The sequence below is a fragment of the Camellia sinensis genome, chromosome 14 (assembly GCF_055761805.1).
Source record: "Camellia sinensis isolate YWXY chromosome 14, ASM5576180v1, whole genome shotgun sequence".
Classification (NCBI taxonomy): Eukaryota; Viridiplantae; Streptophyta; class Magnoliopsida; order Ericales; family Theaceae; genus Camellia; species Camellia sinensis.
Window position 1 is genome coordinate 19671882 of NC_138974.1, and position 118657 is coordinate 19790538.

General features: G+C 35.7%; 4 protein-coding genes and 2 long non-coding RNA genes across 12 annotated transcripts; 2 read left to right on the forward strand and 4 right to left on the reverse strand.

The window, feature by feature from the left end:
* Nucleotides 1-32857: 32857 nt before the first annotated feature.
* On the forward strand, nucleotides 32858-40722 carry LOC114304446 (long chain acyl-CoA synthetase 4). The gene is given in 15 exon segments (XM_082904666.1): nucleotides 32858-32875; nucleotides 33370-33381; nucleotides 34265-34304; nucleotides 34386-34480; nucleotides 35241-35408; nucleotides 35494-35637; nucleotides 35712-35799; nucleotides 36287-36357; nucleotides 36958-37029; nucleotides 37152-37269; nucleotides 37652-37897; nucleotides 37992-38131; nucleotides 39517-39699; nucleotides 39839-39958; nucleotides 40424-40722. Coding segments are annotated over 15 exon segments (1551 nt in total). The 3' UTR covers nucleotides 40460-40722.
* A 1044-nt stretch (nucleotides 40723-41766) lies between these two features.
* LOC114257587 (Holliday junction resolvase MOC1, chloroplastic) lies at nucleotides 41767-58988 on the reverse strand. 7 transcript variants are annotated; one of them, XR_014351373.1, is made up of 6 exons: nucleotides 58454-58954; nucleotides 50206-50311; nucleotides 48162-48214; nucleotides 46957-47083; nucleotides 45499-45571; nucleotides 41767-42247 (listed from the first exon to the last, which is right to left on the reverse strand). XR_014351373.1 is itself a non-coding variant. In XM_082906985.1 (6 exons), the coding sequence occupies exons 1-6, from the start codon at nucleotides 58865-58867 to the stop codon at nucleotides 42156-42158; spliced, it is 870 nt and encodes a 289-aa protein (XP_082763111.1). In that variant the 5' UTR covers nucleotides 58868-58988; the 3' UTR covers nucleotides 41767-42155. The 7 variants fall into 7 exon arrangements, 5 of the variants coding, with proteins under 5 accessions (XP_082763111.1, XP_082763112.1, XP_082763116.1 ...); XR_014351372.1 differs by having other exon boundaries at nucleotides 46883-47083; nucleotides 58454-58942; XM_082906985.1 differs by having other exon boundaries at nucleotides 46952-47083; nucleotides 58454-58988.
* Nucleotides 58989-59276: 288 nt separating this feature from the next.
* On the reverse strand, nucleotides 59277-62735 carry LOC114257591 (uncharacterized). The gene is made up of 5 exons (XR_014350878.1): nucleotides 62530-62735; nucleotides 61478-61578; nucleotides 61087-61195; nucleotides 60570-60663; nucleotides 59277-60447 (listed from the first exon to the last, which is right to left on the reverse strand). It is a non-coding gene; the product is annotated as an uncharacterized LOC114257591 (long non-coding RNA).
* Nucleotides 62736-72642: 9907 nt separating this feature from the next.
* LOC145807744 (uncharacterized) lies at nucleotides 72643-74717 on the reverse strand. Its single transcript, XR_014351099.1, has 3 exons — nucleotides 74578-74717; nucleotides 73608-73661; nucleotides 72643-72841 (listed from the first exon to the last, which is right to left on the reverse strand). It is a non-coding gene; the product is annotated as an uncharacterized LOC145807744 (long non-coding RNA).
* An 8478-nt stretch (nucleotides 74718-83195) lies between these two features.
* On the reverse strand, nucleotides 83196-106433 carry LOC145806645 (uncharacterized). The gene is made up of 7 exons (XM_082904051.1): nucleotides 106132-106433; nucleotides 105922-105989; nucleotides 92915-93034; nucleotides 91809-91882; nucleotides 91610-91667; nucleotides 90701-91534; nucleotides 83196-90023 (listed from the first exon to the last, which is right to left on the reverse strand). The coding sequence occupies exons 1-6, from the start codon at nucleotides 106218-106220 to the stop codon at nucleotides 91353-91355; spliced, it is 591 nt and encodes a 196-aa protein (XP_082760177.1). The 5' UTR covers nucleotides 106221-106433; the 3' UTR covers nucleotides 83196-90023; nucleotides 90701-91352.
* Nucleotides 83801-84112, forward strand: LOC114257584 (aquaporin TIP2-1). The gene has a single exon (XM_028197365.2). It carries the CDS (start codon nucleotides 83801-83803, stop codon nucleotides 84110-84112), a length of 312 nt encoding a protein of 103 aa, XP_028053166.2.
* Nucleotides 106434-118657: the final 12224 nt, after the last annotated feature.

Consider the following 118657-nt stretch of genomic DNA (forward strand, 5'->3'; position numbering starts at 1 on the left):
AAATTTGTTTAGAATTATTTATAAGTTATTTTTGGAAAATGCTTTCTGAAAAATAACCATAACATGTTTATTGAGTATCCTGTAGATTGATATGAATTTTAGAGTTGTATAAGTAATGTATTTATAATTTTATTTGCAAGATATATACTCTGAAAATTTTTCTAGACAGAATAAAATCACCACTTTAATATTATGCTAGTCTAATTTTGTAAATCAAAAATTTGTTCATGTGTGTATTTAGGGTTTAATTCTTGTATCTAAGTTATTATTTTATACCATGGTTTAAATAAATTGTTTAATTAAATTCTGTACTTTTATTTGGTATTGTGTGACACAGGCAATATTTTATGATTGAGAATTTTAATGAGTTGGTATAACATTACTTGTGATTAAAAATTTGGAATTATTTGTGATTAATATCAAAATTAACTGAAATGATTAACGACATATACAAGTTAACAATTGACGGTTAATACTAGTTGTTCGGGGTGAGTCTTGGTTTAAAGACTGTACGGAATTAAGGGTTGACGGTTAACACCGGTTGTTCAGGGTGAGCCCTGGTTTTGAGAATTCTCACGTAAATTGTGTTGCGAAACTCTAAGATGGCACGGGACTTATTTGACCCCTTTTCGGTATTCGGTTTTGGAATAATTGTGGATGTGCAGGTGGCACACAGGGAGGTTACTTACCCCTGGCAGACCGTTTCCTTGGGGCAGACCACGGAGGCCACTACTTGGGTATATAACTCCGGATGTGGGCATCCCTGGTAGTTACAGTTGGTAACACTTAAATATTTGACCAAGGGAGGGTTTCAAATTAACCGTTGCCATGCTTAGTGGTTGGTAAGTTAAATCTCTTTGGTGAGATTTCGAGTGTCACCTAATTTATAAAAATTACTGAAATTATTCTAATGGTTGTAATTTATGTGTATAATTATATTGTTATCTCATGTTTAGAATATTATTTTTCTCTTAAAAAGAATGGTAGGTTGGTTATGTTTTCTTACTGTGTTGCAAAACTCATGGCATATATTTTGTTGCCCTGGCGTTTCATGCCAGATTATGTTGAAGAAGGGACTGAGGTTGAAATTGGAGCTGCTGCCAATATCGAACCTTGGCTGACTTAGAGTCAAGATTTTATCGAAATAAAATCCTGTTATCCCTTGTATTAGGATTTAACTATGTTGTGACGTTGTGTGTGAACTTGTAGTTTTATTTTGTTGTTGGACTTTGACTATGTAAGAACTTAAAAGTTCCTAATTAGTAGTTAAAACTTTATCTAGCAAGTTATCGTTATTTAAATCTCATGATGTTTCAAAAAAAAAAAATTGGGGCGTCACAGCTTGGTATCAAAGCCTAAGTTTGAACCTTTGGGCCATGGGTAGTAGTTTATTATTTTTACAAAAAAAAAAAAAAAAAACCTTAAGTTAATTTGTAATTCTCGGTGACTTAACTAAGTTAGAACCTTTTTATTTGTAGGATGCCAGGGTCATCAGACATTAACTCTAACGAGGAAAATTCGGTGGAAAACTATGACATAGAATCTGACCCAAGTGAAGAAGTGGAAATGCCTATAGAAGACTATGAATCTGAGCCTGAGCTTGACCTTGAGCCTGAACCTGAGTCTAAAGAAGTTGAAGAAGTTGTGCCAATATACAACCCCCGGAGGTTATTGTGATTGAGTCAGACACTGAAGATGAGTCTATAGAAGGCAATACCGAGGAGAACACTGGAGATATAGGAGCCACGTTTGAGGGTTGGGATGTGCGAAATGGGTTGCAGATTGGCTCTTTTGTATATGTCAGACTTGATCCCCTAGGAGGTTGTGCTTGGAAAGCTGAGAGCTGGGTGGGTACCTATATCGGACCTGTCCAGATTCTAGGACAAAAGACTCCTTGGGTGTATCAATTAGGCCATTTCCCGAATGGTTTCACTGATAGGGTGAGCGACCTTTTTGACTTTTGGAGCCTTCAGTGTATCATGCCCGACCCAAGCAGAATTGTGAGGAGGGATGGATCAGTGGACTTCAGAGACTGGAGGACCTATCGGGAGGAGTCGGTGCTACTGCTAGGGCATCGTGTGTGCGAAACTGCTATCTTCGTAAGGGTGCTGTGGCGATTCATGGGACTTTTCCAAGCCACATGGGAGCCGGAAGCCCTGGTGTGGAGAGACTTTCCTTGGCTATTTTAAGAGGTCTTAAGGGAACTATAAACTAGGCTAACTAATTGTTTTGTATGCTCACATGTAAAAAATTGCCTAGTTTAGAATTGTGAGTGTAGGAGTTAACTCGGATTGTAGGGACTATCTCTTGACCGTAGTATGTTATTTAATATTTTCCTTTGTTTTATTTGTATTTTGCTAATTGTAGCTTATCTAATCTAATTAATGAAGTCTTTTTTTTTTTTTTAACTATCCGTGCACATAAGTATAATAATAATAATGATAATAAATAAATGAATAAGTCACAAGAAAATCTCATCATGCAAAGTGGCTGGACGAACAAGAAATAATAACAACGATAATGGTGATGGAGTGCCTGATGGCAATGTCGCTCAAATTATACGCGCGATTGCTGATAAGATAGGCAATATACCACCCCGAAACCAAGATCAAAACAAATTGGAGATGATAGCAAAATTTGAAAAGCTACGTCCCCACAAATTCCTTGGTGGATCAAACCCCCATGAAGCTAAAGCTTGGTTAAGACAAATTAAGAAGTTGCTAGATACTTCCGACATCCGAAATGAACAAGATAGAGTGACCATGATGGCATTTCAAATGGAAGGGGAAGCAGATCATTGGTGGGAAATGATCAAAAATACTCGACAAGTAGAGACATTAACTTGGAGACAGTTCGAAGACCTGTTCATGGAAAAGTATTTTCCTAACTCGCTAAGACAAGAAATAATTCAAGAGTTCCTCGAACTGAAACAAGGAAAAATGTCAGTCGCTCAATATGCGAACCGTTTTGAAGCTCTTTCACGGTACGCTTCAGCCATAGTAGCAAATTCTAAGAGAAAACCAATTGTATGCTAAAGCTAGCAAATGTGAATTTTGGCTGAAAGAAGTAAAGTTCTTAGGTCATGTTGTGTCTGAATCAGGGATATCAGTGGATCCTGCTAAAGTAGAAGCAGTAATGGGGTGGAAACAACCTAAGAATACATTTGAGATTCGTAGTTTCTTGGGATTAGCAGGTTATTATAGGAGATTCATTCAGGATTTCTCCAAATTAGCCAAGCCGACGACACGCCTAGCGCAAAAAGAAGTAAAGTTTGAATGGAACGAAGTGTGTGAGCAGTCATTTCAAGAACTCAAGAAGAGACTAACAAGCACTTCCATATTAATCATACCCGAACGCGACGTTGGGTACACTGTTTATTGTGATGCCTCTAAGGAAGGGTTAGGTAGTGCGTTACTGCAAAACGGGAAGGTAGTAGCTTACGGATCAAGACAATTGAAGAATCATGAGAAAAATTATCCTACTCACGATCTGGAGTTGGCGGTTGTGGTCTATGCACTTAAGACTTGGCGACATTACCTTTATGGCAAAAAAAAAATTTGAGATATTTGCCGATCACAAAAGCTTAAAGTACTTGTTTACACAAAGAGATTTGAACATGAGGCAGAGACGCTAGATGGAGTACCTTGAAGATTACCAATTCACCCTGTCTTATCATCCCGGGAAGGCTAATGTTGTAGCAGATGCACTAAGTCGAAAGACAAGAGAGATTGTAGCCAACATATCAATTAAAGAATGGGACATGGTAAGCACTGTGAATGAGTTTAAGTTACAACCAAAGACTCAGAATGGGAAGGGTAGGTTGTTTACAATAGTTACAATACCCCAACTTCTTACCAAAGTATTGGAAGCCCAAAGATTTGATCAGGAGATCGACTCCATCAAGGCCCGATTAGTGTCCGGGGAATCTTCACCGGATTGGACGCTCCATCAAGATGGTAGTTTAAGGTATTTAGATAGAATTTTTGTGCCAAACATCGAACAATTAAGAGACGAAGTACTTAAAGAATTTCACCATTCAGTTTTTGCGGTTCACCCGGGAGGAAATAAGATGTATCAGGATCTTAAGCAACAATATTGGTGGAGTGGAATGAAGAAGGATGTTGCTCAATTCGTATCTAAGTGTTTGACGTGCCAGCAAGTGAATGTAGAACATCAAAGACCGGTAGGGAAACTCCAACCCTTACCAATACCTAAGTGGAAATGGGAACACATAACAATGGACTTTGTAACGAGATTACCCCGGTCGCCGCAAGGCCATGATGCCATTTGGGTGGTGGTTGATCGATTAACTAAGAAGGCACATTTCCTACCAATAGGACCAGCAGACACACTCGAATCTTTAAATCGATTATTTATTCGAGAAATCATTAGATTGCATGGAGTACCAGTCTCAAATAGTGTCAGATCGTGATTCTCGTTTTACGTCACAGTTCTGGAAAAGTCTGCAAAAGGCCTTGGGTACAGAGTTGTGTTTTAGTACAACTTTTTACCCTCAAACTGACGGTCAATCAGAAAGAACAATTCAGACTTTAGAAGACATGCTTCGAGCTTGAGTGATGGACTTTAAAGGTAGTTGGGAGAAATATTTACCACTAGTCGAATTCTCTTACAATAACAGTTTTCAAGCAAGTATTGGTATGGCACCGTATGAAGCTTTGTGCGGACGGCCTTGCCGATCACCAATATGTTGGACAGAAGTCGGAGAAGCACCTCTTTTAGGGCCAGAGTTAGTTCAAGAAATTACCGAGAAGGTGAAACTAATTAGGCAAAGGCTTGAGACCGCTTAGAGTAAGCAGAAAAGCAATGCAGATTAAAGGAGAAGACCTTTAGCATTTAAAGTTGGAGATCATGTGTTTCTGAAAATACAGCCTCGCCGAGAAGTTGTTCGTTTCGGAAAGAAGGGAAAGTTGTCACCTTACTTCATTGGGCCTTTCGAAATCTTGGACAAAATAAGAGAAGTGGCGTACCGTTTGGTTCTACCGCCTCAACTGGCTGGAGTACATAATGTTTTCCACGTCTCTATGCTACGGAAATACGAGCCACCCTCTTCTCACATCATCAATTGGGAGGAAATTAATCTTGATGAAGACGTGACATTTGAAGAAAAGCCTGTCAAGATTTTAGATCGTCGCGAGAAGAAATTACGAGGCAAAACTATACCATTGGTTCGAGTTCTCTGGAGACATCGTGGGACGGAAGAGTCAACGTGGGAGCGAGAAGATATGATACGTGTCAATTACCCTTAACTATTCGAGTCTAAAGGTACGAATTAATTTCGAGGACGAAATTTTCTTTTAGGAGGGTAGATTGTGAAAACCCATCTTTTAATTATTCTTTAAAGAAAATTAATTAATTAATTAATTAATTAATTAATTAATTTTGTCTACAATCTATCTGAATTATATATTAGTGTAAAAGTTAGTTTTAAATTGACTCAATTCAATCACTAACAAGACCCTATTAAGAATGATAATTTTGTGAGTGTTCAATATTTGTCGTTTATAAATTAGTTTAATTAGGATTCAACACAATAATTATTCTTACTAAATACCTTAGATAAAAATCTTAGGGTATCAATTTTCAGAACCCCTACAAATACACACAAAAAAAAAATAATAAATAAATAAATAAATACAAACAAACAAACCGTGGGCAAACAACCCACAGCTCCTACCAAACCCACCATCTTTTAGAATTTAGGATAGCCATAAAATTTAGGGAAAGCTGGTAAAATTTAGGGAAAAGCTTATAAAATTTAGGGAAAGCTTGCACTTAGAAATTGGAGAAAGGGAATGGAATTTTTTGAAACAAAAAAAAAATGTGTGAGAGAGTGGGAGAGAGAGATGTCTTCAACTAGCATTGTATATATATATGCATGCAAGTCTTCATTGTCTATAGGATGCATGCAAGCATTCGGAGAGAAAAAAAAAAAAAAAAAAAAAAAAGAGAAATCCCTGAAGCAACCAAGCTTAGTGATAGGAGAGGAAGAAGAGTAGGAGATTAAGGAAGCCAAAATTCTCAACCATTTTGTCACCCTACTACTAGGTAAGAAAACTCTCTCAATCCTCTCATTTTTTTTACATAATTGAAATTTTCAGATTGTGTACATATGATACATTGTCTAAATTGTGTTGAAGATAATCTATGTTGAATCTGCCAGCATGTTGCCCGAATTTTTAGACAATTTTATACTCAAAATTTCGAGATGATTTCTTCTACAAAGTTGTTGATAATGATGTCTAGTTTATCCCAAAAATTTTGGAAACAATTTTCGAGCTTTCTACGAATTTATACAAATTTTTAACTAAATCTGAAACTGTGTTGAAAATAATCTATTTTGAATCTGCCATCATGTTACCCGAATTTTTAGATAATTTTACACTCAAAATTTCGAGATGATTTCTTCTACAAAACTGTTGATAATGATGTCTAGTTTATCCAGAAAGTTTTGGAAATAATTTTTGAGCTTTCTACGAATTTATACAAATTTTAAACTAAATATGAAACTGTGTTGAGAATAAATTGTTTTGAGTCTGCCAGCCTGTTACCCGACTTTTTAGATGATTTTATACTCAAAATTTCGAGATGATTTCTTCTACAAAGTTGTTGATAATGATGTCTAGTTTATCCGGAAATGTTTGGAAACAATTTTTGAGTTTTATACGAATTTATACAAATTTCTAACTAAATCTGAAACTGTGAGACAGATTTTACCATGTATTTGAAAATTTATTTAAATTTCTATACTAAGCCAAATCTAGTAATTTCTAACTAAAAGATGAAATTTGAGAAGTCTAGTTTCATGATAAATATTTAGATTTTGGGTTTGATCTATAAATTTAAGCATGAAATTAATGTAAGGAAATGTGACAAATCTGTGTCATAAACACCCTTGAAATTTGTTTAGAATTATTTATAAGTTATTTTTGGAAAATGCTTTCTGAAAAATAACCATAACATGTTTATTGAGTATCCTGTAGATTGATATGAATTTTAGAGTTGTATAAGTAATGTATTTATAATTTTATTTGCAAGATATATACTCTGAAAATTTTTCTGGACAGAATAAAATCACCACTTTAATATTATGCTAGTCTAATTTTGTAAATCAAAAATTTGTGCATGTGTGTATTTAGGGTTTAATTCTTGTATCTAAGTTATTATTTCATACCATGGTTTAAATAAATTGTTTAATTAAATTCTGTACTTTTATTTAGTATTGTGTGACACAGGCAATATTTTATGATTGAGAATTTTAATGAGTTGGTACAACATTACTTGTGATTAAAAATTTGGAATTATTTGTGATTAATATCAAAATTAACTGAAATGATTAACGACATATACAAAGTTAACAATTGACGGTTAATACTAGTTGTTCGGGGTGAGTCTTGGTTTAAAGACTGTACGGAATTAAGGGTTGACGGTTAACACCGGTTGTTCAGGGTGAGCCTTGGTTTTGAGAATTCTCACGTAAATTGTGTTGCGAAACTCTAAGATGGCACGGGACTTATTTGACTCCTTTTCGGTATTCAGTTTTGGAATAAGGGTGGATGTGCATGTGGCACACAGGGAGGTTACTTACCCCTGGCAGACCGTTTCCTTGGGGCAGACCACGGATGCCACTACTTGGGTATATAACTCCGGATGTGGGCATCCCTGGTAGTTACAGTTGGTAACACTTAAATATTTGACCAAGGGAGGGTTTCAAATTAACCGTTGCCATGCTTAGTGGTTGGTAAGTTAAATCTCTTTGATGAGATTTCGAGTGTCACCTAATTTATAAAAATTACTGAAATTATTCTAATGGTTGTAATTTCTGTGTATAATTATATTGTTATCTCATGTTTAGAATATTATTTTTCTCTTAAAAAGAATGGTAGGTTGGTTATGTTTTCTTACTGTGTTGCAAAACTCATGGCATATATTTTGTTGCCCTGGCGTTTCATGCCAGATTATGTTGAAGAAGGGACTGAGGCTGAAATTGGAGCTGCTGCCAATATCGAACCTTGGCTGACTTAGAGTCAAGATTTTATCAAAATAAAATCATGTTATCCCTTGTATTAGGATTTAACTATGTTGTGACGTTGTGTGTGAACTTATAGTTTTATTTTGTTGTTGGACTTTGACTATGTAAGAACTTAAAAGTTCCTAATTAGTAGTTAAAACTTTATCTAGCAAGTTATCGTTATTTAAATCTTATGACGTTTCAAAAAAAAAAAAAAATTGGGGCATCACAAGACATGTCTTCCATGACTCCCTTGAACCGATCTGCCATTGAGGCCTCAAGGGCAAGGAACCCAGAAGCCACGACATCTAATCGATCTGTCAGCGAGCGACTTTATTCAGCGAGCGCCCTCACCAGATTCTCCAAACGAGTCACTCTCTCTTTTAAAGCATCCATATCAAACACTATTTACGAGCACCCTGACTCTAATACCAATTGTCACAACATAGTACAAATTTAGTCTTGTGATGGTACTAAATTCCGACACTTAGTCTTAGCCAATTTCCAACACACACTCACACAATGAGTTAAAACAAGTAAGACAGAAGGCAACACAAATTTATTGAAAATTCCCAACCTTTATTATTGCACCAACAATATAAAGGAATGCCAATGAAAACTCTTACAATTACTTGACTAAATTTCGAGTTCCATAGCCATGCCCTATATAGGCTTACAATCAGTTACAAAATACAACTAGCAATACAAGGAAAGCATGTCAAGTGGCATGGCAGTTGACACCCCCACCTACCTAGGAACTTAGGACTAATTCTAGAGCTAACTGCCAATAACTGCTCTTGACTTCCAACCTTGCTTCCTGATTTCCAGCTTGTCTTGTCTTTGCCCCAACAAAGGTAACTGCTTCCAACGGACATGCATAAGTACTAATAACTGCCTTGTAGTCTGCCCCATCAAACCAGCCACGAAATTGGTTATCTTGGCCACCAGACCAAATCTTGTCCACTGATTGTATTCAACCCCCAAGTATGTTGCAGCCCACATTCAGGTCATATTAATGCCTTGCATCTGTGCAATGCTACCCATACTTTGACTAAGGGTTGAGTGCTGCTGCCCCACAGCACTTGTCATGTTCTCACTTTCCTGTCTTGGCATGCCACCATTAGGCGCAAGGTGTCGCCAATGCCAACCACACAGCCTTCAAGTAGAAGGTGCTAACACTTGGCCTATATTTATTAAGCTATATCTTGGAAATAATTAAGTAAACTCTTTTAACTTGGCATCCAAAGTCTGCATTACAAATCTTCAAAGAATCACTTTACAGTTCCAAAGTGCAATCATCTAAATCTCAAGTCCAGTGAAGTGCAATCAAAGAGAAGAAAACTCCATAACCAAGTTCAAGAGGTAAAATACTTGTCATTTTTTCATTCCACCCTCAATTACATGTTGTTTACATGTCAATAGAATATGACTTGAAGTTACTAAGCATAGCTGTTGAATTTCAGGTAATAGTAGTGCATCATTCAACTGGAAAGCAATACAATGTGACCCCCCCGCTGCCCACGTGACACTTGTTGGACAACAACATATGTTCACCCATGCATTCACACATCCTTCTATTTTATTTTTAATTTTTAATAATCTGGACACTTCTTGAGCATGCAATCTGCACGTGTTAAATTTTTAAGGTTTTGTCATACATGTCTAGGGTTTTGTGGAAGGTTTACCAAAAGATAAAATAAGAGGAAATCTAATAGAATAAAGCCCTGCCTCAAAATAACATTAGAAACAAAAATAGATGTTAAAAATAGGGTGAGGGTGCCCTCACGCTTATATGCTTAACATTACTTTAGGGGGTGCTTAGGAAGACGGATTTTTGGCTTTTTGGGCTAAAATAACAATAAAACACAAAATATGCTAAAATAACCAATAAGACAAAATGCCACATCAAACTCATAACCATTTCACTTTTTCTCTCACAAACATCACATCCAATAACAAAAAAATCCAACCCTCTTTTCAAACACAACTATTTTAACCTATTAAAATAGCCAAAAATTAAAATAACTTACTAAAATAGCCAACTTCCCAAATGGGGCCTTAGTATTCAAGTGATGTGGGACTTCGCTTCACACGCTCCCTCATGCTCAGTGTGCTCACTCGGCAGCACCTGTGGCTTGAGGCCAAGGGCATGCATCCTACCCATCCGTGAGTACACCGGCTCTGATACCATGTAATACGGTATACCCAAGAATGTATCTTATATTGAATAGATTATTAGAGAATGACTTACACACTTAAATAAGAAACGCAAGAAACCCTAAAGGCCTAATTACAAAGTAGTAAGACTAAACTACCCTCGCATACTAAATAAGATAAAACATAATATCTCACAATAACAATACATTTATATCATTTAGCATGACTATCGTGGTCAATGAATCAAGAAAATCTCAATTCAGTTTAGGTATCTTTTATGTAGTTGAAGAACAATACATAATAAAACAATTATCTAGGAAACCACAACAATAATGCTTGTAATAAAAGATTTGAATTAAAAATCAACAAAGGATAACATTTTCTCAGATTGATGAGGCTTTTAGAATCTCTTGCAAGTAGACAATGCTGTCTTTGAAAGTTTCAAAGAGGTTATTTGAAGTTGTATGTTTGGTACTCCTTTATGCCTCTATAGGAAGTTGCTTTGAGCTAAGTAAGCTACTTGTTGTGATGCTCATTTGACGATTATGTCCAAGGGAGGGAAGGAAGGAAGGAAGAAGTTCAATGTTAGAATTCCTTCTCTCAAGTGTTCTTGTCTATTGGATGCATAGTATTAGTCACTCTTGTCATTTTGTCACATTCCTTAGCCTTGCTTTGGAAGACATCCTTTGCCAACCTATTGGTCTCATCCCAACAACATGAGTACTTTTCTGCACAAGTATGTAGGTCAGAGGTGAAGTGGCTTGGGAAAATGGGGAACTATCTAAGCTTTAGCAAGAGGATATGGGTACATGATGGGGGTTGTCATCTTTGAACATGTGGTTGTTTAGCAAAGGTTGCAGCTTCAATGAATTCAAAGAAGGATGAGTTGTAAGATTCATTTTTCGAGCAAGGAAATGCAGCACATGTTCCTCATCTATGGCTGTACGTGAGAACTGTCATTCCATCCCAAGTGGTGTTAAATACCAAAACTTTGTGACAAGATTCCTAAAGGGGGAGTTCTGACGTAGTAAAATAATATCTTTAAATACAAGTGTCATTAGTTGGTTCAGTGTCAATTGTGGTTGTCAGTGGTCTTAGTCTATAAATAGATGATGTAAGGATCATAGTACTTAATTTTAATTGAAGATTGTAAAATATTGACTAGAGCTAAGTGCTCTGGTTTTCTCTCTAACCATTGGGGTTATCCCTAGGTTGGGTTTTTTTCTTCTCTATCTAGATTTGATATTTTTGGCCGTTGATATAGTCAAGTGGAGAAGAAGGATTTATATAGCCGACCCTATTTGGTAGGACTTAAGGCCTGGTTTAGTTTGGTTTGGCTTATCAAGATTCGATATTTTGGTTGAGATAAGAAGAAAAAATGAGAGAAAGGGGGAGAGAGAGAGTGGCAAATATTATAACGTACCAACAGGAGCATCAAAACTCTTAAGCAACTGGACAATGGATTTAGCATCTAAACGTCGTCGGATCCTTTTGCCCACCAATACTTTTAAGTGAGGAGAATCAAATACCTACAAGATGAGAGAAAATATTATAAAAATTAACTAATGAACTAGATTGTTTTATCAAGAAAGAAATACCATTCTAAACAAGATAATGGAACTTATGGAAGTCTTGAAGGAAATCCTAAGTTGAAAGAAAGAAGTCAAGTTTTCAATTTCTAAAATAGTCCTCATACAAAATAAGGTCAGAACCAGTACACAAGGCTCCCCCACTTATAGCACGATTTGGGAGAAATAGTAGGTAGGCAACCTTACCCTCGTTTTTTTGTAAATACGTTGATTCCTGTGACTCAAACCTACTCCACAACGCTAGGAGCAGATAGTACTTGTCATCATGCCCTATGTTACTTGGACTTGGGTATGGGTGCATATCTAGAGGTCGGATCCATTGAATTACAAATTTAAGGATATGCAAACTCAGCAAAAATGGTCATATTTTTATATTTTTAATATGTTATGTGAGATAAAATAGTGCTATATGTAACATAGTGTCAAAATGGCAATTTACTCATTTTATAGCAATTATACAACAATATATACATATAATGATTTTTATAAAAAGTCTCATGGAAAGTATCATAAACATATCCCATGCCTTGGTCCAAGTGTCGGGTGTCCAACATGGGTATTTGATTTATTTTGAAGAGTCTATGTAACATAGATCATGTCTGTCACAACATGTAAAATACTCATTCCCCTTAATTTATGAACTTAAACAACAATTCCACATGCAAAATATTAAGGTTATCATGTAGTTATTGAAAGAACGAACTACAAAAGGTGGTGGAGTTATGGTGGGTTCAAATTGAACAATAGCTAAAGCGAAACAAGGGTATTCGTCCATGTGCTAGCTTTTCTATTCAAAAAAGATATCATCTCAGTTACAAAAAGTTCCACGAACTAGGGTAATCTAGAAGCACGGGTGCGGGTACGTTATGGGTACACTGATAAAACCAAAAAAAAAAAGAAAAAGTAGAGTGCAAGTACGGTCCGGTATGTCAATAAAAATATATATTTTTATAATTAATACTAATACATGATATAAAATAATTAAAAAAAGAATTGTAAAAAAGAATTAAAGTATTTTTGCAATGGTCAAAAAAAAGAAGTTTAAGTATTTTTTTAATATGTAAAAATACCTTATATTTTGAAAGTTTTAAAAAATAGGCACGATATAAGAATTCTAGTATTTAAAAAAAAATTACATTTATGCACCAAAGCACCCATAAAAGTATCCGTGTTGTACTTGTCCCGTACCGGAGTTATACCCATAACATACCTAAAGTATTTTGCATATCAGACATGTATTGCGCGTACCCGTTACGCGTACTTGTATCACGTAAGTACCTAGTACTTGTACAACAATAGTTTTGGATTAACCATGCTTCATAGAGGGTAATATATGTAATTTTATAAAATAAATAGATAAATAAATTTGACAGTGTAAATGCTTCCATTAACAATATGAATGTTCATATTATGAAACATTTACACTATCATTGTGAACATTAATTGGTGCTTCATCCTATCATTATTAGGGATATTTTGGTAATTATGTCACTCATAGAATTTATTAAAATATAAGAAAATAATTTAAATTAAATAAAACATAAGAAGATGGAAAGGGAATTATCAATAAATACCCTATTGATATTTAATTTTATATGAAATTATAAATATTATATATTAGTACAATTATATCTATATAATTTACTTAATTTTATTTGGATAAGTTACAAATACACCCTCTGAAGTTTGCTTAAAATACAAATTGTTCCTTATGATTTTGGAAAATTACAAATACCTCCCTGTTAGAATTTTTTATTTAACAGAATTAACTGAAAAAATAAAATTTCTAACTGTTCTCCTATATAATAATAAAATTATATGAATTATTAATTGAAATAAAATTTTAACATCATTAAAACTGTTAATTAACTTGATGATTCATTAATAAAAAAACTTATTTGTTATGAAATTAAAAACTTTAAGAGCAGATTATAATTTTTAAAACTACAGAGATAATTCGTAATTTAAATAAATTTCAGAGAATATATTTATAATTTACCTATTTTATTTTTATAATATATATTTTTTATTATGAAATTTGTTGAAGGATGGAATTGTAGAGATTTAAGCCTAGCCAATCTAGACTTACTCGAGATGTTTTTGTGCTTTTACACTTTGGAAACTCTTGAAAAAGTCTCATCTTTTTTATTAATTTTTTTTTTTAGTGGCTTTTCTCAAAATTATATATATATTTTTTACATTTGTTAGATGAATTTAAAAAGTTTTAAAAAAAAAAGCTAAAATAAGCCCAAAAAAATACCACTATTTTTGGCCTCTTTTTTTTGTGAATTTTTTTTTAAAAAATTAATTTTTCAATTCGTTTCGTCAAACTACATCTAGAAATTTAAATTTTTTAATTTGTTAATAAAGTCATTAAAGATAAAAATAAGTATATACAAAAAATAAAAAAACTACTAAATAAGTAAAGGGCTATTTGGAAAGTTCCAAATTAGTATATTTTTTGACTTTTTACAAAAATATTTGAAATGTAGGTTGGGATTAAAATGATATGATAAAGAGGTGATGTGATCAAAATAAAATGATGTGCTAAAATAACACATGTCAAACAATACCTAAATCTTAAATACCCACTTAAACTCACTCCACATCCAATCCAAATTCAACCCAACTCTATGTTTGTTCAGCATTACTATTATTATCGGCCTTAGATCAGAACTATTTGGGTCAAATAAAAAAGAATGCTGATATTTGACGACTCTCATTTAATAATATTCAATCAAATTTTAAAGGTTAAAATTTTACTATAGAATATAATGCCTTGTTTGATATGAGTATGGTGTGCCTTGTTCAAGAGAAAATTATTTAATATTTTTAGAGTATCATGTATTTATATTTTCTAATCAATTATCATTCAATATATTTTTTTATATTTCTCAATCACTCAACATGATATCCCATCTACCTACTTTTTTTACTAATCATAATACTATAAAATATCACGTGTCCATATTTAAAATTACTGAATAATTACCTTGTTCGAGATCATACAAACCTATAAAGTCAACATTCCTCCCAATAAAAAAACAAATTAATTAAATATTGAAATATTTAATAATTTTGTATCAAATCCAGAATCAAATTATCAAAAAACTCACACGAGAGAATATTAAAATTCTTAATAGTTCAATTGGGCTCTCTATCTCTTTTGAATATATTAATATAACTAACAAGATACTTTACATTTGCTTATAGTCATAATCGAAAAAGTTAGGAGGTAAGGTAAGATTTTTTTTTACTGCAGAATATATATATATATATATATATTGAGATTAAGGCTTGTTTTGAAAAATTAGTTAAAAGATATTTTATTTTTATTTTTTTGGGAAAAAATGTGGAAAAAAAAAGGAAGAAATAATATGACCAAAAAGTTTCCAAATTATTAAAAGCCAAAATTTCACTTCTAACCAAGTTCCCAAATTAAGTCTAAGTGTGAATAGAATAGGATAGAGAAAATATTATGGGAACAAAAGTTGAGAAGTACATATTTGTATACCACCAATCCGCTCACTTCGCATTATTGCTATTATTGTTTTATCATTTTGTCCTTCAAGCAAATTATCAACTAAGATAAAAAGTACACCTTTCGCTTTCTTTTTTTTGTGTGGATAATTGGGTATCTAGACACATTTATCTTACCACCGTTGATCTCACATATCGTGACCTCTCTCTTTAGTCACTCACCATTGTTAATCGCCAACCATCATGATAAATCCCATCATCATCGAGAAAAAAAGAAGGGATTAGTGAAGGTGAAGGGCTAGGTTGTCACATTTGAAGGGGGAGGTGGGGCACAATAGAGATGAGGTTGGAGAAGGGGCAATTGCAAAAGAAAATAGTGGTGTATGTGAGGACATTGGGGAGAGAAAGGATTGGGCTAGGGTTGGAAGGCACTTCGAAAAGAGAAGATAGAGAGAGAAGGGGGTTGGAAAGGGTGTCAATATTGAGACGAAAAGCAAGTGGTGGTTAATGGGGTTTGGTTTAGTTTTAGAATTTGATGGATGAAGGTGTTGGTATTATAGGGATTACGAGGTAAGAATTGAGTAAAAATAAAAAATAAAATTATGTATCAAATAATGGTGTAAATTGAGATAAAATGATATATAAATATATATCTATATATATATATAAATAAAAGTTATCAAAAGTTGAAATAAATATTGAATTTAATAGTTAACAAGATTGAAAAATTTAAAGTTGTGGTAGTGTGATGGTATTATGGTAATGAAAATTACATAATTACATAATTAAATTAATCAAAGATAAAAATTGTCCATTTAATTTATTTATTGACTAGTGACTATTGCTCTCAACAATTATTGAAAAAAGTTAGAAGACAGTAGAGAAATGAAAAAATTATTTACCAAAAGGTAAAATGTAATTTTTACTGTAATTTTTTTACACATAAAAAATTACACACCCCATATATTTATAAGTATTTTTAATATTCTACATTCATTTGTAATTTTTCATAATTTATTCTAAAAGTTCAACTCTTTCTCTTGGCAAAACTATTCGACCTATTTCTATTTAATCCAATCCAATTTTAATAAAAAATATTTGGGGAGACCATTGTTAAATTATAGAGTTAAGAAAATCAAAACTCTCCACATCAAAATAAAATATAAAATTATATCATAAAAATAAGGATAAATTACAAATACACCCTTTGAGGTTTGATTAAAATATGAATCGCCCAATATAGTTTTGAAAATTATATTTCACTCCAGAAATTTCTAATTTCATAACAAATCGCCCCTTTTATTAATAAATCATCAAGTTAAGTAACAGTTTTTAATGATGTTAAAAATAGATTTCAATTAATAATTTAAGTAATTTTATTATTGTATAGAAGAGTAATTATGAATTTTATTTTTTTAGTTAATTCTGTTAAATAAAAAATTCTAATAAGGGGATATTTGTAATTTTTTAAATCACAAGAAATAATCTGTATTTTAATTGTTTGGGAAATTTTAAATAAATTATATTTTATTTCAAATTTTTTTTTTAGTGATTTTTTTAAAAAAAATTATGTCAATTTTTTATTTTTAGTGATTTTTATTTTATTTGAAAAAAATTTAATTTAAATATTGACTCAAACATCCAATAGTCTCGTAAATAATACTATTAAAATATGATGAGATTTTTTTTTTTAAAAAAAAATCTGAACAAAAATTAAAAACTCTTTGTTTTTGAGATTTTAAAAATGATTTTTAATTTTTTTTGTTTTTAGTGAAATTTTTCAATATTTTAAAAAAATTTGTTTCTTAACTTATATGGACTTGAAAAATAAAATATTTGTAAATAAATTTAAAAAATGAATTTTGTATGAGAGTAATAATTAAAACAATTTTTTAAAACAACCCATCAAAGAGGATGTAAGTATTCGCATAAATTTAAAAGTACAATTTTTTATGTTTGTATTTTTTTAAATAAAAGCGAATATTCAGCCTATTTTTCGTTATTATTGTTTGGATTTTTATAATCGAACAATTTCATTTTGTTCTGAAATATACAGCCGAACAAAGTGAATTTGTTCGTTTATAAGAGTTTGAAGAATAATGACGAAAAGCATGCTAAATATTCGTTATTTTCCTTTTCCATCCTCCTTCGTTGGTATTGGGTTTCTTGATCGTATTCCATGTATATACGTGAACAAAATAAAGGTTTTTCAAAAGTAATTTAAAATTTTTAATTTATTTTATTTGGGTGTACCTCAAAGAGATAATTTGAAAAAAAAAAAAAAAAAAAAAAGGGTATGCTGGGAATAAATTATAACCTTAAATAATTTAATAAGACATACTAAAAAATTGGATTCACTTAAACATTTTTTTGAATATAAATCAAAGTTGTGCGGGGAGCAAATATTCAGGCAAGCTCGCACTCCTTACTTCTAAGCTCCGTTTCTATCCGATCACCTGCGTGCACAACAGCGGTAAGCTACTCGGCGGTGTGTGGCCGGAAAACCCCTCCGACGATCAAGTTAGCACACACCTGAGGATGGAGAGAGTGAGGAGAGAGTTGAGTGTAAGTATTTCTCTTACCAAATGTTCGTGTGTCCAGCATGGGGGGGCGCAGACTTGCTTATATACCTTCTGCACCCCAAATCTACTCACAGTGATCTCTCGACACGTGGTTCTGCTACCTTATCTGTCAGCACAAATCTTCCTGAACATCACCTACCCGACTGCCAGCCCACTCTTCTGGGAGCTCGGCAGCCGGGCTTCAACATCTCGGCTGTCAACGGCCACGCTGCGATTCATGCCTAGGTGCCGCCCACAACCGAGCTCCTTTCTTGCCATGCTCTACTGCATTCCGGCGAAGCCAAGCTTGAGATTAGTCATACCGGTCAACCAAAATCCTTCCTGCCGAGCTTCAGGCATGAGCCTTATCGCCGAGCTATGGATGCATGCTCTCCAACCGCGCAACGCATAAACCGTGGAACCTTTACTTGACCGGCCTCCGCGCCGACAAGGTAAAGTAGCTCGGTTCCACATGCCCTTGCTATTGCCGAGTAAAAATCACTTCTGGGTGGACCTGGGATACCACGGCCCAAATGTGTTCGGCCCATAGTTTGCCTAGTATTACCTCGGCCCAATCCGGACCATATTTTTCCCTCTCAATTGCCCCTTAATTCCGTCCGCGCCAGTGTGACCGGGATTACTTGTCCAGACCAGGATAAACTCTTCCTTGGTCTATAATTAGCAAGAGGCAAACTGGGCTAATTCCCGCGCTCGGTTCCTTGTCTTGCTCGGTCGACGCTTCGTCTGACCTTCCTGCTTCTTCAACTCTGACGCTGCCATTAATGGGGTCACGTGTCAATCTCCCATTGGTCCTCGAGCAGCCAACCCAACCGTCCCCTGAAATTCGAATTTTGGCGGTTTTTCTTCCTCAATAAACATGCCCCCTCCCTCTTTGATTCATTCTTACTGACATTCCTCCGTTTCAAGCGTCTCTGAGCTCTTGCCCTTTCTCTCTCGCCATCCCTGAACTCTCGTTCGAAAAAGGAGCCTCTGTATTTCACTGGTAAGTCCTCCAGCCCTTGTTATTACTGTTTTCATTTCATATTTTTCTTCTTTATAGCACCAAATCCGTAGGTTTTAGGGCCTCCCCCACCTAAAACCTTTAATGCCCCTTAGTTTCTTCACTGTTCTTCAATTTCCCTGATGAACAATGAAGATCTGGGGCGGACCGGGCTCCAGATCTTCATCTGATCCAAAAAATCACTCAGACCGAGCAAATCTTTAGTTTGTCCCAACCTTAGGAGAAACCGGGGTAGCAAAAGGGACTTGGCCGCTCGACCGGGCTAATCTCTGGTTCGCTTGGGCGACCGAGCTCTTTGGCTAACCTTTACGACCGAAGTGGTTTGGCACAATCCACGATCGAGCTCAACTCTAGCTCGTTTTGTGCGACCGCGCTCCCACTTATAATTACCCTCCATTTTCCTGCAGAGTACAAGGGGACCAAAGACCAATTCTGAGGCTCTCAAGGACGGAGCAGCCATTAATTCCCAGCCTGTGCCAAACCACCTCAGCCGAGCTAAATTAGTCGGTCACACATGGGGAAATTTCGCTTCCTTGTGGACACACCTGCTGCCTTGGCCGCCTTCAGGGAAGAATACGGTATCCCGACAAATGTCCATTTAGAGCTCGCTGAGATGGAAACAACCCCTTGGGGCAGGCTTGACCAATGCCCCTTCACCGTGCTGTCAATAATTGAAGGAGGCCTCCATTTCCCGGTCAACCCTTTGATTACCGAATTTCTGCGTCGCACTGGGCTAGCACCCACCCAAGTTTCGACCAACATTTACCGAATATCAATGGCGTGCGCGAGCTAAACAACCGGCTAGGAACAAACTTAGGTTTAGCCGAGATACTACGACAATACACCCTTGCGCACACCGGCGACGGCCTGGCCTATTATTTAAAAATAAGACCGAGCAAAGAGAAAATAGTGACCGGCACCCCGGACAAGGACTTACATGATGACGACTTCTTCTAGGTGTCTGGCAATTATGAAACAGCCGACGTATTGGGCTGGTTCATCAGCAAGAACTTTGGTTCCACATGTAAGCCGCGCTAATTTGCTCGGTTAAGTTCCTGCCTTCAACATTCTATACTTAACCATTTTTCCTGTTTCTTTTGCAGCAATCCAAGCCTTGCAATCCAACTACCAATATCCCAACGTCGAAGCCATCCGAACCGTGCTCTGTTACAGCCACCGGGATTGTAACGAGTTGCTCGACTACACTCCAACCTACAGATATTTAGCTCCACGCCGGAGCAAAGTTACAGACTTTCTCCGTGCTCCAACACCTCCTCCGGACCCAACTCTACTGGACGTGCCGCTAATCCGGCTGACCGAAGAACAAGAGATGGCAAAATGAAGCCGCATCAAGAACCTCCTCACAACAACCTCAGCCGAGATACCGAGCATCACCACCCACTCTCAAGCAGCCGGTCAATCCAGCGGCCCCGTGGTTGCCTTGGCGTCTCCAGTCGCCGAGCAGGTCAGACAAGAGACTTGCCGGGCTGGCAAAAGACCTCGCGCAGATCCAACTGCCGAGCTGGTTGCCGAGCTAACCACCGAGGAACCCACCGATACTGTCGACCCAACACCACCGTGGTGACCGCAGCTAAAGCATCAGGGTAAAGACATCCCAGCTAACGCTTCCGTCAAGGGCGACAAGGAGCACTTGCTCGCCTTTGACCTTTCAAAAGCCCTTTTTCTGCCGAGCGACGTAGTTGGCAGCGACCACGTCCCTGACACCCGGTTGGTGAAATCCGCCGTGAAGTCCATGACCAGGGTAAGAATCTCAATCTTCTACTGAAATTTTACAAGTGTTTGCCCGGTTTCTTCTCTGATCAAACTTTCTTCTTGCAGGCCATCCAGAAGTAACACTTGGTCATGGAGTGAATCCATCGACTGCGACAGAAGGCGAATGACACTGCCGGCCAAGTCCAGAGTCTTCAAACCGAGCTGGGCCAAGCAAAATCCTCTCTGCAAATTGCCAATGCTGACAACAACAGGTTGCTCGGCCAGCTTGATGAAGTCGAGAAGAAGAGGGATGAGCTCCAGGCCGAGCTGGATGCACTCAAGAAGTCAAGGGAGAAGGAGTGCGAGGATGCCAATAACGCCGGCTTCAAAGAAGCCGAAGACAACTATAAGAAGCAGGTCTTCGCAACTCAAGACATTTATTTCAAAGCGGGCTGGAAGTCTGCCTGCGAACATCTCGGTCAAGGTCCTGATACCGACGTGTTTGCTGCTCCACCGGCTGTCTTCCTAGCGGTCTATCTCGTGCCATATGCCAACGACGTCTTCAGCGCGTTGCAGGCTGAGGCCGAGGAAGGACTTGAAGAAGGGGCCGAGACAGATGCTGAGGGAGAGGACCGCGAAGAGCAGGAGCAGCCCGGCCGAAGTGCCCAAGACCAACCTCCAACGGTCAACTTGGAGGCAACCGAGGATGAATTCACCAACCTTTTCCCCTTAGCTTAGCTTTTCTTTTTTCTTTGTTTTTTACTTTGCACATGTAACTGGGCTGTCTGCCCCTCCTTTTGTACTTCCTTTTTCATTAATGAGAAAGATCTAGTTTCACCAAGTGTTTGCAAGGTCCTAGGGCTGAGTAACTTTAACCGGACAAAATATCTCGGCAAGACAAATTTCATTAATTAACTCATATAACCGGAATAAATCATCTCGGTAGTACACCCAGAGTTGAGCAACAGTCTTTCAACCGGAATAAAAAGCTCGGTTGAGAATTCCTAAGTTGAGCAAAACATCAACTTTTCAACCGGAATAATCATGTTGGTTGAGGCGAACTAGTTTGAACAAAACATTGACTTTTTCAACCGGAGTAAAAATCTCGGTCAAGTTTACCGTAGTTGAAAAAATCATCAACTCTTTCAACCTGAGTAATCATCTCAGTTGAGAATACCTAAGTTGAACAAAACATCAACTCTTTCAACCTAAGTAAACATCTCGGTTGAGAATACCTTAGTTGAACAAAACTTCAACTCTTTCAACCGGAGTAACCATATCGGTTGAGATTACCTAAGTTGAACAAAACATCAATTCTTTCAACCGGAGTAACCATCTTGGTTGAGATTACCTAAGTTGAACAAAACATCAACTCTTGCAACCGAAGTAAGTCATCTCGATTGAGAATACGCAAAACTCAAAGCAACAAAAAATGCCAAGGCAAAGATGAGTCACTTCTATATATTGACAAAAATGAATATTACATGGAAGTGTAAGGCAAAAAATTTCTTTGCACAAAAAAGAGAGCAAAAGTTAGAAATAATACAACTTGAGGTTGGCTGCATTCCATGGCCGAGGTATTCCCCTACCATCCAAGTCTTTCAAGTGATATGCCCCCTTGCCCGCCAAACCGGTTATCTTGTAGGGTCCTTTCCAATTTGCCCCTAGTTTGCCTTCGCCTGGCACCAGGGTATTGCCCATGACCTTCCGCAAGACCCAATCACCCACTTTGAACGGTCTGAGGTGTACGGATTTGTTGTATTTCCTTGAAAGCTCTTGTTGGTAGGCGGCCACATGGATAAGAGCCTTTTCCCGGCGTTCTTCCACTAGGTCCAATTCCAAGGCCATGGCTTCGGCGTTCAGCTCGGGCTCAAAACTTTCACTTCTGAGGGTAGGCATACCAACTTCCAAAGGGATGACCGCCTCCATGCCATATGCCAAGGCAAAAGGAGTTTCCCCGGTAGATCGTCGTGGGGTTGTTCGGTATGCCCAAAGGACACTAGGGAGCTCCTCAGCCCACTTTCCTTTGGCTTTCTCAAGCCTCTTCTTCAATCCATTAAGAATGGTTTTGCTCGAAGCCTCGGCTTGACCGTTGGACTGCGGGTAAGCCGGAGTAGAGTTATAGAATTCGATCTTCAAATCTTCACAGAGCCCCCTAAACAGGCGGCCGTCAAATTGGGTATCAATATCAGAGATCAGAATTTTGGGAACGCCAAACTGCGTGACCACATTCTACGAGACAAACCGCTTCACGTTTTTCTCCTTGATTGTTGCTAGAGGCTCCGCTTCAACCCATTTGGTGAAGTAGTCTGTGGCCGCGATGAAAAACTTCCAGTTGCCTGGTGCGGTTGGTAGCGGCCCTACTATATCTAGCCCCCACATCGCGAAAGGCCAAGGGCTAGTGAGGGGAAGAAGTTCCCTGGCCGGCTGGTGGATCGGGTGGGCAAACTTCTGGCATTTCTCACACTTGCGAACATATTTCTGGGAGTCGGCTTGCATGCACGGCCACCAATAGCCTTGCGAAATAGCTCGGTAGGCCAAGGACCTGCCCCCTATATGACTACCACAGATGCCTTCGTGAATTTCGTAAAAGAAGGCTTCCACGTTGCTCGAGTGCACACACTTTAGGTAGGGACCGATGAAAGACTTCTTGTATAAAGCCCCTGATAGAGAGAGCCAAAACCGCTCGGACTTCACCCGCACTTTATGCGCTTCCTTCTTGTCGGCTGAAAGGGTCCGTTCTCTAAGAAAGAGGATTATGGGGTCCATCTAAGAAGGACCTAGCTCGACGTAGAGTACTTCTGTCTGCCCGGTTTCCTCAATGCTGGACCTCGGAAGGAATTCAATCAAAAGAGGGTTGGGAGATGTGCTGTCGACCATAGAAGCAAGGCCGGCCAACTCATCTGCTCGGCCATTTTCTTCTCGGCCAATCTGTTGGACCCTGATCGCCTGAAATCGCTTGATGTGGTCTCTGACCAGAGCTTGGTACTTCATCATTCTGTCATCCTTTGCCTCGTAAACCCCAGAAACTTGGTTAACCACAAGCTGGGAATTACTGTAAACCATTAGTTCGGATGCTTGCATCTGAAGCGCGCTCTTGAGACCGGCCAATAGTGTCTCGTACTCGGCTTCGTTGTTGGATGCTGAGAAGCCAAGAGTGATAGAATGTTCTATGGTCAGTCCGTCTGGTGAAATCAGAACTATACCCAGCCCGGCACCGTGACGGTTCGAGGCGCCATCGACAAAAAGTTTCCACATTTCACCGACAAAGAGCTTCCAACACTCTGAGGGGTCCTGAGAAGCTTGAAGGTTGATGGGATCACGGTTGCTTGGCTGTTCGGATTCCGGTCTCGTGCTGAGCGGTTCCACTTCAGCCCCCTTTGGTGATTCGGCGCCGGACTCAGCAAGTTGATCCATAATGCCTAAGTCCGTAGGCGAATCGCCAAGCTGCGGTATTATGCCGGACGCAGGCTCTGTGCTGAGCGGTTCCATTTCTTCCATCCTCGGTGATGTGGTGTCGGACAAAGCGGGTTGGTCAGTGATAGCCAACTATGTCATCGCATCACCGGGCTGTAGTATTGTATTAACTGAAGGGGTTTCGGCGGGGCGCGCAAGTTCCGCGTCGTCAATACCGCCAAGCTGTGGTATTTCGGTCGAGCTTGCATTCACCTCTTCATCTACCACGGCAATATCGACCGGGCATACCAGATGAGTTCCAGGTGAGAATTCAGCAACGAAGTTGGCTAGAGTCTGGGCTTTTATGGCTGTGCGCGGCTGAAACTTCACATCAAACTATCCCAATTCGACCGCCCACTTAAGAATCCGACCGGAGAAATATGCCCGTTCGAACAAAGCTTTGAGAGGGAACTCGGTCAAGACGATGATGGTATGGGCATGGAAATAGTGTGCCAACTTCCTTGAAGCCATCATCAACGCTAATGCAAGTTTTTCCAGTGGCAAGTACCTCGACTCTGCCAGTAGCAAGGTTTTGCTGACGTAGAAGATGGGTAGATGTTTGATCCCTTCCGACCGGACAAGCACTGCACTGATTACATGCTGTGACACAGCCAGATAAAGGTAAAGTTCTTCTCCGGGCTTTGGTGTGACCAACAACGGCGCTGAAGACAAATACTCCTTGAGCTCGGCCAAAGCTCGGTCACACTCTTCATCCCATGAGAACTTTGATTTCAATGCTTGAAAAAAATGGCGGCAGTGATCTGATGACCGGCTTATAAATCGGTTAAGCGTGGCGGTCATTCCGGCCAGATGCTTCACATCTTTAGCCGAGCTAGACTGTTTTAGCTCTTGCACGGTTCGTATTTGTGTAGGGTCTGCTTCGATACCTCGGTTCGTGACTAGGAAACCCAAAAATTTCCCGAATCCCACGCCGAAGGCACACTTAGACGCATTCAGGCATAGCTTGTGCTTTTTGAGAATGGCGAACATTTCGGCCAAATCAGACAAATGGTCTGCTTGATGCCGGCTCTTCACCACCATATCGTCAATATAAGCCTCCATTGTCCGGCCTAGTAGAGGAGCGAACATCTTGGTCACCATCCTTTGAAAAGTTGCCCCGGCGTTCTTCAAACCAAAAGGCATGACTCGATAGCAGAATAGTCCCCTTGGTGTAGTAAACGAGGTGATCTCTCAGTCGGACCCATGCATGGTAATCTGATGGTAGCCACTATAGGCATCCAAGAAGCTGAGCCTGTTATGTCCAACTGTTAAGTTCACAAGCTGGTCTATTCTAGGCAGAGGGAAGCTATCTTTCAGACAATCTCGGTTGACGGTCTTGTAATCAACGCAAACTCGTCACTTCCCATTCTTCTTGCGCACCACGACCGTGTTTGAAATCCACCGAGGGTAATGCATTTCCTGAATTGCTCCCGCCTCGAGCAAGTTCTTCACTTCCTCCGCAACTACCTCGGCGTGATGCAACGCCGATCTCCTTATTCGCTAAATGACCGGCTTGGCTCTGGGGAAGACATTGAGATGATGGAATATAAAACTCGGATCGAGACCGGGGATGTCGTAAGGTGACCATGCAAAGACTTCGATGTTGGTCATCAAAAAGTCAACCATGTCGGACCTTTCTTGGGCTGTAACGCTTGAGCCGAGCAAGAAGAACTTGTCCGGATAGTCTGTATTAATGCGCACTTCCACCAATTCCTCGACAGCTTTGTCCTCGGCCTTTGTGCCTACGACGTCAAGGACTCCCCGATCTTCTGGTCCCTCAATCATTTGAACGAAGCCTTTGGCAACTCGGCTCTCGTTGACCGCCATGAAGCATTGCTTCGACATGACTTGATCGCTCCAAACCTCCTCAATTGCCCCCTTAACCAAGGGGAATCTCACCACTTGGTGGTAGGTTGACACTACAGCTTGCATAGCGTGAAGCCATCTCCTTCCAAGGATCAAATTATAAGTGGATGGCACCTGCAACACCCAAAACTCCACCTGTTTGACCACGGATCCCGCTTTGACCGGCAGGATAATCTTTCCCAAAGGCCACTCCGGTTGTGAGTTGAAACCAACGAGTGGTGAAGTCGCCGGGGCCAAATCTGTATCTTGGAGCTTGAGCTGTTTGAAAGCGTCGTAGTATATGATCTCGACCGAGCTTCCCTGATCGATCAAGATCCATTTGACATCAAATTCTTTGACGCGGAGTGTTACCACTAGGGCATCATTGTGCGGCGTCTGAATGCGCTCTAGGTCTCTTGAGGAGAAACTGATCATTTCTTTCTCTTCGGTCTTTCCCCTTTTGATCGCAGACTGAACCGACAAAACTTCCCTCATGTGTTCTGCCTTCTTGATTCCTCGGAGCTTGCATATACGCGCCGGTTCCACTATGCCGTGGATGACATTAATAACCCCTTGGGGAGGCGCATCTCGGTCATCCGATCCTCGCGGGTCAACCGTAGCTTGATTGGCCTTTATGCCGCCATCAATGTAAAGGTCCAAGTGTCCGGCTGCGACTAGCTCTTCCAAGTGTTGCCTCAAAGGCAAACAATCCTCTGTCCGATGACCTCGCTCCCGGTGAAACGTGCAACGGTACCACGGATTGAAGCCCTTCTGTCCGTCGCCTAACTTAGCAGGAAACCGGACATACTCCTCGTCACGGATTTCACTAAGTATGCGATAGATTGGAATCTTAAAGACCGTGGTGATGCCTGTTCTTGCTTTCAACCATCTGTTTGCATCAGCTACGTCATCCCGGGGGTAGTCATCCCGGTCATTCTGACGTCCCCTACCCCCGTTTTTGTGATTAGTGCCACAGTTCGATTCCTCGGCGCGGTCGTTGGATCGGCCGGACTCCTGCCCGACCGCGTGCACTTTGCCAGCTGACCGCTTATTTGTTGCTACTGGAGTTGCCTTCACGGTAGATGCTGACGCATCATCCTCCACTCGGATGTGCTCATTGATGCGCTGCATTAGCTGGCCCATGGATGTCGGCTGGTGCATGGTAAGCGAGTCCCACAGTCTATGTCCGACCAGGAGACCACGCTTGTATTGTGTGATTGCAAGGTTGACCAGGCAATCCAAGATCTCGTTGAAGGTCTCCCAATATCTGGAGTTGTATGCCTTCAATGTGTCGCTTGGTTCCATCTTGACACTAAGGAGGTGATCAACTGCCTTTGGTGTTTTGGTGTTGGTTTTGCAGCGCGTCACAAAGGCTTCGGCCAACTACTGCCACCTTTCAATGCTCCCCTCCGGCAACCTCTCGAACCATTTCAAACCCAACTCGCCCAAACTCGACGGGAAGATCAAGCACATAAGAGCGTCATTCCGCCTATATCCGGCCATGACCTGTCGGAAATGACTTACATGCATATACGGGTCGGTTTTTCCATCATAGAGCGTGAACTTTGGCTGGTGGAAGCCCGCCGGAAGCGGTGCGGTCTCTATATCCACAAAGAATGGAGTGGCACTCAGCCTCGCCAAGTCTATATCTACAAGGAGAGGCGCGGCTGGGCGGGGTAGAGGCATTCCGACCTCCTCGCTAGCGTGAACCCCATAGGATAGCCGCTGGAATGCCGGCACCCTTTGAGCCTCCCGCCAGTGAGCCCGTTCCTTCAAAACTGCCTGCAAATCCTCGGAATGAGCGGAATAAGAATACCTCAACGTCGTCGCCAGACGTGAGGGTCGATAGGTGCTGTCTTGCGCGCTAGACTTCTCTTCGTGCACGTCGGAATCTGCAACCTTGTAACTTCGGGTGATGAAAATGGAAGGAGTGTGCCGATGACTCTGACTGCCTGAACGGCAGGGTTGGGTGCGCTCACTGTGGTTTCCCTCTCCAGCGACACCCTTCTTTTTGACATGCCGCTTCAGCTCCTCCATCTCCGCCGCCATTCGCCGGATGACGGCGTCCTGGTCCCTTAACTTGTGTTCCAGACGTCTGGCATGGGATTCTCTCCGCCGCCGATGACCGTCTGGACTCCGTGAATGACCATAACTTCTTCCGCGCTTATCTTGCGCATCTCTTGAATGTCCTCCTGGAGAAATCTCCAGGTCCGCCATCGGAGGAATGATGGTGGGATGTCTTTCTCTCCGTCTGCCCGACTCCGGGGTAACTCCATCGACGGCGGACAGCGGAATCTCCTCGATGTTTGCCATGGACGGCAATCGGATGAGCCTGGAAGACAAGGTTTTGTTTGTCGAATTCCCACAGACGGCGCCACTTGTGCGGGGAGCAAATATTCAGGCAAGCCCGCACTCCTTACTTCCAAGCTCCGTTTCTATCCGATCACCTGCGTGCACAACAGCGGTGAGCTACCAGGCGATGTGTGGCCGGAAAACCCCTCTGACGATCAAGTTAGCACACACCTGAGGATGGAGAGAGTGAGGAGAGAGTTGAGTGTAAGTATTTCTCTTACCAAATGTCCGTGTGTCCAGCATGGGGGGGCGCAGACTTGCTTATATACCTTCTACGCCCCAAATCTACTCCTAGTAATCTCTCGACACGTGGTTCTGCTACCCTATCTGTCAGCACAAATCTTGTTGAACATCGCCTACCCGACTGCCAGCCCACTTTTCTGGGAGCTCGGCAGCCGGGCTTCAACATCTCGGCTATTAACGGCCACGCTGCGATTCATGCCCAGGTGCCGCCCACAACCGAGCTCCTTTCCTGCCATGCTCTACTGCATTTGGGCGAAGCCAAGCTTGAGATTAGTCATACCGGTCAACCAAAGTCCTTCCTGCCGAGCTTCAGGCATGAGCCTTATCGCCGAGCTATGGATGTGTGCTCTCCAACCGCGCAACGCATAAACCGTGGAACCCTCACTTGACCGGCCTCCGCGCCGATAAGGTGAAGTAGCTCGGTTCCACATGCCCTTGCCATTGCCGAGCAAAAATCACTTCTGGGTGGACCTGGGATACCACGGCCCAAATGTGTTCGGCCCACAATTTGCCTGGTATTACCTCGGCCCAATCCGGACCATATTTTTCCCTCTCAAATGTGTTTATTTTCAGTTTTCTAGAAATTGAGTTTTTTATTTTTCATATTTTTTTTTTGTTTTTAGTGAATATTTTTAAAATTTTAAGTTTTTTTTTTTTACTTTTTTGGATGTACCTTACTTAGATGTATATAAATAGTAAAATATTTGTGAAAAAATATTTTTAAAAATTAATAAATATACAAAAATATGAAAAATGTTCTGAATTTTCATATCTTTTTTTTTTTTTTTGTATTTTTGGTATTTAGTGAAATTTTTAAAGATTTTTCACAAATATTATACGAATTTTAAAAAAAAATTAAAAAAAATTCAGTAAAAACAATAAATACGAAAAACAAAAAATTAAAATTTTTCAAAAAATAAAATTTGAAAATTAAAACCAAACAAAGTGAGTAGAATCTCCCCTCGCCCAAAACACCCTATTAGTGTTGGTTCTACTAGGGGTGAGCATGGTCCGGATTGGACCGGATTGGGATAAAACCAGGACCAATCCGTTATCTACGGTTCCTGAAAAATTGGAACCAATCCAATCCGTTTAAATCATGGAACCAATCCGAACCAATCCATTTAAACACAGATTGGATCGGTTTATGACCACTGATTCACATAATTAAACAACAAAAAAATATATATATAACACTTTAATTTCATAAAAACATAAACATAGTGTTATATTAGTTCCACAATAGCAACATGTTTTTCTATAATAGCAACATAATGTTCTAAAATTTAAACAACAATAAGAAAACTGGTTTCACCATAAAAATTTAGACCATTATAAATTAAAACTATAAACTAACGAACAAAAATAATAAAAGAAGATATTATACGGGTTTAAGTTTGAGTTTAGGATTTATATAGAATAAGAGAAGATACTATGAGGGAGGATGTATAATAAAAATATAGACTATTTGCATACGGTCCGGATCGGTTCCAATCCGAAACCGTGGAGTTCAATCCGGAACCAATCCGTGGACTACGGATTTTTAATTCTTCAATCCGGAACCGAACCACGGATTCAAAAAACTAATCCAAACCTATCGGATTGGACTGGACTGGATCGGATTACGGATTTCACGGATTCCTTGCTCAGCCTAGGTTCTACCTTTAATATTCTAGATGGCCTGTTTGGAAACTTTATTATTTTAGTTGATTTTTTGGCTATTTAACTATTTGACTTAAAAAATACAATACTTGTAAAGAAATATTTTTAAAAAATGTATTTAGTGATTTTTTAAAATTATGTTCATATTTTTTTTTACTTTTTAGGTATATTTAAATTAAATAAATTTTAAAAGTTAAAAAAAAAACTTAAAATAGTTCAAAAAGCCCACTAAATTACGTAACAGCGCAACAATCAATTTCCAAACAGAATAAAAGTTTACCATTAGAATTTTATTGAAATATTTACTTAAATTAGTGCGTAAAAGTTTCAATCATGATTGAAGGATATAATTTGTATGTCTTATAGAACTTTTTTTAAAAAAATCAAACTATTTTAACATAATTTGTGATTTTTTTTTTTGATTAAATCTCATTTGAAATTGACTTGAATGATAAACAAACTAAGCTTTTAATATATTTTTTAAGCTCATTAAGCTTTAATTGTCGGGAAAATTTTAAATAAATTATATTTTATTTTAATATTTTTTTATTTTTAGTGATTTTTTTAATTTAAAATTATGTCAATTTTTTATTTTTCTAGTCTACTTTATCTAGATGAATCTAAATGTAAAATTATTATATTTAAAATCAAAATCCAAACTGGTAAAAATTCTACCATAATATCACAATCAACTAAGAAAATCATAATAATAGACATGACATAAATAAAAAATAAAAAAATAAATAATAAATAATAAAAAAAAAAAACTCAAGTTGCTATTGATTGGCGTTCTTCTACCAGAAAACAGCTTTGAGACCATTTCCGATTTACTTAAATAATCATCGGTGGGTAATATTTAATTCGAATTTTCAACAACCGCCTCCGATCTCCCTCCTGCGCCACCGTCACTCCTCCTCCGGCCACCGGCTGCTTCACTCTTCCGGAGACGCAGGAGGTTCCTTCAGGAACTCCGTCGAGCTCATCTCTGCCAAAAATGGGGTAAACAGTAATGATCTCATCGGCAGGGGTGGGGAACTCAAAATCATCATCTTCATCTTCATCTTCATCTTCGTAGCTCTTCCTTTCTTCTTCTTCTTGGACCCCTGGCATCTGATCAGTCTCAGTTTCGTGCGTTTTACCTCTTAGCTGCTCTTCCAAATTGCTGTTCTGGTTCCGCAGAGAGTCCACCTGCTTTTCCAATTCTCTGACCCTGTTCTTTGCACCTTGAAACGCGTTCATAATTTCATATACACGGCTCTCAAAGTAGCCGTAGTCTTCCTCAATCGCGCTGAGATTCTCCATCAGCAACTTCACTTCATCTCCTTTCTGGGTACGCAGAGAATCCAGCTCAAGTTCTAAACCCCTCATTCGAGCTGATGTTTCACTCTTATGGGTCTCATGCATCTCGGTGTGACTCGCAAGTTCCCTTTCTCTCTCACCCAATTTCTCCCTCAGCTGGCTACATTCGGTGACAAGTTCTTGTAAAAGCTTTGAATTCTCACCATTCAACGTTTCAGCTTCCATCTTTAAATCACTGATCATCTTCTCTGCTTCCTTCTCTTCAGTAGTTTCTGTCAACTCCCTTTTCAAGTCAGCCACTTGAAGTTCTTGCTTAATGTCATCTGTCACCATCTGAAACTCATTTTGCAATTCTCCATTTTTACTGCCCTTTTCCTCTGAAGAATAAGCTGAATCCGAGTCCAAGCCGGAGGAAGAAAAATAAGAAACATAATCTGTATTCCCATCTTTTTCATCCTCAACTAATGTCTTCTCCACCGACTTCCCGCCGCAGCTGCCAAAAATTGATCGAAGAATCCGGGAAAATTTTGAGGGTTTTTTAATAATGGATCGTGGTGGTGGTTGAGAAAAAACAACTTGCTGATCCATTGGGAAAAAAGACAGAAGACAGAGATGTAACTCTTGGGAAAAAAGACAGAAGGAAGACAGAGATGTAGAGGTTGGGGTAGAGATGTAGAGATGTAGGGAGTGGCTTTTATGGTGAAAGGTAGTTCATTTTTCTCCATGTTCTTGCTTTGGTAGGTTCTTTTTGCCTTACAAAATTTGGGTATCAAATGGAAAGTATTGACATTTCCATTCCACATTTCCTTAACTCTCTCTCTCTCAGTGTGTGTGTACGTGTGTGTGTGTGTGTGGGAGATAAATGTTTCATGATCAACATTTCTTAAATTGCAGAGTAAGCAGAGTAGCTAACATTTTTTGGAGGTAATGGGAGATGAAAATTTCCTTGTAGTCATCCTATTGTGTTATTGTGTTGAAAATAAATTAAAATAAAATTGCTGATTTGCATTGATAGTGGAGTCAGATAAGGTAGGATTTCTATTTCAACTTTCATTTCCTAACTCTCTCTCTCTCTCTGTGAGAGTGTGTGTGTGTAATATTGCACTCTGGCCCTTGCATTTTTTATAATTTCACTAAAGTCCTTTCACTATCAATTGTGACAATTAATTTCTTTAATAGTATATAAAAATATGCTATCAATCAGTGCTTTGATGTCATATGTATTGTACTACTAGTCAAAAGACTTGTTTTGGGCATAAGTGTGACAAGGAGACAATGATATTAGTAATATGCACACATTAGCCAGTTATTCATGAAAGTCACTGCTCTGACATTGTTTTAGAATGTATTTTTGAATGTTGGCCGGTTGTAAATGTCAGAATCAAAAATTGACTCTGAGAAGTGATCAGTAAGTTTGTAAATATTTTTTTCAAACAGTAAAATTCAATCGATGGGTCATAATGGTCCTGTTTGGTTCAGCTTCTTGTAAGTTAAAATCTAATAATAAAAAACAAAAGTTAAAATTGCATCTTCCTCAGCATTCCGGTAATTAGTATTTTAAGCTATTTTTTTTTATAAGCTATAATTGGAAGCAACACTAAACACTCTGGCACGCAATTCCAAAATAAAAGAAGCTATCGGCAGAGCTTTATACACTGCATTGAACAAGGCCAATAAAGTGCGTATGTGCGTAACGTGTTCTACCCTTCAAGTGCATGTATATGTATGTGTATATGTGAATGCTAACTATATCGTAGTGTGATCCTTCTTAGTAATGTAGAATGATATCTCTGTACTTTTGTAGTTTTGATCAAATTGTTTAGTTTGGTCAGTTATTGTTCACTGTCGAGGGTTTTTTTCTTTGTTATTTTTCAGAAAGCTTTGGTTTGATTGACTTTTAGTGGTCCATTTGTATCAAAGGATGGATTTGATGTCTGGGTACAAGGAATTTTCTCTCATTAGTCTGGGTACGAGGTATTTTCTCTCATTAGCTTGCTATTCAGTAGTGTTTACTGTCATCTTTCAATATGGATTTTGTCACAGTTAGTTTTTCAATTGATAACTTCTCATTATTGTGTATTTGGTTTATAATATACATGTCTTGGAATCAATTTTCAGATGTGTTGTTATGTTAAGTGCCATTTTACTAATCTTATGCTTACACGTGATTAATTTACCGAATCATGTACAAGGGGTTGTTGGGCTTGTCTTTGGAAATGAGAATTCTGCCTCAAGTAAAGATAGGTAAATTGTTGATTTATGTTCATAATACCTATTGCTATAGTGGTGGATTTTGTTTTGTTGATGACTCAAAATATTTATGCAATGCACACCACATAATGCATTGGCTGGAATTCAATTAACAGTAAAGCCATGTAGTAAAAGATTTGTTTAATTTCATAAAATTTGATATGTCACCTGTTGGTGGTATTGGTCCATCCCAACCTCAACTAAAGACTCAGTGATGAAGCAGTGAATCTCTCACCTGTGGTTTAATTATTTTTCATCATCAACTTGATTCGTTTTGGAGTTTTACATATGGTTATTATGTGTTGATCAAGAGAAAAAGATTCCTGAGGTACACAGGTTTTCATTTTATGATTGGTGTCCCGACTAAGGTTGTTATGAGATATTCGTGGATGTATCTTGATCTGATTTGATGAATATGTTCAAGTTGATACCAAAATTTGGTGTATCTTCTATGTGACTTCATTTATAATTCAATACTCTGAAAGGTCCATTTTTGTCCAACTTATTGTTGTAGTTTTATTGTGTTTAGTGCTAAGATGGTGGCAATAGAACAAAATATAATAGGATGTCTGGATTACGCGTCTTAATTTTTCTTCTGCCTTTTCAGGTGCTGAAAACATTTCCTAGTGCAACGAAATACTTGAAAAGTAAGTTGTATTTGATACAATATTCAGTTTGCATTTGCATGCGGCATTAAGAAATAATACTGTATTCATTTTTTGATATAGCAATTGTGAGCTTTGGCAAGGTTACTCCTGAACCAAAAGAAGAAGTTGAAAAGTTTGGTTTGGCTATATATGCTTGGGATGAATTTTTGTTATTGGTAAGCTACTTCTGTTAATCCATTATTCATTTCATATCTGGTTGTTTTGTTAATAATTTTTTGGTTTTGAATAATGCCCATTATTGTACCACGTGAAATTTGTTTCAAGAAACTAGCAGTTTTATGATTTAAATGGAATTTGATTGGTGTATAATTTGTTGAATTCAAAGCAGGGATGCTGGATGGCGTACTGCACATTTTGTATTACAAAAATCATTGTATTGTGCCACTTTATTGCATTTTATGGATCCTTATTTATCTAATAATAAAGTGGTTTGAGGATAACTTAGATGATATGCTGGAGTTGACAGCTGGCACAAGAGGTCACTGGCATTGGTGTGTTTCCATATTGCAGGCAGGCAGTCGTATTGGTTCAGGGTTATGATATAAGGTCAAAAGTCAAAATATGTTTCACTTTAAGATCCAGTTATTTCCATCGTGTTACTTCTATTACATTTGGTTATAGGATAGGTTGAGTACTATTGACTAAATCTGATGGTGCTCTGAAGTAAATTGTGGTTAAATCTGAGGCATTTTGCACTTGAAATGATGTGTGCTATATATACGTTGTCTCTAGTACTGAATGTTAATTTCAAATATTATGTGGTGCATCCCTAAAAAAAATCTGTTCTTGAATTGGAAATTTTTTATAAATCACCAATTGATCTGATACCATTTCCCCAAGGGGGGCTAAGTATGGATGATACTTCCATTGACTATTTATTACTTCGATTTGAATTTCACCCTATCGGTTTTGCAGGGAGATGATAAACAGTATGATCCTCCAGTAAAAAAGAAAAGTGACATTTGTACAATAATGTATACTAGTGGCACTACTGGTGACCCAAAGGGCGTTCTGATTTCCAATAATAGCATTGTTACTCTTATAGCTGGGGTGAGGTGCCTGCTAGGGAGCGTTCATGAATTGGTAAGCATGTGAATCAATTTACATTCATAAATCTACATGGCAGGCTATTTATTTGATTTAATCTAAATTATTCTGCTTTATTTAGGATTTCTTGCACATCCATTTGAAAATTTTACAGTTGACTGAAAAGGATGTATATCTTTCATATCTTCCTCTGGCACATTTCTTTGATCAAGTGATTGAAGAGTGTTTTATCAATATTGGCGGCTCAATAGGATTTTGGCGAGGGGTAATATGACTACCAATTCTTTTCCTTCCACATTAGAGTTCAATGTAACAATTCGGTGTTTGTTACATCTTCAGGATGTCAAACTATTGACTGAAGATATTGGTGAGCTGAAACCTACTATTTTCTGTGCTGTTCCCCGAGTACTGGATAGAATTTATGCAGGTAAGTTTTTTCTTTCTCAATGGATGCAAATGCGAGTTGGTACATGTTCTGAGCAAAATAGAACCTAAAAGGTACACTTTCATCGGTAGCGGATAATGAAACACAATGGCTTTAATCAACTGCAGTGGTTTTGATCCATCACACAGTAATCAACTAATATATGAAACAGTAAAAGATTTAATGTTAGTGATTTATTTTTGTGTTCTGTTTTAATTCCAAAAACATTTATGCTCTAGAAAGCATGAAACAAATTCAGTGTATTTTAAGTTGTTAAATTTTGATAATTTTTTATTTTGGTCTGCCATGGGACTATTAAAATATGAATAGAGAACACAAGAAACAGAATGGTTAATGAGGGCAGAGTTAAATTTAAATACAATGGTGCTCATTTCAGAGGCACATAGTGTTCTTTCATAATTTCATTCTGTGCAAAACATAACTTCAAGTTTCATGCATTTTATTCTCGAACTCCGGTTCTTATTTTCAGGTTTGCAACAGAAGATCTCATCTGGGGGTCTCTTAAAAAATACTATGTTCAACTTTGCATACTCATAGTAAGTTCTACTCCGCATCTCTAACCTCCTAGTAAAAGAAGAAAAAGAAAAGAAAAGAAAAGAATAATAGGGATATCTTGTGGAATCACTTATGCCCACATCAATTTATTTTCATTTGAAGATTCTATTTTATTTATTAACCCTTTCAACTGAAGACCTTTCATCACTTCTTGAAGGACATCATCGCAACCATATATTGATTGGTCAAAAATTTGTGACTAGATATTCAATTCTTCCAAAATTTTGGTCATTTTTTTCCTTTGGAACAATTTCTTGTTCTTAATTCTGTTTCTCATTGTATTTATATAACCTTGAAATTACCCTTTTAAGATCAGAACTCTGTACTTTATACTTCCTATTTCAAGTGTCATCTCATTCATCATGCATTTTTTTATAAGATAGATTTCGTATTAAAAGGCACAAATCAAAAGGGGGCGCAACCCTTTATGCATCATGTGTACGAAACATAAACTGTGGCTACCCTATGTGTATCTACAGGGACTTGGATTTTTCTACAGTGTTTGCTTTAATTGTAAGGTAGCTAATTTGTTGTTATTTTGTGCTGTCTCTTTTTTATCTGCATTTAAACAAATGCTGCGGCAAGCTACATAACATGAAGAAGGGGAGTAAACATGTAGATGCAGCTCCACTTTGTGACAAAATTGTTTTCAATAAGGTGGTGGACATATTCTTGTAGCAGCTTTTCATTCTTCTTTTCCTCTTTTACTTTCTCATGGGACCATATATACAAAACTTAATCTTTAATGTGGCTTTCATTTCTTTTAACTCCATTCTCAGGTAAAGCATGGGCTAGGCGGAAATGTACGGCTTATTTTATCTGGAGCAGCACCTCTTGCTACCCATGTAGAAGCTTTTCTACGGGTGGTGGCATGTTGTCATGTTCTGCAAGGATATGGTATGTTGTCCTTTTAAATCTGTACATATCAATTTAACTTATTTTATCTGCCTTTTTAGCATGTACATTTGAATTTCACTCATTCCTCCCTTTGGAAGTGGTTTTTGTTACTTATCAGCCTATTTGAGACAGCTTGCTGATATATGTTTCTTTGTTGCTTAAACTCCACTTGGGAATGAGTTCTATTACACTTCGCTTTGAAGGCATCTGAGAAAGTTTGATGAAATTTCTTTAAATCCATTACCTCAGTGCCATATTCCCCCTGTTTCTGCCCATGAATAGAGACTTCTACTGATTCAGCACTGGTATCTTCCATTGTATATCCATTATCATACAGTAAACTTAATTTTTTTTTTTAATTTGTTTTCTTTCTGTGATGTAGGTCTCACAGAAAGCTGTGTGGGAACATTTCTCTCACTACCAAATGAGCTGGGTATGCTTGGTACTGTTGGTCCTCCAGTGCCTAATGTGGATGTGTGCCTAGAATCTATTCCTGAAATGGGATATGATGCCCTCTCAAGCACACCATGCAGAGAAATATGTATAAGGGGCGATACCTTGTTCTCGGGGTACTACAAACGTGAAGACCTCACCAAAGGGGTCCTGATTGATGGATGGCTCCACACAGGTTTGTCTACGACAGTGTCTTTCATAATTAATTTGATATAGTGCTCATAATTTTCTTTCTTAGTCAACCCTGCCCCTAACAATGTTTGTGTCAGGGGATGTTGGTGAGTGGCAGCCCAATGGGAGCATGAAAATTATTGACCGAAAGAAAAACATTTTTAAGCTGTCACAAGGAGAATACGTTGCAGTTGAAAACTTGGAGAATGTTTATGGTTCTGTTACTGGTATTGACTCGGTATGCCTCTGAACTATTGTAAATATATAAATGGAATATAAGTTTCAGTTTTGTCTCTGTGAGCATTCCAATTGTTGTCAACAAATATGGAATGTATTCGTTGTAGATATTACCAACAATGTCCTTCTAGTGATGAGAGCATGGATTTGTTTCTGATATTGTTTTAAAAGTTATGCTAGGGACCCCAAGTAAATTACCAAATAAATTGCCAAACCTCTCACATGGGTGTGGGACCCACACAAATCACATGTGTGTGGGTCCCACACCCATGTGAGAGTTTTGGTAATTTATTTGGTAATTTACTTGGATTCATAGCATTTTCCTTGTTTCAATACTTCTTGACTGTTATGACATTATAATGTGGTCTTCTTTTGTTTCTGATATTGTTTGTGTGAACCTCTTGACCGTTAAAAGTTATTCTTTTTATGTATTACCTTACATATGCTCTCTCTCTCTCTCTCTCTCTCTCACACACACACACACATTTCCAGTGCGTTCTATTTTAAATTTCAATCCCTTTTCTGCTAAACTAATTTGTGCATGTTGTGTGCTTTTAAGCACTGGAAGAAACTTGACACAGGTCTCTATGATTGATTATATCTCACAAAATTAGTGTTTGCATTTACATGTTTTTTTCCCATCAGATTTGTTTTTTGTTTTATTACACTTAGGTCATGTTTGATTCACAAGATTAATAGTGAAGTATTAATAATCCTATTAAATTAGTGTGGTATTCACTATCCAATTGGATTAATAATCCCACCCCTACCCCATTACTAATAATCTTACAAATTTGTTGGATTAATTATCCATTGGATTAATAATCCTAAACCAAAATGTTAAAACAAACATAGAATAATTGGGCGCACGGATTAATAATCTCAATCCCATGCTCTAATCCACCCAATCAAACATGCCCTTAAGGCACAAGATATTTGCCATAGGTTGATTTTGATGTGTGCATCCTGAGATCCAACTTATTCTTTCTTGTTAAAACTTGAGGATATCTATATACTTGGTTCATTCATGCTTTTGTGCATGCTTATGGATCTGCTAAGAATGTTCTCATTTCTCACATTTGTGCACTTTTTCCTGTTGGAAACAATCCTTGGAGTGACTTATGCTGTGTTTGGTTGGGAGATTTGGAGAGGGATTTGGAAAGGGAAAGAGAAAAAGTGTGTGAAACTAGGTGAAATATAGGCATATTTTATTCACATTTCACCTACATTTTTTATTTCCCTTTCCAAATTCCTCCCCAAATCCCCCAACCAAACACAACATTAATGAACGGTCAAATCTATGCCTGTACTTGGGGCTAGGAGATTGAGCATTTTGTTTATTCCAGAATCTTCTTGTGTTTGATTATGTCTGAATTTCAATCTCAGATATGGGTATATGGGAACAGCTTTGAGTCTTTCCTTGTTGCTGTTGTAAACCCAAATAAGCAAGTACTTGAACGTTGGGCTGAAGAAAATGGTGTACCTGGGGATTTCAATTCCCTCTGTGAAAATCCCAAGGCAAAACAAAACGAACTTGTAGAGCTCACACGGATTGGAAAGGAAAAGAAGGTTTGTGTCTTTTACACTTCCAACCACCTCTCATTTCTACTTCCATTTGATAATTGAATGATAATCTGAGTTAGCAGAGGGGAAGAAAACGTTATTTACTTCCAGAAGATTTCTGAAACTTTTGTGATGTGCCTGGCAGTTGAAAGGGTTTGAATTTATAAAAGCTGTTCATCTTGACCCCGAGCCATTCGACATGGAGCGTGACCTTCTGACCCCAACATTCAAGAAGAAGAGGCCTCAGTTGCTCAAATACTACCAGGTAGCTCTTCTTGATTCTCTCAAGGAATCTCATGGCATGCCATTGTACTATGTTCATTGACTAGATGCTTTGACCCAAAAATGTTTTGAAATATGTGAAATGTGTATTAGAATTCTAATTTTTTTCCGGCGAGACTTGAGAGGAATCGGGAGGAAATCATTTCATTGTAGAAATTTGTATTAGAATAATCTGTGGAGAAGAAAAGCCAAAAATTGACCCCCCTCAAGTTAAAATCCTGGTTCCGCCCTTGGCCATGAGTGTTTGAACATTGGAGATTTCTAGTTCACTCCATGTTGCCATCTGCCAAGCAACTAGTGCATGCAAGAACTTTTAGTCGACTTAAATTTCCAATTAACTTTTTTGGAATTTGTTAATTTGTCATTTCTGTTTATGACTACTTTATAGTACTCTTTTTTTTTTTTGGGTGGCACAGTACTAAGGGGAAATCTTTGTGTTGCATTGCAGAACATTGTTGACAACATGTACAAGGGTGCAAAGTAAGCAAACTGCCTGAAGATGGTGTTTTCTAAATTTTAGCAGCCCTAAAAAAGGGTCTTCATTCTTCGATGCTATTGCCAGTTTTGGCTTTTTGGCATCCCACTCTCTGTATATATTGTTGGTTACTTGTATAACCTTGATGATTAGTGCTATACAAATCAACAAAACTTGGAAACCGATGTGGCACCAATCATGTTAATTTATTGGATTCAATTTCACTTTCATAGTTCTATTAATGCATGCCAAAACCAAATCTTGTTCAGTTCTATCGAAGCTGTGTTTTCTTTAATTATTAGGGCTGAGCAAGGAATCCGTAAAATCCGTAATCCGATCTAGTCCAGTCCAATCCGATAGATTTAGATTGGTTTTTTAAATCCGCGGTTCGGTTCCGGATTGAAGAATTAAAAATTCGTAGTACACGGATTGGTTTTGGATTGAACCCCATGATTCCGGATTGGAACCAATCCGGACCGCATACAAATAGTATATATTTTTATTATACATCCTCCCCCATAGTATCTTCTCTTATTTTATATAAAATCTAAACTCAAACCTAAAACTGTATAATATCTTCTTTTATTACTTTTGTTTGTTAGTTTTTAATTTTAATTTGTAATGGTTTAAATACTTATGGTGAAACTAGTTTTCTTATGGTTGTTTAAATTCTAGAACAATATGTCATTGTTATAGAAATAGATGTTTCTATTGTGAAACTAATATAGCGCTATGTTTATATTTTTATGAAATTAAAATGTTATATATATATATATATATATTTGTTATTTAATTATGTGAATCTGTGGTCCTAAACCTATTCAATCCGTATTTAAATGGATTGGTTTGGATTGGTTCCATGATTTAAACGGATTGGATTGGTTTCAATTTTTCAGGAACCGTAGATAACAGATTGGTCTTGATTTTACTCCAATCCAGTCTAATCCGGACCATGCTTACCTCTATTTATGCATAGAAGAGTTAAAAAGCTAATAAGTTAAATAAGAGATTACTAAATAAATTAACTTCTGTAAGTAACAATTTATTTATCAACTTATTTTAAGCCAATAAGTTAATTTAAAAGTAGTGTGTCAAAGAAAACTTAAAAAAGCCTTTTTATAAAGTGCTGAGTTAAAGAGAGAACATGCCTCACATAGAAATGATGGGTGGGGGAAAAAATTAAATTACAATTTCTACTGGAATGAAAGACACCCCCCATATACATATATTGTTTGATACCTCACCAAATGAACTGCAATAAATATTATGTTATATCACGCCATGACTTGAATAAATAAATTACAGTAACAACCATATGTTTCCAAGAGAACCTCAAATTTCCATCAGAATTTAGATATTCATCTAACAATTACACATACTAGGTTACAAAGAAGGATCACAATTGGGAAGTTTAAATCCCACAAGAAGTATCAATAATACTATCAGTCAGCTAATCTCCATGAAGCAATCCCAAAAAGAAGAAAAAAAATGACAATGGCAAAAAAGATAAAAAGCTAAAAACTAAAACTAGTGAAATATCTAACGCAGTCAGTCTAATGTGAGAATTATACAATACCAAACCATCAACTACTCTTTGTCGCTATTCATGTTGCTCTTCATTTTGTAGCATTTGCAGAGAAGAAAAGAAGCAACAATTGAAGGATGTGACAAAAGAAAGGAGTGGGTTGTGGCCAATTTGCCTGTTTTAAGACATCAATTCTTCTGAGAGGGATGATGAATTGGTGCTGATCTTCATGCCTTTGCCGTAAGCAGCAATGAGTAGTGCCTCAGCTCGACCTGCAAGTGCCAGATCCACAGAACATAAAAAGCTATAGAGGACGTAAGTAGTTAGTGTGAACAACACAGGCACAAATAACTCTTTTGCTGAACCAAACGTATCATTTGTTTACCATAAGAAACGATCATTACCCCATGCTGATCTAACCCGGAACAAAACTATACTTCCACTTTTTTTTTTTGTGGCTTCACAGCCCCAGCTTTTAAACCATTGTACAGATAAACTAAAAAACACCAAGATAAGCTGCTATTAGAAAATTAAAATAAAAATAAAAATCATGTAGCCTACAGTTTGATGGTGATATATGACCCCTTGCCTGTTTTTCAAAACAATGGCAGAATAGGTTGAGGGAATGAATTGCTTGGCTTGCAAATGTGTGCACTGTAGGGGTTTGTGGCTCCTTCAGAGAAAGTGAACTTCCCTCAAACTAGGGTGTTCTGATCCCCAAGCTTTGTTTTCTGTCTTAAGTTTAAACTGTTGAATTCAAAGAACTAAAAGAGGGAGGTGTTCAACAATTTAGACATCCAATTACGACTGTGGAAAAGACATCGCTCTAGTCAGCTATTGCCTTAAAACTGAGCCGAAGCAAGTCAATTTGAAATGTAAATTCGGGAAATTGGCACTGGAGAATACTGATCTTTCAGATCGCTTTCCATTCGTACAATAGTGTATTACAGGGTATTAAGAACACAATGGAATTCAAAGGCGAGTGCAGGAGAATCAAATGAACAAGGAAATAATTCGTTCTTTCCAGGGTTTAAGAACCAGAAAGAAGATGAGGATTGCCTGGCATAGAATTCATCCATACTGATGTCTCATTATGTGGATGGAGAAATTGTTCTGCACAAAGAGGCCGCAACTTGACATAAGTGATGACGCCACCTATCAACGATGTTGCAACATCATTACAATCGATCCAATGAGGATGTTGGACTGATGCTGGTGGGCTGACAAACTTACTTTGCATTGGAGGAAAGTATCTGAAGCTAGATGAATAACGCTACATTGTCAAATATATGTATGACAACATTTCTCTATCAAAGATGGAAGACCTTCAGTCCGGGCATGAAAAACTTTTGACCTCCAAATAAAGCACGACTACAGGAAAAAGAAGACAACTACCATTATGGTAGATGATATACAAAAAAAAACTTGGAAACCCATTTCCATTTTATTGGATAGAGGATGAGAACCACCTAGGAAGAATGGACACTCCAAAATGGATTTTGTGTCTGTGTCTGACACCGACATGATGCGTACAAATGTGTCCACCTGTCAAACACGCCACACCCTCTCCCTTCAAATCAAGTTATAAACAAAGACAGAGTGAAGGTGAATAAGAAGAGATGATGATGATAAACACCACTCAAATGTGACCATGATAATATAGGAAGCATAGACATGCATCCCAGGTGCCCACATGCAGTGGCGGAGCTAAAAATTCAAGGCAAAGGGGGCACATATTATTCACATCATTGAAAAGAAGGGGAAAAAAATCCCACAATAAACAACGAGATACTATTAAATTTATACATTTTTTTGAGGGTCTATTGTTGAGATTTAATATTACAATTATCGTGAAAATTACATTAATATAGCTTAGAAATCCACAATCAACAACCCAACTGAATTTATGATTAACAAATTCAACACTATTAATCAACTCAACAAAAAATCCCATTATGGAGAAAAACAATCAACTAAACAAATCCCATAATAAAAAATAAACGTTCAATTAATTCAATTCTTACCATTGACTTTCCAGTCCAGGGTATAAAAGAATGAACAAAAAAAATATAATAGAGCACTTTTAAAATTTTTAAAACGAATTTTACATTATTTAAGGAGGGGCACTATTATAATTTTATAAAGGACACAAAAGATATAAACTTCATATATAAGGGAAATAGTATAAACATGAAAAACTTAGGGGGGCATGTGACCCCCCCGGTACTATATTGGCTCTGCCGCTGCCCACGTGAGACTTGTTGGACAACAACATATGTTCACCCATGCATTCACACATCCTTCTATTTTATTTTTAATTTTTAATAATCTGGACACTTCTTGAGCATGCAATCTGCACGTGTTAAATTTTTAAGGTTTTGTCATACATGTCTAGGGTTTTGTGGAAGGTTTACCAAAAGATAAAATAAGAGGCAATCTAATAGAATAAAGCCCTGCCTCAAAATAACATTAGAAACAAAAATAGAATAGGAATACGAAGAATTAATAAGCACTACTCAAGTTTGGCAACGAGACAGTTTCAGCTAGCTGAGACGAGGTCGGTTATAACCACCCTAGTTCTTAAATGTGCCTTCATCTTTTCTAGATTCTATAGTTTCCTATCTGTGTATATGTTCTCTCTTTTGTAGATTCTATAGTTGTCCTTTGTTTTTGTTTTTTTTTTGTTTTGTTTTGACATATTTCACAGTTGTTAAATATACCCATTAGTCCTTGAGCATTTTATTTTTTGAAACCGTACACCCTATTAGTTTACTATCTATATATAAATACTTGGGACTTTCAAAATGGAAATTGGGGTATTTTGCTCCCAATTCTTTTCCAACATATAAATGACACTAATTAAGTTACTGTTAGAAATTCTAGTATCTGTATTCATGTTATGTCATATTTGTGTCATGTGTCTATATTGTGTTTACCAGAGAACAATCCCAAGTTATCAAAATATATATATATATATATAAATTCTAAGTTTCAAAAAGGCTGAAATTTTATGAAGTCCAAATATCAAATTTTAAATGCGTTGAAAAAGTAAAAATAAAAGTGTCTTCTCATGTTAGTACGTAAATGCCTATAAAGGTGCTAATTGGAAACTTGAAATGCAATTCAGCATATATCTATGCTATAGTTAAGTAGAACCAACTAAAGGCAGGAACAGCCCAGTGTGTTTTTAACTCCCGTGATGAGACAAAATAAATAAAAAACAAACTGTTGTCTCAATAATTTCTCCATAAAATTTTGCGAATTCAGTACACCTTGATTCAGAAAAAATAATTCAGCATTCCAAATGCCCTCCCCTTACTGAAATTTCCAACAATCTCATTTGCATATCCTTGGGTTGGTTCAAGGTATTATTGCTTTGCTTCTTACTTGAGAAGATCTTTTACTGTTAAGCTATATTTGCTAGCAAAAGAGCCTATACTATGTAGTTTCCTTCTGTCTTTATAGCAAACAGAAGTCATTAAAGAGAGCAAAAAGGAAATATGTATCTAGGAGAGTAATATACCATGATCTTTCTTCCTTTTCAACAGGGAACTCATAGATGGAAATAATGTGGATGCAGCTTCCCTGCTATCATCCTGCCAAATTTGGACATCTTTGATAAATTAAAGGATGCATATATAATTCTCATAAAATAGCATATAAGTTCTAAAAAAAAAATGAGTATGAATGATGGCAGTATTAGCATCTTCTTTTCAAGTATTTTGTTGTTGGGTTCGTAAACCCATCAACCTGTCATTTTTTGTTGAGTAGTGCCATTCCCATTTGTAAACACGTTGGAAGGTAGTAAGAATTCCATGGGCAACAATGAGAGTGGGTTGAATTGTGTTGGGACTCTTGGTGATAACTCATCTGTTCAGATTAATCCTGTCAAGTAGGATGGCAACAACTATTTGATTTGATCATACTCTTATAGCTTGGCAATCGTCTCTCGTAGCCAAACTAGGTGATTCAACATCTAGTGCATGACTAAACAAGTACATTAATCTTTAGAAGTACAAAGCAAAGTCTGGGTCCAATGATCATTAAGAAGCCTTTTTGATCCAAAGAAAAGTGTTCATGACAGTGTTTAGTGGTTATACGATATTTTAGTAATTTCATATTTGCTGAACATGGGTTGCGGGGTGGCTCATGGATTTTCTTTTGGGTCCAGTTATTAAGTGGATCATTTTTATGAGTTTTATTATATCCAGAATAGTGTTAGTGGTAAAAAGATCGAAGTTTCTTATTTTGATTTCATATCATAGTTGGAGTAGAATTAGAAGTTATAGCTATAGTTAGTCTAGAATACTTGTAGTTACTAAATATTCTTAACTTCTGGATCTAGTCCTTGTAGAAATAGTAGTCTTTAGCCTATAAAAATTCTTTTCTCCATCTTTATTATCTATGCTAGTATAAAAATTGCCATAGATTTTGCACATCTGTAGCTGTATATTGCAACCTCCATGATAATCCTAAGACCTGAAGATGGGAGGAAGAGGCTGAGTAGTATACTACAACTGTTGATTGGAACATTTTCAGCTTAGAGTACCAAAGCCATATTAAAGCAACCACTACAAGCTCATGCATTTTTAAACCCTTGACATGTAAGTTTTGGGTCAAACAGGCGAAGGCTACTCAGCTTCTTCCATTAGGATTCTCATTCTTGAACATGTGTGGACTGCCTTATGGTAATTAAAGGCTTAAAAAACACAAGTTAGATCACAGTGAACCCTATATCTGCAGTAAATTTTTAAAAATGAGTTTGATATCGTAAGGAATATATTCTTATTGTCTAGTGAAAAACAATGAATGAAACTTTACAATAATTAAACTTAATCTTAGTGCAAGTTTCTTCAGAATTTTAATGAAGGGAATTTCAAAGTAAACAAATATTTATGTATACTCACATTATTACATATATAACCTAAATGAAAGGTGAGACATGCTTATGCCACTTTGTGAAGCATCAAGCGCACCTTACTTGAGCGGTTTCCGGAGAGTTTGAGCTCATTCTTCCATACAGAAGATGGCACTGGAACAACAGAAAACCCTGATGCAACTAAGATCCCAATCCACAGTCCATATCCAAATCCTCCACCCCACCATCCCTTCATTGCAAAAGAAAATAATATGCATCATTGATGGTGAAAATTTTGTTGGCAAACACAAGAAGCCAAAGGGTTCTATGTTCAGAATGTACGACAGCCCAAAAGAACAAACAGAGATTAGGTAGGATCCTTCTGCCGCGAAGACACCATAGAAAGTACTTGCACAAAATTTGGTCCTGTTTGGATTTGTTTGTGTTCTTAATTTCCCTATTTGATGTTTTCAAAATGTTTAAAGACTAACAGTTGTTAAACAATATTCAGAAGATGACAGTGTCATTTTGAAACAACAATCAGAACATGTTCCAATTAGAAAACAAAACCTAGAAACAAGTTTCACATCAGTGGTCATAAAAAGTGAAGATAACAAAGGGTGTCCATAACTGAGTCACACGCACACACACGTACATATGCAGAATGTGCGCACAATATCTCATGGGGACAGACTTGAGAGACGCTTGGGAAGTAATTAAGTCTTGAACAGATAACAAATAAGAAATGTGGATAGTTCTCCATCCCAAATCTAATATTAATTTTAAAGTGCCAAAGTGAAAAGGTAGCTGCCATATCAGTAAATCTATAGAAGCAAGAATGAAAAGCACATAACAATTTTTTCCCTTGATATATGGAAAAAGCACACCATTTTAACCAGATTCAAATTCAAGTTGGATCACTGAGAAAGTGGCCCAAGGCCATGAGCAATTTAAAAACAGCATGCTGAAAGAACATTTATTTGCTGATACATGCATTCATTGGCATAAGAAAAAATGCTCAAAAAAAAATCAATCCATGTACTAAAAAATATTGAATAGTCGTTAGAAACTTCTAATTGTGAAGGATCAAATGCTCATGAGCATATGAAAAAATCATATACGTAAAAAAATGTTTTGGAAATAAACTAACAGACATAACATACATGACATCAATGCCATGCAAGGTCTGAAAAGAGAAAGAATCAAAATATCAGCATTATCATAACAATAGTGATGACAACAACAAAGACCAACTGCTGTGCAGCAGTATTAATTCCTAATGCAACACAAATAATTAGCATTTCTATCGATTAGGAATTTTTGCTAACCTGTTTACCATCTTGAGGAAAAGGTATTGATTGCTCTACATATGCAGTAGTCCCTGAATTAAGAAAATCTCAATTCAGTATAGATATCTTTCAGCATGGAATGCAGTTGAAGAATAGTACATGATAACAATTATCTTGGAACCATAACAGAATTAACAATATAATTGAAGAACAATACATGATATAACTGTACATGGTCTTGGATAGAGCTCAACCCCAAAAACTAGTTATTAGGGTGAGGGTGCCCTCACGCTTATATGCTTAACATTACTTTAGGGGGTGCTTAGGGAGACGGATTTTTGGCTTTTTGGGCTAAAATAACAATAAAAGACAAAATATGCTAAAATAGCCAATAAGCAAAATGTCACATCAAACCCATAACCATTTCACTTTTTCTCTCACAAACATCACATCCAATAACAAAAAAATCCAACCCTCTTTTCAAACACAACTATTTTAACCTATTAAAATAGCCAAAAATTAAAATAACTTACTAAAATAGCCAACTTCCCAAATGGGGCCTTAGTATTCAGGTGATGTGGGACTTCGCTTCACACGCTCCCTCATGCTCAGTGTGCTCACTCGGCAGCACCTATGGCTTGAGGCCAAGGGCATGCACCCTACCCATCCGTGAGTACACCGGCTCTGATACCATGTAATACGGTATACCCAAGAATGTATCTTATATTGAATAGATTATTAGAGAATGACTTACACACTTAAATAAGAAACGCAAGAAACCCTAAAGGCCTAATTACAAAGTAGTAAGACTAAACTACCCTCACATACTAAATAAGATAAAACATAATATCTCACAATAACAATACATTTATATCATTTAGCATGACTATCGTGGTCAATGAATCAAGAAAATCTCAATTCAGTTTAGGTATCTTTTATGTAGTTGAAGAACAATACATAATAAAACAATTATCTAGGAAACCACAACAATAATGCTTGTAATAAAAGATTTGAATTAAAAATCAACAAAGGATAACATTTTCTCAGATTGATGAGGCTTTTAGAATCTCTTGCAAGTAGACAATGCTGTCTTTGAAAGTTTCAAAGAGCTTATTTGAAGTTGTATGTTTGGTACTCCTTTATGCCTCTATAGGAAGTTGTTTTGAGCTAAGTAAGCTACTTGTTGTGATGCTCATTTGACGATTATGTCCAAGGGAGGGAAGGAAGGAAGAAAGAAGTTCAATGTTAGAATTCCTTCTCTCAAGTGTTCTTGTCTATGGGATGCATAGTATTAGTCACTCTTGTCATTTTGTCACATTCCTTAGCCTTGCTTTGGAAGACATCCTTTGCCAACCTATTGGTCTCATCCCAACAACATGAGTACTTTTCTGCACAAGTATGTAGGTCAGAGGTGAAGTGGCTTGGGAAAATGGGGAACTATCTAAGCTTTAGCAAGAGGATATGGGTACTTGATGGGGGTTGTCATCTTTGCACATGTGGTTGTTTAGCAAAGGTTGCAGCTTCAATGAATTCAAAGAAGGATGAGTTGTAAGATTCATTTTTCGAGCAAGGAAATGCAGTACATGTTCCTCATCTATGGCTGTACGTGAGAACTGTCATTCCATCCCAAGTGGTGTTAAATACCAAAACTTTGTGACAAGATTCCTAAAGGGGGAGTTCTGACGTAGTAAAATAATATCTTTAAATACAAGTGTCATTAGTTGGTTAAGTGTCAATTGTGGTTGTCAGTGGTCTTAGTCTATAAATAGATGATGTAAGGATCATAGTACTTAATTTTAATTGAAGATTGTAAAATATTGACTAGAGCTAAGTGCTCTGGTTTTCTCTCTAACCATTGGGGTTATCCCTAGGTTGGGTTTTTTTCTTCTCTATCTAGATTTGATATTTTTGGCCGTTGATATAGTCAAGTGGAGAAGAAGGATTTATATAGCCGACCCTATTTGGTAGGACTTAAGGCCTGGTTTAGTTTGGTTTGGCTTATCAAGATTCGATATTTTGGTTGAGATAAGAAGAAAAAAGGAGAGAAAGGGGGAGAGAGAGAGTGGCAAATATTATAACGTACCAACGGGAGCATCAAAACTCTTAAGCAACTGGACAATGGATTTAGCATCTAAACGTCGTCGGATCCTTTTGCCCACCAATACTTTTAAGTGAGGAGAATCAAATACCTACAAGATGAGAGAAAATATTATAAAAATTAACTAATGAACTAGATTGTTTTATCAAGAAAGAAATACCATTCTAAACAAGATAATGGAACTTATGGAAGTCTTGAAGGAAATCCTAAGTTGAAAGAAAGAAGTCAAGTTTTCAATTTCTAAAATAGTCCTCATACAAAATAAGGTCAGAACCAGTACACAAGGCTCCCCCACTTATAGCACGATTTGGGAGAAATAGTAGGTAGGCAACCTTACCCTCGTTTTTTTGTAAATACGTTGATTCCTGTGACTCAAACCTACTCCACAACGCTAGGAGCAGATAGTACTTGTCATCATACCCTATGTTACTTGGACATGGGTATGGGTGCATATCTAGAGGTCGGATCCATTGAATTACAAATTTAAGGATATGCAAACTCAGCAAAAATGGTCATATTTTTATATTTTTAATATGTTATGTGAGATAAAATAGTGCTATATGTAACATAGTGTCAAAATGGCAATTTACTCATTTTATAGCAATTATACAACAATATATACATATAATGATTTTTATAAAAAGTCTCATGGAAAGTATCATAAACATATCCCATGCCTTGGTCCAAGTGTCGGGTGTCCAACATGGGTATTTGATTTATTTTGAAGAGTCTATGTAACATAGATCATGTCTGTCACAACATGTAAAATACTCATTCCCCTTAATTTATGAACTTAAACAACAATTCCACATGCAAAATATTAAGGTTATCATGTAGTTATAGAAAGAACGAACTACAAAAGGTGATGGAGTTATGGTGGGTTCAAATTGAACAATAGCTAAAGCGAAACAAGGGTATTCGTCCATGTGCTAGCTTTTCTATTCAAGAAAGATATCATCTCAGTTACAAAAAGTTCCACGAACTAGGGTAATCTAGAAGTACGGGTGCGGATACGTTATGGGTACACTGATAAAACCAAAAAAAAAAAGAAAAAGTAGAGTGCAAGTACGGTCCGGTATGTCAATAAAAATATATATTTTTATAATTTATACTAATACATGATATAAAATAATTAAAAAAAGAATTGTAAAAAAGAATTAAAGTATTTTTGCAACGGTCAAAAAAAAGAAGTTTAAGTATTTTTTTAATATGTAAAAATACCTTATATTTTGAAAGTTTTAAAAAATAGGCACGATATAAGAATTCTAGTATTTAAAAAAAAAAAATTACATTTATGCACCAAAGCACCCATAAAAGTATCCGTATTGTACTTGTCCCGTACCGGAGTTATACCCATAACATACCTAAAGTATTTTGCATATCAGACATGTATCGCGCGTACCCGTTACGCGTACTTGTATCACGTAAGTACCCAGTACTTGTACAACAATAGTTTTGGATTAACCATGCTTCATAGAGGTAATATAGTGATCTTGCTTTCTTCAATTTTAGTGCTAGGTCGACAACTCCAACAAGGGAGGTCTACGTCATTTTAAAACCAAATAGGAAGTTTTTTGTATGTAAGCCAAACCTCAAGGCAATATTACCACAGATACAATAAAAATTGACTTCTGAAATTTTTATATATATATACATGCATGTGTGATGTGTACATATATGTAAAGTAGCACAATGGTGGTTACTTTGCACCATAGCCTAAGTTGGTTACCTTTCACATATAAGCCCCGTTTGGTAAAAACTTATTTGTAGCTTAAAGCCACTTATAGCTTAAAATAAGTTCTTTTAGAGTGTTTGGTAAAAATTATTTCACCAACTTATAGCTTAAATAAAGCTAATTTTCAACTTATTTTCTAAGTGGGTCTTCAGGTGCTTAACAAGATAGCTTAAGCGCGCAGCTGTTATACAGGGTGCTAAAATGACTTAAATGCCCCTCCTAATCTCCATTATTTACGAAAATGACACTATATATACACCACATCTCAACACTGTTCACGAACCAGAGAGAGAAGCATGCGATTTCCGGCGATGTCTGGCGATTTCCGGCGACGTGCCGCTCGCTCCGGCGATGAAACAAAGATCTCTCTCTACTCTCTCTCCCCCTCGCTCTCTCTGTCTCTCTCTCTCTCTCTCTGCGCTACATCCATGGCGCCGGTCGATCTCGGGTTCGTCGCCATCGCGATCGCGATCGCGAAGCTCTATCTGTCTGAACCAACGCCGTCGTCGATCGATCTGAACCAAGCTTCGTCGTCGCGATCTGAACCAACGTCGTCATCGATTGATTTGAACCAAGCTCCGTCGTCGATCTAAACCAACGCCGTTGCGATCTGAACCGTTGCCAGTCGTCGCCCCTGTGCTTTTGAAACCCTAGAAAATAAATTGAAAAAAAATTGAAATAAACTGAAAAAAAAAAAAAAAAAAATATCAATATTAATATTAATTAAAAAAGAAAAAAAAATACTTTTTCAAAATTAATAAAAACAGAATTAATAGTTAATATGAAAAAAAAATTTAAAAATTACTTTTCAGAATTAATATTTAACACAATTTATTAGAATTAATATTTACTTTTCATAATTAAAAAAATTACTTTTGAGAATTAATATTTGGGGGATGCACCAATAAATCCCAAATTAATAATTTATGCACTGTTTAGTCCTAAAAGTTTTCTTATAGACTGAAAGGTCCCATTACAATGTTAATAACATTAGATACAATGTTAATAACATCAGAGTCATGTTACAAACATTGGATTTCAAACATCTAATGTTCATCAAATTTCAATAATGTTTGAAAATATAGGATGAAAAACATCTAATGTTCATCAGATTTCAATAAATTTTGAAATTATAGAATGAAACATCAGATCATTTACATCATTCACATCATGTTGATATAAAAATGGGACTAAATGGAGCATAAGAAAACTTTTAGGACTAAATGGTTCAACGTTTCAAAAACTAGGACTTATGGGTAAATTTTCCTTAATATTTACTAAAAATGAAATATTACTAAAAATAATTAAAATGAATAATAATAAAGAATAATAATAATATGAAAAATAATAATTAATAATAATTGATGGACAAAATGATACTAATTTTAATATTTACAACAATTTATTTCAATTAATATTTACTTTTCATAATTAATATTTACTAAAAATGAAATATTACTAAAAATAATTAAAATGAATAATAATAAAGAATAATAATATTATGAAAAATAATAATAATAATAATAATTGATAGACAAAATGATACTAATTTTAATATTTACAACAATTTATTTCACTTAATATTTACTTTTGAGAATTAATATTTACTAAAAATGAAATATTACTAAAAATAATTAAAATGAATAATAATAAAGAATAATAAAATAAAATAAAATGAAAAAGAATATTCATGTTAATAAAATAAAAAAGAAAAAAATTAAAAAAGAAAAGAAAAAGAAAAAGAAAAAGAAAAAAAAAAGAAAAAAGAAAAAAATGTATTTTAAATGAAATCACAAATTTTATATCTAATAAGGGCAAAAATGACAATTATACAGAAAAAAGCTATTTTACAGCTTATTTACCAAACACTACTTTGCTGCTTAAATCCATAATCTCACAGCTGCACCAAACAGGTTACCAACTTATGTTCACAGCTATAAGTTATAATCTGTTAAACTATAATCTATAATTACTTTCCCACAGTTCTACCAAACAGGCCCATACTGTCGAATTTTGGTCCAATGGCTAAGGTATGTGAAATACTAAAATCTAATTAAAAAAATAACTAGATTTTACCCAAGGTAAAAAAAAAAAAAAAAAAAAAAAAAAAAAAAAAAACTCTTTAAATTTATTTAATTTAATTCTATTGGGGACGGAAGAGGCAACCATATGCAGATTGAATCAAGATAAAGTAGTGTTAGTTTGTATTTCATTACAATGAAATTTACTGTTCAACCACCCACATGAAGGTTGATGTGCATCTAAAACAACATCCTGAGGATTATTTTATGCTGTTTTGGACAAAAAAATACATCAAAGTGAAACAAAACACACACACAATACAGTGAAGCAGCCCACTAGCGCAGGAGGAGATGCCAAAAAAGCTTCTTCATTCACTGTTAAGTTATGAACTGGCCTTACTACAGCTCTATTGCATTTTCAGTATTACTTCTGTTGCAATATGGCAGATAATTGGGAGTAGGAAAAGAGGAGAGGGATATCAGAGTAACTCTGAAGCTATCATGGCCTTTTGTGCTTATGTTGAATGTCTTCCTTTCATAACATTCATCAATGGTTGAATTACAAGCCTTCTATACATAATCAGTATAATCTTGTGGGCTTCACAAAATTAACTAATTACGACTGTGATGAATGATTACATAAGTTAATGTTTAGGTTTTTTCTAAACTAGATAGTTGATGAAAAGAACTTGCAAATAAAAATACTAGGGAGATCTTTGAATGCACCAAAAAACTTGTTTGTCTAATTTCCTTCATTACCTTCTTAACTATTATTTCCCCTATAAGTAAATAAGTAAAATCAAGATAACTTTAATTTAAGATTTTAGCATCTCACACACCTAAGCTATTGGAAAGAAATATGATGGCATGTGTAAAAGGTAAGCACCAAGGGTGTGGTGCAAAGTAAACACTATCCTACTACTATGTATATTTAAATGTATAAGAGCCTCCAAGTTTGTAATGTAGTAATTAGGCTAAGCTATAGGGTAATTCTAGGTTTCACAACATTCACTAATCAAAAAATGTGAAGAATCAATAATCAGCTAAGCAACCAACAAGGCCCTCATACGACCATGGGTGGAGCTAAGATATCATTATTTTGTGTGTGTGTGGTGATAGTTGTTGGGGGGGGGGGGGGGGGGGGGGCGCGGGCAAAAGTTAAGGCATTAGACTAGTTCAAGCGGTCAGTCATGACAAGTTTAAACAACTTAAATAATTATTAAAATCAATAAATCACAATCAATAATTATTAAACAACTTCAATGATGCCACTAGAAATATGTAAATCAAAAGGTGTTTAAAAATAGGCTATTTTAGTTGACTTTTTGCCTTTCACGAAAAGACATGTAAAAAAATAGAGAGAATGATGCGATTGGGTGTTTTGGCTTATTGGCTATTTTAGCCCCATCCCAATTTGCCAAATGAAGCTGTAATATCACACAATTCAGATAATACATGAATGGTATTGAATTACATATGACACTGTGTAAAACGAAAATACCGTGTACTCTTTTGAAACTACACCATAATGATTCATAATAAAACCATAATAGTTCTTAACTTTTCTCACCACAATAGTTCGTAACATGCCAATGTTCATAACATAATCACAATGGGAAAGAGAAATAATTATTATCGTAAGAAAAATATGCTTTGAGGATGCTATGTGTATTTAAATATACTATGCAGGTAGAAAATATAAGAAGTTTGGGGAGAGGGGAGCGGTAAATATAATTCAATTATACAAACTTCTTTAAACTTGTACACAATATATAAGGTTTTGTGGATCTTACTAGGAGCATGACATGAAGTGGAGTGGGAGTGAGACCTGCTCAAGGACTCTACAATCAATGAAGGAAGGAGATAGACATAAAAACTGAATAAATAGACCAAAAAGCATAGAAGCGAGAACCTGATGTGAAAGTATAAGTAAGAAATCAGACCCTAAAATATCTTCATTATCATACATTCCCAAGAACCCATTAACTGAAAAAATATCTCTAACTCATCCTCATCATGCAACCAAAGGACCCAAGCCCCGGTGTACCAACTTTGAATTTTTTTCTCATAGGACAAATATATAGTGTAAGTGGTGACCACTGAATTCCAATGCTCAAAAGGTAGCAGGATAACATGATTTGCTGAATGTTATGCTATGGAAGAGTTGGCCTATGAAGAAGAACGACCTTGTTCCACGAAAAAGAAACTAGTTATTAGCTCTCCAAGAGGGACTGGTGCATTTAAAATGGAACTTGCATCCACTATCCACCAACAATTTGTTGAAGGATTTAGCTGAAAAGTATACAGATTTGCTTGAAAGCTACATGCTGACCTTCGCATTCAAGCACGTTGTTAAGCCTTATATCTCATAATGTTTCCAATTACATCTTCCTAGAAGCCGATCTCGCAGATCCTTTGCATCTAAGAAGCACGGACACAATGATACGGATGTGGACACGGGGATTTCAAAAAAATGGGGACACAGACATGGTGGGGGCACGACAATAAAATATATTTTCATATATTTTTATTTGCTATCTAGAATACTATTACATCCACAACCAATCAATATTAGCAAAAACAAACTCTAATTCTATTTTTTTTTTAATTTTAAAAACACTTTTAAATTAACACTTACAGTTTATATCTTTTTTGATGGATGATCTATTAAGTATTTAAATCTAAGAAAAAAATAATAAACATTCAACATTCAACATTCATTAAAAACATTAAATAAAATAGGGAAAAAAGACAATTTGGCATGTCCCTAGTATGTCCCCGGCAGTGTCCCTGATGTGTCCCCTAAAAATAAATAAATTAAATAAGGGGACATGCCATGTGGTGTGTCCCATACGTGTCCCCGAAATGTCCGTGTGTCCGACACAGATACGGCACTTGTTTTGAAGTGTCAGTGCTTCATAGCTTTGCATTATAAACCATACAAGCCAAAAATGGTAAAAGGAGAGAGACTGAAGCATTGCCATCTAGAATGATGTGGAAGTGGAATTTTTAAAATTATGTGCCACAAATGTTGGGTGTTTTGGTTTGAAATGAAGGAACCACAAGCAACCACGTCATTCTATATGTGAATTTATGTACAAAAATTTGGTTTGAATAACATTACTTTTAGATAATATGGCAAATCCCCATGAGCTGTTGCTTCCTTTCCCAAGTTTTTGAGGCCATTTGCTTAAAAAGCTTTCTTGATATGGGCTTAACAAATGTGGTGACTCCATGTTATGTTCCATTCACTCATTCACTCTCTTCCAAAAAAACAGATCTTAAACAAGTTTCTCAGGGACAGTATGGCTGATAATCCCAAAACACTAATAATAAGGTGAGAAAACACAATCCAAATATTGCTGAATTCAGATATTACTGACTTCGAATCACACTACACTTCTTCCCAGTCATGAAAAGAAACATTGAAATAAACTTGAAGAACCTGGAATCTTATCAATCATTCACCAAGAAACTTGTTTCACCAAAAGATTCAATAGTTATAGTAGAAAAAATATAAAATCAAACCATGTCTCTCTTTAAGTCATGAAATGATTGATTATCAAATATCAAGACATAGCATGGAGTTGTTTAACAGTGAACTCGACAAATGTTATGCCAATCTCATTGAAGATTTTTTGACTGCACATAGAAACATATGTTCTTGCATTCATGATTATGAAGGTCCGTATACTTGCTACACTGATAATCTCCTCATTTCAATAATATTATGACTAGGGTTGTAAACGAATTGAGTCAAGCTGAGCGGACTAGTAGGTTAATGAAGCTTGACTTCAAAGCTTAATGAGTTTCAAAATATGTTCAAGCTTAGCTGTTTACCTTTCAAGCTGAGCTTGAGTAGTTCGTTTTTTATAGTGCATACAATCAAGTCGAGCCAAGTAGTAAATTGTTCAAGCTTATCTTGAAAACGTAACGAGTGTTAAAATGTATTTAAGCTTGACTTGTTCTGATGACGAGGCGATCTGAAGCAAGTTTTTAATGAGCTCAAAAACTTGATTCCTTTTACAGCCCTAATTACAATAATGTTAAAGAGTTGTGACAAACAAATAGCAATTCATTATCTGTTGTGATAGGGTGCATACTATATGCACCCTACCACAAAATGTGTAATTTCACCACAAAATTTCGTAACATCAGCTACAAAATGTGTAACCCCACCACAAATTGGCGTGACATTTCGTAACCAAGCAAAAAAATTTTGCAACATCAGCCACAAAATTTAAATTTTGGACATTTCGTTACGCCAATTTGTGGTAAAGTTACATATATTTTTGTGGTAGGGTGCATATGGTATCATAGGATTTCCCTATGTATATTTTCACGTTGGGTGGGTCTATGCATGTAACTCCTCGTGCCCATAAATGAATGCAGCAAGTCAACTCAAGCCAAACACATTGCAATGCACAAACAAACCTAATAATACAAACATAGGTAAAGAGAAGAAGCCATTGATTACCTGAGCAGAACAACCCAAATGATCAGTTTTCAAGAGAGCCAAGGCTCCGGAAACATCTGGGTCGATGCCAATTACCCAATTGGAGTCCGAATTAGATTGGCAAACATTGACAACTTCGCCATTGAGTGGAAAGAGGTTCTCAGGGAAGGGGCAAGAGAGAGAGTGCAACCAGTTCTCTTTCAGCTGAGCGTCAGAAACATTCGCCCTAACTTTTCCGTTGCTCGTCAATACACTCTTTCTGCGAGTTAGCTGCTGCTTGGTGCTTGTCGAATTTGGGGAGGATGAAGCACAGAAGCACCTCAGTTTAGCGGAAGTCAAGCCAATTGTTGCTCTGAATTTGCCGGAAATGGAGTTCATCAAATGGAGGTCTGTGGGTAGTGGTTGTCGCCGGATTTGGAGAGCTTCCATCAACATGGAGAGAGAGGGAGAGAGAGAGAGAGAGAGAGGGTTTATCGGTTCAAATTAGTGCCATGGTTGGTGCCATATTCCCTCCCTCTTTTTTCTTTTTCACATGTTTGGTTTTGTATTTGTCACCAAAAAAAATAATAATAATAAAAATAAAAATAAAATAAAATTTACAAAAAATAAAATAAAATAAATTTAAAAAATAAAAATAGAAAAGGTGTAAATTACACTGACACCCCTGATGTTTTTGTTTAATACAAATCCTCTCACGTTTGAAAAATTACATTCCTCTTGAGGTTCATAATCTTATTACAAATTACCTTAGATTGTTGATGTCATACTTCAAAATTTTCTAAATGACTATTTTGTCTTTTTTCTTACCATTTCTTATTTATAGCATCATGATTACATTCTACAATTTTTCATCATTAAATTATACTTGACACTACAACATTTTCTTAGTTCAGTAATACTTGAAAGTGCTACAAAACTATTCCTCTAGTAACATGTTTTAGTCTTGCGGCGTTTCAACAAGTGTAATTTATACCCATGCCACAGTAGATACTAGCGGCATTTCGGTGACATTTGCAAGTACCACTATGCCATGAAGGCTAGGCTTTCACTGACATTTCAATATCATGTTACATACAATTTGTGACACTACCAAACACCATTAGACAAGACTTACAATCTAAAAAATGACACTACATACTTTTTTAATGGCACTTCTTATACCACAATTAATATTATTTATGAACAATTGAGTGCCATATTAGACATTATTTATGACACTTTTATGCATGCATCTGGTGACATTTCCAAGTGTCACTAGATTTTTCACTAGTGGCATTTAGAAATGTCACCTTATCTTATTTGTTGGTACTCATATGCCACATTTAGGGTTTGCCTGGGAAGTGGGTTGGTTTTTTGACTTTTTTTTTACTATTTTAGAATTGGGCTAAAAAATCTCGTTTGAGAAGAGTTTTTGGTTTTTTTGTGAGAGAAAAAATGTAATGATTATGGATTGAATGTGATATTTTGTTTTTTGTGGTTAAAAAGCCTATTTTGTTTTTTGCGACTATTTTAGCCAAAAAAGCAAAACCTTTGGCTTCCCAAACAAAGCCTTTGTGGCATTTGTGACTGCCATTAAAAATTTAAAAATAAACACACACAAAAATTTAGTACAACAAAAATTCCATTAATCAGTCTCATATATAAGCTAAAAATCTATAATTTCATTTGTATAATACAACTATAACGTTCATAACACTGACACAATACAATAAAAACAATATCTAACTCACTCAAAAATATTTCAAATAAAAAATATTACAACTGCTTCAAATAATTTATCACGATGCATTATCTTCTATCTTCAATGACGGTTAAAACACCAATCCCATTTGATTTTAAAAATTTTTTAAAAAATGCTAAAAATGCTGATTTTCTCACATCGGCTTTGAGTTTTGCTACAAAGCTCTCTGAAGAGCTTCATGTTTCATCATACCTCCCAACATGTAAACATATCCATTGGTGCTTCTATTCTTGTAATCGTAGTTTGTTTAATTCCTTTTGCAAGTGCTTCAAACCTATCAAGTTTATTAAAATATTCGTAAGTAATAGAAGACCAGAGCAATTGACTTGTTTATGTTAAATAAAAATAAATAAATAATAATAATTGAAAATTGACCAAGTGAAGAGGAACAGATACCTTAAAAGCCTTTAATAATTTCAAAAGTGCACTATGAGCAACAGTTCCAAGATAGTCAATGAATTACTCTTTGGTTTTTTTAATACCCTTATTCCTGCAAAACCAGATAAATCCATTTCAGATAGTTATTTTCATTATCCAAGAAGGTTTAAAACAAAAAATATGATCACCATGCATTATAAATATGGTCTCTTGTTTGATGTGAATTTCTTGTTCCCAAGCATCCACAAATAAAGATCACTTCCACTACAAAAAAACTAATTGACTAAGAGTATCTATAGAATTCACTTCCATTCCCAAAGAAGTAATGAAATAGAAAATAGAATCACCATACATGATAGTGATGTGTAAAGAAATGTTTTTGGGGCAAAAGAAAATTTTATTAATAAGTAATATAAGGGTTCCAACTTGGAAGCAAACTCTTAAAAAGCAAAATTATAAGAAACCATTACAAAACTTTCTTAATACTTTTAAATTACTAGATCTCAAAACCAAATTACAATTTATACTCCCTTACCTGATCTATGCAAGTAATGAAGTTGTTAATTAAGTACTCCTTTATCTCCTTATAGGCCTTTACCTGGTGCATTGTTCCACTAGGATAATGTCTACAACTTCCTTCCATTCTACAATCATTGTTAGAAACAGAGTTATTGTACTGAATCAAAAGACTGATTAAAATCAGATAAATTTCTTCAATTCATTCATTTTAAATCAAAATCACCATCTCATTAACCTTTTCAAATCAACAGGATATACTAACAATAAACCCTGCCATTTTAAACAAAAAAACTCCAAACCTTCATGAAATGGACATATGCTATTTTTAGTAATCAACGAATCATAAGTAACAAAAAACTTGAACTTTAGGTGGAATGAAGGATTTCCAAACCAGTTTGTATACTGACCTTGAGAGACCATAAGAAGCCTGATGATGATTACAAATGAAGCTACACAATATTGACCATTAAATTCCCATGTCCATAACATTTTATCCTTTGCCTCTAATCTGGGACAAAAATAAAAAATTAATGTCCTTGTCATCTTCCTCCCTTTCCCAAGTAAAAATAAAAAATTCTAAATTCATATAGAGGGAAGCTTGAAAGCAGAAACAAAGTGCCTAATGCATCATAAAACTTAGCTGTACAAGCAACACAAGCATATCATCACCTAACTAGTTCTTGAGGGGAAAAAAAAAATTCAGTACCTGCTTGACCTTTAGTTAGTTCCAACATTCAAACTTTTAAAGCTAAAAGAAGCACCAAAATTGTGTTTCTCACCCTTATCTAAAAAATATACTGTATCAGCTAATTTATTCCATTTAAAAAATAAAGAAGTCATAGTACTCGTGAAATGGCATATACTACATTCACACATACATGTTTCATATGTATGTAACTCTTTTAGGCAATTTATCAAGCACGTAAAGGCCAATTGAAACCCAAACTAAGCAAAAGGGTACATTTATCAATTGAAAAGAAACCTGAAATTAAGATTATAAACATGAAGGACAAAATTCTAATCAGATCAAACATTTGATTTCTTTCTCAATTTCTCAATTTTAACCAAACTCTAAACAAAATTTAAAGTAAAAAATTAGGTTTATAAATTTTGAAGGTTCTCGTTAATGCAATATCACTATTTTAATGGCAATTCAAATGTTGTTCCTCTGTAAGTAGTTTAAAATAAAAGATCCATAATATTATGAAGATTCTAATATTTAACAATGATGGTGGAGTGTACAAACGAATTCCAATCTGCATCAATTTTAAATATGTAGACAACTGGTGTTATTTACGAATCATTGTGGCATTTAAACAAACACTTGCAAGACATTATATAAAATCACAATATAAATACAATAACAGTAAATCGCAATTAACCCTTGATATTAAAAGATGAAAATTAATAAATTCATGGGTTAGAAGATTAGATTTTCATATTGTAATAAGTTTTATACCTAAATCGAGAACATCATAAATAAGTGACAAAGATGGAGATATTGTAACGCCCCGGAAATAATTATACAATCCAACTCCAAACTACTAGTACAAAGTTATATAAGTGAAATAGGAAGCTTTCATTAATCAGAGTTAGTATACAAAAGGTGACACATGTGATATACATTCATAAATAGTTCATCTTGAATTTACAGCATGTGTTACAAGTAATAATAAGAAATGAAAGCTAAATAGATATTCATGTGCCCTTAAGGCTTACATCTTTTCAAGACAGTGTTTGGTTATAACAAAATGAGTCAGAAGCTCTATACAACTAAAGCCCTAGGCTTGTACAAAAGTTATACACAAAATAAACAAAATTGAGCCTTTAGCTCCATAGTCCTCCCAAGCTAAGTCCTTGGTGGAGGCCTATTACCAACACCTGAAAATAAATTTTTTTCCAAGTAGGGTGAGCCAAAACCCAGTAGAAACAATCTAACACAATATATGAATCTTAACAAAGATATATGTATGATATTCATGTATAATGCCTGTGATTCAAAATCATTTATAACTCTTTTGCAAAACCATGCCACGCTAAGCTTTATATCACAATTCATGTTATCTCAATTCCCTTTTTATCTCAATTCATGAGTTAAGTCCATTTCAGTCAATCAACCAAATTGAGGATACAATTTAGTGGATCTCTAATCAATATAATAATCATACAAACACATTCATTTGCCATTTTATGGAAATTTCATCCGTGGGATCGGCACCCATGTATATGCGCGATTTTTTGGACTTTCACGTTGGACACACAGGCCAACTTAATTTACTGGAGTCCATCCCCTTTCTCCTCCCAAACATTATAGATATACAATATATTAAAACACAGTCATGTTCAATAACAATCAATAAGAGATTAGTCTCAATTCATCTAATCCTCATGCAATTTCTACAACAGTTATAGCTATTCTCCACCGATAGCCCAAAACAAATATTTCTAAACCGATATACAATTTCCAAGATAGATAAATTATCCAAATTTCTATAGGTGAGAGGTAATACATATCCAACTCCACCATTTACATAAACATCTATTCAATTTCACATTCCCAATACCAATTTCATTGTTTATACAAAATAATTATTTGAAACATTTTAGGACTCCATTTCTTTCCAAAATCCAATCCATGTGTCAAAATCAACAAATTTAACACAACACATCATCATATTTACACCCGTAATCATTTTCAATAGTTTTATTTAAAAACCACTCTTTTGATTTTGAGCCAAAACCCTAAGTTTGTCTAAAATCCTCCAAATCCCAACATTATTTGCACAACGACAAATAGTTAAGTTAAAAATCATAGGAGAGTGTAGAAAGTCCCCACCTTAAGCTTAGAAGACCAAGGAAGAAGTGGATGAACTTCAAAGACGCCGAAACTAAGATCTATTCGGATCCAAACGTAGCCCTTGAGGTGCTCTACCTTTTCAACAAAGGCACTCGGGTGGAGAAACCAACGAATCTAGGTGAAAATGTAGAGAGAAAGAGCAAGTTTTAGAGAGAGAGAGGCTCTAGATCTAGGGTTTTGAGTGAAAAAGTGATGTACAAAGGGGCTGTTACGAACTGATATACACACAGTCTGCTCAAACGTAAGAAGTGTGCTCGAGCGTCAGACACAATGAATTGTTCCGCTCGAGCACAATAAGTGACGCTAGAGCACTAAGACACAATGAAAAAGAGCGACATCACTCGAGCGCAGATTACACACTCCCAGAAGTTTTGCAAACAATAAACCAACTCTCGAGTGCAAGAAAGGTCGCTCGAGCTGAGCCCGCTCGAGTGTAAGAAGAACTGCTCGAGCGTAGAATACACTCTCCTAGTAGTTTTGCAGACCTGCAAAAGTACTAAGAGTTTGCAAAATCTGGTCGAGCGGAGGAACAAAATTCTAGACAACAAAAGTTTGGAAACCAAGCAACCAACCTGTCCCAAACGCAATCACAACAACTCAATGGCCAAATTTAAGGAAATACAAAGGAAGCAAGATATGAACAATAACACGGAACCATGAAACCCGAGTCCAAGATGCAAAAAAGGTTGGGTTAAAACCGGAATCGCTATAGGTATTGTGTGTGTTTGCTTGTGTGTGTGAGAGTGAGAAAGAGAGAAATAATGCCTAATGAATTCAGTAGATTGTAGAAGATGAAAACATTGCAAATTTGTGGTGTAAATGGTAGATAAGGATGGCATGAAAGATGAAGAATGATAAACCCTTACTTCATCATTTTGTTGCCGCCTCTTTGTCCCACAAAAATTAATTTTACTTCACCAATTTCAGTGGATTGGGTCTCTACTCTAGCTTCTTTTGGTTTAACTCTTGGATTGGGTCTCTAACCTCAATATTTTGCTTTCCTCTGTTTCCTTATTTCTTCAATTAAAAAATAAAAAATAAAATAGTGGAGAATTGGTAATGCGGTGAATAGTAGTGATGTACCAAAAACAAATTTATTTACTTATTTATTTATTTTTAAATAAGTTTGTTCACACTTTAAATAAAACAAAATATCAATTTTGTTCCTTACATTTTTAATTAGATCAATTTCTACCTTTAATTTTAGATTATGTGTTCCAATGGATAATACCGTTAGTGTTTTTGATAAAAAATGATAACTGAATTGGTTGAGATTAATTCATTGAGTTAAGCAAATTTATACTTTTACCTAAAAAAGAATGACATATGTCACTTATATGCATATTTTTTTTATTAAAAATTGTTAACAATTATAAGCAACTGAAATAAATTGAGATAAATCTGTAAATTTGGAGTTAAAATCGAGTCAATTGAAATTATAGGAATGAAAATGACACAAAGACCAAATCATGTTCCTTGAAGTTTCCAATTTCATAATAAATGGCCCATTTTACTAATAAATCATCAAGTCAATTAACAATTTTTGAGGATATTATAAATTCATTTCAATTAAAAATTCAAGTAATTTTATCATTGTATAAGAGAGTTGTTAGAAATTTTATTTTTTCAGTTAATTCATATAAGGTTGTTAATCAATTTTGTACATGTGGCAAATAGATTTAAAAAAAAACATATTATATTGAGTTCAGTTTATTTATTTATTTATATTTATTTTAATGCATTTTTAAAAAAATTGGGAATATATTGACCTTTTTGGTTTTTTCAAAAAATGCCATTAAATAATTTGGAAAGATTTTGGTTTAGTGGCATTTCATAAAATGTCATAAAAATTATTTGTTTATGACACTTTTCACTCAATGCCATAAAAAGTTACTTACACCTACGTAGTTTAGTGGCATCTATTGATAAATGTCATTAAAATAATTTTTTGTGTCATTCTTTTTTAAAATGCCGTAAAATTGATATTACTAAATCACATTATTATTGTAGTGATGGGGCACTTCTTTATTGAAACGCCATTAGAGCCTTTTATGTTTGTGGTATTGTGACATTTTTCTAAAATGTGTCACCAAATATTATTTTTGTGGCATTTTCTAAAAACATGCCACTAGTATAGTGCCACTAAAGTGCGTTTTTGTTGTAGTGTGAACATATTCTTATTGAGTGATGATATATAAACATAAGTTTTACATAAAATTTTCAAACACAATTATATAGTTTAATGATGTCATTTCACTTTAAAACCAAATACCCATAAATATGATTTATATTTACAACAATATTACTATCACAACATTTTTATAATATTTTTTGTATAAATTTTTATACATGAATAGAATTTTTCATTTTTATTTCCATTTCATTTTTTTCCTCGACTATTCACCCACATTTATTACAGTATTACTAAACACCATCATTCACATTTATTACAGTATTATTAAATTTTTATAATTTTATATTTTTTTTGTTTTTGGTAAATTTAAAAAAAAAATCACAAAATATTATATTTCTTAAGTATATCTAGATTATATGCATTTAAAAAAAATAATTTCTTAAAATATTCAAAAAATTCAGTAAAAATAAAAAACACAAATTTTTTTTTAAAATTTTTTGTGCGAGTTAAACCAAAGAAAATGATTGTTATTTCTCTTGAAATGACATGAACAAAATATCAGCATTATTTTATTATTTTATATGTATAAAGGCTACGAGACAAATATGTCATTTTAATTTGATAAGAGAGTAAGTGTAATTTTTCAAACGTAAGTGAGAGATCTGTATTAATATAAATCTCATGTTGTGTTAGTGTAATTTACCCAAATAAATAAATATATATATATATATATATACCCTACTAAAAAAATAAATTATGAATTTTTAAGTTTGTCACTTTAAAGGGAAATTTTTTTTTTAAGGTCCCTTGTATTAAGATTTTATAACATAAAGGACATGCAATATTTTCATAGTGGTTAGGGTCCCTCAACATTTTTTCAGAGAAATTTCGACCTAGAGAAATTTTGATCTAGAGAAATTCCAGACAAATTTCTCTATATTTTGAAATTTCTCTAGTTTGAAATTTCTCTAATTTGCACAACTTTTCTAATTTTTTGTGTTTTGAAAATTCTCTGGGATGAATTTTCTCTGATTTGCTCACAAATTTTTGTAATTTGCTTATAATTTTGTCTGTGTATTTGACTAATTTTCTCTGGTTTGCTTATAATTTTCTCTGTGTTTTAACCAAATTAGAGAAAATTGTGTCTTTTCACAGAGGAATTTCATGCAACCTTTAACAAACACATACACAAAAAGAGATTGAGAATTGATAATGCTCTTACTCAAATTTATGCTTGTTTATGAGTTTATCCACTGGAGTAGTCAAATTGAGTATACTAACAAACTCATATGAACAAATATACATATATGACATAACTTTGGAAGCTGTGTGTGTGCGCATGCGAAATTTTCTCTAGCATTTGAAATATCTCTGACCACATTAGACTCCCAGATTTGTATGCGATAGCCAGAGAAATTTATAAAAATGAAATTTCTCTGGTATGTTGATTTTCTCTGCAATTTATCTGGCATTAAGATATCTATTTGAGATATGAAATTTCTCTGGAATTTCCCTTGGAGCTGTTAATTTTCTTTGGAATTTACTTACTTCTCCCCCCTTTGAGTTTCTTCTTCAAGTTAGTTGTGTGTGTGTAATTTTCTCTAGTATGTTGATTTTCTTTGTCACGAGATTTCTTTGCATTTATACTGAACATTTTGAAAGATTATGATAAATTTCTGTGTGATGACAAGAGAAATTTGATTTTTTTTCCCCTTGTCATGTTAATTTTCTATGGCCAAATCACACACTCCCACTTGTAATTTTCTCTGATCAAATCAACTCGAAATCAATAAACAACAAACACTTCTACTGCAAATCAACTTGAAATCGATGTATACAATTTTCTTTGGCATGTTGATTTTTTTTCTCTGTTATTCATAAAAAAAAAAAAAAATGTTGATTTTCTCTATCATGTGATTTTTCTACCTTTACAGTGAACATTTTAAAAAATTGGGCTAAATTTCTCTGTGTGATGGCTAGAGAAATTTGTTGATTTTCCCTGGCTAAATCACATACTCCCCTCTATGATTTTCTTTGGCCAAATCAACTCGAAATTAATGAACAATGAACATGTCTACTGCAAATTAACTTGAAATCGACTCTACGATTAGAAATCAACTTGAATAATGTTTCAAAAGCAAAAATCTCAACAAAATTACAAAAACGCGATTTCCAAATCACAAATTAAAATAAAAAATCTAATGAGAACCACAAATCAGAATTGAAAACCTAATGTGAAATCATAATCCTTACACAAATCAAATCAAAATCAAAATCAACGATAAAAAAATAAAAAACAACTCGAAATCAACTTCACTAGAACAACGAACAACGAAACCACAGAATGATGGCTATCTTACTTTCGATCAGAGGTTTTGAACGTTTGTCTATCCATAGAGCCATTGCTGCTTTGATTTTTTGCTTTGCTATACTGAGAGAGAGAGAGTAGGTTTAGAAGAAATTTGATGTCTATAATTACGGGTGATAGATCTAAGGACCTCACACTACAAAAAAATATATTGTAGACCTCTCCCATTAGTAAAAGTTAGAGAGTGATGTTAGACTAATTTTTTCCTTTAAAAAATAGATGACAATTATATTTTTAAAAATAGACAGTCTATTTTGTTTTTTGTTTTATTTTGTTTTTTTTGGTGACAAATGAAATAAATTGAATATGTTATAATTATCAAATTTATCTAAATTTTTATATGAATGATATAACATAGAGTGCCTTACAAAATGAACAATCCAAATTATTAAAACCAAACCTATGATGAGTTTCACGAGCTCGGACAACAGTCTCCCTCCACCTCCAATCATACTACTAAATATTTGACTACAAAATTAAAAATGCGAACGCAAAACTCGAAAAATACTCAACTCGTTGCCATTATTCCTATATAAACTGATAGCAAGTGGTCATGTTCTCTTTTTTTTTTTTTTGTCAAGAGATAATTCTATTTACACATCATAAAAAATTTCAATAAACACTATTTATATCATTCGGATATAAATTTTTGAATAAAAATCAAATGTTCGAATATAAATTTTATGAACAAAAAGTAATTATTATGATATAAACAGTTGAATATAAGATATATTTGAACAATTTGCTTTTATTTATCAATTTATATAGGGAGATTTATTAGAAAATCTTTTTTTCAAGTGTTTGTATTCCAATTAGTCCATAAGATATTCTTATTTTTCAATAAGTCCTATTATTTGAATATTTGATCTACCAAATCCTAATTCCCATATTTAAAGTATTTTATGAATATTTGTACCATTGTAAATATTTTTTGAACGGTTAGCAATTTGATGATGTGAATATTTATATTTTACAATGTGAATATTCACATTGACGTGTGACTGTTCACATTGACAATGAGAACATTTATATTGACATGTTAACATTCACATTGATGGTGTGAACATTCACATTGACGATGTGAACATTTACATTGACAGTATAAACATTCACATCACGAAACATTCACATTATAAATGTGAATATTATTAGGGATATTTTGATAACTATGTCACTCATAAGACTTATTAGAATATAAAAAAATAATGTGAACTAAATATAATATAAGTAGATAAAAAGATATTTATGAAAAAATATCCCATTTATATATGAACATTTATCTTTTGTTTAAAAATTTATATCTAAATAAAATAAATGGTACGTCCCGAAGATTTTTGATGTGCGGATAGAATTTTCCTTTTCCAAGACCTCAAGACCTCAAGAAATTCATAGAATTCCACAACTGCCCTAATAATTATTACAATATCAACATCAACAAATTAAATTACCTTTCATTTCTCGTTTTCCAATATTGCAACAAGTAGTTCCAATTATACCTCTTTGTTTTTAATAATTAATGCCTCATTTGGAAAAAAAAAAGAAAAGTTATGAGTCAATTACACTGACACCCCCTAAAGTTTATATTTAGGCCTCGTTTGGGAACAGGCTAATTTAGTAACTTTTTGGCTATTTGGTTAAAAAGATAGGTAAAAAAAACTTGTATGTTTGGGATGACTTTTTTGCTAATTACGAAAAGATGTGCAAAAAGTAGAGAGAAAAGAGAATCTTTGACTTTTTGGTATGAGTTGTTGGCTTTTTGGCTAATTTAATAACTTTTTAGCTAATTGGCTAAAAAAGTAAGTCCCCAAACGAGACCTTATTATAGTTTTCTCCCTCACCTTTTAGAAATTTCATCTCCTCCTGAGGTTTAAAGTTTCGTTAAAGATTCCCCCCTTAGCCTTTTAATTTTTTTAAATACCAATTTTACCCTCATTTGGTAAATTACATTGACACCCCTCACATTTTAGAAATTACAATCCCCTCCCTAAGGTTTAAATTAGCATTACCAATTGCCCCTGTAACGTCCTCAAAATAATACATAAACCCAACATTTAAGATATCCATAGACATACGAGAATAAAGCATATTTTCATTTATCAGAGTATTCATTGCAAAAGTATTACATGTTGACAACAAAAGTAAATGCCCTACGGGCTTACAACTTTTCAAGCCAACACTTGGTTACAAAAAGAGAGTACTAACTCAAATACACATTAAGCCCTTGGTTTGAATTTATATGTAATACCAAAAGAAAACAACAAAAAGAGCTATCAGCCTCAAAGGCTCCCAAGCTACGTCCTTGGAGGTGGCATATCACCTAAACCTGAAAATGATGTCCCATATAGGGTGAGCCAAAGCCCAGTAGAGATATACTAAACCAAATATGAGAAATAACTAAAACATTAGCATTCGATAGATGATTAACACTTGTAAACCAACTTACAACACTTTTCAGTTTCATGACAAATACGTTCATGTTTCATTACATCTCTCTTTACTTCCAATTCAAGTTTATAAATATGGCTCATTATCTACCTAAACAAGTAAATGAGACTACACTCATATCAAAAACACTTCCAATACTTCAATTATCTACGTTATGCAAACATAATCAGGATTTCGGAACTTTCACCCTGGACACTCCGACCAACTTAGTTATCAATGGAGTCCATCCCCTATCTCCTCCCAAACAGGTTTGAGAGTCCATTCCCTATCTTCTCCCAAACCATGGAGTACATCCTCTATCTCCTCCCAAACAGTATACGTATACAATGTATTTAAACACTTATCATATACAATGATCAATCAATACACAAATTCGATATATTATTCTAACCGTCATATTCAATGACATATTCAAGGTGATCAGTTTCAGTATTTCCCTAATCAACATATAGTGTCTACAATAATCAAGACTATCCTCCACCGATAGTCCAAAGCAATTATCTCTAAACAGATAATAAATTTATCAAACAGACAAAATATCAACATTTCCATAGGTGAGTGATTGACTAATCCAACTACACCATTCAATCCCATAATTTCCCAATTTCATGAGTTTCAACTCAATTTCACATTCTCATATCTTTTCTAAATTAATTACACAAATTAATTAATCACATGAATTTAGGGCTTTTCCCCATTTTTCCCAAACCTTGGCCCTAAGGCTCATTTTCATCAATTCAACAACAATAGTTCAATTTTCCAAAGTCTCACATATACATGGGGTTTTTAAAACACAAAACCCCTTTTTATATAATTTCAATACAAACCCTTACTTTTCCAAAATTACCAAGCAACACCATCTATCCAAAATACCCAACATTTATGTCAAAACTCATAGAGAGGAGTAGGTTATCCCTACCTCAAATGAAGAGACCAAATGGAGAAGATGAAGAAAACTCGAAGTGCTCCGAATCCACCGTTTTTCAGATTAAAGTGAAGCCCACGCCACCCTCTATCTTCCTTACAAAGAGATTTGGGTGGAAACACTCTAGAAGTAAATGAAATCTTAGAGAGAATGTATATATAGAGAGATGGAGCAGCTGATCTAGAGTTTGTGTAAAAGAGAGGATGAAAAAGTGTTTAAAAAACCCGCTGCTGCAAACTGATATATTCGAGGCTCGCTCAAGCGAATGAATGGTGACTCGAGCGACCAGACACAAAGAAACCTCGCTCGAGCCAACAATTCGAAGCTTCAGGTCTGCAACCCAGAAGCACGCTCGAGCGAGGAAACACTCGCTCGAGCGAAGAAACCCAAAACATAGTCCTCGCTCGCTCGAGCGAAGGAAAGCTTGCTCGAGCCAAGAAACGCAACCTTCAGGTCCAAAACCAGACGCAGACACAAGCTCGAGCGTAAGACTTCTCGCTCGAGCCAGCAGACACACCCCCCTAACTCTCGCTCGAGCGAAGGAACCCTGGCTCGAGCGAAGGAACTAAAACATAGAGCTCGCTCGAGCGACAAAAGCCTCACTCGAGCGAAGACACCAAAATCTGGGCAGCAGCCATTTGTTTCAAAACACACCCAACCTGTTACAAACCTTGTCACACCCCAAATCTGGGCATGACCGGCCGTGGCCCACAGGGACTTAGCCCAAGGCACACGTAAGCCTAAACATGAATCCAAAACCATAAAGAATAAATGTGATGATAGCCCAGAAATAAATAAATCAACACTCAATCCAGTGACATACCACAAGTGAAAAACAAGTCATAACCAACTTCCTAAAAATATATATATACTAAATGGGACACAAACCGCCCACAAAATAAAATAATTCTAAATAAAACTCATCCACAATATATGCACAAAACTCGACAAAGCAACCTAAAACAAATTAAATAAATGTCCTAGAGGTCCATGTAATTGAGTCCCCGCTACGCCATAAGTCCACTATAAGTCCTTCTAACACCTGGAAATGGTAAACAACTAAGTCAACTGATAGCTCAGTGAGTAGCAACATGGATAGTAAATACAGTTTTGAAAACAGGGTTTAATTCCAAAATAAGATATATATCACAGAAACTAGATTGGCATACAGTTTGGTAAATACAATCTGTTTCAAAAAGAAGGTTCCACAGTTCAACACTTAAAATACTCATGTCTCGCAAGAACATGATAAACAACATTTTCCACTTAAAACAGATTATAACATGAACACCAATAATTTTCTGGGTACCAATAAAAATAAATAATCTGCCACACAGTTCTCAAGGCTATAAGCCCCGTTGGATCCAATACCGAACTAAGAGTCATCCTCAGGGTGGCACCTGGGTCTTTTCTCAATGACAATCCGATTGAAGGTCACCTAGTTGTTTTTAAAGGTCTTTTCCTTACAATCGTTGAGCACTAGAGTCATCAAGGCCCAACCCGGATCTATTCCCTAGTGGCCAGAGTCACCACACACAGTGGAATAATTTCCTTGGACTAAATACACACATGGTCCCAATAATTAATACACATAAGTTTCGCAAAACATGGTAGTTCATCATTATAAACATGAGACCAAAACAAATAGTTTACAGTATGCCAAGTTCACACATGTTTCAGAAATAATTTGATTCAATTGATAATATAATAATTTATCAAAACAGTTTAGTCTTGAAACAACAATTTAATTTTTCAACAGTTCAGGGTAGGGGAACATTTATAAAAATACGTAGCATGAAACTACTCACCTGGAAACGAAATAATATAATCCTCGAATAGAGTATGAAAGTCCAACTAGTGCCCTGAACCAATATGAAAACTACACGTCACTACTAATTTAAAAATACTAAAGAATACAAACTAAGTAACCCCAAACTAAAGCGCACTAACACGGCTCAACCCAACTCACCGTTACTCTTAAATATTACCTAAGTTCATGTTCTTCAAGGTTTAAAATCACCCAAGACATGGGTTCCGGTCAAAACTTAATTCATTGTGACTTTAAGATAAAACAGAATTTCAAACAAGCCTTCCCAACCTATTCGCTAACTTTGAAAATTACAAAACTCACTCCACGTTATTCGAAAAATTCCAATAACCTCCAGATATGATCTAATATATCCTAAGTTTCAAACCCAATTGGTTTCACTTGATTTGCTTTTCAAAATAATTATCTATAATTTGTTATATCCAAACAGGTTGTTTTCTGCAGCACTTTAAAGAAATTGACGGTTCTCTTAATGTACATGAGCAATCAATGCAAGGCCAAAAACGTACGAAACTAGACTCGTAACCGGTTCTAATGACACTAATTTGATAATTTTTGGATTTATACCCAAAGAGAACAACACTCCCGAATTTACTGTTTCGGACTGGTTTCCTGGACAGATTTGAATACCTCAATTTATATGGATTTTGACTCCCAAAAATTATGAAAAAATTCAGATATGCAATTAAATACGTAATTGATCTACTGTAAAAATTTCAGATTAAAATTCATCCGTTTGATATGGTTTCTTGATTTTTAAAGTTTGCGATTATGTGCAGAATTTTTGGACTAAGATTCACACCGATTCTTTATACATGAATTAAACTCCATAGATTTCTTAACAGCATATATATATATATACACAAAATACATACACCTACAATCTCTCCATCAATGAATTAAATAACAATATTATTAGGATAAAGAACAAAGAAAGAAGAGAAGAAAACCTAGGAGGCCACACAGCACAACACACCCAAAGCTCTCCTTCTTGGCTACAACAATAATCTTGATGATTGAAAAACCCCTCTCTTTCCTTCATAAACCCACTGCTGCTAGGGCTGCTAGTGTTGTGGAAAACAATTATAACAAGAGTTAGGGTTTGTGTTTATTTCATTTTATACTAGTGGTGGGCACACATAGGTCAAATAGATAGATAAATATACAAAATACATATATAAGTTACATGCAACTCAAATGGTAAGAGCTTAACTTATTAATTTTGTGGTCTAGAGTTCAAGTCACACCCTCTTCTCCATTTTTTTTTTTTAATAATAAATCTTGCTTCTAAATCAATGACTTTCACCATAAATTTATTTTAGGTTTAAAAATTAATTAAAAGATCCTCCAATAATATTTAATTTGCACCTTAGAATTCACTACCAAAATATTTGAGATTGTAATATTATTATTTAATTATTTACTTAATTTTTATATTTGGGTTCTCACAAACCTGCCCAACATCTCCTAAAACTCAAATACAAAGAATTAAAGGACGGAAATGAAACATATGCAACAGCCGACATCCACGGAACCGAGTCCGGAATACAACAACCAATGGAAGGAAAACCGGGATCGCTATAGCCTCCTCGGTTAGTATTAGTTGGAAAAAAAAATCATTGAAAAAAAAATTAATTAAAAAAAAAATTGTTAGTAAAATTTTTAAATTTTTGTTTAAAAACCAACGAAAACTAAGGTAGCGTTTGGTAGAGTTTTGTAAATGTGATTTGAGAGTATGAGTTGTATTTTGAGTTTGTGTGTTGTGGAGTTATGATTTGAGTGTAGAAAATTTGTTTGGTAAAGAGTTTTGAAAATAGTTTTGGAAAAGAGGTTTGATTTGAGTGGGGAATTATTGATGTGACATTTGATATGTGATACAAAAATTTACAACTCATAACTAAACATACAATTCAAAATTATTTTAAAGCACATAAAAAATTAAAAAAATTTCAGAAAATTTTTTTTCCGATTATATAAATCAATTGCAAAAAAAAAAAAAAAAAAAAAATACTGTTCCGGACAGCCGGCCGGACGACCGGCCGGACGTCCCCTTAGCAAAAATTTTGAAAAAAAAAACAGAGCAAAAGAGCGGCTGAGACAGATTTGGTACAGAGCTCTCAGCAGAGCTTTTGAAACGTGATTACAAAATCCTAAACAAACGTCATACTGAAACACAGGTGTAGAATCACGTTTCAAAAGCACAACCAAACACAGCCTAATTTTTTGAATTTACGTTTTCTCCTCAATTTAAAAATTGAGACAACTATTTATAAACCCAAAAAATTATCAAACAAGTTTTTATGACAATTTTTAAAATTTTTGTAAATATAAATTGAAAACTGAAAACGAAATAGTTACCAAACAGGTCTCAGATGGTCAAAATGTCGTAAAATTAACAAATAATTAAATAAGTTACCAACGTAAGAAATTACTTATCAAAAGATTCTTAGGTTATGTATGATTTGATTTTTAGAATTTTTTTTTAAAATTAAAAATTAATTTGGTTAAGAAATAAAAAATAAAAAAAAATATTTTTTAAACGAAATTATTTTTTAAAAATTATTTTTTTATTTTTTATTTCTTAACCAAATTAATTTTTAATTTTTAATTTTTTTTTAAAAAAATCAAACCATACATAGTCAAAGAATCTTTTGATAAGTCATTTCTTATGTTGGTAACTTATTTAATTATTTGTTAATTTTATGATATTTTTTCCATCTGAAGCATGTTTGGTAACCATTTCGTTTTCAGTTTTCAATTTATATTTACAAAAATTAAAAAAACTGTCATAAAAGCTTGTTTGATAATTTTTTTGGTTTATAAATAATTGTCTTAGTTTGTAAATTTGATGAAAAACATAAATTCAAAAAATGAGTTTAATTTGATTTTTAAACAAAAAATTAAAAATTTTACTAACAAATTTTTTTTTAATTAATTTTTTTCCAATGAATTTTTTTTTTCAATGATTTTTTTTTCCAACTAATACTAACCGAGGTGGCAATTGGTAATATTACTTTAAACCTTAAGAAGAGGATTGTAATTTCTAAAATGTGAGGGGTGTCAATGTAATTTACCCAATGAGGGTAAAATTGGTATTTAAAAAAATTAAAAGGGCTGAGGGGGAATTTGTAATGAAACTTTAAACATCAAGGGGAGAGATATAATTTTCAAAATGTGAGAGGGGAACTGTAATAAATATAAACCTCAAGAGGTATCAGTATAATTTACCCAAAAGTTATTTTATTAACTTTCTAAGTTTTTATGAAAGGAAGTACAAAAAAAATTAGAAAGAATGACATGATTACTTATAATGACTTTTTAATTTTTTAATTAAAATATATAATTATCAAAAGAAATCTAAATATTCAACTCAGTTCATGTGCCATGCAAATAACAGCTTCTTCCCATCAACACATTCTATACTAAGGAAGGAGTATTTTTTGTGATGAATTGCATTACATACACTTTTTCACTTTTAAAATTTAAAAAAAAAAAAAAAAAAAAAAAAAAAAAAAAAAATTGGTCCTTAATTGTTTCTAATTTAGGCCAATAACCAACAGAGGTTCAAAATTTGACATAAAATATCAAGTGTACACCACATAGTGTTCGGAATTTTGATAAAAATAAAATAGAATCGTTACTGTTCAGTGTGTTTGATCGTTACAAAATTAAAACAAAATAAACAAAAATGCTTTAGAGCTTTAATATAGGAGCTCTAATAGCTCTAATGGGAAGGTGGGTCCCACCCTGATGTGATGTTTGTGCCTTGTTTTGTTTTTTTTTTGCTTTGACACATCATTAGAGCTCAAATTAGAGCTCTATATTTAGAGCTCTCTATCATTTTCTCAAAATAAATGTTGCTTACTTGATCATTACTCACTCCATTTCAAAATAACAATTCCTCGTGGAGAATTCAGTTTTTTTGATAGTACAATTATTATATTTTAAAAATATTAATTTTTCAAATTTATCCTTTGATAGTATATGTTTTTGAGAATATCAATTGTTATAATTATATTTTTTGTGTTATTAATGAATTTAAAAGAAGATCAAAATAATAAATTTATATTATTTTATTTATTAATTTTTTAAAAAAAATTAATATTTTGAAATAATAAAAAATAGAATGAGAGATTAATATTTTAAGACGAAAGGAAGTTGTTTCAAGTTTAAGCCGTAAATTACTTTTTCTAACATAATTAATGTTTTTGTAAGCCTATATATTCGTAGTGATATTCTTTGAGATGGCATATGCATATAGGTTGTAAATTTGGCCCGACCCAACCATGTCCACCTGTGCTACAGGCAGCGACGATGATTCATGGGCAGTGGCCCGGTCGCCGTCGGAGTTACGGCAACAGGGGCTTACGTGATATGCTATCCGCTGATCTTTACGTTTTCGAAGCCAGGTCATGGGAATCATTCTCAGTTAGACGATGAAGGTACCAACAACAACAATCACAACAACGATCACAACAACAAAAACTAATAGTAACAGATTTGATTGAAAACCCCCAGATGATTTTCAAAACCTTCAAATCTGGCTCCAATTAGTTCGAAATCCCTGAAAAATAAAAACACTTCATCAAAAGCTGTTTAGATCTGTAAAGGGGAGAGAGAGAGAGAGAGAGAGAGAGAGATGTCAGATTGACTGTGGATGAGTTTGTGATCGTCAATGATGATAGAGACGGCAGTGGCACTGAGATCGACGATGGATGAGTAGTCGATGATGGAGGTAACTGCGGCGTTGAGATTGGTGAGAGAGATAGAGAGATAGAGAGTGTGAGATTGAGATCTGATGAGAGAGAATTTTTTTTTTTGATTAAAGAGAGATATCGAACAATGAGAGAAATAAAAGGGTCGGGCTAGAGAGGTATTTTGGTTAATAACTTATCCTTATGGACATAATAAATTAAGAAAAATGATTTGTATGAAGTGAAAAAATTAAGAAAAATGATTTGTATGAAGTGAAAAAAGTGAACTTATCCTTACTTGTATGAAGTTTTTCATAAATTAAGAAAAATGATTTGTATCGAACAGTGAGAGAAATAAAAGTGACTCACATGCCCCCTAAGTTTTTCATATTTATACTATTTCACTTATATATGAAGTTTATATCTTTTGTGTCCTTTATAAAATTATAATAGTGCCCCTCCTTAAATAATGAAAAATTCGTTTTAAAAATTTTAAACGTGCTCTATTATATTTTTTTTGTTCATTCTTTTATACCCTGGACTGGAAAGTCAATGGTAAGAATTGAATTAATTGAACATTTTTTTTTTTATTATGGGATTTGTTTAGTTGATTGTTTTTCTCCATAATGGGATTTTTTGTTGAGTTGATTAATAGTGTTGAATTTGTTAATCATAAATTCAGTTGGGTTGTTGATCGTGGATTTCTAAGCTATATTAATGTAATTTTCATGATAATTGTAATATTAAATCTCAACAATAGACCCTCAAAAAAATGTATAAATTTAATAGTATCTCGTTGTTTATTGTGTGGTTTTTTTCCCCTTCTTTTCAATGATGTGAATAATATGTGCCCCCTTGGCCTTGAATTTTTAGCTCCGCCACTGCATGTGGGCACCTGGGATGCATGTCTATGCTTCCTATATTATCATGGTCACATTTGAGTGGTGTTTATCATCATCATCTATTCTTATTCACCTTCACCCTGTCGTTGTTTATAACTTGATTTAAAGGGAGAGGGTGTGGCGTGTTTGACAGGTGGACACATTCGTACTCATCATGTCGGTGTCAGACTTCACTCTATCTTTGTTTATAACTTGATTTGAAGGGAGAGGGTGTGGCGTGTTTGACAAGTGGACACATTCGTACGCATCATGTCGGTGTCAGACACAGACACAAAATCCATTTTGGAGTGTCCATTCTTCCTAGGTGGTTCTCATCCTCTATCCAATAAAATGGAAATGGGTTTCCAAGTTTTTTTTTGTATATCATCTACCATAATGGTAGTTGTCTTCTTTTTCCTGTAGTCATGCTTTATTTGGAGGTCAAAAGTTTTTCATGCCCGGACTGAAGGTCTTCCATCTTTGATAGAGAAATGTTGTCATACATATATTTGACAATGTAGCGTTATTCATCTAGCTTCAGATACTTTCCTCCAATGCAAAGTAAGTTTGTCAGCCCACCAGCATCAGTCCAACATCCTCATTGGATCGATTGTAATGATGTTGCAACATCGTTGATAGGTGGCGTCATCACTTATGTCAAGTTGCGGCCTCTTTGTGCAGAACAATTTCTCCATCCACATAATGAGACATCAGTATGGATGAATTCTATGCCAAGCAATCCTCATCTTCTTTCTGGTTCTTAAACCCTGGAAAGAACGAATTATTTCCTTGTTCATTTGATTCTCCTGCACTCGCCTTTGAATTCCATTGTGTTCTTAATACCCTGTAATACACTATTGTACGAATGGAAAGCGATCTGAAAGATCAGTATTCTCCAGTGCCAATTTCCCGAATTTATATTTCAAATTGACTTGCTTCGACTCAGTTTTAAGGCAATAGCTGACCAGAGCGATGTCTTTTCCACAGTCGTAATTGGATGTCTAAATTGTTGAACACCTCCCTCTTTTAGTTCTTTGAATTCAACAGTTTAAACTCAAGACAGAAAACAAAGCTTGGGGATCAGAACACCCTAGTTTGAGGGAAGTTCACTTTCTCTGAAGGAGCCACAAACCCCTACAGTGCACACATTTGCAAGCCAAGCAATTCATTCCCTCAACCTATTCTGCCATTGTTTTGAAAAACAGGCAAGGGGTCATATATCACCATCAAACTGTAGGCTACATGATTTTTTTTTTTTTTTTTTATTTTCTAATGGCAGCTTATCTTGGTGTTTTTTAGTTTATCTGTACAATGGTTTAAAAGCTGGGGCTGTGAGGCCACCAAAAAAAAAAGTGGAAGTATAGTTTTGTTCCGGGTTAGATCAGCATGGGGTAATGATCGTTTCTTATGGTAAACAAATGATACGTTTGGTTCAGCAAAAGAGTTATTTGTGCCTGTGTTGTTCACACTAACTACTTACGTCCTCTATAGCTTTTTATGTTCTGTGGATCTGGCACTTGCAGGTCGAGCTGAGGCACTACTCATTGCTGCTTACGGCAAAGGCATGAAGATCAGCACCAATTCATCATCCCTCTCAGAAGAATTGATGTCTTAAAACAGGCAAATTGGCCACAACCCACTCCTTTCTTTTGTCACATCCTTCAGTTGTTGCTTCTTTTCTTCTCTGCAAATGCTATAAAATGAAGAGCAACATGAATAGCGACAAAGAGTAGTTGATGGTTTGGTATTGTATAATTCTCACATTAGACTGACTGCGTTAGATATTTCACTAGTTTTAGTTTTTAGCTTTTTTTCTTTTTTGCCATTGTCATTTTTTTTCTTCTTTTTGGGATTGCTTCATGGAGATTAGCTGACTGATAGTATTATTGATACTTCTTGTGGGATTTAAACTTCCCAATTGGGATCCTTCTTTGTAACCTAGTATGTGTAATTGTTAGATGAATATCTAAATTCTGATGGAAATTTGAGGTTCTCTTGGAAACATATGGTTGTTACTGTAATTTATTTATTGAAGTCATGGAGTGATATAACATAATATTTATTGCAGTTCATTTGGTGAGGTATCAAACAATATATGTATATGGGGGGTGTCTTTCATTCCAGTAGAAATTGTAATTTAATTTTTTCCCCCACCCATCATTTCTATGTGAGGCATGTTCTCTCTTTAACTCAGCACTTTATAAAAAGGGTTTTTTAAGTTTTCTTTGACACGCTACTTTTAAATTAACTTATTGGCTTAAAATAAGTTGATAAATAAATTGTTACTTACAGAAGTTAATTTATTTAGTAATCTCTTATTTAACTTATTAGCTTTTTAACTCTTCTATGCATAAATAAGGGTAAGCATGGTCCGGATTAGACTCGATTGAGGTAAAATCAGGACCAATCCGTTATCTACGGTTCCTGAAAAATTAGAGCCAATCCAATCCGTTTAAATCATGGAACCAATCCAAACCAATCTATTTAAATACGGATTGGATCGGTTTAGGACCACGGATTCACATAATTAAATAACAAATATATATATATATATATAACACTTTAATTTTATAAAACTATAAATATAGCGCTATATCAATTTCACAATAGCAGCATCTATTTCTATAACAGCGACATATTGTTCTAGAATTTAAACAACCATAAGAAAACTGGTTTTACTATAAGTATTTAAACCATTACAAATTAAAATTAAAAACTAACAAACAAAAGTAGTAAAAGAAGATATTATACGGTTTTAGGTTTGAGTTTAGATTTTATATAAAATAAGAGAAGATACTATAGGGGAGGATGTATAATAAAAATATATACTATTTGTATGCGGTTCGGATCGGTTCTAATCCGGAACCGTGGGGTTCAATCCAGAACCAATCCGTGTACTACGGATTTTTAATTCTTCAATCCGGAACCGAACTGCGGATTTAAAAAACCAATCTAAACCTATCAGATTGGACTGGACTGGATCGGATTACGAATTTTACGAATTCCTTACTCAGCCCTATGCATAAAGGGTTTATTGGCAGGAATGAGAATAGCAAAATGACAATTCACTTATTTTAGCAAATTGTGCTTTTAAACCAGCTTATCAGATCTTGTAAATGAGGAATGCTCTTTTGGAATCACCAAATTGACATGAAAATAACAAGTTTGCCTTAGATTTAGGCCTATTTTTAGAATTGACTTTTTTAGTAATTTTATAATTTTTTTACAAAAAGATATGTAAAAAAGTAAAAAGAATAATTGACTTTTTGTAATGACTTTTTGAAATACAAAAATAAGTAGATCGATTAGAACCGAACAGATAAAAATAGGGAACTGGATTGATAAAGTCTTCTATAATCAATAGTACCCTTAAGAAAATTTTATTTATACACAATTAACTAAAAGCTTGTCTTGCAACAAGATGTGTTGGCTTGATTACAGACCTGGAAAACTTAGATATACATAGAAACTAAAAGTAATTTGCAAAATACAAAATATTTCACCATATTCGCATTCCAGTCCGAAGCACATCTCTTATTAAGAGCATCCACCAAAACTTGGCAGTCAGTCAAGATGGATATGCATGAGATCCCTTTGGCTGCTGCCCACATAAGTGTACTCAAACAAGCTTGTGCTTCCGCATTAATGGAGTCAGCAGGTGATTGAAGTAGATCCACGCAATCCCTGCATAACAATGAGCTGCTCTCCAAGATCCATCACTGATGAACGTCCAAACCTGATAATCAGAGTCATTACAAAGCGAATTCACAAGGATACAAGCTCCTTTAGCAAATTGTTCAAACCTTGTCAAACAAGTTATTGACAAATTTATTAGCTCGCCTGCGGCTCTCACTGTTAATCAAGTAAGTTTCAAATTTGTCAAACTGTCCAATGTGTCCATAAGTCTTCCACCGAAAGCAGGACCATAGTTTCGCGCATTTCTACACCACGGTTTTGCTTTCTGGGAGCTATCCCCATTTTTCTACTTTCTGCTTCTGTCTGGGTTGTGGGTGTGGAATGCTTGTATGCTGCTGAAGGAAAAAGTAAGGGTGGTGATGATAAGAAGCATTGATCTAACACTTATATGAGAGTAAAACAAAGATTTGTAAGTAATGTTGCATGTGTGTAATGCTTGTATGCTACAGAGGGAAAAAGTAGTACTTTGATCTAAAGATTTGTAAATAATGTTACTTGTGTGTAATTGTTAAAACCTACCATCACCTACTCCACCTACTACACCTACCACCACCTACTACACTTACTCCACCCACTTCACCTATTACATCTCCTATATAAGGAGCACCTCACCATTTGTAATTACAACACATATCAATCAATAATATATCAATTTTAACATGGTATCAGAGCAAGGTTAAGCATTTAGTATTTTTCGCTTCACCGGCGGGCGGCAACCTCGCCTTGGCTGCCCGCCGGACCTCAACCTAGTCCGCTAGAATTTTCTACACATACCTTGAAATTTCTTCGAGTTCACCACCTTCACGCCCAACTCTTTCGAGTCGCTGTCCTTGACTCACCCAAAGCACTCTCTCTCTCCATCTTCAAGTGTTCTTTTTGAGTTCTTCTTCTTAATTACAAAAATGCCAGCCATTGCTATTGGGAGATTTGATGGCTCATTTAGCATGGGGTCTATTAAGTCCTATGTTGCTGAGTTCATATCAACCCTCCTCTTTGTCTTCGCTGGAGTTGGTTCTGCTATAGCTTATGACAAGGGGACATCGGATGCAGCCCTTGATCCATCGGGGCTAGTAGCCGTTGCTATATGCCATGGATTTGCTCTCTTTGTTGCAATCTCCGTTGGGGCCAACATTTCCGGTGGCCACGTAAATCCAGCTGTCACCTTCGGATTGGCTCTTGGTGGACAAATCACCGTCTTCACCGGCATCTTTTAATCACCGTCCTCACCGGCATCTTTTACTGGATTGCACAACTTGTTGGTTCCATTGTGGCATGTTACCTACTCAAATTTGTCACTGGAGGCTTGGCAATTCCGACCCACAGCGTGGCGGCCATCACCTTTGCACCGAGCCACCACCTCTGTTGAACCTAGACCATCACTTCTGCCCACAAGCAAGTCTCATGAACCTGTAAATCCACTAACTTATTTACAGAACCCGCGAAGGCAGCAGCAAAGATGCTACATACAAGCACAGTTAGCACCTTAACTCCATACATTTGTGAGAAGTAATAACAGAGAGCAGTGAGTCAAGACTGAAGAAGTGTAAGACAGTAACATGCACAGTTTCTATTTCAGCACAGAAAGCAAAGCATCTCTCTTTCCTGCACCTGGGCTCTCTCTTCTCGGTGGTGTATGAAAACAAACAAGGCAGCATGTTTGTTTTTTTTTCTTTTTTCAGAGAGAATCACACGGCACACATGACATGCATTTACTCTCTCCCTCTCGGCAGACCTATGCACATGGGCACACACTCAACACACTGCCCCATACACACACATGCACGACATCCCACTCTCTTCATCATGTACCCCACTCTCTCTCTCTCATTTTTTCACACTTTCAAACCCACTTTAATCATATCCCTCCTTTCTCTTAATTTATTCCACCCACGTTATTTCACTCTTTTCTTTTATTTTAATATATATATATATATATATATATATTTTTTATTATAATATATTTTCCCTATCCCTACCATTGTTAGTGAGCATCACCCGTTTTCCATTATCTTATTATTATTTTTTTTTATATTCCACCAAAAAAAAAAACAACACAAAAAAAAAAAAAAAACAAACAAAATTACACCGATGTTTTTCTTATCACCCATCCACAAATATTTTTCTCTATTTTCTTTATCCATTGTTTTATTTTATTTTATTTTTCTTATTAAACAAAACAACAACACAAAATAACACGAACAACATTCCACAACCTTGTTATTTTATTCATATAAGGGGATCAACCCCGATCACAATTTTACACCAAAAAAAAAACAACCACATCCCCAGGCGGGATTTTTTTTTTTCTTCTCTACTCTGCCGCCGGTCTCTTCTTTTTGCCTCCGTCCTGGGCGGCCCTTGACGGTGCTGTCTCCGTGTTTCCCACGCCACCGAGCACGTTCACTCCCCCCTGCTCCTCTACTGCAGCATATAGCGGACCTCCAAATCGGAACATAACGGTGGCCTTCCGCTTCAGCTCCTTATTTTCTGCCTTTAGCACACTTATCTCTGCTCGCGCATCCTTATACATGCGTTGGAGTAGAGCCAGTTGGGCGTTTAACTGCTGCACCTCATTTGTCCTACTCTGCAGCCGGTGCGACAAGTTTGTGACCGCCGTCATGGTCTCCACACATGACTTCAAAGTATACTGATTGGCCTCAATATCCGTTTGCACTGTCATTTTTTGCTCCACAGACCGCATCGGAAAGTTCAACGGAGCAAAACCAGAGGTGTTTGGTTGAGGTTCACGGGCCACCGCACCAGTTATCTCTCTTGTTGACTCGTTGAGGTCGGGAAAGAGAGTGAGCAGACCACGGAAAGACGAGGCCATTTTCTGGGCAACAGAGTGTTACAGAGTATTACAGAGTTTCTCTCTCAAATAACGAAGAGTTTTTTCAGAGGTTTTTAGCAGGTTTTTTGTCTCAGCCTCTACCTCAGCCTCAGCCTCCGTCTTGGTTAAATAGCCGAGGCAGACACGCACATCGTGCGCCGCTCGGCACTAGACGACAACCTGGGCGCACAAGCCAAGTCATGCGCATCGCCATAATGTCCGGCACACCTTTTTATGGATTGGGCACGCCTTTTGATGGCACGCCTTTTGATTGGGCACGCCTTTTGAGGGCGCGACTTTTTAAGGCTTGATATATATATCCATGTATATCGATTTGGGCAGCCTATCTACACCATCATACAGTGTATTCTACAACGGTCCGACATGACCCCATAAACTGTCCCGACATTTGATTCCGGTTAGCTTTTTCAACGGTCCGACATAACCCCATAAACTGTCCCGACATTGATTCCGGTTAGCTTTTCCAACGGTCCGACATGACCCCCTAAACTGTCCCGACATTGATTCCGGTTAGCTTTTACAACGGTCCGGCATGATCCCATAAACTGTCCCGACATTGATTCCGGTTAGCATCTCCATCGGTCCGGTGTGACCTCGTCAACTGTCCAGACTTTATCTGCTACAACGGTCTGCCACAACCATACAGTGTCCTCTACAACGTTATGACACCACCATACAGTATCCTCTACAACGTTATGACACCACCATACAGTGTCTTCACCAATGGTCTGACACGACCATACAGTGTCTCCTATCCTCTTTTATTTTTATGTATTAGTCTATTTTCTTATTTTGCTACTCTCTCTAAACTCAAGTTGGTTAGTTCCTATCCCCCTTGAGTTTGCGGGGGCTGTTAAAACCTACCATCACCTACTCCACCTACTACACCTACCACCACCTACTACACTTACTCCACCCACTTCACCTACTACATCTCCTATATAAGGAGCACCTCACCATTTGTAATTACAACACACATCAATCAATAATACATCAATTTTAACAGTAATGCTTGTAGGCTACTTAGGGAAAATCTACAAATTCTTAAGTAGATTATAAAATTACCATGTAGAAAAATTATAAGTACATTTAATTTTTTAATTCTAACCGTAAATTAAACTGTTCACTCAGTTCAAGCAGTTCAATTTAAAGATATTAAGACTAAATCTGAGTTTTAATCTATTTTTATCTATGGGATAGGCATTGGTTAACAAAAAGAATTTATGTCAAAAAACATTTCTCTATATGTTTAGGCAATGTTTATAGATTTATATTTTTATTTATGTATAGATTGAATTCTTCTTCTTCTTTTTTTAATTATAGTTAGAATAGTTAAATTAATTAATTTTCAAACTTGAAAGTAAATAAATAAATAAATAAAATTTATAGTGCTGGATTGGACCCAAAAAAAATGGCATTAGATGGATTGGGCAAAGACAACTTGGCACAAATGCTGTACTATATATTTATTTTGTGACTAACTAAAGTTACTGTGAGGCGGGGTTTATATTTTAGGAGAATTGTGTATTAATGGGACAAATTAAAAAAGTTACACTACACATTCGAATATTTTAGATACAAGTTTGACACACAAGAACACTTACGTCATACATAGAAAATGACTTGCACTAAACATAAGATAAGACATATTTGTACTACATAAAAATGAGATTTTTTTTTATTCCAATTGATTTGAGATTGACTAATGCTATATGTATCAATTAGTATACTAACTAGTGTATCAATTAATGATGTGACATAATTTAAGATATTTTTGATATTTGTAATTTGTATAATGAGTTGGGTCAATAATAATGGTATAACTAATGTTGGTACAATAGTTACTACACTAATTGGTGCATGTAGCACCACTCTTTGAGATTTCACCTTATATTTTTTTAAGTTGAATTTATTTTAACTTTGCACCGCATGTGCAATCATTCTATACTATGTTATAAAGGGTTTTCTTAACTTTGTATTTGTTAGGAATGCATTAACTTGCCTAACCTAATTAGTTATCATGACACTCGTAAAGGTTTAGTTCCAAAAGAGAGTTTATGGGTTCAACTCTCCCTAAGGGAAATTTGAATTAAGAGACAAGCACTAGGTACTTTGCAAAGGTGATGAAATTAACTCTCATTACATGCTAATCTAACAACTAACAATTAACTTTCGTCGATCCAAAAAAAAAAAAAAAAGTATCAACTTTCTCTACCATTAGAGAGAGTAAAAAAGATAATAATGTATGGAATCTTCTATTTACACATCAACTATTCTCTCAATTCACACCAGTATCCCAAATTTCTATAACTACTATTATATCTTTCAATCAAATTACCTACACCTTCCTCCCTTATCTTCTTCCATCACCAACCTTAACCCTAACCCTATCCACCACCCCTCACCACCACCATGACGCTAGTGAGTTAAACCATGGTGTGTGCAAATAGAAACTCCGTAAATGTATAGTGTTAAATAATATTTCTTTCATAATGAGACTAAAATAACCATTTTGACATTTTCTTACATTTTTTTTTATCTACTTATTTTTTTCTGAATTTTTTGATCCCCCACACGCATTGCAAATTACTCTTTGACATTTCATATTATTTTTTACAAATTAACAAAATGCAACAATAAGTTTCTTCTTATTGACATAGACATAGTAATACTTCAGTTGGTGAAATTTGTAAATAAGAAAATATATATTATTTAAATCGTCTTTCAAGATAAATCATCCAATGATATTATTTACAACAGTTTAGTTTAGTTAACGGGGATAAAGATCTGAGACTATGGTGTGCAAGAATTTTAGCAAAACTCATAAATTAATTGTAGGGTTGAAAATTGTGAGGGTAGTTGGGAGGAGGGAACTAAAAAAGTGTGGGTGGTGAAAAGAACTAAAAACGGAGTTAAATTTTCCATTTCATTCTCTAATTTGTTTTCGATTTAACAAATTTTAAATGAATTTCAATATGTAATTATGAATTAGAAGTTTTAGCCGTTATATCATTGGATAAAATATAATATAAAAATATATATATATATATATATATATATATATATTTATCTTTTATGCTAGATAAAATTTTTATAATTCACTTAATTTTTTTACTCTAAAATGTTACTGATCAAGTGATGATATACATATTTGTTAGTTAATACTTCAAATAAAATATTAATGATATAACACAATTAAAACAAGGCTTCAATGCAATTTAAATTAAAGCAACTTATATACATGATTTCAACTATTTTTTCTTTTAAAATTTAAAATTAGTACTATTTAATTTTAAAATAAATTTTAGTTATTTGTTTATGACTTTGGATAGCGCATGTTTTATGCTAGGCATATCCAATATTTAAAACAAAACCAGCAAACGCAATGAGAGGAAAAAAATAAAATTGACAAACCAAAACAACAAAAATCAAAATAGGTGTTATCTAACAATGATTTTTGGAAGGCATATGTTGATGGAGCTCTTCTGAAATTTTGGAGAAGCAAAAAAGTGTGTACCGCAATTTTTTTGTCTTCCTATCTCAAAAAGCTTGGTTGTTAAATTATGTTTCGAGATACCCATACCACAAAATCCTAACATTATCTAACAGTATTATTCAGGCCAATTGAATTCCCACATTATCACAATAATCAAACCCTAACTTTAACCTTGCTACCGAGAAATGGCTTAGCTACAAAACAAAGATTCAAGTACCAAAAAACCTCTGCTCAAAACCGGGCCACTTAGAACAAAAATATTCCAGTGAATAATACACTAATGTTGTGTTTGGTTGGAGGATTTGGAGAGGGATTTAGAAAGGGAAAAGGAAAAGGAAAAGGTATGTGAAAGTAGGTGAAATATAGGCATGTTTTATTCACATTTCACCTACCTTTTCCATTTCCCTTTCCAAATCCCTCCCCAAATTCCCCAACCAAACACAGCATAAAAGTTGATCTCAAGCCAAAATATGATAACAGTTAGAATCCATCTTATCTGAACATTTGATTCAAGAATATCTTTAGCATGTCGCTTGTCAATAGCCCAGCCTTTGGTTCTGCTTCTGTCTTCTTCTGTCCCCATCTGTAAGAATGTTCAACATTTGATATTGCACCTAGCACGGTTCATCCTCCTTCGGTGAAAGATAGCAGATATTTCTATTGAAGGGTGATCTCAAATATAACTCCTTCAAGATTTCCTACCACTGATCGGCTCCCAACAATTTCAGTTATCTGCAGTCCATGGCTAATTGCTTCACTGATAACCATTGCATCCATGCTGCACAAAAAGAATTGGGTAATTGTATGACAAAATAGATCATGCAGGTAGAAGAAAAGCGTGCTCTCATTATAGTTAATATGTTTCTCATCAAATCATCAAATACGTTTGTATCACTTCCGGTGTTGCAAGTATCTAGAGACAAGCAGGGGAGGCAGTTTAAAAGTTTCAATTTCACAACAATTACAAGATTTTTGAAAATTAAGACCCATGTCGCTTTGGTCCTCAAAATCTCAATTTTGGCAAACAAAAATACAAAAAAGAACCACCAAATCTTCTAAATTACCCATAAATTTTCGGGGAATAAAAGCTGGTTAAGTATTAAAAGGGGCAGCCTGATTATCACATTTCAATTAGGACATGCACCATAATTCACATTGGTTTGACATGCCACTGAATATTTAATAAAATCTTAGAATAGATATTTCCCCAAAAAATCACTTTTATCAACACCCATTAAATGTGATTGTACAAATGAGAATCTGCATAATTGTGCTGAGGCAGGAACAATACTAATTGGAGTTCATTTTTTACGATGAAACACATTGCGTTACTCTTCTTTTTTTTATTGAAAATTCCCTGAAATTCTTATTATTACAATTTAAAATGAAGCAGTTCCATAAACCATGGTAACAATAATATCAAGAGAAGCATATGTATATGAATGAGTTACTTACACTTTGGCTCGGGAAACATAAGCCAGTAGGAATTTGCAATTTCCTTCCTCCCGAATGTGGAGGAGCTGTTGCACGGTATCAAAAAGCAACGGGATGCTAGACTGTTGAAAGCTTACAAGTTGTCAAGGCTTTCTTTTCTCACTTTTCTTCTTAGGTTTTAATATTTTCAAAATAAGAAAGCAAAAGTTCCAACATATATGAGCTACTAGCATCCAACATTTGGATCCAGTAACAGCACTTCAAAACAAATGTTTGAAGTTTCAATAATACCAAATATTGCACCTACTTGAGATCAAACACATGCTAGGAATGCAAATGGCATGGTCACAAAATGATCCAATTTAATTTTTTCAAAGGATATAAACACAATCTAGTCTTGTAGCTGAAGTCATTTCCATAAACCACATAAATAACAACTGGCATCATTGATTACAAATAGTGGTAATAGTAGTAAGCCCTAGCAGCAGTGGCACTAACAGTAGTACTATAAGAAAAGTTTTATTCTTAAGGTTGTTTTATTGTTTTCAATTTCAAACACAATTAAACACGTTTCAATAACCTTGAATATAAATGATTATTAATAATACTAATAGTTGAATCTACATGATTAAATACCGTAGGCATATGTATACATGTGTGCTTTCATGTGTATTTAGATGTATGTATTGTATGTGCATAGGCTTGTATGCATATTACTTGAAACCTCAAGGATAAAAATGAAAATTAGGATATAAATATCAGCACCAAGAACCAGATCAAATCCACCTGGATGCCTATTCAAAATTTGGTCGAGCTGATCAGAATTTCCCCATTCCAGCCTCTCCACCATTAGCCCTGCACGAAAAAGGTCAAAAACAGGATATCAACTTATCCAAACATAAATGTATAATTTTCAGCATGGTTACTCACCAGCAGAACCATTAGAATTGTCAGTAGACGAGTGGAGATCTATATTTTTATTCAGGATCTGAAAATGGACAAATTATGTAATTAATCTGAAAATGGACAAATTATGTAATTAATCAAAAAAGTAACAATATGAAAAGATTAGATACAGAACTCATCCAATTTTTTTTCAAAAAAATGAAATTTAATTCAGTGACCTTGCCTTGAGGACTTCCTCATTATGGTCTGTTAATATGACTTCACAGCAAAATCTGCTGCAGAGAATTCCAGTAACACCTGCACTTTGGGGCGCAGCATTTAGTCTATATCATGAAGGTCTTAAATGAAAAAATTCTATGAAAATATATCAAATTATGCATGCACTGCTACATCAAAGGGAATAACGTGGGCTAACCATAATAAATGACTTGTGAAGAAACAAAGGGAGACAAAAATTCCCATAATATGAAAAACTAAAAATTACAAGTCTAATTACAAGTCATAGCAGCGCACTTTTTGCCCTCTATGCCTTTAAATTAGGAAATAATATAGACCAATGGACCATAATAAAGATATTCCACAAAAACTTTTTCTAAGTCCACAAGCTCTTAAACACCTACTCATCTTGTAAAGAAGCTAATATTATCCAAGAATACTAAAAGCATCAAAGAATGAATGGAACCTTAGAATTGAAAGGTGGTCAACTACTCCACACTCCCAAGTCATATGGAGCATCGACTATGAAAACCAGCCTTCTGTAATTTCATCATTTTACTGATCCAGAATAAGATACTATCTTATGGAGCTGTCCATATGATCACACAGAAACTTCAAGGGAACAAAGAAGCCCAAAACTCCTCGACAGAGGAAGAAACAATTCACCATTGAATAGAGGACAGTGATTGAAGAATAATTTTCTGAGAAATGCCTTCACTTTCTGGGTCTCTATAAATCCTCAACTTCAAAACTTTTTCTTTTTTGGACAGAGAACCGTCATATCATCCAACTACATAATCTAGGGCAGGAGTTTTATTCAATAGTGTTGAATACCTCGCTTTTGTTGTCTAGTTTGACAACTCACTTTCAGAACTCTAGTGTTGCAGTATTCTAGAAAATGCTTCTAAATTGTTTTGCATGATCTATCAATTGATCTAGAGGATTTTTTTCTTTTTCTTTTCAGATTGCTTTCTTAACATAAAAATTAACATTCATGGAAATAACAGAGTTTTGGCTCTATCAAACTGCATGGAAGCAGATATCTATTGGATTATAGATATATAAAATTTGAACAGTAGAAGAAACATGTAAACTCGTGTCAGAATCACTTACCAACACCAGAGCCTAATTCTATCACAGAACATCTGCTGAGCATCTCAGGATTTTTTGAAAGGTAATTATTCAAAAGAGTTGCACCAGGCCACACCAACTGCCCCGTCAAATCAAAATCAGCTGTCACAAAATAATTTGATCAAAACATAATTGCTAGATCATATGGAAAGACGGCACATAGCGTTAGGCAAACATGTACTCAATACTGTTGAAACAATCTTCTGTGTAAAATAAATAAGTTGAAACCAAATCAAGCAAATAAAATAAATTACTTACAGAATTTATTTACCGAACCGAATAAATAATTAAAAAGATCAAGTCGAGTGTGTGACACTCAGTCTTTAAGACAGATTCGCCCCACTCCGGTGCTTACGGATAAATAGCGTCTATCTCCCAGGATACAATGATCTTTACACAAATTGTAGTAGCACTCCAAACAATTTGTATGGCGAACTAGAACCTGTGTTTTATACTCCCTGAATTTTTTTTCTAAAAACTAATATGAAAAACAATGCAAAAGAGAGCAAAAACGGGAAGAGCAAATGAATTTTTCTCGATTTCAGGATGTCCCAAAACTGTTGGAATTATTCTGAATTTTTAGGCAATCTAGAACCTGTTGGACAGATCCGAACAGGTGCAAATAGAAGTCAACAGGTGCAGAATTCAAATGAACAGATTTGAATTCAAACAGAACAGGTGCAACACTGTTTTGAACAGATAACTGCTGGGCAATTTTAATCTGTTGGAAACTGCTGGCAGTTTTAAACCAGTCTGGGAAGAAGTGAACCTGTCCAGTGCAAAACAGGTTGAAAACTGTTTGGACTGGTTTTGGAAAAAGACCCTGATTGGGAGCAAAAAATTTGAATTCAAATTGGAGCATAATTCAAATTTTTCTTGCAAAAAATTTTGGAAAAATTCAAATAAATTTTGTCAAAAAAATTATAGTTAGGACCAACCTGACCCACAACCCACACCCGTGCCCTACTCGGCTCGGCCAGTCGGGGACAGCGACGCACGTGCGTGTGGTGATTTGAGCCAAAATTCAATTTGTCCATAACTCCTCCTTTCTACAAACTTTGGGTGCTCCTTGGGGCACAACCCAAGTGTTGTCACCTAGAATGGGACAAGCCTTACAAGGAAACACACATTTTATTCTTTAATTGTCCAATTCCACGAACCCGAAAACGATGTCAACTTCCCATTCACTCATAAATAGTTTTGACGAACCGTCTTCACCGTGTGACTTGCCATTCGGCAAGGAACACGTCACCTCTTTGAACCCACCCCAAAAGACGTGTGGGACCCATTCAAATTTGGGCTCAAAGTTGGCCCAAAATAAGCCTATAAAACCATAATTCCAACAATCTCTCACATGAATGGAATTTGACAAAAAGAAAATGCAACATGATCTAATTACAAAGAGTACAGAAATTGAAAATATTCTGCAAAGGATAGGTAGCTTTTGGCCTTGAACCTTTCCTTGTGAGACACTATCGGATTTACTAGCTAACCAGTGAACATGATGTCTTGAACTGTTCAGCCATTGTGTAAACCAGGACAATAGAACTCACACAATATATTACCAGACACAATTTAGTTCTCACAATTGTGTTCATTTTGGCCCTGAACAACTTGGTCTTTCATGAGTGCTCTAGAGAATTGTAGCCCTTCACAAATCTCATAAAACCAACCCAGTTCACACTCATATAGGTGATTCTTATGAACAGTATCCTGCCATACTCCACTAGGTATTCCTAGATATAAAAATCATTAAAAGTTTTACATAACCTAAAATGCTATAGGCATCACTATTTCATCATAGAAATGGGTAGGAGTTTAACTCCCCAGTGATCCTTATGAGACATACACAACTCGGTTGTCCCTTTAAACCTAGATCTTGGGATTTCCAGTTAACTAGGTTGGGTTGCCGTTGTGATAACTCTTATTTAATAAGCTTAAGTCCCATTACCCTCGATGAATTCTCAATTAACTCTCTTGCTAACCCTTTGGTTAGTGGATCCGTTATGTTGTCTTTAGACTTTACATATTCAATGGAAATAATTCCATTAGAGAGTAGTTGTCCACGGTGTTATGTTGATGACAAATGTGTCATGACTTACCGTTATACATATGACTCTGTGCTCTACCTATTGCTGATTGACTATCGCAATGTATGCATATAGCAGGCACCAATTTTGGCCACATTAGAATATCTTCAAGGAAGTGACGAAGCCATTCTGCTTCTTTCCCAGCTTTATCTAAAGCTATAAATTTTGATTCCATAGTAGACCTAGCAATGCAAGTCTGTTTGGAAGATTTCCAAGATACAGCCGCCCCACCAAGAATAAAGACATACCCACTGGTAGATTTTGAGTCTCTAATATCCGATCTCCAGTTTACATCACAGTATCCTTCAAGCACTACTGGATATCTAGTATAATTCAACCCAATGTTACGAGTAAATCTGAGGTATCTTAGAACCCTTATAATTGCTTTCCAGTGTTCTACTCCTGGATTACTCGTATATCTACTTAATTTACTTACTGCATAAGCTATATCTGGGCGAGTGCAGTTTATCAAGTACATTAAGCTTCCAATAATTTGGGCATACTTTAATTGAGAAATACTTTCTTGTACATTCTTAGAAGAAACAAATTAACATCCACAGGTGTTCTAGCAAGATGATCATCATCTTTGCTGAATTTGTCAAATATTTTCTCAATGTAATGAGATTGTGACAAAACATAACCTTCTGATGTTTTGGTAATTTTCATACCAAGGGTTGGTTTGGGGTGTCCTAAAAAAGTGCACTTTTTGTCTTTTTACAAAAAGATGTGCAGAAAAGTAGAGAGGTGATGTGATGGAAAAAAGATAAAAAGATGGATTATACAGTAGATGCCAAACAAGGCTCAAGTATTACATTAGCAATCCCCATGTCCTTCATGTCAAAATATTTATTCAACATTTTATTGATAATTTTAGCCATGTCATTATTACTACCTATGATGAGCATATCATCCACATAAAGACATACTATAACATAATATTTGTTTGTGTTTTTAATATAAACACATTTGTCACATTCATTAATTTTAAATCCATTTGACATCATTGCCTTGTCAAATTTCTCATGCCATTGCTTTGGCGCTTGTTTTAAACCATATAATGATTTAACCAATTTACACACTTTCTTTTATTTTCCTGGAACAGAAAATCCTTCTAATTATTTCATGTAAATTTCTTCATTTAACTCACCATTTAAAAAAACTGTTTTCAAATCCATTTGATGAATTTCTAGATTGTACAAAGATGCAATGGCAATTAGCATTCTAATGGATGCTATTCTAGTAACTGGTGAGTATGTGTCAAAGTAATCAAGACCTTCTTTTTGTCTAAATCCTTTGACTACAAGTCTTGCCTTGTATTTGTCAATTGATCCATTCTCAATTTTCTTTTAAAAATCCACTTGTATCCAAGAGGTTTACAACTTGGTGGCAGATCCACCAATTTCCAAGTGTGATTTTGCAAGATTAATTCAACTTCACTGTTTACAGCTTCTTTTCATAAAAGAGCCTCAGGACTGAACATAGTTTCTTTAAAAGTTAAAAGCTAATTTTCTAACAAAAAAGTTAGAAAATCTGGACCAAAAGATTTTGAGGTTCTAGCATGTTTACTACACTTAGATTTCTCTTCCTCATTTTAATCCATCTCTTTATTTTGTTCTTGATCTTATTCTTGTTCTTGATCATGACTAGTAATAGCATCATAAGATCTTCTATTAGTACTAGTCTCTTATCCAGTTTTTTTTGGAAACACATGTTCAAAGAAAGACGCATTCCAAGATTCAATAATAGCATTTACATGCATTTCGGAATGTTCTGACTTATGAATCAAAAATCGATATGTACTACTATTCATGGCATAACCAATGAAAACGCAATCAATAGTTTTAAGACCTATCTTAGTCTTTTTAGGATTAGGAATAGCCACTTTAACCAAACACTCCCTACACTTTTAAGTATTTATAGGATGGTACTCTCTCATACCACATTTCATAAGGTGTTTGATTCACTTTCTTTCGGGGTACTTTATTAAGTATATAATTAGCAGAAAGTATTGCTTCTCCCCACAAGTTCTGAGGTAATCCAGAACTTATTAACATGGCATTCATCATTTCTTTTAAAGTCCTATTTTTCCTTTCAGCAATTCCATTTTGCTGAGCTGAATAAGGAGCGGTGGTTTGATGAAGTATTCCATGTTCTTTACAAAACTCACCAAACGGTGATTCATATTCACCACCTCTATCACTTTTAAGTTTTTTAATTTCCTTACCAAGTTGATTTTCAACTTCATTTTTATATTGAATGAAAGTTTCCAAAGCTTCATCATTGGTTCGAATTAAATAAACATAACTATATCTAGTATAGTCATCTATAAAAGTGATAAAATATTTTTTCTCACCTCTAATTTGAATTGATTTAAAATCACAAATGTCACTATGAATTAATTCAAGTGGCCCCGTATTTCGTTCAATTGAATGAAAAGGAATTTTGGATAATTTTGCCTCAACACAAATTTTACATTTATGATTTGAATCAATTTCAAATTCAGGTAAACATTCCATATTAATTAATCTACGCAAAGATCCATAATTAACATGTCCTAGTTTACCATGCCATAAATTTAAAGACTCAAGCAAGTAAGAAGAACATGTATCTTTATTAATAACAGAGGGTACAACAGTCATTACATTCATTTTGAAAAGGCCATCAGACTGTAACCTTTTCCTACATACATTCCGTTTTTGGTAAGTACAAATTTGTCACTTTCAAAACTAACCTAAACCCATTTTTACTCAACAAAGATCTATAGACTAGATTCTTGCGAATATCCGGAACATGCAGCACATTGTTGAAAGTAAGTTCCTTTCCAGATGTCATCTTCAGAATAATCTTTCATTATCCTTCAACTTTAGAAATGGAGGAGTTGCCCATAAAAAGTTGTTCACCGTTGTCCACTACAGAATAAGATATGAACATCTCTTTGTTGGCACAAATGTAGCGAGTAACTCCAGTGTCCACACACCATTCTTTAGGATTTCCGACAAGGTTTACCTCGGAAACAACTGCAAAGATTTATATCATCTACACCATTGAAAATTTTGTCCACTTCGGTTATATTGGCTTGAGCAAGCTTCTTGCTTGATCTTCCTTTGCGTTTGCGTTTGCTACGGCAATCTTTAGCCTGATGTCCCTCTTTGCCACAGATGTAACATTTGCCATTGAACTTGTACTTTTTAGTTTTCCCTCCTTTAGCGCCTTGTGCGGAACTTTCTCCAAAAAACTTTCGTTTCTTTGCTTTTGGAGCATGTTCCACCACATTTGCCTCAGATTTCATTGGATGCTTACCAGCCCGCTTCTCAGAATTGTGGTTGTCCTCCTCAATCCTCAAACGCACCATCAATTCTTCCAAAATCATTTCTTTGCGCTTGTGTTTAGGGTAGTTCTTGAATTCCTTTCAGCCTTGTAGCAATTTTTCAATTAAGGCAGCAACTTAGGATTCATGGAGAGACATGCCTTTTATATGAATGTCATGCAGAATGAGTTGGAGATCTTAAACTTGGCTGATCACAGTCTTAGAATCAACCATCACAAAGTCCAAAAATTTACCTACTACAAATTTCTTCGAACCAGCATCCTCTGTTTTGTACTTTTTCTCCAAAGACTCCCAAAGTTCCTTTGTCGTTTTGATAGGACTGTAGACGTTGTATAATGTGTTGTCAAGTCCGTTCAAGATGTAATTCCGGTAAAGGAAATCAGCATGTTTCCAGCCATCGACCGCAGCAACCACTTGCCGGTCAGTTTCATCCTCGTTCAGAGTAGGAGCATCCTCACGGAGGAAACGCGCCAGGTTGAGAGTAGTAAGATAAAACAGCATTTTCTGTTGTCATCTTTTAAAATCAATTCCTAAGAACTTCTTTGACTTCTCACCGTGATTGACTGGCACAGTCACAACAGGAGGAGGGGTTGGAGCAATTGCAGCCATCACATCAATACTTGTTTGAGTATTAGTTTTAGTAGCCATGAATTCTAAATTATAAAACAAAATTAGAATTAGAATTTTATACTACACAGAAAATTAAACCATAAACACAAAATTTAATTCTGTAAAAATAAAAGAAACAAGAATTGTAACTTTTATTTCCAATTAATTTGAAAATAAAATAAAATTTTATTTAAACAGATTAATTTCACACAGAAAATTAAATTTCTGTAACACTTCAAACATTAAAATACTGAAATAAAATTTTAATTAATGAATACTCATAAATTATTTCTAAAAATCAAAATTAATTTCTGACCAATTTCACAAATAAATATTCTGAATTGTTAATGACTATCAGTATATTACTACTAGTTGTCAAACAAAATAAACAGTATATTACTACTATTTGTCAAACAGTATATTACTATTATTTGTTTTTTCATCCAGAATATTATTTTGTAAAATCACAAAAAATAATTTCTATAAGAAGAAGAAAAGAAGAAAATGAAACAAACGAAAAATTCTGTATAAACAGAATAATTCGATTCTATCTTAAGATCGTTGGAACAATCTTCTGTGCAAAATATATAAGTTGAAACCAAATCAAACAAATAAAATAAATTACTTACAAAATTTATTTACCAAACCGAATAAATAATTAAAAAGATCAAGTCGAGTGTGTGATACTTTATCCTTAAGACAGATTTGCCCCGTTCTGGTGCTTACGGATAAATGGCATCTATCTCCCAGAATACAATGATCTTTACACAAATTGTAGTAGCACTCCAAACAATTTGTACAGCGAACTAGAACATGTGTTCTGTACTCCCTAATTTTTTTTTTCTAAAAACTAATATGAAGAACAATACAAAAAAGAGCAAAAATGAGAAGAGCATATGAATTTTTCTCGATTTCAAGATGTCCCAAAACTGTTGGAATTATTCTGAATTTATAGGTAATTTGGAACCTGTGGGGCAGATCCAAACAGGTGCAAATAGAAGACAACAAGTGCAGAATTCAAATAAATAGATTTGAATTCAAACAGAACAGGTGCAACACTGTTTTGAACAAATAACTGCTGGGCAATTTTAATCTGTTGGAAACTGCTAGTAGCTTTAAACCTGTCTGGGAAGAACTGAACTTGTTCGGTGCAAAACAGGTTGAAAATTGTTTGGACTGGTTTTGGAAAAGACACAGATTGGGAGCAAAAAATTTGAATTCAAATTGGAGCAAAATTCAAATTTTTCTTGCAAGAAATTTTGAAAAAATTCAAATAAATTATAGTTAGGACCGACTCGACCCACAACCCACACTCGTGCCCGGCCCGGCTCGGACGGACGGACGGACGGCGCGCGCACGTGTGGTGGTTTGAGCCAAAGTTCAATTTATCCATAACTCCTCCCTTCTATAAACTTGGGGTGCCCCTTGGGATCCAACCCAAGTGTTGTCACCTAGAACTTATATATACACATAAGTTCTCTTAAAGTTTCAATGTGGGACAAGCCTTACAATACAAGGAAACCCACATTTTATTCTTTAATTGTCCAATTCCACGAACCCGAAAACGACGTCAACTTCCCATTCACTCATAAATGATTATGACAAACCGTCTTTACCATGTGACTTGTCATGCGACAAATAACACGTTACCTCTTTAGACCCAACCCAAAAGAAGTGTGGGACCCATTCAAATTTGGGCTCAAAGTTGGCCCAAAATAAACCTGTAAAACCATAATTCCAACAAATACATGGTTGGGATGCCTTCTTTGTTCTAGGGAAGGCCCACTAGTCCCGAGAATAACCTCGTAGCTAGAAAGAGCCTTGTGGGTCATGCCGCCTTCCTTACATTAGGATTGGGATGCCCTTCTCGTACTCTTATGGCTAGAAAGGGTTACCTTATTACTTTATATATAATATGCTTGGTTCCAATGATTAGATCTCCTTGGCCGTCTGTAAGGTGCAGGTCCAATCTATCTAGCTAGGGCGGAAGGGCCGGGTCAAACCCGCTTGACTCAAAAAGCAAATCCCAATCCATAACCCAATACTAAGATGGAAAAGAGGAAATAAGAGCCGCTCTCTTCAACTTGTTTCGTCGTTGCCCGTCTTGCATCGTTTCCACCGTTCAGGCTTGCTAATCCACTTCTCTACCCTCTGGACTTTATAAGCTTATCGACGCCCTCCTAGGTACCGGCTAGTTATTAGCCGGCCTAAAAGGGAGACTTGGAACTTATAGGCAACTATGCTTAGGTTGAGCCCGGTTCATGCAGGCGGCAAGAACGCAATGGCAATGGGGTAAATAGGGATTTGGTGCACAAGCATTGTCTGCCGCTTTGGGAAGAATTATGAGAACGTAGCCAATTCCTTATGATGATTCTAGCTCAGTAATTAGAGGGTTAGCTCAGTAATTAGAAGTAACCCTCTGTCTTAGGTTTTCTAGTCCGAATCCAGCCTCCGGCCCTGTGCACATGTTTTTTCTCCGATGCCTACCTAGTTGAGTTAATTTCCCACCAGCTTCTATTATACCATGAGGAACCATCTCATTTATCACTCAGGGTAAGGAAAAATATAGCAGTAGATCCTGTCGATTCAGTAGAAGTAGATCTAGAACCAGCTTCCCCACCATTACCTCCACCAGCAGCATAACGCCTAGTTCCAGATCCTCTAGCAGCAAAGAGCCTACAGCAGCACTACCTAAAGTAGCAAAGCAAGGAGCAGCAATTCCAGTCACAGTAGTTGTAGCAGAGTAAGCTAGAGACAGAAGCAACGAGAAAGGCAGGAGCAGATCATTGAGTTGGAAGGAAGCTGTTGGGTTTGGGGAACTAAGCTTCATCTCTTATGGAAAAGCTGGAGGAGAAATGCTGATGGATAGACTCTGGGAGGAGTTGCATCCATAAGTGTTTTGCAATGGGGCAGTCACGTAGCACGTGAAGGGAGTCCTCCATGTTGTGGCTGCACTCTTTGCAAGACCCATCAGTAGTTAGGTGCCTTACCACTCTGACCTTATTAGTCAGCAATCTGTCTTGTCTTGCTAGCCAAAGGAAGTACTTTATCTTAGGAATGGGTTTCCCCTTCCAAATAGCCTGCCACTTCTTTGCTTCCACATCTGTTTGCTGGCCTGTGACTACGGCATCGGCGGATTTCGTACTGAAATTTCCACTCAGAGAGTCCTTCCAGATCAGAGAGTCTGCAATTCTCACTTGAAAAGGCTTGTCTAATATGGGGTATCAAGTTCATGCGGATCAGCTCCACAAAGTCACTCCACTTCCAATTTCCATCTTCATCAATGTAATCACAGACCCGATAAGACTAGCAGGTGGAATTTGTTGGGTTGCTACGTCCACCAGTGGGCCTTCACCTCTCCACCAGTCAAGCCAAAATTTTGCTCTTTGCCCATTCAAAATTAGCCGTTTACTTCCCATCTTTAGGATGTCCTTCCCCTTGAGAATGCTTCTCCAATATAGGATGACTTAGAATTTGCTTCACAATTGAAGAAAGAGGAGTTGTTTAGATACTTGCTTCCCAGAATCGAGGCCCATAGGGAATCAAGTTCTGTTACGAATTTCCAGCCCATTCTTGCCATAAGGGCTTTGTTCATTAGCCCCATGCTTCTCAGACCTAACCCTCCCTCCTCTTTGCTGCTACAGAGCTTCTCCCATGAAACTAGGTGGATCTTCTTCTTGGTTTCATTGCTACCCCCAACAACTTTGCAATTGAGTTTCTCAATCTCCTGGTTGACTAATTCGGGAATTCTGGTTGTTTGCATGGTGTAAGTAGGGAGTGATGATGAAGTGACAGATTGGACTAAAAGTGTTCGACCTGCCATGGAGAAGTGTTCAACTTTCCAGCCAGCTAGTCGGTTTTGTACCTTTTCCAACACATGGTGATAGGTTGCCTTATAGACTCTGCCATGGATTAATGGGACCAAAAAAGACTTGCCCAGGTCTGAGGTGAGAGGAATGTTGCAATTAGAACTGATGCTTCTACGCCGGAGAAGAGAGAGAGAAGACAGCATACGAACATCAAGTGGAGCAAGGTGGCGTACTCTCCTAACCAAACAAGCACATAGAAGAACGATTTGAACCAGTAACAGCAACCAACCAATTGTGAGGGCTGGCCAAACAAGAAGCACAAAAGATCCAACACTCTTGCTGTCGTTACAAGCCTAAGGGCGAAGGGTGGGACATTGATCCAAAGCTCGAGTACGGTCCGAAGCCCTTCCTCCATGAAAGGCTCGGGCAGAAGGTAGAAAGGCTAAGACAAAGCCGCTTCCTAAGTCACTCAGGTATGGCTTTGGTTACGTAAAAATACCACCTCTTCACCAGTAGCCAAGGTAGGCGCGTGAGCTCTTTAAAGTATTTAGTACCTCACTGGTGCTCTTCGCCAGATCTTTTTTAAAGCAATAAAAACTCCTTCCTTATGAAAGGGTCTCGTTCTGCTGTATGGACTTTCCCCAAGGTGTAATAAGTCTTATCTAGCTAGATCCTAAGATCTCGATCCACAGCTTAGTAATTCACAGAATACGAATAATAGGGACTAATAGGAGAATGCAAATAATAGGTCCTTTTAGCCGAATCCAGGTTTTGAGTTGACTTCTAGTTTTGGACCGATGGGAACTCCTACTCAGAAACGAGTAGCTTCCAACTTATAACACCTTTTGGGACTCTAAGCTAAGTAAGGATCAGAAATCCAAGCTTTTGAGTTTGTAGCTAGGTAGCTAAGCCAGTAGTAGTTCAGTTCAGGTCAGGGCATGAAGCTGCAGGTTCTATTTGCGGTCGTGATACAGAGATCAGAGGCAACTTGTTATATAGGTAGCTGTGCATGTTAATAGATCTTCTTCTATACTAGTAGTAGCAGTAGTGGGTGAATCGGTTTAATATGGATGGTTTTTTTCTTTATTAGACGGATAAGCACAGTTATTGCTGTATGTCCCAACATTCAGCCGAGGTAGGCTACTAACTTGCTCGTTAGAAGTAGTTAACGAACGGAAATAAGGCCATTTGATGTCTATAAGTGAAGATTGGATGGATGCCCGCTCCTTAGGTATGCTTTCAAAAGGGTTGTTTTTGATGCGTGCTGGTGTTCTTGGTCTGTTGGTTTTTCTGTTCTCGTGGGGGAAGGCGAGATTAGCGCATCTACAAGTTGAGAGTGTGCTCGGGCAAGTGGGCTAACCAGAACTACTAGTAACGGGATTTGCCTACAATCCGAGTAAGGGGAATGGAACTCTTGTTTGAGAACTTTAGCTACGGACTTAGGTTAGCTAGCTCAGCTTCTCCTATGGCTATTTGGATTAAGGAACTAGGGTAATGCGAAAACAAAGAAGGCCTAATAATGGTGAGTCGAATCAGGCGCAACAGCCGTTCCAAGGCTTTTATGCCACCGTTCAGGCCTTATTTAAGATAGGAGAATGAGGTTCAAGCAAGAGACCCCGGGTTTTGCCTAAGGCGAGTAGCAGACTCTGGTTTCAGTGCATGTGTGGAAGGCAACTCTGTTTAGCCAGCAAGCATAGGAAGAAATCCCCCTGAGGAACTTACTATTAATGCTAATCCATTAGCTCTAGCTCAGAGTTTGCCCTAAGTTGTCTCGAAGTTAGCTGTTTGGCATGAGTTTGGGCTTTTTCCTTTTTTTCTTGAAAGCTTTCGATGCAGGCAAAGAAAATCTCTCTCAAAGAGCTCCTGACAGGTGCGACAAGGTAAGAAGGTCTTTGTTCAAGTCAAGTGACTTAGCTTAGAGAAAGAAAACCGTTAGTGAAGTGTCAGGAGATGCGTACAGTTTCGGCACTCGAAGAAAAGCTACTTCTTTGATTGTTCCGGGAAGTACTACTTGAAAGTCAAGCTCTTTGTTGCAAGCCAAGCAGAACAGAAGATAGAGGAAACCGGAACTTTAGCTAGTAGACAAACTACTTTCGTTAGCAAGCAGCACTCTCATCAAGTAGGGCAAATCTCATACCCAATTGAAAAAAAGGTCTTGGAATCGACTTAGAGAAAAATACCCCTCACATTAGCAGACCCTTTAGGGAAATAAGATGAATATGTTAGAGTGGTAGAGTTTCATTTCTATTCATTTCAAACAGAAATTATATGTAAATATACTAACAGAAACCTAAATCAACAACAAACTATTGTGCCATAGAAAAGTTGGAGCTTTTACACACATAAAGAAAGAGATGGACCCAAATATGTGATCATATACAACAATGTATTAAACTATTAAAACTCTTCTCTCTAGTACAGCTTCTTCTATTATTCTCTCTCAAAACATTCCATAGCTTGGCAAAAAACACAGGAGGACATAAAACTTCCTCTCACAAATTCAACATCTTCAAAATAACTGCTCCTTCAATAAAATCAATCAACTTAGCCTACCAGTGTACAATGTGGTCAAAAAAAATCCAACTCATTTCAGCATTCTTTTAAGTTTTATCAACTACCTGAACATTTATTCAACTGATTACAAATTGTAAATACATAAAAAGTTTTATTTTTTATTTGGGGAGCATGAAATTAGGGACGAACCACTAATTATCTATATGGGTATTTCATCCTTATAATTTATCAAGCATTCATTGACTTCTTTTTCTACTCTATAAGTTACAACTTCTTATGCACTTGGTATTGTAATTTAGTGTGGTATGGCTCCTCTCTCTCTCTCTCTCTCTCTCTCTCTCTACATATATATATATATATATATATATATTCTATTAGAAAATGCAAACAGGGTTCTTGGCATGAACCCTTTCTCTGTCACAGTATTCCCAAATTAACCTTGTTCTGTAACTGTCAAATTCAAACTATGGGTTCTTTTTAACCGCACACCCTGGAGTATAAAAACGAAATTAACAACTTTAGGGCAATACATGTGATTATGTACACCTAAAAGTTGTTAATTTTGTTTTTACACAGATTCATTGGTATGGAAAACAAGTAGTGGAAGAGTGAAGATTAAATGAAAACGAAAGAACTGACTCGAGGCAGATTGGAGGCAAAAGAGCTGAAGAACTTGAGACCCAAAAGTGAAAGTAGTGAGCTGGTAACTGCAACCACAAAATCAAACCCACAACCCCTTGTTCCATTTAGAAAGAGTAAACAGCTCTTGACTGACAGTGAAATGAAAGAACAAAAAAAAAATTATATACAGAATAAGAATGAAAGAGAGATAGAGATATGATTCCATACTCATCATTGATGAAGAAAGATTCGTCTAGACAAACAATATCGTCTTCTCCTTCTTCTTCTTCTTCTGCTGTTGCTGTTGCCCTTTCCATCTATTTGGTCCTAACACGAGTGATTTGGAAAGAAAGAGGGGTTTGCTTCTGTTTACCACGAATTAACACGACTGATTTGGAGAGATGAAGGTTTGCTTCTGTTGCTGTTGGTGTTGCCCAACTTTTTCTAAGAGAAATTGGAATAGTATAATACTCTTTTTTGAATAATTTACTCTTTTTTGAATCACCTCAAAACCAGAAAAATATGAGAGAAAATAGACACAGCTAATAGCCCCACCACACCTTTTATTCGAGGATTCCTATATTTTTATTTTTTATTTTTTTTAAGGAGTAAATTGTTAAAAAATTCAATTCAAGGAGGGCATAAGTAGGGATGGATATTGGTTCGTTGGTTTTTCCCCACCTGATTCAACCCTCTTTTTCTACGATTTAAAAATGTTGTTTTAGCGCATAACAGCAGGTTAGACTAACATTTTCAACTCAAAATATTAATGAGTTGAACTTTAAATTTATACTTTCTATTCAGTCACGATTGGCCCAACCCATTATTAATTTATTTATTTAAAATATTTTTTTTTTGTTGGGATCTAAACTTGTTGATTTTATTGAAACTTATATTTGTGGTGATGTGTAATTGAATTTATTTTAAAAAAATCTTTTAATTTATACACAAAATCTATCAATTTATAATATTGTCAATATATTTATTTAAGAAATATGATGTGTGATTTAATTTAATTATGAAATTTTTTTTTTTTTAACATATAGCCTGATTGGTGGGCTTAGAATTTATAATTATTTTTTGGACTAGGTTTGGACAAATATAAAGGCTCGATGTTGAAGTCAGGCCGAGGTTGGGCAGACACGAAGTCTCTTGTCATCTAAAAAAAGTGAATGAAAAAAAAAACAAAACAAAACAAAACAAAACAAAAGCATTAACAACAAATGACCCCGTAGTATAACGATTCCGGATTAGACCCGACCATATTCTTGCTTTTGAATTCGGGAATTCATATCCTTAACTATTGTTCATTTCATTTTCATCTAGTTACTAGTTGAGTTTGGTTGTTTAGGAGTTATTATTGCATTTGGAACAAGTGGAGGATTAGTTTTTTAAAAAGTTGTTGTCCAGTTTCTTCTTGTTTGCTCGAACGATCTTTCTTGTGCTTGAACAGATGATGAAGACGTTCGAGATGCTTGGCATTGAGAAAGACGGGTTGAAGATGACCTTGGCATCTTTCCAATTGAAGGGAGATGCCGGTCAATGGTGAAAGTATGCACAATGGCGCATTGAAGCGACTTGATAGGCCTTTGTCAACATCTTCCAGGTCAAGTTTTTGCCTCTCACTGCTAGGGAGAAGTTGAAAGATCAGTTTCTGAAGCTCAAGTAGCTTAACACACCTGTAACCAAGTTTGAGGGTATTTTTACTAGCCTCTCTAGATTTTCACCGGAACTTGTGTCAATAGAGAAACGTCGTTGTATTGAGTTCGAGAAAAGGTTGAGAAGCGGGCTGTTTTTCAAGGTGACTAGGTCTATTATTAGGGATTATAGTGGCCTTGTGGAGGTGGCGGCTCACCTAGAGATCGTGATCCAATCTGATGAGGAGTGGATGAGGGGCTCCAAATAGAGAAGTCAAGAAGTTCAAGGGGAGGTATGGCACGACAAATGGCAGAGAGGTTCTACCCCACAACAGTTCTAGGCAGCACAATTCAAATCTACTTTTCTTGTATTGAGTTTTGGTTTTGGAAGAGGTAGTCAGTGTGGGATCACTTGTTTTAAGTGTGGTCGGTTGGGCCACAAGCCTTTAGTATCCCAAAAACTTACTAGATCCTACTCAAAATGCACACTTTGCTGCATTAAGTCAGAGCTGATATGTCTTGAGGATGTCAAAGACTGCTTACAGGTCGGCCAGATGACCTTCAGGTTCCTTAGTTTTCACGACCATGTCGTCAATGTACACTTCTACCGTTCCGCCAATCAGGTGTTTGAACATCTTGGTTACCAATCTTTGGTAAGTTGCTCCTGCGTTTTTCAGCCCGAAAGGCATCACTCTGTAGCAGTACAGTCCTTTAGGGGTGATAAATGCAGTCTTCTCTTCATCTGGGGGGTACATGGCTATCTGATGGTATCCCCTGTATGCATCCAGGAAGCTCATCCTCCTATGCCCCGAAATGGCGTCTACCAGCTGGTCAATCTTGGGTAGAGAAAAGCTGTCTTTGGGACGGGCTTTGTTTAAATTGGTAAAGTCTACACAGACCCTTCATTTACCGTTCTTCTTCTTCGCCACTACTGTGTTCGACAGCCATGTCAGGTAATTTACCTCTCGAATGGCCCTGGCCTCGAGAAGTCTGTCTACTTCTTCTTCCACTGCTTCGACATGTACCAACGTCGATCTTCTTGCTCATTGAATTACAAGTTTGGCCGACCTGTCAACGTTCAGCTTATAGCAAGTGACCTCGGGGTCAATGCCTAGCATTTCGTAAGGCATCCACGTGAACACCTCAATGTTTGCTCTCAAAAAAGCTTCCAATTATTTTTCCTCTTCTTCGGCTAAGCCCGAGCCGAGAAGAAAGAAGCGTTCTTCATCCCCTTCCTGGACGAGAATTTTCTTCACTGCTTCTTCACTCTTCTCGGCTGGTTCCATGCCAACATCTTCTAGGACCTCTACGTCCTCGTCTTCAACCTCCGCCTTTTCTGGTTCTCGAATGCTGCAGGTGGATTTCATTGCTGCCATGGAGCAATTTTTTGCCTGCAGCTGATCTCCTCTGACCTAGAGGGCAACAATCTGCACTGTCTTCCGCTTGTCTTTAGAGTTAGATTCAGTTTAGAGGACAACCACCTACTTATTATCAGTGTGGGCAATCGGGGCACTTGAGGAGGTGTTTCCTTCAAGCAGGTGGCACATTTGGTACATTTAGTTCGAGACAGACACAAAACCATCAACCTACCCATTCAATGCAGGCCTCAAGGACCAATCAAGGAGCCTCTTCGTCTCAATCAGTGTATCAGACCTATGCTTCGAGGGGTGAGTAGGTAAAGTAAAGACCCATCGGGCATGTGTATACTGTTACCACACCATATCAGTTGCCAGAGCCTTTCATTGTAAGAGATAACTTTTTTTTGTTCAACTTTATTTCCAATGTATTGATTGATATTAGTGCATCTCATTCCTTTCTTTTGTCTACATTCGCATTAGTTTTGGGGTTATAAGTGGTTTGGCTAGCGTCTCCGCTCAGGGTAGAGTCACCAGTTGGGGGTAAGGTTATCTTGGACCGAGGATGTCACGGTTGTGAGAAAGAGGTTGTTGGTCACCGACTTCCTTTTGCTTTTGTATTGATAGACATGTCGAGTTTCGATGTCATCTTAGGCATGGATTGGTTGTCTTTGTACCGTGCCATTATAGTTTATTATTGTCAAAAAGTTATAGTAAAGTTTTGTTGCCAATGTATGACTCACGTGGTCGAGGTGAGCTTAATTTCCTTCTTGCAACTTTATTGGGTAATGAGAGTGATGTGGTCCGAGTTGATTTGTTGAGGGTAGTTTGTGAATACCCGAACGTCTTTCCATAAGATCTTACTAGTTTGTCACCCTACCGAGAGATTAAGTTCTCCATTGACTTAGTGCTTGATGGCACCATATAGATTTGCACCCGCTGAGTTGTATGAGTTGAAGATTCAGCTCCAAGAACTGCTAAATAAGGGTTTCATTCGCCTAGTGCATCGCCTTGGGAAGCACTAACTCTCTTTGCTAAAAAAAAGGATAGCACATTACGACTGTGCATTAATTACCGGAAGTTAAACCGGGTAACTGTTAAGAACAAGTACTCATTACCACGTATAGATGATATGTTTGACCAGTTGGAGAGGTCTCGTTATTTTTCTAAGATTGACTTGAGATTGAGTTATCACCAGTTGAGGGTGAATGTTCAGAAAAAAAAGACATTTCATACATGGTACAACCATTATAAGTTCTTAGTAATGCCTTTTGGGTTAACCAATGCACTGACTTCGTTTATGGATCGGATGAATCGAATCTTCTGTGAGTTCTTAGTCCGTTTCGTGGTTGTCTTTATTGATGACATCTTAATCTACTCACCCTCCGAGGAGGAACACTTACGGGTTGTACTTGAATTGCTTAGAGCACATCATTTATATGCTAAGTTTGGGAAGTGTGAGTTTATGGCTAAAGAAAATGAAGTTATTAGGCCATTTAGTATCGGAGAAATGGGTGATTGTAGACTTGTCTAAGATAGATGCAGTGCAAGATTGAGAGCAACCTAAGAATGCCTTTGAGATATGAAGTTTCTTGGGTTTAGCCAGGTATTAACGATTTTTTGTGAAAGACTTTTCTAGCTTAAGATTAGACTCACCACTGCTCTAGTATTGATTATTTCGAAGAGGGGTTTGGATCATTCGATTTATTGTGATGCATCTCGAAAAGGTTTGGGTTGTGTATTGATACAAGAGGGGCAAGTCGTAGCATATAGCTCACGGTAGTTGAAACACACGAGAGAATTTATCTTATTTACGATCTTGAGATAGCAGCGATGATTTTTGCCTTAAAAATCTAGAGGCATTATTTATATGGGAGAGATTTGAAGTGTTTTTCGATCATAAGAGTTTGAAATATCTGTTTTTACATAAAGATTTGAATTTGAGACAAAGGAGGTGGATGGAGTTTATGAAAAATTATGATTTCAAGTTACACTATCATCGAGGAAGGGCAATGTAGTGGTCGATGCCTTGAGTAGGAAATCCATAAGCAGTGTAGCTAATATTGCTATCCGGGAATGGGAGATGTTGCGTGCTATTGGCGAGTTTGACTTACATCTTAACAAGTCCGTTGAGTTGGCCGTTTTGTTCACTGTAGTTGCACAACCTACACTAATGAGCCGAGTTATATAAGCATAACGGGGTGATCGTGACGCAGAGGCTATCTAAGGGAAGATATCTAGTGGAAAGGTAAAGAAGGGCTTTAACACATATTCTGACTCGAGTGTGAGGTACTGTCCTTTTGTGTCAGAATCTTATAGGAATGAGGTATTCCGAGAGTTCCACCATTTATGCCTTATGGTATATCCGAGAGGCACAAAGATGTACCACAACCTTAGTCACTAGTTTTGGTAGAGGGGGATGAAGAGAGACGTAGCCTTGTTTGTTTCAAGGTCTCTTACTTGTTAACAAGTGAAGGTCGAGCATCAACGATCAGCGGGTTTGTTGCAACCCTTACCTATAGGCGAATGGAAGTGGAAACATGTCACGATAGATTTTGTTATAGGTATTCCGATGACGCAATGGGATAATGATGCCGCTTGGGTGATAGTCGACCGGTTAACTAAATCACAAACTTTGTACCTATGCGCACGAGTGACTCTGTAGATTATCTTGTCGACCTTTATGTTAGGAACATAGTTCAACTTCATGGAGTTTTTGTGACTATCGTTTCAGATAGAAATTCACGTTTTATAACTCAGTTGTGGTAGAGCCTATAGAATGGCTTGGGTACTAGATTCACGTTTAGCACCGCTTATCATCCTCAGACTGACAGGCAATCTGAGCGAACCATTCAGATCTTAAAGGACATGCTTCGGGGTCATATTCTTGATTTTAAAGGGTCGTGAGAGAGAAATTTACCTTTGGCGGAGTTTGCTTATAATAAAAGCTTTTAGGGTAGTATTAGTATGGCACCATTTGAGGCCTTGTATGGCCGACCGTATAAATCTCTAGTGTATTGGGCTGAAATGGGTGATGTGCCTATGTTAGGTCTTGAATTAGTCCGAGAAACGATGGACAAGGTTGCGCTTATTCGTAAGAGGTTGGTTTCGACTTAGAGTCACCAGAAGGACTATGCTGATCGTAAGAGGAAACCTTTATATTTTAAGGTAGGAGATCATGTATTCCTAAAAATATTACCGAGACAGGGTTTAATGAGATTTGTGAAGAGTGGGAAGTTGTCTCCTAAATTTATTGGGCTTTTTGAGATTCTAGAGCGGATTGGGAAGGTAGCTTATCATTTGGTTCCCAACTTTTCTGGGATTTATAACGTGTTTTATATTTGTATGCTCCGGAAGTACGAGTCTAATCCTTTGCACATGTTGGATTGGATCGAGTTAGAGGTAGATAAGGATGCTTCGTACGAGGAGAGACTGGTACGAGTTTTAGATACTCAGGATTAGGTCTTGCGAAGCAAGACTATTCCATTAGTTAAGGTGTTGTGGTAACACCATGGGATTGATGAGGCAACTTGGGAGCGTGAGACAAAAGTCTTTAAGAAGTATTCAGACCTATTTGTTAATGTTTGGGACTGGTATTGAAAATTTTATTCATGCTGTGAAATGTAAACATTGTAAATGTTTTGAAAACTTGAATTGTAATATTTGGCGTTGATAAACTCTGTTTATCATTGTTACAAGTATGAATGATAAATGGTTTGATTTAAATTTGGAGATTTTTGGTTTGAGTTAAATTTCAGGGACGAAATTCCTTAAGGGGGGAGATTATAACTATTCCAATTTAGACCTGACCATTTTCTTGCTTTTGAATCCGGGAATCCATATCCTAATTATTGTTCATTTAATTTCCATCTTGTTGCTATTTGAGTTTGGTTTTTTAGGAGTTATTGTTGCGTTTGGAACAAGTGGGGACTAGTTTTTCAAAGAGTTATTGTCTAGTTTATTCTTGTTTGCTCGAGCGGTCTTTTACAGTCTGCAAAACTTTTGGAAGTAAAGTATCTTTGCTTGAGCGGTATTTTTTGCGCTCGAGTGGTTTTTTATAGGTCTAAACTTCTAGGAGGGGGTCATTGTGTGCTCGAACTGTGTTTTTAGTCGCTCGAGCAGTGTCACTTATCATGTCTGACGCTCGAGCTGTGTTTTGGTCGCTCGAGCGGTCTGCGCCTATATCAGTTCAGAAAAAAGAAAAATTGAATCACTTTTTCATTCCTCTCTCTCTCTCTAAACATTTCAAAACCCTAATTTATTCACTATCTCTCTCTAGTTCTTACTAAAAATCTCAAATACGCCCTTATCTATTTATTTCTCCACCATAGTTTTTTAGAGAAAAATGTAGAGCTCATCTAAAGTTTTGTTATAATCGGAGAGAATCTCGTTTTTAGCTTCACCAAACTTCAACCCTTACACTCTCTTGTCTTGTAATCTTGAGGCAGAGATTTCTTCAACATTTGGTATGATTTTTACCTTAGTTATTTGTCCATTGAAAGAATCTAGTAATTTAGGGATTTTGGTTAAACCTAGCGTTTGATTTTGAAATGTAAAAGAGGGGTTTTTAAATGGGTTCTTGAGAAAGGTTGGGAGGATATGTTTATGGTTGAGATATGTTAAAATAGTAGATTTCTTTACTTAAATTTGATTATTGAAAATAAAGGGGTATTTGTTTTAAAATCATGAATATTTGGTTTGTGGAAGAAAAGGGAAAAGATGTTGGATTTTGTAAGAATGGAACGAATATGTATGCTGATGATGATGGTGGGGTTGGATATGTAATATCACTCCCATTTTGAAAATGATGAGATTATATCTTTTGTTGGGAATTATTTGTTGAATAGAAATATCTGTTTTGGGCTATCGGTGGAGGATAACTTTGATTATTATAGGAATTGCATGAGAATTAGGTGCATTGAAACTAATTACGCATACATTTTTCATTGAGCATTGTTTCATACTTAAACATTGAAAATGTATTGTTTTGAGAAAATTGGGGGAATACCTTGGTGAATCTAGTTAGGGGGTGTGGTTGTGGTCATTATGTTGACTTGTGTGTCCTTGGTGAAAATCCAAAAACCTGTTCGGTTAAGTGCCGATCCTTCCAGTTGATACCGATAAAATGGCTTTGGAAGTACTTGTACAGCCTACTGGCAGACACGTATCTAGAGATTTCCAATGTTTTGTATCCATTGTCCTGTTTTATGATATAAAATGTTATTTTCATGAATTGATATATATATATATACTAGCGTATGCCCGTGCCTGAAGGCACGATACAATTAATGAGATTAAAATATAAATCAAAATTAGAGAAGAATGCATTCAAATTTATTGTTTTTTGTTTTTTTTTCTTTTCTTTTCAAAGAGTAGGTAATGAATTCACCGAAAGGAGAAAATTTTCTAAATGAAAACATGAAACTCAAATGAAATACCAATTTATTAGTAACCCAAATAAATTTCAGGAACCCCCAAAATTAGAAACCTCCATGACTCCCAAAATGATATAAACCAATCATATATTTTTATTGTTTTTATTTCCTTCCTGGACCAATCATAGGTGAGTGAGTTATAAAGTTGTATTTTTTTAAGAATATGTAGCATTTTTTATATTTTTAATAAAAAAAATCTTCCCAAGATAAATTGCACTTCTCCCAAATTACAATCTCTCAATTTTCTCACCCACTGTCTCTCCTCTTCTCTATTACCTCAGTCTCTCTCCCCCAAAGACTGTAAAACATTAATCTTCTCAACTGTCTCTCTCTCTCACCGACTGATATCCCCCGGTTCCTCTCTCTTCTCAAACAAAGACTCTCTGTTTCCTTAAGTTATAGATGATAATATTAAATTTTTTTTAAAAATAATTGTAAACTAAAAATTGATTGAACAATTTAATTCCCAATAGAACCCAAGCATCATATTAAAGAATATTAATGAGTTAATGTTGTGCACTAAAATGCTATGAACAACTGATAAAAAATTCAAAAAAAACTATCCATTTGGTTTGCTCAGATGAACACAGCATGAAATTGGATCAAGGGACTGGAACAATAAAGCAAGGACCACAACATCCATCCGGCAATGTAGCTAAAGGGAGTGAATATTCTCTGTCCAAAAAAAAAAAAAAAACAATACGGATTTTTAGTAACCCAAAAACTATGCATGGTCTTTGACAACTAAACTAAATTTTGTTAACGACAAATAAACTAAATTAAATTAAATTTTGTCGGCTAAACTAAACTAAAATATAGACTAAATTATAAACTAAATTTTGTCGGCAAATAATTGTATACAACGATCAAATTAAATTTTTCGTAGCCTAAAATATAGACTATCCCCGACTAACAGATTTTTAGTCTCCTATTACTTATTAATATTTAGCGACTAAATTTTTTTACCGACTAAATATAGACTATCACCGACTAACAGTAGAAATTGTTAGTTCACATGATTCATGCCCTAATAAACCAGTAAGTCAGGAGGTAGAATTACCTGATCATAGTGCAAGTACACATGACAAAACATGTAAGCAAACAACAAAATTCTTGCAACCTGCATTCCATAATAGCAACACATGTCTAAGGAATTACTTAATAAATCAAGCAGAAAACAAAATAGATATGCTACTTATCATAAAAATTAAAAAAATAAATAAAAATAAAAACTGATATGTTTAGGATTGGGATATATAGGCCCATCCGTGTGGCTGCAATAAAATCAGCTTCCCTTAAATCTGTTTGGTGTCCAGCATGAATGGCAAGGTTATCTTCTATTACACGGGCATGTCATTGAGTGCACGGCCACCAATTTGATCATCTAAAATAGCTCATATTTCTTGGACAGAGAACTTCCGGTTATAGTTCAAACCAAAAAAAAAAAAAGAAAAAAAAAGAAGAGAACTTCCAGTTACTAAATTAGGTTGTCCATCTGAAATAAAATTATAAATGGATTTTAACTCACCAGCCAAGCAAAAAATATAACCACGCCATTTATGAGATATGCACTTGACCTCTTTAAACCGGCAGCATCAAGATACATGCGTGAGACCAAGTAAGATATGTCAAAGTCAAATGCTTCCAAGACTCGTATCATTATTAGAGCCTCCCTTATTAAAACATACCATCTCATATTGATCTCTGGAGTTGTAATCTCGGATATCAGAACCATGAACGTGTAAAGCTGCCCTTCCCCAGTAAACATAGCATATGCCACTGCAATTGCGGAAAGAGAGTGATGGACAATCTGAAATCCAATGGTACAATCATATGAGCCACATTGAAGAGACAATGAAATGATTATTATACATGTTTTTCGTACAGGCTTTCTGTATGTCCCTTCCAGTATTTGATTTTGTTACATCTAGATAATATGCAGATTCAACTCACTCCAACTAATTTAGGGCTTTCTGTTATATGAGAACAATAGTTAGATTAAGTAAAATCAATGTGGCTCATGTATATAAATCTTGATCAAACTGAAGCATGTATATAAATAAATGTGTTTACCCTTCGCAATGTTGCATAAGGCTAAGATGGTAACTATGCGATGGTTGAGATGGGGAGTGGGGTTGCTACAATTGTTGCGATCAAGATGTCAACAAAGGGTCGCTAAGGAGGGAGGAGCAGAGATGGTTGTGAGAAGTGTGGGTGTCTGCGAAAAGGAAGAGGCAAATCTGCTACTGTGGTCATGGTGGAGAAATCTGTGTACATCAGCATGTTTTGTTGATCAAAAGAGAAATAGTTGTATAACTTAATCAGCATAATCCACAAATCTAAAAGTAAATATTTGTAATCCACTACACAAATTGAAGGAAAAAAGAAAAAGAAGAAAAGAAATCTCTCTAGGAAAAAAGAAAAAGAAAAAAAAGAAATCTCTCAAAGAAAAAGAAAGCCCTAATTTAAGTGTAGAAGATAAGGCGAAAATGGCCAAATAATGTTTCATAGTAGCGGAAGCAAAACAATTCCAAACCAAAAATTAATATGTGAACACAGTTTACAAACCAAACCAATATGAAGGACTCCACATCTCTGCCAAAAAAATAATGTTCACACCACAAAATCTACGCATGAAGAATCAAGATTTAAATTAGACATGCTTAACCCCAAAGTCAGAACCAATGCAATTCAAAATCTGTCACATTAGCTAAAAAAATACACAGCATCAAAGAAAGAGCAAAAAAAAATTGAGTTCACCACATAAGAAAGTGCTGTCTCCTCTCTTCTGCATCAACATGACGGAAAAAAAATTCTTTTTTGCAATGCATGAATTTATTCCTTCAAATGATCAGGCCGCTAAAATTCATCCTCTCCAGCTAGCACAGAGGAATCAAGAATCTTTACTCTGCTGCAAGTTATGATTTTCCTAGCAAGTTATGATTTTCGTAGTTATGAAATTAGAAACATATTGTTGTTGTCTTGCAAGTAATCCTTAAACCATCCAACCTATCTACCTTGTTGTGCTTGTCTGGAGCAAGACAAAACCCTTGCCTGATGATGACTCTTCCTCCTGAAATCAAAATTGACCTAACCAATTACAAATTTTCAGTGGGTGGGCAACACCACGCTAGTCTTGTGTCCCTACAACTACAAAAGTATTCAAGTGTTCCTTTTGTTCCTACATTTTTTTTAGTGACATGCCTTTCTATTATGAAAAATGATATATAAACTTATTTTTCTTTTAATGATATATATAAGTTTATTTTGTGGACTTATTTTCTATACTAAATGATATGTAAGTGATATGATTGGTTTATAATTACAAATGACCCGTAAACAAAACCCTAAAATAAGCTGTTGGAAGAATCCCTTATTTCCATGAATTCATTGTCTATTGCAACACCTAAAAGATTCATCTTGGTCTAAGCATTTACTTTCATGTTCACTTGCTGATGTATTACTCTCTCACACCTGGTTCTCTGTTGCTCCCATCTCTTCAACCACTTCATCAGGATTCCCTTCAAAAACATCAGTTGAATGTCCAACATTGTGTCCTCAAGTTCATAGCAAACCAACGACTCCTCTTCCTCTAATAAATGCAAAACCTAACAAAAACCAAATATTTCAAGACCAAACAATTATTAATACAATAAATTATTCTGTGTTTAATCTCTTTTTCTCTGATGCATGACTTTATTTGTTTAGAAAATAAAAGAATAAACATAATAATTTTTTTAGGCTCAAATATAAATATCTATTCAAAGTGTGACTAAATTAGTGGGTTGACGATAATAGTTAATATATATTAAGCGGGTGGACTTGGATTTAATAATTCTTTTCTGCTAAATTTTGGATGACTAAATTGGGTTGATGCTAGTGTGGCTCTGTTTAGGCTTAAAGTAACATGTATATTTCTTATTATGTAGTGTAATCCCAATCTGATTGATGTTCATCACTAACTCCAAGAATTCAGTTCCTTCACTTGATCTATCTCCACTACATTCCAAATCTTCAAGACACCAAAGCAGTTATCTCCTTTCAAAGTCCCTAACAATTAACTCCAATCCTTACAACTTCATTTTTAAATTGAGTAATGATATACAAATAAAAAAAGAACATATAGAACGATATAGTTGAATTCTCAAATTATCAACAACAAAAAAAAAAACCCTACCAAGATGATTCTAAATTTCAAAAAAATTTACTGCCACATCATTTCAAAAAATTTGTATGAAAATTTTAGTAGAAAAGAATTTTCCTTCTAAATTTGGTCCATCAAAAAATTTGGGAAAATTGTTCGTTCATAGATTGAAATTACAGTTAA

Coding starts and splice junctions, on each gene's coding strand:
- LOC114257587 (XM_082906985.1), bottom strand. CDS start 58,867: ATGTTGATGGAAGCTCTCCAAATCCGGCGACAACCACTACCCACAGAC. Junction 50,312..58,453: donor ATTTGGGTTGTTCTGCTCAG/GTAATCAATGGC, acceptor CTCATCTTGTAG/GTATTTGATTCTCCTCACTT. Junction 47,084..48,161: donor TTCCTCAAGATGGTAAACAG/GTTAGCAAAAAT, acceptor TTTGCAATGAAG/GGATGGTGGGGTGGAGGATT.
- LOC114257584 (XM_028197365.2), top strand. CDS start 83,801: ATGCCAGCCATTGCTATTGGGAGATTTGATGGCTCATTTAGCATGGGG.
- LOC145806645 (XM_082904051.1), bottom strand. CDS start 106,220: ATGGAAAGGGCAACAGCAACAGCAGAAGAAGAAGAAGAAGGAGAAGAC. Junction 91,883..92,914: donor AGAATTAGGCTCTGGTGTTG/GTAAGTGATTCT, acceptor CCCAAAGTGCAG/GTGTTACTGGAATTCTCTGC. Junction 91,668..91,808: donor ATAATGAGGAAGTCCTCAAG/GCAAGGTCACTG, acceptor GTCCATTTTCAG/ATCCTGAATAAAAATATAGA.